We start from the raw sequence: 113,455 nt of genomic DNA, 5'->3' as shown, positions 1-113,455 counted from the left end.
AAGGGCCTGAGTCAGGACGGGCGGGCACACGCCCAGCAAAGCAAACACGGGCTCTGCCGCGCGGGGCCGGGGGGGCAAAGCCAGCGCTTTGAAGCGGCTCCAGGAGCGGGTGGGTGCGAGCGGAGGCGCAGCCCTCGGCCCAGCACCTTGAGCAAATGAGGTATTTTGGGCATCCAGCAGCACAAACACCCTCAGTGCAACGCTGTCCGACCGAGGAGAGTAAAAATAGCAGCGCCGGTGCGGCTGGCCATCCGTGTGCAGCATTTTCCAGGGCCTGGGCACACAGACACCTCTGCATAGGTAAAGCGGATACTAAAACTGGAACCAAGGGAGGTTTCCCTCGTGAGGTGCTGGGACACCCCCGGGGACAGCCGGGCACTCGGCCCCTGCCTCTGCTGACAGGATGCTGGAGCAGGGACAGACACTCTCAGTTGTTTCCACTCTGTGCTTGGCCAGAACACAACAGAAATGAGTCCCTGCAGGCTGAGCAGCACCAGCACCCGACTCGCCTGGCCCCAGGCACCCCAACAGCCCTCACAGCAACGAACCACTCCTGCTGCTGGTGCGAGTGGGAAGAGCCTGCTCGCAATGGCTCTGCAGCCATTGGTGCCATTCTGGACTGTTACCCAGAGCGGATTAAACACGTCCCCTCTGGGACACGAGGCCAAGTGTGCACCCCAGGCACATCCAAGGCTCACGCAGGATAAGGGGGGAAGCACGGGCTTGTACAGGCAGAGCCGGACCCTGCACCCTCCAGTGTGAGCCCAGACACACCAGCACATGTCACCACAGAGGCTCCTGTACCCTGGAAGCCACGCTGGGAGTGGGGCCAGCTCGGGGCTGGCAGAACCGGCTGCTGGTGGGGCTGGGGGACCCACAGCTCCCAGGGCTCCCCCGGCCCCAGCAGGGCAGGGGACGCCTGTGCCCCTGGTGCCCAGGGAGCCGGTGCACAGCACGGTGGAGCAGTGCATGGGCAGGTTCTGCATTCCCACCAGCTGCCCCAGGCTTGCCCCAGCGGGGTTTTGCTGCACTGGCTCCAGCCTCCCCCAGAGGTGGTGATGCTGGAGCAGCTCCCAGCCATGGCTGCGGCACTGGCATCAGCTCAGCTGCTTCCCAAGAGATGCTGCCCTTCCAGAGCCCCTTGCCATAACACAGGGCAGCCCTATGCCCCCATAGCATGACCCACACCGCGAGTGCCCAGCTCGTGGGGCTTCTCCTGGGTGTCTGCTCTCAGCATGCTCACACCTTGCTGTGGCTCTGCACCCATGGAGGTGTGGGGTCTCTGCCCCTGCTAGGCAGCCCCAAGCATGCCAGGTCACCGCTGGGGGGCACAAGCCAAGGCAGGCAGTGTCAGGGGTACCGCTGGTGGTCCCATGGGGCCAGAGACCCGTGGCCGATGCGGTGGGTGAGAGCTGCTGTGGGAAGCATCAGCCCCTGCTCCCCGCTCACCTCCCCACAGCACCGTGCCCTGGAGCAACAGCAAGGTTTGCAGCACATTTTCCCATCAGTTTCCAGCACACTTCCCTCTGGTCGCTGCGTGTTTTAGGGATGCATTGACGGGAAGGGGGCCGCCGCTGCAATCCCGAGCAGCTGTACCCGTGCCAGAAACGGCCGGGTATGGAGATAAGGCACGGAGGGAAGGAAACTTTATAAGGAGAAAACATTCCCCAAGCTCCGGCACCTCGGTGCGGACGGCGCAGCCCCTCTCCCCCCTCCGCTCCTTTTCCCCTCCTCTCCACCGGCAGCGGCTCCAGCCCGGCCCGGGGGCGGCTCCGGGGGCCGGCGGCGGGGGGCTGCGCCCCGGGGGGGCCCCAGGACCCGGGGCTTGGGTGGTTTGAAGAGGTGGGACCCACGCACGCCCTTTCCTGGAAACTTTGTTTTCCCGTTCTTCCCTCCGCCGTCCCCGGCCGCGGGGGTGTGCGCGGCGGCCGCGTATAAAGGGAGCGAGCGCCGGGCAGGGCACTGGGACCAGGACTCGCATCAGGAGCAGCACCAGCACCGGGACTATCACTGGGACCAGGACCGGGATCAGCACCAGGACCGGGACCAGCACCGGGACACCATGGCCGAAGGTGAGAGCAACGCTCCCCCCTCCTCGCAGGTTTCCCACAGCCGAGCCCACGGGCACCTTCAGCCATGAACACTGAGCTCCCATCTGGAGCGAAAGGGGAGAGGGAACGGGAAGGACTCAACCGGACAAGCGGGGTTTGTGCAGGGTCTGCTCCAGTCCCTCCCTCCCTCCCCTGCGCGGCTCCAGAGCGCCGGCGGTGTTTGCACAGTGAAGTCTGGTGCTATTTAAAGCTTTCAGCGCTAACGGAGCCGAGCGGGGGCAGCGGCAGCAGGGACATGTGCTACGTCCCACCCTGGTTTAAGGGGGGTTCCTGGAGGCTCGGTCAGAAGCAGCGCTGCTGTCCCACAGAAATGCCTCCAGGAGGGCGGTTTTCCAGAGCCGGTGCGAGGGGCAGGGGCTCTCCCCGGCCTCCCAGAGCCGCCTCCGAAGCCCCAGGACACGGCTGAGTGACACCGGTGGGCATGCAGCCCTCGGGCGAGACGGCATCGCCCTGCCCCGGTGCCCAGCCCTGTCTGGGTGCCCCTGTGCCCTCCTGCACAGCAGCATCCCGGCACGGATCAGTCTGGGAAGAGGCACCTGCACTTGAAAACCTGCTCTTTGCTGAATCCGCTCGGGACGATAACCCTGGGATGAGGAGGAGCCCCAGTCCCGCTCTGACCACACTCATTGCAGCACACTTGGCTCAGTGTCAGTGAGGTTTATGCTCCCACAGTTCATGTGCAGTAGCACAGAGTCCTGCTTCTGCCTACCAAGGAAGGGAACTCCCTGGGCTATGTCCCTACTCCAGGGTCCCGATGGGTCGGCTGGAGGGACCTTGCCCTTATTTATGGCCAGTCCCAGTGTCACAGCAGCTCTGGCACTGCACTGGGGACTGGGGACGGGCCCAGCTGCCCCCCTGGGTGCACACTGCGGGGTGCATGGAGAGCCAGAGCAGAGCTTTCATTTAGCCCTGGAACAGCGAGGCCAGGGCCAGCTGTTTCCATCTGGCAGCGGCCCGAGGAGGGCTCAGGGCCCACCGCTGCTGTCACCGGGAAGGGCTCAGCCAGGGAGAGCCGTGGCTCGGGGGTGATGAGGCGAGCATCGCCCATGGCCAGCACCGAGCTCCCCGTCTGCCCTGCACTGACCGCTTCTGCTTACCCTGGCCACGAACCCGTCTGCCGGCAGAGCCTCCGGGGTCACGGGTCCCAGTGACAATGAGCAGCATCACAGCGCCTGGGGCGGCAGGACGCGGCTGGGCGCCGGCCTGCAGGGATGGGGTCAGAGCAGGGCAGAGCGCTGGGACCGGCAATCAAACACCCCCCTTGTCAGTGAATTTACAGCCGGGGCTCGTCAATTGGTCAGCAGCAAATAGAGCAGTAAGAGGGCAGTAAGAGGGCAGTAACAGGGCAGTAACAGAGCAGCAACAGGGCAGCAACAGGGCAGCAACAGGGCACGCTGCCAGAGAGCTATCAGAAGCATCCCCGGCATTCTCCATCTCAGCAGCTCTCATTTGGACTGGGGGCTTTGCTCCAGTGCAGGATGCTGGGAGCCACAGAGCTGGAACAGCTCAGGCAGCACACAGAGCCCATTCTCGGGGGTGACACTGTGGAGGGCAGCACCATGGAGCAAGAAATAGAGCCCAGAGCTCAGCTGAGAGGGCAGCTCCAAACCCCAGCACCAAGGCCCAAACCCCGGGGCATTGGGGCCGTAGCGATCCTGTTTGCCAGCGCCAGGCACAGGGAGGGGCTGAACCCGCTGCTGCCTTTGCAGATCTGGTGCTGGAGGCGTGGGACCTGCAGAGCGAGCGCAACGGGCGGGAGCACCGCACGGCCGAGGTGTGCGGGCAGCAGCTGGTGGTGCGGCGCGGGCAGCCCTTCACCATCACCCTGCGCTTCTCGGGCAGGGCCTACGAGGATGGGGTGGACAAACTGGCCTTCAATGTGGAGACGGGTGAGTGGCACCGTGCCCTGACCGAGCTGCCCCGGGATCACCGTGCTGCACCTGACCCATGTCACAGCCCCTGTCCCCCCCTCCCAGCCTGGTGCTGGGCATGGCTTTTGTACCAAGGCAGAGTGCTGAAGGGAAGCAATACACAAACCAGAAAGCCTCCTTCCCCCATGGCCAAGCCTGGCACGGGGCTGCACCATCTCTCACCCTGCTGACAAACACCAGCAAAAGCAGATCCTTCCAGGAAAAGGATTTTTGCTGAGGGTCTCCTGACGCAGCCGCCCCGGCCTCCATCCCTCAGACACCCCCAGAGCCAGGCTGCTCAGGAAACAGAAAACCTGGAGCATGGAAGCGGTCCCACTGAACCCCCAAGCACCTGGCCTCACTGCAGCCCCGAGCGGTGCCAGAGCAGGTACCCAGGAGCAGGATCCAGTGGCTCCCTATGGCCCCACTTCAGGGGCTTCTCCTGATGCAGCCCCAGTGGCAGCAGTGACATTTGGGACACTGCTCCTGTGGCCAGGGCTGGGCACAACCAGCGGGCAGGGGCTTGGCCTCTGCCAGCTCAAAGCAAGGGGAGGTGAAACTCTTGGGCAATAGTTATTTGGGGCTGCAGCCAGGCCAGAAGGCAAAGTGAAACTGCCCTGGGTTTCCTCGCTCCAGTCCCACCGTGGGGTGACAGACATGAACCTGAACCTAAACCAGCAGCTCCCTGTTGCCTCCAGTGCCAGAGCAGCCATGCAGGGCTCTGTGCAGTGACAAGGTCGTGCTGCACCCCAGGCAGTCCCAAGCTGGTTTTGCAAGTGGGAAGCCCCGTGGTGCAACAGGGGCAAAGGTGCTTTGGCTCTCACACAGGCGCATGGTGCCACACCGGAGGTGATGCCAGTGCATCCCATCCAGTGCCAGACCCACCAGCCCATCGGGTCAGGGGCTGCCAGGCCTGCCCCCCCCCCGGGACAGTGATGCCACTGAGGCCAAGGGCCACCTCCCACAGCAAAGAGAGGAATGGCTCCGTGCAGGAACAGAGCCCGTATTTCCAAAGCAGTGCTTGAAGAGCCCTGCTCAGGCTGCTGGGGCCCACAGGGATGCTGCTGGCTGTGCAGGCAGGGAGGGGGAGCCAGGAGGAGGAGGAGGCAGGTCTCCATGGCTGCCCATCCCCATGACGGCTCCAGACCGGCCCTTGCTGAAAGAACGGGGTTTGCTCAATCAGCCTCCCCACAAGGAGAATCTGTGTCACTCCCATGAGTTCATCAGTATTTTTGGTGCCTCGCTGGCGCCCGGCCCACGCTGCGGCCAGGGCTGGCAGGGAACCAGCCCCGGGCCCGCTGGGGCAAGGGGAGCAGCAGCACCGCGGCACCGCCGGGAGCCGCGCTTGGCCGGGGCCGGTGTCAGCCCCGGAGCAGGGCTTGAAGCCGGCGGGGCGCAGATGGCTTGGACGGGCGCAGGGATCGCGCTGTCCTCGGCTCCAGCGCTGGACACTGATGTCATCCCCACGGCTGCAGCAACGCCTGAGGCGGTGCGCACGGAGCGGGGCCCCTGCTGAGAGCATCCCAGGGACGGGCTCGGGGTTTGGAGCCGGGGGGTGCGGCAGGAGCGGGATGCACGGGCACAGGGACCTGGCAGCTCCCCTCTGAGCCCCAGGGTCTGTGCTCTCTGGCCCTGGAGCACCCCTAGGGCGAGTCCCTTGCTCTGTCCCTTCCCAAGCACCAAGAGGCACAAGAGCTTCCCACGGCTGGGCTGCCCCTGCCCCGGTTCCTGACAAACCGAGCAGCAAACGTGCCCGGCTTCCAAGAGCGCACATCAGGGCACCCAGCGCAGGGTGGAGGGCACGGCAGTACCATGGGGTGCTTGAGGATGAGTCCCCTTAAGCAGCACGCACGGTGCAGGGCTCCCAGGGCCCCTGGAGCACCGGGAGAGCTGACATTGTGCTTCCCTGGCAGGACCCTGCCCCATCGAGACGTCGGGAACCAGGTCCCACTTTGCCATGACCGACTTCCCGGAGGAATCGGGCTGGAGCGCCGTGATGCAGCAGCAGGACGAGGACTCCCTCTCGGTCTCGCTCTGCTCCCCCACCAGTGCCCGCGTCGGCCGCTACAGCCTGACACTGGAGGCCTCCACCGGGTACCAGGGCTCCAGCTACATCCTTGGGGACTTTGTGCTGCTCTTCAACCCCTGGCACCCAGGTGAGGCGGCACCTCCGATGCGGGGGGTTCCCACATGAGCATCCCTGTGCGCCTTCCACTGCTGCAGACCCGAGCTCGGGTCCAAGCAGAAACCCCCCCTTTGCTTCCACCTCCACATGGTCCCTGCAGAAGGTCGGGGGCCTCGAGCCCCGTCCCCCACCCCAGGACACGTGCAGCCCCTTTGCCAGCACCCAAACACCCAACACCGCATCCCAGTGCCCCGCAGGAGCTCCCCTCTGCAGTGCTGATGCCAAGCCCTGAGCAGCCCCCGACAGCAGCTCCTGGGTGGGTGGGTGGATGGATGAAAAGCCTCTAATTGCCCTCATTGTTCCTAATTGCCATCACTTGTCCTGGCCCCAGCACCGCCGGGTTGAGCCCTCGCTGTGTGCTCAGGGACCGGTGCTGGGTGTTCCCCAGTGTCAGTGACCCGGTGGAACGGGGGCATCCTGACAGCAGGGCAGCTCAGAGCTGCAGGTTTAACGGCCCTGGGCAAGAACCGGCGAGGTTTCCGTCTATCCACATCCTTCCTGTGCCTGAGGAGCCGCCCGCTGCTCCCACCTCTCCCGGCCCGTTTCCTGCATCCCAAACGCTCCGACTGGCTCCACAGAGATAAGGGGCTTTAGGAAGCTTCGCTCACCCAGGGCTGGTGCTGGGATGCACGTTCGGGGCTTTGTTCTGGAAGCACTTCCAGTTAATGGGTTTTTCCCAGCAGTAACGGCTGTGCTGTGATCCCAAACAGTGCTCCTGGTTCCCATTGCTAACTTCTCCCACCAGGGAGGTTTCTCCTCCGGGGAAAAGACCCGACTCCATAAAACAAAAGTGAGGAAAGAGCGCAAAAGAATGGGAAGGGCAAGCACGGGGCTGCTGACCATTTCCTGTCGGCTCAAATCAAACCGGACTGAAATCCTCCACAGGCGTCTCCAGACGGGAGCATTTCCAGCCCCTGTTGCCTCATTTCCCAACAGCTCCATCCCCAGTCACTGCCCAGCACAACCCGGGGCGGGGGGACCCTGCGCGGGGCCGGGGGGTGCGAGGCAGGGCCCTGTCCCCATCTCTCGCTCCCCCACAGAGGACACGGTTTTCCTGCGGGATGAGGACGAGCGCCGCGAGTACGTCCTGTCCCAGCAGGGGCTCATCTACCAGGGCACCCGCGACTACATCACCTCCACCCCCTGGAACTTCGGCCAGGTGAGCGGGACGGGACCCCCCTGGCCAGGCACTGCAGGACGTGGGGGCTGGAGCACCCCAAAGGCAGCGCCCGGGGAGGACCCAGCCCATCCACGGGGCAAACAAAGCAGGATCTTGTTCCCAAGAGGGGACGCGCTGAGTTCAGAGCGGGCAGCGCGGGGGAGCGCCCCTGCGGCTCCTATCGGAGCTGTGCCAGGAGCCGGGGCCCGATAACGCACTCCCGGCGCGGTGCCGGCTGCACAGATAAGGCAGCGCCTGTGCCCCGACTGCAGCCCCCATTGCTGGGCCCCAGTGCAGAGGGGCCCCGACACCTCCCAGAGCTCCAGCTGTGCTGTTGGGAGCGGGGGTGCTCATGGGATCCATCAGGAAGGGCCGTGAGTCACCACCATGGGAAGTCATTGGCTTTCCTGGAGGTCAGACCCGTCCTGATTCCTGCTTGGTGGCTGCAGGAAGCAGGATCCAGCCCCAGCCCTTGGGCTTCGCAGTGGAGCCTCCACCACCATGGAGGCAGGAGAGCCCCCGTCACCGTGGGGACCTCACACACCTTTTCTCCCTGCTGTGCACCAGTTCGAGGATGAGGTCTTGTCCATCTGCCTCAAGCTGCTGGACACAAACCCCAAATTCCTGAGGGACCAGAACAAGGATTGCTCCCGCCGCAATGACCCCGCATACATTGGCAGGGTGGTGAGCGCCATGGTGAGTCCCGCCACAGCCCCTCTGCTTGCTCTTGGGCCCCATAAGCGTGTAAAGCCTTTGAAGAGGAGAGAATCAGCAGAAGCAGGCACACAGCACACCAGGAGCAGCCTGTGCTCCACGCTGGCAGCTGCAGGTGACAGACACAGCCAGACTCCCGGGCAGGAGGATGTGTCTGTAGATCCATCCCCACCCAGTGCATCCCAGTTCTGGCCTCTCCATCCACCTCCCTGTCCCCTGTTCATCCCCAGCACACCGGGATGCAGGCAGCTGCAGATGAATGCATCACTGCATGCTCTTGTACCATGGCTGCCTGCATCCCAGTGAGCTCTTGTAGGGCTGCAGGATGGGGTGACAGCGCGTGTGAGCTGGGGGGAGGCACGGCTCCCTCCTCCTGCCCCTCCATGCCCCACAGCCATCCAGCCCTTATCCATCACCATCCACCACAGCCTCTCTTGTCCTGTCACAGGTGAACTGTAACGACGAGGACCGGGGGGTGCTGGCGGGGCGCTGGGACAACCATTATGAAGATGGGATGAGCCCGATGGCCTGGATCGGGAGCGTGGACATTCTCAAGAGGTGGAACAGCTTCGGGTGCCAGCCGGTCAAGTACGGGCAGTGCTGGGTGTTCGCTGCCGTGGCGTGTACCGGTGAGAGCAGATGTCCCACCTCTCCCCTGCCCCACAGGAGGGGGTCACCGCGTCCCCCCGGCCCCTGCCCTCCCCTGCGCTGCAGCGGGCGCTGGTTGCCATCAGCCTGCAGCGATGCTTTGCAGCTCAGCTCTGAGCTGTCAGGAAGCGGAGGGAAACCCGGATAAGAAGGGCTCTGGCTCTGCAGTTAGCAGAGGGGGAGGGCTGGAGGCTCGGGGCGCCGAAGGGAAGTGGCTTTAAGGTCAAGTTGCGATAGTCCTGAACCCGCTGACAGGGGGATCTCACTGCCATGGGGCAGCCGGGCTGGGGCAGAAGGGAAGAAAAGCCCCAGGGCTGCTTCTGCTGAGCACTGCAGGGTTCTGCTCTGAGCAAAACGCTGCACGCGTGGGGCTGCCCTCCTGTGTGGGCATTCAAACATCACAGAGACAGGAGGTCCTTATGGGGGACAGGAACAGCAGAAAACCAGAGTGCGTTTGCTGGGCTCCTTTGGAGTGTTACAACCACCCCTGCCCCCTGGGAGCCCCACATGCAGCACGAGGCAGCTGCCGGATGCAGTCAGAGGCCTGAGCACGCTGCGGCCTGCATGGGGTCCTGCATGACTGGGAACTGGCTCATCCCGGGGCCTGTGTCCCCCACTGAGGGGGAAAGGGAAGGGCAGGAGCTGCGCAAAGCTGGGGCTCTGTGGGACGGCCTCCGCGTAACCCCATGGCCCCAGCTCACCCTGCCCTGCTCCTGCAGTCATGCGGTGCCTGGGGGTCCCCAGTCGGGTGGTGACCAACTACAACTCAGCCCACGACACCAACGGCAACCTGGTCATCGACCGCTACCTCAACGAGACCGGGGAGGAGGACCGGCGCTCCAGGGACATGATCTGGTGGGTACCCCCCTGCCCACCCCCTGCCCCTTCCCTGGAGCCCAGTGAGCAATGGGGGAGGCTGAGACCCCTTTGTCCCGGCTTCCTTTGCAGGAACTTCCACTGCTGGGTGGAGTCCTGGATGGCCCGTCCAGACCTGGCACCGGGCTATGATGGGTGGCAGGCACTGGACCCGACACCGCAGGAGAAGAGTGAAGGTACAGGGTGCACCGCACCGGTGCTCCCGCCAGCCCCGCGCTGCAGGGCTCCCCCCACTGCAACCGCAGAGGGTGGTGACGGTGGCTCCGGTCCCCGCAGGGGTTTTCTGCTGCGGGCCGGCTCCCGTCAGAGCCATCAAGGAGGGCGACCTGCGCCTGAAGTACGACGTGCCCTTCATCTTCGCGGAGGTGAACGCGGACGTGGTGTACTGGGTGGTGCAGCACGACGGGTCGCAGAAGAAGAGCATCCACTCCTCGGTCGTGGGGAAGAACATCAGCACCAAGAGCGTGGGCAGGGACAGCAGGGAGGACATCACCCACACCTACAAGTACCCCGAGGGTACGGGCAGCACTGGGGGATGCTGGGAAAAGGCGTGGGGAAAGGATTCCTTGCTGCAGCCGCACCAGGGCCATCCCCTCCCCGGAACCATGTTCTTCCGTGCCCTGCAGGGTCTGAGAAGGAGCGAGAGGTGTTTGCCAAGGCAGAGCACGAGACGAGCTCCCTCCGGGAGGAGGACGAGGGCCTGCACCTCAAGATCAAGCTCTCGGAGGGCGCAAACAACGGCTCCGACTTCGACGTCTTCGCCGTGGTGAGCAACAACACGGACACGGAGCGCGGCTGCCGGCTCCTGCTGTGTGCGCGCACCGCCAGCGCCCGCGGTGCCGTGGGGCCGCAGTGCGGGATGAAGGACCTGCTCAACCTCAGCCTGGAGCCCCGCGCAGGTGAGGGACGTGCCCACGGTCAGCGATGGCCCCATGTCCGGCTGCAGCCCCGGGGCACGGGGCAGGGACCCCCCAGGCTGCACCTCCATGGGGTTTCCAGAGGAGCGGGAATGACCCCGGTCCCATCCAGGGGAGCTGCGGGCGCTGGGTTCAGTGGCCAGGAGGTCGCAGCCACACTGGGGCTCTCGGTGGCCCCTCCCTGGGTGGCCCCGGCGCTTCCTTTGCCGCGGTCACAGATCGGTGCAGCCGCCTCATGGTTTGGTTTATGTCAGTTTTCCATGAGCCGTCAGGGCTTGGAAGCAGGATCCACATCCGCTGCCCGCGCTCAGCCCCGCTGCAGTGCGGTGCCAAGATCCTCTTAGCCGGGCCCGTGACAAACGCGGTGCTCAGCGCTCTGTGTTCGCTGAGCTGGATTAAGGGAATAACGCTTGTCCCTGCTCCACTAAACCCAACATCGCTTTCCCTCAAGCTTTAATCCAAGCCCCTGAGGCCTCTCCCCCCAGCTCCTGCCACAGAATACGGACCCCAGGGCCCCCAAACTGCAGCCCTTAGGGAGCCCCTGTGCCCAGCTGGAGCAGTGCTGGCTCCATCCCTCTCCGTGCAGCCTCGGTTGATGCTGAGCTCTTCACATCCTGCCTTGGGAACACCAGGATTCGCTTCCAGCAGTTGCAGCATCCCCGGGGCCCTGCCCCAGGCTCTGCAGCCGCCTCCCCTCCGCACCCAACAGCCCCATCCCCAAAGGGCTTTGGGGTAAACACTGCTCAGGGCTGAGCGCAGGAGGCTGCCAGGGAATGGGGCGGCCAACACCGGCTGGGAAGGGCTGGAGAAGCCCCTGGGGTGCCTGCCCCATGGTGCCCCTGCCCCACAGTTCCACAGGGACCCAGCTCCACCACGACCTGGCGAGGCACCTGGAGAAGCTCCTGAGGAGCCCTGAGCACCCACTGCAGCGGTGCAGGGCCATGGGTGAGCCCTGACCCCGCTCTGCTTCCCCTGCAGAGAGGAGCGTGCCCCTGCGCATCCTGTACGAGAAGTATGGGGAGAGCCTGACCCAGGACAACCTCATCAAGGTGGTGGCTCTCCTGACCGAGTACCAGACCGGCGACGTCATCGTGGCCATCAGGGACGTCTACATCAAGAACCCGGAGATCAAGATCAGGGTAAGGACACAGGAGGGTTTGGGGGGGATATTTGCTATTGATGGGGTTGGTCCCAGTGACCCAAGCCCTGGGGCTGGGGCAGCAGGGACCTGCACCCACAGGGACCTGCATCCGCAGGGGCCCGGCTCAGCCGCACCGGGCTCAGGGCAGGGGGAGCCCCCCAGCCCCCAGCCACGGCGGTGCTGGCTCCAACCCCTCCTGCCTGCAGATCCTAGGGGAGCCGATGCAGAACAGGAGGCTGGTGGCCGAGGTCAGCCTGGTGAACCCCCTCGCAGCGCCCCTGCACAACTGCGTGTTCGTGGTGGAGGGCGCCGGCCTCACCAGCGGGCAGCGGATCAAGGAGCTGTGAGAGCTTCTCCTTCCCACGGGCAATGGGGCGGGTGGATCTGTGTGCACAGAGCCCCCAGGGAGGGCAGCCCCAGGGCCTGGCTCTGCTCTGGGCACAGCGGGAGCTGCGGCTACGCTGGTCCCTGAGGGATGCAGGGCCTCAGAGCAGCTCTGCTGGAGAGGGGCTTGGCCACACCATGGAGGGCTCAGGTTCCTGCTGGAGGCACAGGGAGGGTGAGGGGTGCAGGGACGCTGATGGGGTGCAGGGTGGGTGATGGATGCAGGGAGGGTGATGGGTGCAGGGAGGCTGATAGGGTGCAGGGAGGGTGATGGATGCAGGGAGGGTGATGGGTGCAGGGAGGCTGATAGGTGCAGGTGATGGGGTGCAGGGAGGGTGATGGGCAGGTATGGGGCAGGGGGTGATGGTGCAGGTGATGGGGTGCAGGGAGGGTGAGGGGTGCAGAGAGGGTGATGAGTGCAGGGAGGGTGATGGGTGCAGGGTGGGTGATGGGTGCAGGGAGGCTGATAGGTGCAGGTGATGGGGTGCAGGGAGGGTGATGGGGTGCAGAGAGGGTGATGGATGCAGGGAGGGTGATGGGTGCAGGGTGGGTGATGGGGTGCAGGGAGGCTGATGGGGCACCGCACTGACCCCTGTCTATTCCACTGACCCCTGCCCTCCCCAGCGAGGAGCCCGTGGAGCCGCAGGAGGAGGCCAGGTTCCGGGTGGATTTCGTGCCCCCCCAGGCAGGGCTGCACAAGCTGATGGTGGACTTCGAGAGCGACAAACTGATGGGGGTCAAGGGCTACCGCAACGTGATCATCGCGCCCCAGCCCAAGTGAGCGGCCCCAGGGCACCCGCTGCAGAGACCCTGCACCCCCAGCCCGGGGCTCCCCAGCCCCCAGCTCGCTTTAGCTCAAGCCGGTCCCAGCGGTGGAAGGAGGACGGACGATGGCCAAAGCCCAGCCCAAAGCCACGGCTCTGGGTGCTGCAGGAGAGGGGGACCGGGGGCACCAGCCTGGGCGCAGCAGAGACCCCCGAGCCAGCCCCTTCCCTCCCCTCCTGCAGCACCAACAGCCCCGGCCGCAGGGCGGATCTCATAAAGCAAAGAGCAGAAGAGCCCCCTCCAGCACTGATGGAGAGCCCTCCGTGTGCTCACCCGTGCCGCTGCAATCCTCTGAATGCACTCGGTACAGACAGGTTGTACACTGTGAGCACAAAGCTGTTTATATGCTCCATACACACGTAACAGATCTATTTATAGCTCTAGGAATCCATACTGCATATAGCCTACTGCATAGGTAAAGCAAGGTATTGGCTTCAGTAACCGCTCCTGTCGCTGCAGCCATCATGCAGTGAGGGATGGGACGTTACCTTGACATGAGTTAACTGTGCAAGCACTGAATAAAAACTCTATTTTTCACTTTTAAAGCCAGACCCGGCTCTTCCTGAGCACCCCCTCGAGCAGAGGCACCAGCAGCTCCTCACCCAGCACCCAGCACCACAGAGGGGTTTGGGCTGAAGGGACCCTAAAGCTCCTCCAGCTCCAACCCCTGCCACAGGCAGGGACCCCTTCCACTGGAGCAGCTTGCTCCAAGCCCCTGTGTCCAACCTGGCCTTGAGCACTGCCAGGGATGGGGCAGCCACAGCTTCTCTGGGCACCCTGTGCCAGCGCCTCAGCACCCTCACAGGGAAGAGCTTCTGCCTAAGAGCTCAGCTCAGTCTCCCCTCGGGCAGTCCCAGTGCAGAGAGCCCCGAGGAGCAGCAGGGGTTAAGAGCACAGCCCCAGTGCAGAGCATGTCACCAGCTCTGCTGAGCAGGCTCCACGCTGCTCCATGCCTGCTTAAAAATAACCTCAGCTCCGCGGCTTGAAGCTGGGCCCTGCTACAATAAACACCAGCAGAGCTCTGCCTGAAGGTCGCTCCCATCCATCTGAGCCCAGCACAGCAAGGCTGCCCTGCGAGGAACCGGCTCCTGACAGCCGCCAAGTGCTGCTGCCATAGCCTGGCTCTGGCCTCTGGCTCTCTGGGGCTGGTTTCTCCCCCATTATCCAGCATCCAGCACCCTTCAATACTGTTTGCAGAGCGTAATGAACCACTCAGTGCCCCTCTAGCAAGTCCACGTTAGACAGGCATCTGCCTCCCACACCTCCATCATCCTATGAGAACAGTGTGGCCAGTCCTACAGAACAGGCACCTTCACAGGGACATCTTCCCTGCACGCATCCTGCAGCGCCCAGTGCTGCCCTGCACCACCTCCCTGTGGCTCTCTGACACTTTGGCCATACCAGAGATAAAGTACAAATTGAACATTTACAGCACCCACTGCACAGCAGACTTTCCCATGCAGCATTAGCCCAGGTGCCAAGGTGATGTGAGTGCTTACGTGTCAGGGAGAGGTTCTTAACACCCATCAGCTCGCTGGAGGTGCTGACTTCAGGAAGTCGCTGTGAGCTCATTTCAGACTTGAGGACCTTTACCTTACCTTCTGTGATGGACTGAGACTGGAACAGACTCCCATAAATCAGAGCACACAAGTAGGATGCGGTGGGAGTCTGACATCCCATCGCCTCTGCACAGCTCCGAGAACATGGATGTTTTACACCCACTGAACCAACGGGACACCTGAGGCACCAGGAGAAAAGCACACAGTAACACCCAGCTGGCAGAGCTCCCATGGGAAGCCACCCCCCCTTTCCAGGACCACTGGAGACACCACAGAGATGCATCTCTCAGTGTGGCCATCCAGCAGTTACAGCTCCAACATCCCACCCGGGCCGACCCAGACCCCCACACAGCCCCAGGAGGGACCAGCACCACCGCTGGGCTCAGTCCTGGCTCTGCTGCTCCGCAGGTCCCCATCCTGCCGGGGCTGGATGCACAGAGACCGGTGAGGGGAGTGGTGAGAGCCAGCCAGGCACCCGCAGCAGAAGGGGCAGCTTTTGGTCAGCACTTGCCTCTTCCCACAAAGAGATGAGGCCCTAAACCTCAGGACGTGGTAGCGGTGCCTGCACTCATCCATTTAAGCAGCCTTTGGTATAAACCTGCTAACGGCAGCATGCAGAGCCCTGCAAACACAAGTAAAGAAACAGCTCTGCAGCTCCTGCTGCCCTCCAGCAGCCTGCTCAGTTTGGCTTTGGTACTCCCCCCAGGAGTCATTATCCACACGTCCCCCATGCAACCCAAATTCATTGTTTATGAACTCAGCAGCTACCCCGCTGGCGATGGCACTGTCCAGGGCAGCTCCAGGGATCCTCCATGTCCCCAAGCACCCCAGATCCAAGGGCAAACCCCGAGCAACGCCTGCAGGGCGGAGAAAGACAAAGCACCACCGGTTAAGGACACCCTCTTTATTCAAAAATAGATATCTATGAGACAGTTGAGAATATACTACTGCCACAACAGGCAGCCTATATGTCTAAATTAATTCCTACATCGGTTCATATACAGATTGAAGCTTTTGTTATAAAACAAAAACAAGACACAGCTTGGGGGAATCTGTTCAACCTCGAGGCTGCCACCAGCTCACCAGAGGCCCTTTGCCCAAAAAGGAAAACAAATAAAATTAAAACCCACGAGACTTCATTTAAATTAAGCAAAATAAAGCACACACATGTACTGGGGGAAAGAAATCCAAGCATTTCCATTAAAGCCCAACTCTCACAGACCTGCCCAGGAAGGAGCCCGCGGTGCCAGCGCCTCTGCCTGTCTCACTGTTTGGTGACAGCTTTGCTGTCCTCAGTGACTCACGTTCCATCAACAGCTGAAGGACCTGGTTCAAGCAGCTCCGGGGTAGCCCTGGCAGCAGGGCTGAGGCGCTGGGTTGGGGTTTGTTTCCTCCTTTTTGGCAAGAGCAGAGGACGCGCTGTGCTTTACCTACATCACTTTGGAGCATGGGGGCTGCACAATCACACGGGCTCACCGAGGGAACAGTCCTGCCACTGAAGGATTCCCTGTAAACTGAAGAGAAAAACCATGTTTCTGGGCTGGGCCGTGGGGGGCGAGGAGACCCAAACAAGGCCAAATGAAGGGTCAGGAGGGAAAGGATTAGAGCTTCTGAACAGCTTCATGAGCAGCAAACGCTGCAGTTCCCATTTAACTGAGCGCTGAGCGGGCTACAAACACCCTGTGAAAGAAACTGAGGAGGATGCAGAACCAGCTTTGCATTTCCACAGGGCTCCTCTCCCCTCCTTGACAGGGAGGTGCAGACACAGCCTCACCTCTGCCTCTGCCACCGAACCCGCACTCCCAGGTCCAGAAACTGAAAAGGTTCCATAAAGGTTTCCTAGTGAGAGGTGCTAAACTGCAACAGAAGCGTTATCCAGACTGGAACAGAATGGTTATCCAGATTGGAATGGTTTTCAGTGATCAGAGTCCAGCTTGTCAGACCTAACACACAAGCTGAACTGGAACGCCAGGCACCGCACGAAGCCATCAGCCAGCAACAGAATGGAATTAAATGGTTTACATTTGCCTTTTCTCCTTTTTTTTTCTGTCTATTTTTTTTACTTCTCCTGATTATAAAACTCAACCCACGATAATCTGCGACACAAAATTAAGTACATCCTTTAAGTACATCCTTCTAATATCTAAACGCAGGGACATGGTACATGTGCATACAGGGTATGTGCATATATATATGGGCCTATGTTCTATATAAATAAATATTTATACCACATTTAACGTCTGTGCATCAAACAACTTCACTAAAGCTATGGAGAGAATTAACAGAATAGTATTTTCAACGCAGCCATTCCAAGAGTCACTGAAGGTGCTGGTCACAGGGACACCAGCAGCTGCAATGCACCCTTCCAGCCTCTCCAGCTGTTAAACCAAAGCTTTGGGAGCATCAGATTTTGTGTAATGAAGAGGAAAAATGTGGTATAAATGCAGGGCAGCTAGAAGAAGCCTTCCTTCCCCTCTCACCGAGGCAATACCCAGCTCTGTGCTGCTCAGCCGCGTACGTTTTGAAGCTATCTCTAATTCACAAAGAAAAGCTGCTCGGTTTTGGTGCCTGTGGTGAGTTTCAGTTTCTGTACAAGCCAAACAGGAAGGATTTTCACCTCAGTCCCACACCACTGAGGAACTCCAGGCTTAAGAATAACATTGCTCTGTACCACTGCTCAGCAGAAGCTGCCTCTTCCTGCTGCGCAGCACGCGCACCCGGCCCTGGCAGCCCATCAGCCACTCCTGCTCCAGAGAGCAGGCTCAAACCCAGTGAAAACAGGGCAGACTCCTCCCGAAACAACAGGATACTTCTACAGAGGAGCAGTGTGATGGGTCAGCCTTCCTTTGGAAACATCCCAGGTATGTAAGTACATCATTCACACGACTTTTGGGGGGTAACGAGTGCTAAGAGCAAACAGCAACTAAAGAGTATGGAAAAAGAGGAGAAAAGTTTGCCTAGATGGGACTGTCCCCACTCGCTGGGGAGCTCACAAAGCCTTGCTCTTCGCTCTCCCCTCAACGTGAGCCAGGGGAGCACGAGCAGCCAAGGGGCAAAGCAGGGTCTGCAGGTTCCTTCCCACTGGAGATCCTGGCGGGCCGGAGTTCCAGTCTACACCAGTCTTCTCACTTCTGCTGGTAGTATCGGGAACTGGGACGCCGTTTGCTCTAGTCTGTTGAGAAGAGGTCACCAGCAGACGGCAGAGGTGCCAGCCCCCCCGTGACATTGGGCAGCAGTGACAGATCAGGAAGGCTCTGGATGTGGGATTTCAGCTCCTTGCGGACCTGGGTTACCCGGGCAAGCTTCTGTTTATATTCCTGAGGGAGAGAGACAAGAGAATGGAGATTAAGCACAGGTCCATTAACAGTGGTTTTAGCTAAGCTATGAGTATTTTCCAGGTGAGGATTCCGAGGGAAGGTGGTGGGGCATTAGCTCTCGGAGCAGCCATTGGCATGACCACAGACCCTGTCACCTGTGCTGCTAAAATGCTCTTTTTATGTCAAGCCTGATCAGTTTTGACTATTTAAATAATCCAATTTTCCCTTTCAGGTCATTAAATTGAGCCCAAGTTTGGCTGTGAAATGGGGTCTCCCCCAAAAGCTGTCGGACAACTCACGTCAGCAACCCCAGCAGCTTACCATGCCACTGGCATGCCATCAAACACAAACACACGCCTGATCACTGCATGTAAACCAGACAGACTCACCCACACTGGACTGAAACCAAGCAAAATGCAGAGACCAAAGTTTTCAGAATTTCATTATAAAGGGGAAAACCAGGAACCCCTCAGGAGGAAACCTGCAGTGGGTTTTCCACAAATGAGGCCTGGATTGAGCATTAAAAATCCAGCAAGGAACACTTATGCAGCTTCAGAAACCTCTGTGATCCAAGCGACACAGCTAACAGTGACTAGTGTTTTGTAATGGGAAGACAGAGGAAGAGTTTGGGCCCTGAAACTGAAAGGAGGAATTGTACCTTAGCGAGTTCTGGTTAAGCCATTTCAGAGCAGATCCGTGTTACCCAATGCAGAAGCTCCATTAAAGACTGATTTTTAGGTAACTTACATAAATGTTTAGAATCACAAAACTTGAAAACAGCCTCAAAAGCCAGGTTTTAATTAAAAGACAGATGTTTAAGTAATAAAACCCCAGTATCACATCATGTCTTTTGGAATGCTCCCATCTTTACCCATGGCCTATTTTCCATGGCAGCTGCAGAATGCAGGAAAGAATGAGCTTAAAAATCACACAAAAAAGGGGCTTCTATAGAGTCTGCTGTAATATTCACTCACTTTTCATTTCTTAATTACTTGACAAAGAGAGGAGTTTATCTTTGAAGATCAAATAAAACAAGGCACACATTTAATCACAACATCTTTCTGAAGCATTTACAGCTTTAATCCGGCCTTTCTGACCTTCTCAGTGACGGAAAAGTCTCTTCACCTTCCCCAAATATCAAAGCGCAGCAGTTCCTGTGGGGTTACAAGCAAGGAGTTTACACTCGCTGTGTTTCATGACTTTGAATTAGAACAATGAGAGCACAGGCAGCCTCCACAACTCGCATACCCCTACACCACAACTCACATACCCACAGCAGCTACAGAAATAGTCCATAAATTCCTGCCAGCACCAAGTAAGGATGTTCTGTAACAGCCTGTTTCAAACTGAAACCCTTTATGAGGCTCACTGAATTAACTCACCACCATAAGAAACACTTCTGTAATGGGCACAGGATATGGTCAAGTTCAAACAAAGCTCTACCAGCTCTGTAAACCCAAGTGCACTGTTCTGAGGCTGGAGGAGGGCAACCACAGAACAAGCTCAGAAGATGCACCCCTTCATTTAGGATTGCGAGGATTCCATTTAGTGAAAGACAAAACCAGGATCAAACTAACGATGCCTGACATCCCTGGCCATTCCATTTTGGGAAAGAACTTCAATGGGGAGCCAAGCCACGAAAGTCACGTTATGAAGACAGAACAAAACCAGGAAATCACCCCAGATTTTTAAGCATGAATAGAGGATGAGAGCAGGTAAAGAGGCAAGTCAGGGCAGTGCTGCATTCCAACACCTTCCAGGGGAATCGGGAAGCCAGCAGAGGGGAAAATGTGGGCTGGTAACAGGAGTGTTCTGCTCCATGTGGGGCATGGAGATTGCTCCTGCACGTGTGGGACAGAGACAGCAAAAACAGTTACTGTATTATTGCATTCCAAATGCTCACAGGGAGGAGGTGGAAGAGGCTGGATCAGAGACCCCAGAAAACTGTCTCAAAAGAAGCAGTAAATTAAAAAGCTGTAGTTGAGGACTGTCAGGGAGTGATGGATATCAAGCCAGGAAAGAAAGGGCAGCATGCCAGTGTCAGCAGTGAGAAGCTGCAGATCGGGTTTGCTGCAGAGAACTGGAAAAGGAGCAACAACCCCCAAACCACTAAAGCCTCTGGCTCAGAAATATGTCCCTGAATTCAGGAATGGGAAGGATGTTCTAAGGGAGTAATCCAGGAACCAAGATTTCCTAGAAGAGATGAGTTCTTGCTGGACAGCTTGGATACACAACACAGACTGCTCTGCATGCTTAACACTTTCCATCTGCTCTGGTATCACAACGTTGTGTGATTTGTGGCAGAGCGCTTGAGGACACCAGAGCCCAACTGCCAGAGTCAGGCCAGGCAGCACTGACCATGCTGGAGCCCCATCACACAGCATCCAGCAAGGGAAGGGTCTGAACGTGGGCATCAGGGCAGAGACTGGAGACCACCCAGCCCTGCTGGGCAGCTGCTCCTGCCAGTGAGGAATCCTGAAGTCCTGCTGCAACACAGAAGCAGCACCTACCAGGAGGTGCAACCCTTTGCATGAGATGCAAGGCTCGTTCACTTGTATTTGCCATCTGCACTACTCAGTAACACACCTCAGCTGCTCTCAGGAACAGGCAGAAGCAGACACACGTAGCCCTCTCCCAGGCTCAAGGGCTTTGGTTTTTCCAGCTGTGGCCACATTCTGCCACCATGGACTCTGGAAGCAGATTTCATGGGAATCCATGCTCTTCACGTAGCCCATGACATGCTCTGAAACTGCATCTTGCAGATCCCTTCTTAAGGCCCCTCTGTTCTATAAAGCTGAAAGAATATGAAGTGTACTTGAAAGCAGCCACTGCCTCGCACGGTCCTGTCTGTGCCCCGTCTCCAGCTGATGGCCTTGCTGAAGGTAGGCTTTCATTAAGATTAATAGTACTTGGATGCTATTTGCTTCTATTAGACAAAATAATGAGATCTTTGCTGTAAGCAGGAGTTTGAGGATGATACAGAAATACTCTGGCGCTGTGCCACATGAATGCTTTCGCTAATCAACATTCCCTTCCTGTATGCAGCATCCTACATCCATCCACAGCAGCCAAGTGACAGACCCCGAGTCCTCAAAACAAATGCAAAATCAGAATTAAACCCCATTGAATGAATCTGACAGAGCGTTTCATTCACAAGAAGCTTTCCTTGAACCTTATAAAACTGACTAATGGATATGACAGGGAATTCCTTCCACACGACTCGGTTCACCTTGTCCAGTTACACAGCACAGACTTCATCTTATTTTAGCTTAGAGTGTGCCCTGGATACTTCCATTCCTGTGCCAGGTCAGGCAGTAATGTGTCATAAGTCATCACAGGAACTGCATCAACTGAAAACCAGCTGGCTGGGTGTTAATGAGGATCTAGAAAGTGAAGAGGAAGAGCAGCCAGTCTGTCTGCTCTGCTGTGCTGTCGCTTGAGCTGGATGCATGAAAGGGAAAGACCTCACAAGTCAGGGAAAACACACCAGAGGGTCAACAGAGATGGGGAAAAAAGAGAGTGAAGTTGGAGAGCAAAGAGGGATAGATGCTCATGTAAAATTTCTATTTAAAACCATGAAACACACAGCTCTGCTATGGCAGCTCGCTTCGGTACCCCTTAGCTTTCACTGCTTGCCTCTTAGCCTGAAGTACTTCTCAAACGTACTCACAAAAACATGTTAAATAAGAATGTCCCACTGACAGTGTATTTACAAGAAATGACAAACGTGAAGAGTGCTGGGAAACAATTACCAAAAATGAGAAGTTTTGCAAAGCAGAGAGTCCCGACCCTCTCAGCGAGTGCATGAACTGCTGCCTGGCTCCCTCCTGCTACCCACATGCATGAGAAACACCATCAGTTTCCTTTCCTGGCAGAAAAACTAAAACTTCACCTCTTGATCCCTGCCTAAACTGCTGAAATGAACACACCAGAGCCCAGGAATTCTTGAGAGGAAAGCTGCAGCCACAGAGGCATCCAACAGTGACATGCAGCAAAGCTGAAGCGGTGGAAGCAGCACGGCAATAAATTGCACATTAACCCCCTGAACTAGTCGTATTTCAAGATGTGCAGGGCCCAGAAAAGGCAGCTCAGTGAGACTGCACTCCAGCCTGCAGAGATGCACTGCCACAGAGGCCCTGCAACCTCCTATGGGTGCAATTTTAACATCTTCTTAAAGGTGCCTTGAAGCCAGGAATATTAAGAAGCCTCAAGATGTGAAGGCTCCACAGCTCCCAGCAGGATTCAAGTCACAACCTGTCAGGTGCAGACAACAACCAGAACATTTCCCCTAACCTGGATCTTGGATACAGCATGTTCTCCATACATATGCACACACACACACACCACAGCTGTATACACATACCCCTGACACAATGCACTACACAGAACAAACTGTACATGCTGTAGTATGCTCCTCGCATCACCTTTTACAAAGGCAGATCCAGAAGGTATTGGGAGGACATGGGGAAGAACTCACCAGCACTAACTGCAAATCAAAACAACTCCAAAAGCACACTCCCCTCTATTTTACTTTTTCCCTCTGCTCCCCATTAGATGAAAATAACTCTCCCCAGATTTCCTGTCATTATTGGTCATTTCAGATACAGCTTCCACACAATTTGCCCTTTTCCAGCTCTGCTTTCAAGTGGTGGTTCTAGTCCCATCTATTTCACTGACTTCCTTCTGCAGTCACTTGGTACATGGACATGGGAATTCTCCCCTGCATTTCCTGGATTTTTCCCCTCGCCTGCCATGCATTCAGGAAGAGCACACAGAGGGCTTCAAAAGACAGTCCTTCCCCTTAGAGCTCTGCAGACTCAGGTGCTGAAGGACAAACTCCCCCCCGGCTGCTTGTACCCTGAAACAGGGGCAGCCATGGCCAAAAATAACCCAAACCAGAGAACTTCCACTGGCAGGTAAACACCCATGTGAGATGGGACAGCACCTCACCTCATCCTTATGAACACCAGTTCTAGTTTCTAAGCCTGCCTGGAAAGGGATTTTATTTCCTGACACCTGCTATTATAAAAGTCTCTGATGCTGCCCAGGCCATGGAAGATCACACAGGAGCTGCCCGAGATGAAGCACATTTAAACAGAAATCCAGTGTTCTGAACAGCCACCCCCACCACATCTTTCAGTGAGTTAGCCTAAGGAATAGTCACCCTTAAAAATACACCCTGTCACAGGCTGTTCAGCATCGGCTTTGGTCCTGCTGCTTTTGCTGACTGTCAGAATTAAAGGAACTCTGCCTTCTCCTTTTACATTACAAGCACATTACCCCAATCTCACCCCCATATAAAGTAGTCCCAATTACTAAGCTTTCCATTGCTACCCTAAAAGCAGTTTGTCCACATCATGATGTTCAGGCTCTGCACCCATGCCATGATCTTCAGGCCCTGTGCCACCTCTCTCCCTTCAGATTTCCAGGGCTTCCCAGCACTATGCTGTTTCAACCCTTACACACCCCCATCTGTATCCATGCTAAGTGTAGCTCCTTGCCCAACAGCACCTTTCTCAGCAGTGTCCCTCAACTGAAGAGCTTTTCTCTGTGCCCCGGGGTTTCAGCATTATCCCACCAGACACACAAGACACTGAGTTTATGCATGTTCTGAGAATCTGCTGTGTCAAGGGACAGCATTAACAGGATTAGTAAGCAACTGCAGCTCTTTAGACTGCAAAAGCTGCTTTTCAAAGACACAGATTAGCTACTTCCATTGTTATCACAGTGAAAGACTTTGCTTTGTGAGTAAATAAAGTACAAAAAATATTTAGGGATTTCCAAATGAGAGATTTTCATATCTTGACTAAAGCCCTGAACCACGTTACTGACAGAAACCCCTCTTCCCAAGCAGAGCCTCGGCTGGACTAGGACAGCCAAGCGAACAAACCACCTTCCACCTAGAAATGCTGCCTCAGCTCAGAGCCAGGGAACTTACTGCACAAGAGAAAAACCCACAGTCAGAAGCAGCAGAGATTCTGGAAGAGATCCCTCGAGAGAGCAAAGCACACGCCGAGGAGATGTGTATGATTACATTGGCTTAAGCTGTTTTCTTATTTCAGCTTTTGCCTGAGTAAATGGTTTGTTTTTTAACACGTTCTTAATTGCCCAAGAATTCCAGCTCCTTCTCATAAAATACTTTTCAGCACTACAAAGGACAAGCCAGGCTTATCAATAACAGTATGTGCTGCCAGCACATCAAAGACTCAGACAAAACTGATGAGCAGATAGAGCCTGTCATATCTGCAACCCACATCTGCCTTCATTTATTAACTCTCTACAGCCCAAGAACAAGGCAATGCTTTCATCAGGCAACAGCCCTCAGCTGGGATTTGACATCAATATGAACTGTGCCTTCATGTCGAGTGGAGAGTGGCATTTCCTGTGACTCATTTGAGATTTCTACAGCACTAAGGCCACCTTGGTTTGGCAGCATGACAAAATCCAAGCTAAATTGGTATTTAATCAGATCCAGATAGTTAATCAGATCATTCTTTAGTTTTCAGCCTGGTAAAGCACTTGCTCACACTGAACAGTGAACCAGCAGCCTGTCCTGCTGCCATCAGCAGGATTATTCCTGCTGTAATTCAGCCTTTTCAGGATGCGATTCCTGCCTCTGCCAGTTACAATTTTCAAGTAACATTCCTTCCCAAAAGGACATTTTCCAAAACATAGCCCAACACAACTGTCACAACATTTCAGCAAGTGCATTAGAAATTTTATTTCAGCATTGCCATGATGAATGTCTCCATTTCATGCTCTCAAACTGACTCAAATTTATGGCTTGTTCTGGGCTTTTCAAACCCTGCTCTGCAGCACTCTGCTGCCTAGTCCTGCCTTTCTGAAAGAGTAAGCAGAAATAGGTCTGCCATTTATGGATTTATACATATACTTGTGTTTCTACTAGACATGTGTCCTCCTTTCAGCAAGGGGAAAATCCCTGACCTAACACTTCCACTACATTCTGCTCATAAACCAGGTGCCAAACAGGATTTGGGTTCATAGCATCTTCCATACCCATGTCTGAAAGTGCCTTTAATGACTCAGTTGCTACACAGACGCACTGCCTGAGGAAATTCAGGCTAAACCAGCCGAGAGAGTTACCAACTACCCACTGCAATCCCGAATGCAGAGCCAGCATCTGCCTGGCTGATTTGGAAAATCCCGCTCTGGAAAAGCAGCATGTTCACAGTCACAAGACACTGAGGAACTCCAGCATAAACACACACAGGGAGGAGAACACTCGGAATGAAATCTGCCCCAGCACATGCTGCAGGGCTGCCAGAGGATGAGGTTTGTCATGGCAGCAAACAGCCTGTGCCTGCCACAGCACAGGCTCCTTCCCGAGCCTGTCCCCTGCCGCAGCTCACACTCCATCACAAGCTGCATGAGTGGCTGTGGCTGTTAAAAGGATGGATACCAGAAGATCTTGTTTGAACTCCATCCCCTTATCAAACAGGGGCTGGGAAGGCAGATGAGGGATACCCACCAACAAAACAAGCAATAATAATAAAAAGATAATTATGGCAAAGGAAGGTTGGTTTTTTGGAAACGAGGATTTCATAAAAAGGATAGGGCAAGTCTGAAGAAACTGAAAGAAAGATAAGCCTTTCTTTCTTAACAAGAACAGAGCTCTGGACCTTCCATGTCCCCCTGTATTAAACCTACTAGACTGAATGTCAGAACAGATTTGCCTTCCCCAGATTTGTTTCACCCCTTTCTTAGCCCTGTTTCACTCCATATAGAAAGATAACACCCAGCATTGTTCCCCTTGAAATCCCCAGATCAGGAGTCAAGTGGGACCATCGGCCTGCTGGCACTGGTGCCATCGGTACTCACTTCCAGCTTCTTCTCCTTCTCCGTGAGGACGTCCTTCTGGTTCTGGGTGTACTCGATGAGCATGCGGGCGAGCTGGCGCCGGTCCTCCAGCTCGGCAGCCAGGCGGCCGTTGTACTCGGCCAGCAGCAGGCACGCCTCATCCACCGTCTTGGAGAGGCGTTCGGCAGCCTCCTTGTCTGCAGGCACAAGCGTCAGGGCAGTTAGAGACAAAGCATGAAACCTCCTGGCTTGGACACCGCCACACGCACAGCAACATCTCGTTCATACATATACTGTGGGCTTGACAGGAAAAGAGGAGTCCTTATCACAGGGGATAAACAGGAAACAGGCAGCACCAACAGCCCAAGAGCAGTGGTTGCAGACACCAACCTCACTGACTGACTGCATTTATCCTTGCAGAGATGTCACTAACATGGCACGAGGGGGGATCAAATCTATGAAGCCAGCCCTCTGAAGAGGTTAATTACACTAAACCATCAGGCTGTACTTTCAGCTGAACACACCAGGTGGGTTTCACATTTAATCATGGTGTGCACTTTGAGATTCCTCTTTTCTCCGAGTAGCTCCTGATGCATGAATACAAGCAAATATGAACTGCACAGTGGTCTGCACAGCTGGACGCTGCAAGCGCGTATAATAAAGGACTGAACAAGTGACAGCTCCTCGTATAAAGAAAAAAACACTCTCATTTCTAAGTTATTGCACCCAAATTCATTCACCTGCCAGTTTCATACCTGTTATTTTCTCCAGTAACGAGACATCCTGAACTTCCTGAGGCAGGGAAGCAATTTTCTGCCGCACGGTGGCATCTCCTGACGCTGCGTTTTCCAGGTCTTGCAGGGCTTTGATCAAGTCCTCAGTCTAGGAGACAAGTGGGCCAACATGAAAACCAGGAGCCACTAACACCGCTCCCTGGGGATGTGGCCACTGTATCTAAGGTCACCCACCCCCGAGAGCAACCACCTTTGGAATATTTGCTTCAAACTGTTGCTTCCAAACACAGGGAGTATTCTCCAAGCTCACAAGAACCCAGTGCTTAGGAACTTATCTGGCATTCCAGTAGGAACATCTTTTTTAAGACTCTGCAGTGGGAAACTTCTCATTTCAATGAAGAGAAGCGGTCACTGCAGTCAAAGCTGAAGTACCCAGCCACACATCCGCCTGTTGTGCTGAATCAGCTGGAGCTCTCAGCTGAGCACCCCTGATGCTTTCTCTCAGATTAGCAGGAGCTATGTCACTATTTTGTTCTGCCCCCAAAGGCACATCCTGACAGAGCAAAACCAATTCAAACTCGTATCAGTCCAAACTGTGTCAGGTTTCCATGGTCAGAAGATTTAGCATTAGTACCTGGTCACCTGCCATGAGCTCTGATGCCAGAACATCTATCCCAGCTAAAACAAACCCTGTCTTGTCCCAGATGAAGCTATCCTGAACCCCACTGGACCCCTCCACACACCACAGTGCAGGTTTAGTGCTCTGACAAAAAACATGTCACCTTAAATGAACATACTTGGAACATCATAACCTGGCTTAAGGCAAAAGGATGTGGATGAGCAGAGCCTGAGGAGGAGCTCCTGACTCACCACATCTCCTCCCTGCTCAGGAAACAAAACTCAGAAAACAAGACTCCCTGAGCAAGAGAAAGAAGTGCTCTTGTCCTTGAAATGGGACTCCCAGCCCTGCAAACACCTTCACTGATGTTTAAACCAGATCTCAATCGCTTGAAACTAATAAAAACACAGGACAAAAAAAGAAGGTACTATTTTTTTGCTGAAAACTCTGGAAGTCCATAGCAAACATTTACTGCTTCTTTGCAAACTACTGATGGTTTCCAACAGTAACAAAGACAATGCTCATCATCAAGAGAAACCATAAGCTGTGAGGCCTGTGGAGGTAAAAATAACAAACCACCTCACTTATTTCTTTGGCAACTGTTATTTATTGTCATTTTCCAGTGTTTAGTTACCAGATGGATGGTGTGTTTTCTCAGCCTGTTCAAATACACAAAGGTTTAACATGTGCTTACTTTTTAGCCTCAAGTAGGGTCAGAATGACCCTCTATTTCATTCTGATTCTTCCCACACCACTAACATCAGCCTCAAACCAAATTCCTCAGAACTGCTTTTCCCATTCTATTAACAGTTGGGCTTTTTAATAGCTCATGGAAAGAGACGTCCTACAAAAAATAACCAAGTTTTAGCCCTAGTAAAACTCTGGGTTTGAGATCACATACTGATCTTGCAAAGAATTTAACACAGTCTGATGTCCCAGCGGTCCTCTGGGGCTCTTCACTGGCAGTGACCCAGAGCTCGCTTCAGCCTCCTGAAAGCACCCAGAGCAGCACCAGACTTCAACATGAAGAAGAATGTGTTCCATTTCCCACGGACTTCAACCCCAGCTGAACCTCCCAGGAGCATTGCCCTTGTTGGCAGCCCCACCTTGTGGCTGCACCACAGGAGGTGGCTTTGGGAACTGCTCCCACCCAAAACCCGTCCACATACCAGCAGTGGCCCAGCACTGGGGTCTTGGGGTGAGTAGCTCCCAGGGTAATCATCATCTTCCTCCTCCTGTATTTGCTGAAAAGTCCGTTTCAGAGACTTCTTCTCCTCTGTAACTAAGGACACACACGCGCAACTCATTTGGATGCTGGATCTACCCACCTCAACCATCTCTGCTTCAAAACCATGGTAGCAGATGCTCTAATGGTTAAGCTCTCTACAGAGAGGGATGATCACAGGTGGCCTCTAATGTTGGCATTGTATTCCAAACACTGACATGCAAAACAGCAATAAAGGTTGATATTGCCATATACACAATGACCTGACAAAGAGGCAGCAACAGTCACACCCATGGAAAGGCCTGAGCTGTTCCCTCATGCAAGAGATATCACATTAGTACCTCCTATTACCCTGACAAGAACTAAGTTTCTCACCAAGTGAAGTCCTGCACAGGCCAGTTCTTAAACCATCTGTATGTCTTCAGTCTGTTTCCAACAGGGAGAGCTCTGTTACCCCCAGAAGGGTTTGATTCTGTGTAACCGTTTTTAAGTTGCAAAGGTAACAGTAGCAGGGCTGGTTGATGCCAAAGCCAGGAGGGGACAGAGCAAGGGGAGGCTGCCAATCCCCCAGGAAATCCCTGCCTGTTCCTTGGACACACAGTATCGTTTCTTTAGATTACACCTTAAACACTTGTGAAGCTCTTACCTGGATACCTCAGATTAACAGTTTCAAACCCCAGTTCATCGGTTCAACAGAATTTAGGCATGTAAATCCTGCCCTTTCATGGCAAGAGGCTCCTACACACTGCACCCAGGCCACAGGGAAACCTCAACACCAGCTATTGGGTGTAGGCAAATACAACTTGCACCTTCCCCTCCCACCTCTCAGAACAGAGACCTCCTCTGTGGGATAAAGAGCAGACAACCCACTGGTCAGCTCAGCTGGTCTCCAGCTTAACCTGAAGGCCTCAGCAGTAACTCTGCTTGAAACAGCATGTGAAAACCCACAAAGCTGCAGCCACAGGTGTATGTCTTCACATGCACGTCTCATATTAACGCTCATTTTCATATTCATTCTGGATTAATTACCATCTCCAGTAGACACATCTGCCTCTTTCACCACCTCAGAACAGCCCAAGGGCACTCCACTGATGCCTGAGCCAACCGCACCTCCATGGGGAGCACAGCAAAATGTGGTCAAAGCAGCAATCTGATTTCAGCTAATCTGAAAACACTGACACTTCCTTCAGCTACAGAGTAGCCAAATATCCCCTTGACCAAAACACTGGATTTTCAGTGACCCTGCCCTGCGTTACTCATCTACGCCCCCCTTCACTACAGTCCAACCAGTTAAACCCTTTCAGACAAGAGGCAGGATCTGCCACAGCCGTATAAAAGCAGACTAAATGCAAGAAGCTCCTGCTCAGTTCCTCACGTCTGTCTCATGCAGCAATAAGTTTCCAACCACAATTTATAATGATGTTAAATGATGCAAAGCTCTTGTCTTCCCCAGCTGACGTCAGCTGGTGTAAGAAAAGCACCCAGCCCAGCTCCTGGGCATGTATTCCAGCCTTCAGTTACTAAAAAGCCCTTGAAAAAATATAGTAAGATACAGTAACTATGTTAAATAAATCAAGATGAGGATGAAAGCACCAACAATCCTGAATAACCCATTATAATGACCCAGCTGACCATTCTCAGAGGCAGTGGGACACTTTCAACTCTCGAGGTGGACGCAGCAGTTCCCTGCACCCCACTCACACCAAAGGGCAGCCCTGGAGCAGTGTGGCTGCAGGGGCAGCAGGAGCAGACATAACCTTCAGTTCAACTTACTGCCACCCACAAGTCACAAGGCAACACATCTGCAAACTGGAACTGCAGGTTTAAGGAGAATCAGCCTCCTCTGAAGCCAATCCTGAGGATTCCCCATGAGCAGCTCTGGCAGCAGCTCAGCTGCAGGAGCCCTGAGCCCCATTCCTCACAGAACATCCACTGAAACATGCACCAGTGTGAAACCAAAGCACACAAGAAAAGCAACACACATTTACCTTTAGTTTGGGGGCTATTGGAGTCTTCCATCGAGAGCTTCAGCTGCTGAATGAACTCACTGCCATACACACTCCTCTCCTGCCAGATGTTAAGCAATCGTTCCAAGGGCTTTTTGCAGCCCTCATCTGCTTCTCTGTTTAAATATTAGAAAATAATAATGATTCAACTCAGAAACATTCTTTATGTTTTAAGAGAGCATCTTCTAAACCATTAGCTGCATGTTTGGAGAGAATCTCTCATACTGTCCAAGACAAACTGTGCAAAACCCATTTGTGGTTAATTTTCCCTTTCACTGGAACCAAAGATTGTCTGAAAGTGCCCCACATTCCCACCCAGAGTAAGGGCAGGGAAAGTGTTGAAGGAAGAACTTGCTCTCATTCAGAATTCGCAGGAAGAGTTATAAACCACCCCCAAGTTGACACATTTACAATCCAGAGTATTAACTTTAAGCAGTTGTTTCAGTCACTAACATCCCAATTAAACACAGGTTGTTTGGATCATTAGGCATGTAAATACAGCCATACAGCACATTCACCCAGAAAGCACAGCACTAAACACCCCAACACAGGACTGTTTAGCTGAGATAATGGGAATTATTGTGCCATTTAGAGACAATCTTAGCTACAGCATAGTCCATTTCTAACAGGCTGGAAGCTGCATCACTGCTTCCCTTTTAGACACCAACTTCTTCCTTCCTCTAGTGAGACTGATGAACAGACAAAACAGTACAAAAAGCAACTGCTCAAACCAGGTGACTGAGGAGAACCCAGTTACCCAAAACACCAGCTCCTTCTGACAATGGGGAGCGCCCTTCATGGCTTTAACACACACCTGCAAGTACTCAGTTTGGGTGCTCGCAGCAGACCTGCAAGAGCCTGTGGTAACAAGGCACAGAGCTGCATGCAGGGAGCAGTGGGGAAGCTGTAAGGAGCTGAGTCACACCAGACTTTGCCCCAGGAGGGATATTAACACTAAACAGTTCTGGCCCCAAAGCAGTGAGAATCCAACCTCCACTGCTCAGAGACCACCAGCATCCCTGAGACTGAAACACAGCAACAGGACAACAAAATCCAACTGAATCCAACTTCGATTAACAGGAAAGCACATCTCTAGAGATGGAAAAATACATAACCCAGCAACACACCTGGCAACGTGAGAAAAAGCATCCACAAGAACAGACTCGAATTCCCGGGTAAATTCAGGGCCTTTCCTCTTACTGTTCTGGATGACATCGTTGGCTAAGTACAGGAAAGTGAGTTTCCTACTCGATTTTGCTGAGAAACAGAAAAAAAGGGAGAGGGGGGAAGTGAGAGAGTTTGCATTTATTTTCCACTCTTTCACCCAGACCCGTTAACACAGTTTAAACAAAGTTGCTGAAAGCTTTTCAGTCTAAAAACGAAGTTCTAAATACTTCCACATCCCCAAGGCACAGCCCAGGCCCTGAACAGGTGGTTCTTGTTCCTCTTATTTCTGCTGGGTTGTTGGTTTTTCTTTTAAGAAAGCCATATAAGAAGTAACTTTTACACACGGTTAAAAGAAGATGCTGTAACCCACCAGCAAATTCATACAACAATAGACTTGCTTTTTCATTAACTAATTTCAGGGAAAAAAAGTTAGTAAGGAGCCACTTAATTCAGAGCAGAGCAAAATTATAGGGGAAAGCTGTTGTAGACACCCAACAACGTTCCAGGCAATGCTGGGCCAAGGCAATGTGACAATTCCTCCGTATCCCAGAACTTTTCCCACCCTGGCACCAGTTTGCACTGCCCTGTAGCCAGAACCGGCGGGAGATGCTGCTCTCCGGAGTGCAACACACACGAGGCAGAGAACAAAAGGCTCGTTTTCACTGCAGGCCTTGCTCAGCTCTCCCAGCAGTTCATGTAATGTGCTATAACTGTAACCATCGGCAATTGCACAGAGGCTGCTCCAGGACTTCCTACAGCATCACCTGCTCTGCCCGGGCTAGGGACGGTGCCTACCCCTGGGCACTGGCACCAACGCGGGCACCAGGCACCTCCTGCCCTCCTTAGGGGCCAGCCTGAGAAGTTACCTGCGCTTAACTTTAGCTAAGTGAACCTGCAAGGGATGAAGCACAAAATGCCCCTGGGCGATGCTGCTGCACGGGTGCTAGAGACCTCTACACCATCCTTCACTTCGCTTACCTCGAACCCCTCAGTGCAACTCTACAATGGGTAATACGAACCCAAAGATACACGTACAAGCAAACAAGGCTGCACACCGAGCACAGCGGGGACCGGTACAGCTCTGCCCCACAGCTCGGCCGAGCCCCTCCGGCGCTGCGGACCCAGCGCTCCCACCCCCGCTTCCCGGCTCCAGCCTTGCGCCCGGGGCTCATTAAACCAAGCCCAATGAACAGCCACAACGGCGGCAGAACGGGCCCTGGAGCCGGTACACGGCACCCCGCACAGGGCAGAACCGGCCCCGCTCGCAGCGCGCTGCGCCCGAGGCCCGGCCCGCGCGTACCTTTGCGGAGCTCCCGGTGCCACACGGAGACGATGGGCGCCGCGTGCTTGCGGTGGTGGATGAGCCACAGCGAGAGCGTCTGCACGCTCTGCTGCGAGTTGCTGAGCTCCGACAGCTTCTTCTCCAGCGCCGACTCCGAGAACGAGGACATGGCCGGCCCGGGCCGCGCTCCCTCCGCCGCCCGCCCGCCCGCACAAGATGGCCGCCCGGCCCCTCACCCCGCCGCCGCGGGTCGAAGGGCGGCATCCTACGGATCGCCGGAGGGGAACGGCGAGGCCGCACCAGCGGGGGAGGCGCACAGCGCATGCGCCTGCTCCGGCCGCTCTGCTGCGCATGAGCACTGCGGGCGGCCGCGACTTTTCTCACGGTGCGTCCCGGTGCTGGGCCCCGCGGGACCTTTTGAGCGCGGTGACAGCGCCGGTTTCGTGACGCCACTTCCGGCACCGGCACGGGCACCGGCACGGGCACCGGCACCGGCGGGGGGCAGGCCGCGGCCATGGCCGTGTTCGACTCGCCGCGGGACGCGTTCGGGGCGCTGCGCCCCGCCTGCGTGCAGCTGACGCGGGTGCAGACGGCGGAGAACGTGTGGCGGCTGGCGGCGCGGCTGGCGGCGGTGAGCGGCCCGGCGCTGCAGGAGCTGCAGGAGTACGTCCTCTTCCCGCTGCGCTTCGCGCTGAGGGCGCCGGGGCCGCGGCGGGAGCGGCTGGTGCAGAGCGCGCTGCAGTGCATGACCTCGGTGCTCGCAGCCACCGCCGTGCGCAGGCCGGAGCTCCTGCAGGAGCTGCTCGCGGAGCTCTGCGCCTGCCTCGGCCCCGGCCCCGCCGCGCCGAGCGAGGACTTGAAGCTGGCGGTGACCGAGGCGCTCCGCACGCTGCTGCACTCGGCCTCGGGCGATGTGAGCCTGTCCCTGTACCAACCGGCCACCCTCCCGCTCCTCGCCTCTGCTGTGTCCTTGCTTCTGGGGCTGGCGGAGCGAGAGAAAGCAAAGCAGCTCAAGGTCTCTGCGTTGAAGTGCTTGCAGGTCCTGGTCCTGCAGTGCGACTGCCAGGAGCACCGGCCCCTTGGCGATGACGAGGCACAGCAATGTGGGGATCTGTTTGCTTCCTTTCTGCCTGGGATTTCCCTTTCCCTGTCCCGGGTTGTTACCGGAGACATCAAACAAGGGCACAAACCCACCGTTGCTGCCATCAGACTCTTTTATCTGATTGTTGGCCTGGTGATGGCCGATGCACAGCTAGCCAGAGTCCCAAAGAGCAAAGAGAAGCTACCAGAAAAGCAAAGCAGAGTATCAGAAGTACTGGTTCATAGAGGACCTGACTGGAGCAAAAGTACAGCCAAAAATCTGTCTCTCCTCCTGTGTAAAATGGTTGAGTTCTCCTCCGTTCACCCCCACTGGAAGGTGAGACTGGAGCTGGTGGAGCTGGTCCACCACTTACTGAGGAACTGCAGCCATTCGCTGGGGAGCTCCTTCACTCACCTCTTGAAGGCCTTGGTGGGGCTGGTTAACGACGAAAGCAGCGAAGTCCAGAGCAGATGTAACGAGGTTCTGCAGTGCATTGCAGAGCAGAAGATCATAGCACAGAGCAGGGCTCTGGCTGATGTCCTCTCCGAGAACCTCCACTCCCTTGCCACGGCGCTTCCTCGCCTGATGAGCTCTCAGGATGACATGGGCAAGGTTTCCACTCTGAGCTTGCTGCTCGGCTACCTGAAGCTGCTGGGCCCCAAGATTAACATCGTCCTCAACTCCACGTCCCACCTGGGCCGCCTGTCCAAGGCACTGATGCAGGTTCTGGAGCTGGACGTGACGGACGTGAAGATAGTGGAGCATAGACAGTGGGGCTGCGAGGGCTTCCTGCAGCCTGCTGTGCAGAATGGCAGATGCCAGAGGAAATACTTCCGCTTCTTCACAGAGGAGAAGGTTTTCCAGCTCCTTCAACAAGTGTGTCGTGTTCTTGGCTACTATGGGAACCTCTATTTGCTTGTGGATCATTTCATGGGACTGTACAGCGAATCTGCCATGTACCGAAAGCAGGCGGCCATGGTCCTCAATGAGCTGATTGCAGGAGCTGCTGGAGTGGGAGTGGATGTCCTCCAGGAAAGGGAAGTGTCACCGAGCATGGACGATCTCAAAGGGTCCGTGACATCCATTCTCGATGAGTACACAGACCAGGCAAATTGGTATTTGATCACGAGCATCGATACAGAAGAAGTCAGCCATGAGCAGCTCCCTGCCCACCACACAGCACTCCCTGCCCACCCAGAGGGTACGTGCAGTACCATTCTCCTTCCATCCCCGGAGCTGCACGCAACAGCCCGCACCATGAACAGCAACATCTGGCAGATGTGCATCCAGCTGGAAGGGGTCGGCTGCTTTGCTGCTGTCCTCGGGAAGGAGTTCCGGCTGCTGCTGCTGTCGGCTCTGTACCCGGTGCTGGAGAAGGCTGGGGACAAGACCCTGCTCATCAGCGAGACGGCGCTGGGGACGCTGGCGGACGTGAGCGAGGCCTGTGGCTACGGCTCTGTGCAGCGTCTCATTAATGACAACTCTGACTACCTGGTGAACGGGATCTCCCTGGGCTTGCGCCAGCTGGCGCAGCAGCCACGGGCCTCCCGGGTGCTGGACACTATGCTGAGGCATTCGGACGCCAGCTTGCTGCCACTGGTAGAAGATGTTATCCAAGATGTCCTTTCAACGCTAGATCAGTGTTACAACAGCCAGGCTTCCACCTTCCTCGGGGTCCTGCACTCACTAGTGACAGCTTTAGGTAGCTAAACAACCTTTACTTTGTGTAATTCAGTCTAAAGGGGCTTGTATTTGGCTTTATGACTTGCCATGGGAGGTTTCAGGTAGCTGAGGTGGTGGCAGCTTGGCTCTGCTTGGTGGGCCAGCTCTCAAGAAAAGGTGGCCAATAGCTTCCCCTCTCCACAACTGGTTTGTGTCTGGCCTGAAGAAACATGGCCTTTAGTGGTTGAGAAAGGGTGGGTTTACTGCTCCCATAAGTGTTCTGCAGAAGCACATGGAGTGTATTCCTTTTTATAGGAGGGTTTTAATGTTCTCATCCCATCAGGAAGGTCACGGTGATGTGAAAGCAGGAGCCTGGTTCTGTGGTTCAGTCCCATGGGACTGGAGAGTCCTGTTTGTCCCCAGAAACCTGCAGTACCCTACTGGCTTGCAGGAGGGGATCGCAATTGCTCAGTGACATCTCAGCTCCTCTCTTGCAGTCCAGTGGTTTGGATCATCCTGCAGTGAGGAGCAGCAGCAGCAGAGCACCAAGTGCCAGAGCAGGACCTTGGACCCAGGGCCGCAGGCGGTGACAGCACGAGACATGGAGCAGTTCTTCCTGGACTACATCAGGCAGAAGCAGATTGCAGAGGGCGATGTTCCCGACTCAGGGGATGAGGAGGCAGGTCAGTGCTGTGCCTGGTGGGAGCAGAGTGTGTTAGACTTGGAGAAAGATGGGGACCTCGGGGGTTTCCTTTTGACACACAGGTAACCCAGGCCCAGGCTGAAGGTCTGGCACCTTCCTGGCAGTCTCAGGTCTGCTTTGAGCTGACCTTGGCTCACACAGTGCTGCTGGGTGCTCTTCCTGTGCTCTGTGCAGGGGGAAGTGCAGTGGTTGCAGATCAAGGCTTGCGTGGCTCTAAAACACAAGCACACAGCAGTTTTTCCTTACCTCATAACAGGTCATTTGGGTTCAGGATGCAGTCTCCTCTTCCCAAGATCCTGCTGTGTTTTCCTCACCCTCCCTTGGGAATCCCTGTACCGTTTTCTCTGGCGAATGATGCTACCACTCCCTTCTCATTTGTCCTTGACAGGCCTTGCAGACACAAACACAGGGAATTTTTAGTCTTTACTGGGCTGTGCTGCGATCCTGACCTTTAAACACTTCAGCTTTAAATACCCAGGCTGTTCACGTCTCATAAAAATCAATGGCAGACAAGTCCATGGTGAGGAGAGCCTGCAAATGTCACACCAGCTGCATTGTCCAGTGAAGAAAGCAAACCCTCCCGAGTCCCACACTGAGCTGAACCTGACACTTAGCTCACAGAACTCAAGCATGGACTTGCCTATATCTAGATGCATTTAAAAATGCCCAAGGCCTCACTTGGGAACCCGCACAGTTGTGGGTGGCTGTTGTGATCTTCCAGGGTTTCCAGGTCATTTGCGTGGCCTCAGTAACGGTTTTGCCTTCCAGATGAGGTTCCCACCCTTGCTAAGCCAGAGCCAAGCAACTGTGAGACAGAAGGAGAAGCTCCCCTGCCCAGCCATGCTCAGCTGGCCAAAGACGTGCTGGAGAGGTGCATCCACTTGCTGTCTGACGGGAGCCTCCATGTGCGGCTCAAGGTGGGTGAGCACCAGTGCCAAGGGGATGGGTGGTGGCCGAGAAGGGGCTGGTGCTTGTCAGCACGTGCATGATGCATGGGGGGCTTCCTGCCCTAGGGAGGTCAGTGCTGCCGTAGGCTGCCAGGGGAAAGGGGGACAGTTTTCCAGGAGCTGTCTGGTTTAGGAATGGCAGCCGGGGTGGTTTCATATCAGCACCTTCCCTTGATGCTCGTGATAGCCAAGTCTTATGCCTCAGCCTTGGTGGAGGAAGCAGAAGCATCTTTCTTCCATCCCCTTCCTCAGCCTGCAGTGCCCAGGCAGGATCAGTTTGGAAGGTGCTGGGGATGATAAGCAGGGCTAAAAGCCTGGGATGAGGGCTTTTTAATTACGAAAACCCTTTGAAGGTGGCATCCTTTTGAACTGCAAAGTGAGACAGAACATGCAGCAGTGAGGCATAACCCAGATTCTTGCCGCCAGGGCCCCAGCCCTGCCCAGTGATCCTGCTCCCATTCCCCACAAGCAGGGTCCTGGTGCACAGCTCAGCCTGCAGGATCAGGCCGGGTTCATGCCCTGGTTCCAGCCCATCCCCATAGCCCAGTACAGGTTATGTCACTGTGCTACTTGTCCCTTTCCTACCAGGCCTGTGCTCTGTGTACTGCTCAGTTATCCCAGCTCAGGCTTAGGCAAAGCTTTACCCTTTTGTTTTAATCCCTCCTTTCTCCTGGCTTGTCACTGGGGATCCACCTGGGTACCTGGAGCTGCAATGCTCAAGGTCTGTTTTCTGCTCCTCCTGCCCAGGTTCTGGACGTGCTGGAACTCTGTGTAACTGTGCTGCATCCTCATGGAAACCATCTGCTTCCCATGGCTCACAGTGTCTGGCCAGCTCTCGTCACCCGCCTGATCAGCGATGACCCTCTGGCAGTGCTCAGAGCCTTCAAGGTACAGCAGCCAGTCTCTGCCAAGAGCCTTCAAGCTGGTGCTTGGAAGCCAAGTGCTCAGGCATTGCTCTGCCTGTGGAGTGATGTTAACTGTGGCTGGGAACACAGGGTCACCACCCTGCAGGGGAAGGCTTGTACCACTCCCACTGCAGCTTGTCCACAGATAAAACCTTGACACTGTTCCTGGGGGGAAGAGCAATAGTAGTGGGTATTGCAGGGAAGAGGAATTGATTCTTTTACAGCCTAAGCAGCTGTCAGAGGCACTGTATAGTGCAACTTGCCCTTGCTGGAGCCAGCAGCAGCACCCCCTTTGGAAGTGTTAAGACTGAAAAGGAGGGATTTTTTCACAATGGAGGTATTAGGAGAGGAGAGGTTAAGCCAAGACTTAGTGAAGTTCTAAGAGGAAACAGTATTGTGGCCACATGGGTTGGGCTTACGGATCCCTTCTTCCTTTTCATATGTATTTAAGGCCATTCTCTGGGCCAGTTTGGTTTCTCTCCTGGGCACACACCCATGGTGCTGGGTGCCTGGGCTGTAGCCAGTCAGCCTTTCTGCTCACTGCCATGCTTGTAGAGATGGGCTGTTTCCTCTACAGAGGGGATTTATATCTTAGTGGCATCTTCCATCAGAGGCTCCTCCAGCAATTTTGAGTGAGACTTGACAAGCTGCTCCTACCTTTACTGTGCTGGTGAGAGAAGGACAGTCCCAGAGAGTGGTCAAGTGAAACAAAAGCAGGGTGCAGGTCACTCAGCCCCTCAATCAAGCATCCACCTTCTGCTCCCTATGGAAAACATGTCAAGTGTGGTCACATTGCCCTCAGCTGCAATAAAACTACCCAGGGGAAGGGGTGCCATGTCCCCACACTGGGCTGGAATGCTGGGTTCCTCCCAGACCTCTGTGCACTTACCCTCCAGTAACTGGTGCTTCCTCACTAGGTGCTGTGTACCCTGGCTCAGAAGTGTGGGGACTTCCTGAGGCCGAGATTCTCCAGAGATGTCCTGCCTAAGCTGACCAGCTCCCTCCTCAGCCAGGCCCCAGCGAGTGCCAGAGCTGGGCCTGTGTACACCCACACGCTCGCCTTCAAGCTGCAGCTGGCTGTGCTGCAGGGCCTGGGCTCTCTGTGCACGAAGCTGGACATGGGTGAGTACCAGGGAGGTACAGGCTGTGCGAGATCTCTGCCAGGCTTACCTCTTCTCCTTTCAGCTCCACTGACCAAGCCTGCAGTTGCTTCTTAGCCCTCTGCTCCTCCGTGGGATTGAGTTCCTGATTTCTCCAGCCTCATCCCATTCAGGTCTTCCTGTGTCCTCTCTGAGAGCTCTGTAGAGGGTCTGGTTGCTCTTTACTCCCCAAGAGACAAATGGGAGAGAAAATTCCCAGCACCTTGCAGAATCTGACTGATCATCTCACTTGTGCATGAGAAGTGGGTACCAAGTGGAGCTCCTGGATTGCTGCAGTGGGCCTGTTGGGCCATGCTTTGTTCTCAGTTAACTGAAGAACTGGAGCCCAGCTAAGACTTCTGGCTAACCCGACTGGTTCCATTTTGGGGCATCTCTCTGAGTGACCCTTTAAATGCAGCATATTGCGTTCTACAGAATGAGAGCCTCTGAAATTCTTCTAGGTTAAATTCCCGGAGCTGACTTTGATGAGGGAGAAGGTTTGCTGGGCAGTTGCTCTTTTCCTCTCAATGCCCTTGATTGCTTTCCTAGCTTGGCAGCAAGATGCTCAAAAGGCGAGGTCAGAAGAGCTCTGGGTCAGACAGTTCAAAGTCTCAGAAGCCTCTTGCTGCCAATTTAGAGCTGATGCTGTCAGGCTGCAGTGGGTTACCTCCTACCCTTCTTCTCTGTTCCATTTCTGCAGGCAAGAGTGACCTGAATAAAGTGGCAGATGCCTGCCTGATTTACCTCAGTGCCAAGCAACCCAGGAAACTGCAGGAAGCTGCCCAGAGGTAATGTCTCATAAATTCCTTTGTATCAGGTGTACAAATAATGAGGGACAGAGGCAGCAGAGTTGCCCCTTTCCCTTGGCACTTTTCCCACTCCTCCCTCTGGCACGTTGGAGTCCTGCACAACAGGGTATCATGGAAGTTAACCCCTTTCTCTGGTTAGGTACCATCTACTACCCAAAATCAGCTAGAGGGTAGCGTGCCCACAAGCCTCAGCTTACTTTCAGATTTCTTTGCAGGGCATTTGGGAACAGAGGGAGAATATGAGCTACTTGCTGTTTTCTGACTGCCTCCTATGTGGGGGTACTTGGGGCTCTATGCCCACTGGTGGCATAAAACTGCAGAGGAGAAGGCAGCTGTGCAAGAGGCTGTGCCAGACATTCCCATGCATTTTGTCACGTAATACCTTCTGCAGGCTGGGGATGTACTTCTGTTATCCTTCCGTTTTCCCTGAGCTCCTGTGAAATTGCCAGCCGGGGCTCTGCCAGGTGGATGAGAGTTGTTCAGGAAGCTGTCAGTCTTGGCACCAGCCTTGCTCTGGGAGAGGTTAGAAGAGCACAAACAGTTTAGGTGAACACACATCAGCTCTGTGAAGTGTTGACAGACATACTTTGCTGCTTGGTGTACAAGATCCTGCTCAGCATGTTCCTGCTGTCAGGATAAGAAATTGCTGTTGTCATATGTTGTCACCTGGACACAGGGCCAGAGACTTCAGCAGGCAAAACGAGCCCAGTTACAGAACATGAACGGGTGAGCCGTGCCTCTCTGTCCCTGCTGAAGGACAGGGGAGAACTCCCCCTCTCTGTGTGGGCAGCCTTGCCTATGGGGAGGGAGCCAGCAGGGAGCAGGTTCAGCGGGTGTGGAGACTTCAGAGGGCAAACAGAAGAGCTGCCATTCCCTTCCCCAAGTGCCGGTCTCCGAGGTGCATGGGGTGAAGGGCTTTGTGTGGCTGGGCAGCAGCTCAGAAGGAGCGTGCTCAGAAGCTGTAGCTGTGCCTTTGTTTGTATTGCTGCACTGGGGAGAGCAGGTTTATTTTTACCTTCGTGGCTTTCACTGCATCGCAGCAGGCTTCGGCAGCGTTTGTTCTGCTGAGAGGCTCGTCACTGTAGGCTTGCATACCCTTAGCACAATAAAGCCTTCATCTGTGTAAGCAATGCTGGAAGGAAAGCAGAACACCAGGATCCATCTAGATATTTGGAACCTTAAGCTTTCAAATCATTAACAAAACAGTCTGAAAAGCTGTGCAATTTCCCTCCCCAGTAGGGCTGAGGGGAAATACTGCCTGAGCCCTGTGATGTGATGGGGTCATTAGAAGCTGTACTGTGAAGGATGCTCATGGCAGTTGGAGGAAAAGGGCAGTAAAGTTCAGGGCAAGCAACGTTTTTCTCCTGTATATTATTTTTACTCTATTTTAAGGGAAATGCCACACATTACACTGCTCCCTCCTGCCTCTGATGCACTGCACATTTCACTGAACAAAGAAAGGCCTTTGTGAACAGCTCGCTCTGTGCAGCTGTGTTGACCAGACACATACATGCTCAGGCACGCATTGTATCTGGCCTGATACTAACCATGGCTATGGCAGTACCTGTAGTTTCCATTCCTGTTTGTTTTAGTTTAGTCCTGTCTGATCCCTGGTCTTGGAGCCTGGAGGGATCAGAGTTAAGCACAGCACAATCGCTTCTAACTAGAATACATGATACAAGGCTTCAGCTGGATAAGAATCACTTCTCATTCCTCAATTTCCTTTCTCCAGCTGCTCAAGCACCACATTCCTGTAAGCTCCAGTCCTTTTCCTTGCTCTCCATGTGCCTGAAAGCAATCCTGCAAATTGACACAGGCTGTCACATGTAAGGCCCTTTCCATCTAGGCAAGGGCACTTATCACCTGATACACGAAGAATTCTGCATTTTAAATGCTTCTAAAAACAGATGGGCCAGAACTAATCTTAGCCACAGCCTGAATGCCAGCATACGTCACATAACTCAGCTTTATCACTGCAGAAATCACACAAGGTAAAAAGATGTTTGGAACCAGCTTGCCATATTGATTTATACTAAGTGGCCTTTGCTCAGCTTTTTGGATTCTTATTCAACTCGTGAGTTGTGACCTGCCAAGAGCAAGGTCAGGTCTTACAAAGTCAGTCATAGCTCCAATAAGTGCCTGCACTGAGCGGGTGAGGAGCCTGCAGGTATGCGAAGGGCTGAGCAGGAATTTTAGCCAAGGTGCTGGAACCACAAGAGAAAAAAAAAGGGAGTTCTGGCTGCCATCCAGGGATGTTATCATGCCCCAAGGAGGCCGCTTAATCCCATTTATGGAACCCTGTAGTTTCATTAGGTGAACCAGTGGGAGTAAGTGAATTTTGTAACTGCAGCTTCATGCGATACTCACCAGGCAAAAAGAGACACTGGGGACAAAAAGGAAAAAGGACTCCAGCATGGCTGAGGAGGAGAAAATGGGACAATGGGCTTTGTTGTAAGATGACTGCTGGGAGCGTTCCAGGAGAGGAGTGTTTTCCAAAGCCTGAGAAAAACAAAATGCACCAAAACAACCTAAATACACTAAAAAACCCCCAACCCAAAGCTGCTGCAGAAGAGCCTGGGAAGCCAGGGAGCACTGCTTGTGTCTGCCCTGCCATTAAGAATAAGTTAGTGCACTGCAGGTACAGTGACCAGAACCCCTGAGCAGCTAAGGGGGCATGTGGGCCCCAAGCACTGAAACAAGGTGGGGGGAGACGGTGCAAACAAAGTCACCATGTGTAAATCTGAGCTTTCCATCAGTCCATTAAGTTGTATCATTCCTGACAAGCTTTTCACTCCAGGGAAAAAGGAACCGAAGGGGAAGGGTCTCAGGAGTTGTCACTGGCCTGTGCCAACTTCGGAGTTCTGCATTTTGCAGGCTGTTTGGAAATTTACACTCCATTCCCAATGCACCCTCAGAGCTTTGGAGGTTTTACCGTTTGACCCTTGCATCCACCTCCTGGGTAGGAATGGGGGTTTTCTCCAGAAATAACTTCCCCAGTGCCTACTGAAGCCTGTTAGTTTAATGTTCAGCAGAGATGCAGCAGCCAGACTTGTCCTTTGCCAGCCCATCCACTGTGCCCTGGCTTTGCTTGGAGCTTAGGAAAAGGTAAGAAAACAGCCATGCTCTGCTTTGTGCTGGTAGAATAAGTGGTTTAGCACAACAGGAACAAATAGGAACTATTTTTGGACCTTTTTAGATCTGGGAGCTGGTCAAGCAGCGTACCTCCTTTGGTTTGATTGTGTAGTTCCCTGCCTACTGATTGACAGCCATCAGTCTCGTGCTGGGCTCAAGTACACTGAGAGCCACCTGCACAAGCAAAATCCAATAAACTTATATTTAAGTTTAAAAAAAAAAGGCAACATCAGAAAACAAACTTGGATTAACCCCAGGATTCTTTGCCATGGAAACAGGTTGCTTAGAAACTACCCCAGCGTTAGGCTAAAATGTGCAAGTCAAGTTGTTCTTTAAGCTGCACAGCACTCCGGGTTATCGGAGATAATCACACACCTCAGGCCACTGCGGCACCAGAGGCTGTGGAGTTCCCCAGGGAGCACCAAGCTCCTGGGGGTGGCTCTGCAGAGCAGCTGATGGGGACAGGCTGGGGAGCAGAGGTCTTCTCTGGGAATCAGAACCCCAGCCTGGTTTGGCTTGGAAGGGACCTTAAAGCTCCTCCAGCTCCAACCCCTGCCACGGGCAGGGACCCCTTCCACTGGAGCAGCTTGCTCCAAGCCCCTGTGTCCAACCTGGCCTTGAGCACTGCCAGGGATGGGGCAGCCACAGCTTCTCTGGGCACCCTGTGCCAGCGCCTCAGCACCCTCACAGGGAAGAGCTTCTGCCTCAGAGCTCAGCTCAGTCTCCCCTCGGGCAGGTTCAAGCCATTCCCCTTGGCCTGACCCTACAGGCCCTTGTCCAAAGTCCCTCTCCAGGTTTCGTGGAGCCCCTTTAGGTATTGAAGGATACAAGAGCCCAAGTTGTGCCCATGGTGGAGAAGCAGAAGCCAGCTGAACAGTATTCCCCATTCCTGTGTTTACTTCACAGTGATTCATCTTGCCTGGCCCTATCCACCCCGCCATATGGAGAGAGGATTGTTCCCGAGCAGCTGCCCAGCGCCCATCCTGAGCTGGGGAAGCCACTGGGACCTGCTGTTTGCTGGCAGCAGCAGGCTCACACTGCCACGGCCAAGCGAGCACCAGCAGCTTGGAGAGCTGCTGTGGGGCTGGCAGGAGGTGCCAACCCTGCCCCTGGGGCCAGGCTTCTCCTGTGTCCCATCAGAGAGCTGCAGGAACAAGCAAGGGGAGCAGGAGCCCCGTGAGCTCACCTACATCCAGCCGCTCCCAGGAAGGAGGCTCATTGCCCATGGCTTTGGGGCACGTCCAGGCTGGTTCCTCCGGAGCAGACTGATAGGAACCACAGCACCCACAGGAGGGGACGCTGCCAGCAGCTTGCAGGGACAACATCCCCCTTCGTTGCTGTGCAGAGACCTGTGCTGAGAGACAGGCGAGGGGTTAATGGCAGACAGGGAAAAGCAACGGCTTTGGCTGCTCATGGTGTAAGGGTCACCCAGCCACGGGATTGTTGTGAGGTGAGGGAGCTTTCTGGTGCCTTCATCTCATTTCTGTGCTCTCCCAGGTTCCTCTCAGCACTGTGCTCCCTCTCACAGGAGAGCTGCTTAACAGGATTCCTGCCTGGTTTAGGTAGGAAATGAGCTCACTTGAGGGGTACAGGTTCTTCAGGAGAGTTCGGACACAGTGGGGTCTGCATTTTGTGTGGCTCTTGTAGCAGGTGATCTTTGATTTCAGAGAGGGGAGCTTCATCCTGTGCTGCTTGCGGGAACAGACAGAGCCACCTCTGCCCTTCCCATCGCCTCACCCCACTGTTCTCCTCCTGGCCCTGTGATTTCGGTGAACACCTCAAACCCTGAGACAGGCCTGGCTGAGCCCCAAGGTTGCCGCAAGCAGAGCTGGCAGGGGGAATGAGCGAGTGCAGGTCATGCAAACCAGCCCTTCCCTCCTGGGAGCTTCCTGCTCTCCAGCAGGACTGTCCAGAGGCGTTGCAATGGGGCTCACAGCTGGAGGCAGGAGGGTGCTTGCTCAGAGATCAAATCCCCTGGCTTACCCAAGGTATTGACGTTCAGTGAAACCCATCAACAACACAATGTAGAGCATTCAAGGAGCTGCCATTCCTCCTCCATTCCATTCTTAAGGAAGGAGGTGTGGGGTCTGTTTGGTTTTAAAGAAAATCTCGCTTTGTGAAAGGTGCTGTGCAGAAGGAAGACAATTTGGAGGCAGCAAATAAGGATTAGGATACAGTGTCCTCAATACAGCATTTAACCTTACCTGTGGCAGCTGCCCAGGAGCCCCTTGTGTTCACCACCCAAAAGAGAGAGTGGTCCGGTGGGCTGAGCCCTCATTTGCCAAACCCAGAGAGGGTGCTGACCAACATCCACACCTTGCTTTAGGAGCGCTGCAGATCCAGAGCATCCTGGGTGTACGCAGCACGTGCGTACGCTGCAGTCACCTCCCAGTGCTTGGGACAGGCTTTTGCCAGACCAGAGCCTGGGTCGGTTCCTCAGCCGCTGCTGGGCTGCTGTCCATAACCTGCTGTGCAGAACAGTTTTTCTCCCACTTGCCAGCAGCTGTGAAACAGCCACACTGTCTTCTCTTGAGCACAGGAGCCATTTTAACGGTGCTCTCTAATGCACCTCTGTTCAGAGGTGGCAGAGCACATCAGAGCATCCCGCAGCTCTGCTCAGGGCCCTGCTGGGTGCCAGTCAGCAGCCCTTCTCACTCCTTCCTTTCTTCCCACCGTTTCCCAGCGTTTTCCTCCACTTAATGGCCGTGGACCCTGACTGGACATGGCTCTTGCTGACAGAGACCTGCTGCCCGCAGGGGTACGAGCCCCCCCACGCCAGCCTGCAGCCGGTGCAGCTGGCAGGGATGGGGCGGCAGCGGAACGAGCTGACGGACAACGTGGGGCTGCTGCTGGAGCGGCTGCGGCAGCGGGAGAGCGGAGCACAGGAGCCCCCTCCTTGACGGACGGATGGAGCTGCGGGATGGAGCTCACCCGGGGAAGAGGCCGGGATCTGGAGCCCGGATCGCGCGGGGCAGAGGAGGGGCTGCGTGTTCAAAGCAGCAGCTGAGGTGAGGTGAGCTGAGGTGGGTACATCGCCCCGATTCCCCCTGGCCTGGTGCTGGGCAGGGCTCCGAGGGTCACAGCAAGGATCTGCTTCAAGGCTTCAGTACCAGGAGTGAGTCCTTTTCCAGAAATTACTTCCCAGCTCTGGATCCTTGGCCCCACTCCTGCGACCTCCTCACAACTGGCATCCTTTCTCCTGTTCTCTGCTTGACAGCGATTGACAACTCAGAAGCCCATTTCTGGCCTTAACCCTTCCCAGGGAAAGAATCCAGTTTGGGTGCATTAAAGCCATTCTCTCTGTAAAACCAGTGAATACCAGAAAGGTTAAAATGCATTTCCAGTAAATCCTCACCAGTATTCCCGGCAAGAACAACAGATCCTCCGAGGAGCATTAGGCTGCTGCTGAGACCAGGCAACTGCGCTGTGCTCCGAAGTCCCACCACAGAGCAGGATTAGTGTGACCAGATGTGCCAGTGAAACCCAGCCCTGGCTGACAGCCTGCAGTGAGTGAAGGCTCCTCCTGCCTCCCCAGTTGCCTGCCATTTCCACAGGGCATTTCTGAGACCTCTCCATCACCCACCCTGAGGAGGACTGGGTGAAGGATCTACCTGTGCCCTGTTCAGCCTCCAGGGTGGGCGCAGACGTGGGCAGAGGAGGTGTGAGCACGGCAGTGCCATGGTTTGCAATGCAGCGAGCGGAGGGAGCAGCCAGTGCCTGGGGTCTGCTGCTGCCCCTCGGAACACGCAGAGCTCACAGGAACCCGCTGCAGGTTCGGCTCCTCCAGGCTCCATCACAGACCATCTGCAGCCGGCTGCTCCCAGACCCCATCTCCTGGATTCAGCTCCTTCCCCCCGAGCGGCTCCTGGCAGCTGCAGCACCCACAGAGCTCTGTGCTGGGGGAGCAAAGGGACAGAGTGACTGTGAGTGTGACTGCGAGTGTGGCAGCAAGCTCAGAAAGGCAAAAACCAAAGCAGTGAACTGTGACATGGCACAGGCTCCGAGCATCACTGCTGGGGATCCTGGGTGAGCATCCAAACCATGTCCTGATGGTTGGAACCAAGGGTGTGCTCCTCCAGGAAACACGCAAGTCCATGGCTTTTTAGCAGCTAGGACAGGGCTGCAGCTCAGCTTCTGCCCTGTCATGTTTTGTGGATACACAAACTGATTGCTTAACACGGGGCTGGATTTTGCACAGAGGTGCCCTGCAGAGCTGAGCTGATGGGAAGACAGGAGAGGTGGGAGAGGAAGCCTTTGGGCTCTAAAGCACCCCAGGGCTGGCTCAGGGTTCTGGGGGTTGTAGCACTTAGTGGAGCTCACACCACCCCTCTGCTGCTGGTGTGAGCTGCTCCCTCTGGGAAGCAGAATCCTTCTGGATTCAGCTGCACTGAGACAAGGCCCCCCCATCCGGGCCCCAGTACAAGCAACAGCACCAAGGCCCCCGGTGCCCTCATCTGGTGTCAGGGCTCTGCCAGACCCCCCCCACGGCGCCGCCTGTCACGGCTCTCCTCAGCTTCGTTATCACCCCTGCTTTATTACAGGCAGAGTAAATTGCTTTTGTCTGAGGCAGGATAATGGCCAGAGAGTGACTGCGTGGAAATGGCATTTTCATGAGGCTGGTTCCTCCCCAGCAGTGACTTGCATATTAAGCTCAGCCCGCTCACAAGCGAGCCGGGGGCTGCCCTGCCCGAGCCCCCTTCCCCAGCGCAGGCACCTGAGCAGCACCCAAGGTGCCAGCACCAGGGACCGAGTGGGGCAGCACCCAGGGGGCGGGGGGTGTCCGGCTCCACTGAGCACCTCCAGCGCCCCCGAGGGGCTGCACGGGGGCTCAGCCCTCCCCAGCTGCTCCAAGCACCTTCCCCAGGGATGAGGGGCAGAGAAACCCGTGTCCAGCCACCTCCTGCCCACGCAGAGCCCCACACACAGCCCGTGGGTCAGGTGCTGCCAGCGGGGGTGCTGGGTCCTGCTCACGCATCCAGCAGGTTCCAACCCCAAAGATTTCCCATCAACTCGGCAAAATTAATCTGCTAATAAACCCGTTCTTTTTAAAGCTCGCCTCTGGGTTTTGCAAGCGACTCCTCCACACAGCGATCAGTTTACCCTGCACCGGAGGCGATCCGCAGCCTCCCACCCTCCCCAGCGCAGCCCTGGCCCTTCCTTTCCCTCCAGGGCAGGCGATGCCCCCGCTCCCCTCCTTCCCCCGGCTCGCGGGGCCCTGACCGGGACCCCAAGCGCAGCGCAAGCCCCTGCGGCAGAGCCCCCGAACCCCTCCCTCACCGCCTCCGGTGCTGTTTGCTCCGCCGGGACCGGGCTCTGCAGGGGGATCCGGACCGGGCGCAGGGGACGCGGTGGCTCTGGCCGCGGTCACCGCCAGCAGCACCGAGCCCGTCCCCAGCCCCGGTGCTGTTGTTGCTCTAACCCATGACAAAGGGCTTCGGAGGAGCAAAGCGGGGCGAGGGGAGCGCTGCCGAGCCCCAGGGAGCCATGAACTGCAAAGCAGGGGGGGCTCCGGGCAGATGGGGCCGAGTCAGCGCTGCCACTGCCGGGAGCTCCGCACCCAGGGCAGAGCCTGGCCCGGCGGCAGCCCCCAGCTCCCCACTGCAGGGCCCCAGCCTCCTGCCTGGCCAGAGACGGGGCCTTTGCTCTGGTGCCCAGGCAGGGATTGAAGCTGGCGCCCAGCAGCACAGAGGGGCCAGACCCCAGCAGCCCCCCCAGCTCCCCATGGCCGTGATGTGGGGCAGGCCCAGCTCACCTGGGACTTGGCTGTGTCCTGCACCCGTGGGGCAGCATCACCCCAACTCCCAGCCAGAGCAGAGCAAGGAGTGGAGCTCCCCAGCTGCAGCTTTTAAATGCTCTGAGCCCTCAGCTGCAGGTGATGATGAACATCATCACCCACACCCCAATCCCATCCCATCCCCACTGTCCTCAGCCCACCAGCCCCAGGGGCAGCCCCAATTGTGCCCCTTTTGGCCAAGACCGTGCCAAAGCCACGTCCCCTCCCTGTGCCAGTCACAGAGACCGCAGACCCGCAGAGGCTTCCTTTAAAGAGCTTTATTAGCTGCAGCAGGTCTGGTGTGGCAGGGAGCAGCGCCCGGCGCCCTGACAGGGACACCGGGACCCTCCCATCCCTCCCCACAGCCCCAGCCCCAGCAGTGGCATTTGCCCATGTGCCATTGGCAGCCACGCGGAGCCCGTGACCCAGGCCAGTGCGGTGCTGTGGCGCAGGAGGAAGGGATGCTCGGCCAAGTGGCACCAGCACGGGCAGTGGGGACAGAGCGAGGGCAGATGGGGCTCCTGGCCAAAGCCCCCCTTCCTCCATGGGATGCAAAGGGCCGGGAGGAGCAATGTGTGAAAGCGGGGCCAGCTCCCATGGCACAGCTCCCATGGGGGCCGCCGGCAGTGCCTGGCTGGGCAATGCTGCAGCACAGCCCATGGCTCCACAGCCGTGCCGGGAGCGTGGCTGCGCCGTCCTTCTCTGCTGAGCTCAAGCCTTGATGCGCTGGGGCAGCTCTGGGGCAGGCAGGGGCAGGGCAGGGGCAGGGGCAGGGGCAGGGGCAGGGGCAGGGCAGGGGCAGGGGCAGGTGATTCACTCGGTCTGTCAGATGGATGCTGGAACTTATACACAGAGCGGGGCTGAACAGAGCAACTAAACCGGGGCTCCTATGGGATCAGGAGGAGGTTTCTGCGAAGCACGAGGGAGGGCAGGGAAGGTCCCACAGGCAGAGGGGTTCCACCGGGCACCAAAGCTGGGGGACAACGTGGCTGGTGGCACCGCGATGGCCGCAAACAGCACGGCACCCTCACGTGGCACCAGTGGGATGGGGACCATCACCAGCCCCAGTGATGCCCCTGTCATGGGCACGGTCCTGCTCCTGCACCGAGCCCTGGCACCGCTGCACCACGGGGCTGGGGAAGAGACCGACCCGGTGCTGGCCGGTGGGAGGAGGAGGAGGGCGAGGGGTTCGATGGGCAGGGTGGGCGGCAGGGCCAGTCTCTGGCAGGGGCGCGGGACCCCCGAGGGCTCCGCTGAGTCCGGGGCTGTGGGGGGGGGGCTGCGGTGTCCCCCTGTACTGCCCGCCTACAGCGCGCAGGAGGCGTCCGCCGAGCGCTTCCTCAGCTCCTTCCCGGCCCGGGGGTGGTGGTGGTGGGGGTGAGCGTGGCCCGGGCCGGGCTCCGGCAGCGCTGCGCCCTGCGGCTGCGTGTCCTGGGGGTGCCCCGTGCCCCCCGGCGCCTCCACGCGCAGGAACGCCTTCACCTTGTGGTGCCGGGCCTGGCCGTCGCTGGAGTCGATCACCCGGCACTCGTAGGTGCCCTCGTCCTCCGGCTTCACCCGCGACAGGCGCAGCTTGTGGGAGATGTTGCTGCCGACCACCTTCACCACCTGCGGCGGGGACACGGGCTCAGGCGCCTGTGGGGACCCCGCTGACACCCAGAGCACTGCCCCCCCTCCGTGGGTCCCCGGGGTGACGCGGCCCTGGCGCGGGGCTCGGGATCCATGCGCATCCGCGCCCGTAATTGGCTTTTCTACCAAATTGATCCGCTCTCACTATTTATCACCCCATGAAATTTAAGGCTCAGTCACTGGCCAGGGCCGGGGCTGCTGCTGGGCTGGGTCAATAAATCCCATTTATGACCCGCCCCGGGCCACTGGCTCTGTTCCCTGTCATCACGCTGGGCGGCAAAGGCCATTCTTCTGCTCGCCGCTGCGTTTGTTAGCGGAAGATTTTATGGTGTTTAGAGACAGGGCAGAGGCCAAGGCAGGCTCCGAGCCGTGCCCAGGACGGGGCAGGGGCTGTGTGCTGGTAAAGGGGAGCTGCGGGTGCTGGTGTGAGTGAGCTGGGTGCTGAAGGAGCTTCCGAAAACGCCTTTGTGTCAGCAGAGCCAGGAGGCACCGGGATGAATGGGTGGGAAGTTTAGAGCTAAGGCAAGGAAAGCCCAGTTTGCTGCTGGAGCCCTGCCCCGCAGCTCCCCAGCCTCAGCCCTCCTCAGCTATGGCAGGGATGAGCTTATGGCCTGTTGTGATGCCTGTGCCTTCCTGCTGCCCAGAGACCCCCGCACTGGTCAGGCCAGACAGACACTGCAGTGCCCAGCCGCAGCTCAGCCCCCAACGTGCCGCGCACAGCACCAAAGCAGGGGTTAAAGAATGCGAGATGAGGTGGGAAATAAACCCAGACCCATTGCGTGTGCTCCCACCACATCTGGGCAGAGCCGGCGCCGGCCTCTCCAGCGCCAAGTGTGTTTTGGCAGAGGAAGCCTGGCCCAGGCCTGTTTCTGTGTGATTTACATCGTCTCGCACTGCCTGGCACTGCCGTTGGCTCTCACTCGGTTGCTGCTGTGCCTGGAACGTGGGGTTCATCAGAGGGGCTCGTGGTGCCTTTGCCCAGGTTCATTCATCGCCTCCGTTTGGAAGCGTTTCAGAATGAGGAGAGAACGAAAGCGGTTGGACACTCGCGCCTCTCACTGGATCTGCAGGAGGCAGCAGAGCTGCTGCACCCCGAGCTCTTCAGGTACCCCCGGTTACACTGCACCCGCATCGCCTGCACCGGACACAGCGGTGGATCTGAGCCGAGCCCAGCGCCCGCCTCACCCCTCCTGCCATGGGCACCCCTGTGCCCTGCAAGGGCGAGCGAAGAGCCTGCAGCAGGGAGGCTGGGAAGCACCTTCTGATGCTGCTGTTTCAGTGGCCCCGAGGCTGGGAGGGCCGGGGGGGTCATGGCTGCCAGCGGGAGGCCGGGAGCAGTTACTGGATTGAACTGGGGAGCTGCTCCTCATTCTGCTCACGGGAACCCGAAGGGCTTTGGGATGCCGATCCCTGACTAAATGAGATTCATTTTCTGCTCAGCACCCGCGTGCCCCTGCGATGCCGACAGGAGCCGGTCGGGGCTCACACCCAGGCTGCAGCCCCCAGTGCCGGGGGTCCCTGGCACCCCCCAGCCCCAGGACCCCTTGCACAGACCCCAACCCTGGGGACCCTCCTGCTCCCCTGCCCTGCGCAGCTCCCATCCCGCTGCCGGGGGCCCCGCAGGAGCCATTATCCCCACTCACGCTTATTTTAGTCGCGTCCTTCCCAGGCTCCTCCTGCGGTGAAGCCTTCAGCTGCTGGAAGAGCGGGATGGGAGAGACCAGAGAGGGAAGAGAAACCATGAGCTCGGCTGAGAGGGGGCAGGAGCCCAGCGGAGCCCGGGGAGGCTGCTCCGTGGAGGAGGAAGAGGAGGGAGAAGGGAGAAAAGGGAGAAAAGGGAGAAAAGGGAGAAAAGGGAGAAGGGAGAAGGGAGAAGGGAGAAGGGAGAAGGGAGAAGGGAGAAAAGGGAGAAGGGAGAAAAAGGGAGAAGGGAGAAAAGGGAGAAAAGGAAAGGGAGAAGGAGAAGGGAGAAAAGGGAGAAAAGGGAGAAGGGAGAAAGAGAGAAGGGAGAAAAAGGAGAAGGGAGAAAAGGGAGAAGGGAGAAAAGGGAGAAGGGAGAAAAGGGAGAAGGGAGAAGGGAGAAGGGAGAAGGGAGAAAAGGGAGAAGGGAGAAAAGGGAGAAGGGAGAAGGAAGAAGGGAGAAAAGGGAGAAAAGGGAGAAAAGGGAGAAGGGAGAAAGAGAGAAGGGAGAAGGGAGAAAAGGGAGAAGGGAGAAGGGAGAAAAGGGAGAAGGGAGAAAAGGGAGAAGGGAGAAGGAAGAAGGGAGAAAAGGGAGAAAAGGGAGAAGGGAGAAGGGAGAAGGGAGAAGGAAGAAGGGAGAAGGGAGAAGGGAGAAGGGAGAAGGGAGAAGGGAGAAGGGAGAAGGGGAAGGGGCTGCTCAGCCCTGGCAAACTGGGACACCCTGGGCAGGTGGGAGCCATACAAGGCCCATGGGAAGGGGAGGGAGCACCTCAGTGGCTGGAGGACAGCTCCATCAGTGGGTGCTCCCCATGACCCGGACTGGGGTCGATGCCCGCTCCAAACACCCCTCACCCTGCAGCCCCTGGCAGCTCTGAGCCAGCGGCAGCTCCAGCGATGCTGCTCGATTTATGGTAATACCAGCAGCAGCTCTGCCAAAGACACAGTAATAAAGGCTCATTAAAATACCTAAAGCTGCCTTCCCATTATTTGGCCCTTATCTCTGTGTGAACAGAAAGAGAAATAAAGAGACAGCTGTTTGCCGAGACCAGTACACACGGAAATAGGGAAAACAAGGGAGGGCTGGAGGGGGAGGATACAGGGATGAGACGGATGCAAGGGCAGTTGTGATATGATAGGAGAAGGCAAAAGCACCAGGGCAAAGCCTCCGCCTGGGTCAGTCCCCAGGGATGGGATAACTGGAAAGGGTGGCCAGGACAGCCCAGCCCCATGCACTGGAGCACCCTCAGTGCAGCCGGGTGCTGTGCACCCCACACATGGTCCTGCAGGACTGGTTGGTGCCGGTGCTGCTGCTGCAGGACAGGGACCCCCTGAGCCTCAAATGCTGCTGCAAGGGAAGTCCCACGAGAGCTCTGCCTCTCGCTGCCGCTGCTGGATGGGGAGGACGAGGCGCATTACCTGGCTGGAAGCCCACGTCTGTTTGTCCGCCCAGTCCTTGTGGTTGCGGACGTACCACCACTGTATCTCCAGGGAGTAGGAGGGGGAGCCGGTGCCGCGGAAGGAGCACGCCATCTCCACGTCCTCGCCCGCCTGCGCCGTCATGTCGTGGGGGGTCTCGGTGAAGAGGGCTGCAGGAGACAGAGCGAGGGCTGCGGGGATGTGCCGCTGGCCCAGCAACGGGCGATGCCGCCGCCCATGCGAGCAGAGCCACCAGGAGCACCAGGACCCAGCCCCCGGCCCTTCCCCAGGGGCAGTGGCAGGAACGGGAGGGAGCAGAAGCTCCCCCCAACGCCTCCCCCTGGGACCTTGCCCCAGGGTGGCAGGGCCCCAGCGCACCTCCGAGGTGTCACAAATGAAAACAGCAGCCGCTTAGATCAGAGCACAAATGAAAAACAAATCCTCGTTTAATGCGGCCCCAAACACGCTCCCACATGCCATATGGTTTGCTTGCCTTGCTCAAAACAAATATTGTTCGGAGATGTAATTAGAATTCTTTTCATCTCCTCTGGAGGGATCCCTGCTCCTCTGTAACGGCCCCAGCGCGCGGGTCACCGGCAAATGCATCCCCACAGCCTGCGCAGCCTCTGCCCGGCACGGCACGGGGACAGGGCTGAGCCTCCAGCACCAGCACGGCCAGGCCGGGGCTGCCTGAGCCCCCCATGGCCCTGACGCTGTTTTGGCCGCAGAGGCAGTGGGGCTGGGACAGGGTCCTGCCCCCCATCTTCACCAGCCACCTCGTGCCACCGGCACTGCTGGTTCACAGCCACCACGCAGGCCCCCCAGTGCCATCGCAGCCCCCCGGGACCCCGGCCCGTTCGGAAGCAGCGTGCAGCTTCCACCAAGCCTTGATCCCCTCTGAAAAAGAATTACTAACGGAAAAGTTAATACCTTCAGTATCTGCCGGTCCCTCCGGGCGCACGGAAATCCCATATCCTTATCACTTTCCTTTAATCCATCTTAGCAGGGGAACCGAGGGAAATACCCAGCACAAGGCTCCCACCAACCCGGGGCTCCTGCAGGGCTCCCAGCACGGATCCTGCAGCCCCTTTGCCCAGGACCCAGCACCAGCAGCCGGGGGGGGTCTGTGCCAGGGGGGATCCGAACGGGAACAGCGCCAGGGGTTGAGGGAAGGGCAGGAGGGTCCGGCACTGCCCGGCACATGGCAAAGGCATCTCCAGCCATAGCCAGCACTCACCCCCCCTTCCCCAGCCACAGCCCAGGATGGGGATTCTCCTCCGCAGGATTCCCAATGGACAATGCCAGAGGCTCCTGGCAGAGCCTGTGCCAGCCCCTGGTCCATGCGGCGCAGAGACAGAGGCAATGGCCGGAGGGCTTCCACCGTGTCCAGGTTACTCTGAGCACAATTAGAGTCTGGTCCCACTGATGGGATTTGGCAGCTGAGCAGAGAAAAGGCCTGATAGGATCAGGCACCTCCCTCCGTTCAGGTTTTAATTGGGAAGTGCGTGTATTAATTAACCCCAGAGCACAGCCAAAATAGGGCAGGTCCCACCGGTGGAGCTGCCTGGATCCCCCCCCAGCACCCCTGGGGACCATGGACCCCATTGACCCCCCGGCCCTTCCTCGCCTCCCCAGGGCCGCAGCTGTGAGTGACACGCTGGGAACTTGGGACAGACAGGGCATAAAGTGCCTGCTGATGGATGGATGGATTGATGGATGGACAGATGGATGGACGGATGGATGGACGGATGGATGGATGGACGGATGGATGGACGGATGGACAGCAGGGTCTGACAGCAGGAGGGAAGGTGGGGCCGGTTCCTTTCTCCCTGCACACTCCAGCTCTTCATCCTTCCCTTCTGCCTCCCTGCCCGCTCCCTCCATCCCAGCTTCCCACACAGGGCTCCTCTGCGGGAAGGGGCTCCAGGACCCCAGTGCCAAGGGACACCCGGATCAGGGGCAGTGGGGCCACCACCATCCCCGGATCCACATCAGGACAGTCCCTGCCATGACAGCAGAACGTGGTGGTGCCATGAGCAGCCCCATGGCCGGGCACAGACCCAGCTCCCCCCGGCACCACTGCTGGGATGGGGCTTTGGTGCTGGAGCTGCTCAGAACCATCCCTCTCCCCACCGCTGCCATCGGTGCCGCATCCCAGCAGCAGGAGGGGGGCCGGTGCTGGGCTGGCTGCCGCGTACTTTATGGCCTGGTGCCTGTCATAAACTGGGAAAATCAGGATCAATAAATCTTGCAGGAAACAAAAATCAGGGGAAATAAAATGAACTCAATGGGGAAACACAGATAAACGGAATTGAAAACGCCTGCTGGGACAGCTTGGTGCTCTCATAAACCGGAGATAGAGAGGCTGCTGCTCTCCTCCCCACGCGGGCAGGATTCATTGCCACAGCCCTGTACGGCGCAGGCAGGAGGGTGGCAGGGAATGGGCGTCCCCCCCAGCCTGCACCATGGTGTCCATCACCCCAGCACCTGGAAATGACGGCCCGGCCCCTGCACTGGGTCCCTGCAGCCCCTGGAGCACATGAGGCCGTGCAGCCCCTGCGAGCCTGGCCAGGACCCTGCTCACCACCCAGCTTTGGTGCAGCCTTGCAAGGGGCCATGCTGCCCTTCTCAGCCTCCCCACGGCACCAGCTGCAACAACTGCAACTTAAACAGGGCCGCGGGCACGCACTGGGGTCGGTGTTTGTGTAAGCATGGATGGGAGGGTGATTAAACAAGGACTGGGCATGCACAGATGCCTGTGGATCACCCGGTCCGTGCCCACGCCTGCTCGGAGCTCTGGACCCCGTGAACCATCGCAGCCCTGCTCACTCAGATGCTTCCTTCTCTGCCTGACAGCGCAGCAGCCGCTGGCACAGCCATGGCTGGGCTGGAGTGGCTGGGGAGGGCTGGGGAGGCTGGGGAGCCCCCGGCCCCAGGGGAGGAGGCGGAGGAGGAGGCAGCCCTGGGCAGGCGGGTGCAGGGCGGTGTCGCCGGCTCAGCCTCTGCTGCCCCTTGTCCCCCCCTCCGGCTGCCGCTGCTGTGCCCTGGCTGTGATCAGCCGTGGTTTATCCTCCCCTCCCCTCCGCGGGGCTCTGCCCCTAATTCCTGGTTTATCCCGGTTCCGGGAGCCAAGCCCCCCATGGACAATTCCTGGGCTCAGCCTCGCGCTCTGGCAGCCCCCCCTCCACTCCCCGGCCGTGGGATGGTGCCGTGAGGCACTGCAGGGAGGGAGCGGCTCTGGAAGTGGCCGCTGCAGCCCTGGGACCAGGGGCTCCTCAAGCCCCCATGGAGCCTATCCCCGGGCACTGTCATCAGCCATGTCCAGGCCAGCGGGTCCCCACCAGCACCAGCACCCAGAGCTGCCTCCATCCTCCCTGTTGGAGGCTGCCTGGGCGGGAGTCACCCATGAAGGCACAGGCGGCATCTCCCTGAAGGGATGCAGGAGCAGGAGCCCTGCCGCTGGCCGGACACGGGGGTTGCTGGCGCTGCTGCTCCTCCCTCCTCTTCCCGTCCGCAAGGTACCACCTGGGAACGCAGCTCCTCCTGACAAGCCTCGCTCAGGGATGCTGACCCCGGGTCACCAGAATCACACCATGGCCACAAACGGGCGCATGAACAGAGCGGCGCGGGGGCACCGGCGAGGGCAGGGAGCGGCCGCAGGGACGGGATGAGCCCAGGGCTGGACCCAGCATCCCTCCGGCCCCGCGGGAGCCCTGCTCCCCTCTGGCAGCGCTGCCATCACAGGAGAGGCGTGAGGCTGAGCCCCACCAGCGCGGGCACGCCGGGCCGGGAGCCCATTTCTCTGCCCCCATTTCCTGCCACATTAGCAGCAGAATTAGCTCGAATTTGCAGCGTAAATGAAACCAACACCCCCCCAGCGGCTGCGTGAGGCCGGAGCTCACCTTGCGGGGAGCTCGAATTCACCTTGAAACCCGCGGGTGTTTCCATCCGTTCACCGTCGCCCTCCCGCTGCCCCCGCAGGAGAACGGCACTGAGAGACCCGGCCCCGGCTGCCAGCAGCTCCCCGGGCACGGGGCTCCCAGCTCCAGGTCCCGGTTCCGACGATCCCCTCCCGAGGGCACCGCGGTTTTCCGAGGGCAGCTGTTGGGGAGTGTGACCCCTCAAACCGGCTGCTGGAGCACGCTCCCACCTGGCTCTGCCCGCCCCACCGCCGCTGGGATCACCCTGGTCCAGCTGCATCTGGAGCACACGGTGCATGGCACCAACACATCTGGCACAGCCAAGTCCAGTGCCTGGCCACGCACCCACTGCAGTGTGGTGGGGTGCTCCCGGGTGCCCTGGGGAGGGGGGAGCCAGGTGGGAGATGAACCCACAGCCAAGAAAATGGCCATGGAGAAGAGCCCAGACAGACCCAGGCTATTGTCGGATGGGCTGGGGAGGGCTGATCCATCCCGAGGCAGGTGAGTTCTTCCTGCTCCATGAACCAGAATCCCAGTGCCAGGTCCCCATCCCTGCCCCAGTGCTGTTGGTGGCTCCAGCCCCGTGCAGCTGCCCCGGCCGTGTGTTTGATTTGCTGCCTCACTCACCAGGAACGTTATGATTAAAATTAGCTGTCACTGTCCTAACGTAATAATTCCCAGTGTCTGGCCCATCGTCTGTCAGCCTCTTCAAGGGAAAAGAAAGCACAGACATTTGATGAGGAGAAGTGTCAGAAGTAATTGCATTGAATGACTGCACGAACAGCAGCAGGAAAAACACATCGGGTGGAGAATTCCCATCAGGAAGCATGAAAAAATCCGGCAGAATGCAAAGTGTTGATGAAAGTAATTGATAGAATAATCATCGGGTGTGAGAGGAAGGAGAAGGGCAGCCCCCGGGGACCCGGGGCTCGGCTCCCTCCAGCCCCAGCCCCAGAGCCCGTGAGACACCGGTGCTGCGGGGACGGAGCCGCTGCTGCTCCTGCTGCTCACCCAGCGGCGGCCCCTGCCCTGTGCCGGGAGCCGGCCCGAGCTTCCCAGCCAGCGCTGGTTCGCAGGCGGTGGCACCAGCCCAGCGTGCAGAGGCTCTGCAATGGGGGGCATGAATAATTGAAGGCGCCAGCCTGAGCGGAGAGCAGAGACGAGAGAGGAGGGGAGAGCAGAGCAGAGGCAGCGCTGTGGGCAGGGAGGGATGGTGAGGAAGGAGCCTGCGGCTCAGGCGCTCTCCAGGGCAGCAGAGCAGACGGAGCCCATCCTGGCTCCATCCTCGCCCGTGTCAGAGCCTTCCCTGTGCGGGCACGGAAAGGACTTCCTCTGACCGAGACTTTGTCCCTTGGCAGCAGCCCGGCTGCCCACGGCTCCCGCCTGCCCTGCAGCAGCGTGGAGCTGCCTCGGCCGCCTGCAGAGCACACGGCTCCCGGCCCCTTCCCTCGCTGCATCTGCTGTGGGCAGGGTACAGGTAACAGCGACGGCAGGGCCAGGCTGCAGAGGCTGCTCTGGTCGCCTGCACCAGGCAGAGATGGCAGTGAGCTCCTGGCGCTGCCTGCAGCGGGCAGAGCTTGGCAGGGCTCCACCGGCCCCACTGGCCACAGATGAATCCATCCCATCATCCCCGGCCTCTCTCCTGCCCCGCAAGGAGGAGAAGCTCCACCAGCAGGTAATGAAATGATCAATCTCTGATCGGCTAAACAGCGATTTATCCAGGTTTTCAACACACACAGCTTTTATCAAATTGGTATTCACCTACTGAACACAAATGGCTTATTATACATGACCCACTTATTCACTGCTTTTCAGTATCGTTAATAAAGGTTTCTGTTGTGATTAAGTGAGTTGCTGCAGAACTGCTCGTAGTAGCAGGCTGTAATGTGGCTCTGAAGTGCACTCGCCCTCCCAGAATATTTCTTCTCCTTGGCTCCCTGCTCCCTCTCAGCGACCATTTCACTATTTATTTGCCTATTGCTGAATTTCTGAGGGGAGCAGCAGCAGTAATGGAGGCTCTTTGCCCACATCTCCTTCCGGCACGCCAGGCCGGCAGGTCCAGAAACCCTCCTGCGTTCCTCCCCCAGCACAAGGCAGAGCATCCCTGCCCAGAGAGCCGGGTACCCGCTGGACCACGCGCTGTGTCCCTGTGGGAACCAGGGCCTGGCGAGCCTGGAGGCTCCTCGGGGCAGGGAGCTCCTGCCGCAGGCCGCAGCCCTGGAGCCGTGTGAGGGGAATGGCTGCAAAGGGGGAAAAGGCACCCAGCACCCTGTGCCCACTGCTGGGGCTCAGATTTAAACCCACCCGTATCAGCTGCAGGGAGCAAGGAGGGTCTCGGTGCTCTTCCCGAGGGGGGGCTGTCTCCTGTCACCTGCTCAGTGCCCCGTGGGTGGGAATCACCCTGGGCTGGGCGAGTGTTTCATGCAGGGGTGCAGAGAACGACTCCATCCCAGCTCCTGGCTGGACCCTGCCGGGTTGGCAGCACCTCGGAGCCACCGACCTGCTGGGCCACCGAGCACCGGAGCCGGCAGAGCGGGAACGGGAGACTGGAGAGTCGCTCCCGCTGCCAGGGGCGGGTGTCAACACACGGCAGTGCACGGGGGGTGCACCGGGATGCACGGGGATGCAGGGGGTGCACAGGGATGCACGGGGATGCACGGGGATGCAGGGGATGCAGGAGATGCACAGGGATGCACGGGGATGCACACTTGCACCGGGCTGCGCGGTGTGTGCACGGCTGTGCAGGGGGACGCACCGTGCGAAGCCCCGGGCTTGGCAGCGCAGCGGCGGAGGCAGAGGCCGCCCCCCGGGCCCCAGGGACCGGAGCGGCGGAGCCCAGCCCCGGCTCGCCCGAGCCGCCTCCCGCTCCCGGAGCCGCCGCCGCCGCCGCCGCGAACCGAGCCGCGGAGCTGCCGCGGGCGGCGGAGCCCAGCGCGGACCCCGGGTTCTGCCCCCCTCCCGCCGCCCGTCCCGCGGCCCCCGAGACGGCACCGGTGGGACCGAGCCCTGCGAGCACTCCGGGCGCAGCCGCCGCCTCCCGCATCCCCCCCCTCGGGGCAGCCGAGCCCCGGTCCCTGCCCGCCGCCCGCGCTCACCGCTGCCCGCCGCCGGGGCGTCCCACGGGGGGTGCCGGGAGGCGGCGCCGAGCTGCAGGTAGAGCCCCAGGTAGTGCAGGATCCCCAGGGCCAGGCCCAGGCCGCCCATGGTGCCGCGGGCGCGGCCGTCCCGGGGCCGGCGCTGCCGCTGGGCCGAGCCGTGTCCCCGGGGCTGCGCCGCGGTCCCGCCGCCGCCGCGCTGCGGAGCTCTTCTCTCGCGCGGAGGGCGCCGTGCGCCGAGGCGGTGCCGCGGCTCAGCCCGGAGCCTCCCCCGCCCGGCGGAGGGATCCCGGCCCCGCGCGCACCCACGAAGTTTTTCCCACGGTTCATTCTTAAACTGCGCGGGGCGGGGCCGGGCCGCGAGACCCCCCCGGGATCCCCCCGGGACCCCCCCGGGACCCCCCCGGGACCCCCGAGCCCCGCGCGCGGCGTCCCCGGCGGGGGCGGCTTCAGCGGCCGGGGCCTGCGGGGAGCGGTACCGGGGGTACCGGGGTGCGGGGTCCCCGGTGCGGTGCCCTCCAGCAGGGCCCTCTGGGACCCTCGCGGGGCTCCCCCCGGCACCCCCCGCGGGTGCATTTGATATAACCCCGCCCCCCCACTCCGTACCAGGGCTCGTGCCCCAGCGGGATCCGTCTCAGGATGAGAGCCCCGGAGAGGGGCACACGGGGCTCAGAGCCGCCGCGCGAGGGGGGCAAAGGCTGCTCCGTGAAACCCCACCGGCACGGGACCGGCAAACCGGGTCCTGCCCCGCAATGCCACGGGCACGGTGCTCACTGCCCTTGAGCCAGCCCCAGCACCAGCGCCGGCCTTTCCCAGCCCCACGGCTGCTGGCACCCAGCACCGCGACCTGCAGGACACCAGCACCAGCCTGCACCATTCACACCTATTCTGAAGTCTAAAAGCACAAACACGGGCTGGGAGCGCAGCGCAGCCCTCGCACACACACAAACACACACGGCGTTATCTGTGCGCCGCGTGGCAGCCTGAAGGGTGTCTGAGCTCCAGATAAACGGTAACAATCAGATTATTTCAGGTGTTCTCTGCCATGTGATGACGGATGCTTGTGGCAAAGCGATCCTTTAAACCAGACTTGAGAATACAAACGGTGCCTTCACCCTTCCTGCAGCTGGGCTCCAGCACAGGGCGCAGGAGGAGCTCAGCTGTGCCTGGCACCAGGGGCTGCGCTGCCTCATACCTGCAGTACAGACCCCCGGGGTCAAAGAAGTTGTACCTGCTGCAGGGTTTCTGCTTGCAGAATAAAGCCCGGAGCAGAGGAGAGCATCCATCCATCTCTGCCCGAGTTCCTCACTCCCTCTGCAGTTGAAAGTGGGTGGAAGGAGGAAGCTGCCATAACAGCACCCACAACTGCGGCTGGTTGAATTGAGGGTCCCACGTTGGGACAGCAGGAGAGCAACACCATGAAGGGCCCTGGCTTACCAAGGGAAATCTCCTGGAGCGGATCTGGGCTGAAAACTGAGCCCAGAGTCACGAGTGGGGGCAAGAAACCCCACACCCCAAAATAGGGCTCCATGCACAGGATCAAGCGCAACAGGGAAAGCAGCCGAGGCCAAGCAGGAGCCGTGGTCAGGGCAGCCCAGCCCCGCGGTGCTCTGCGGCCCTTGGCCCATCCTCTGCCACTGGCCAGTGAGGGGAGCGGGGTGAGTGGGGACATCACTCACAGGGGACCCTGTGTCCCAGGCAGGGCTCCTTGCTCCCGGTCCCACAGCCCCGGTCCAAGGGGTGGCGGGAGCTGCGGCTGCACCTCAGGGGCAGGAACCTGCCAGGATGCTCCTGGTTCTCATCAGGGATGGTTAAATCACGGCACAAGGAAGCAAAGAGCATAAATCCCTCTCGGAGCCGGGAACACCTCCAGCTGCGGAGCCTCAATTAGGTCTCATTTCCAGCTGATTTTCTGCCACCGCAGCGGGATGACAAATGGACCCGGGCGCTGTGCAGGGCCCGGCAGACGGGCACAAGCCAAGCGCCCGCGGGGCTGGGGTGCACTGGGAAGGTTCCATTTTCCTCCTCCATTTAATCCATCAGTGGACAGGCCCCGAGCAGCTGCTGATGGAGCCCGCGCCCGGCAGGGAGAGGAGGGAGCTGCAGCACTGGAGGAGAGAGCAGAGCCCGCGGCTCCACACCCAGCAGGCACCTGAGGTCCCTTACGGGCACCCTCCCTGCTGTACTGGAGTACCTGGTGCCTCCCCGCAGGGCTCCTGAGCCAGAGCAAGGCCCCAGCGCCTCGCTCTCAAGGATGAGATGCTCCTTATCTCTGGTAGCACCGGGGTTTCTGCCTACTGCTTGATGTGGTTAGGGTTAGGGTTGATATGATTCGTGCCAGTGGCTCTGCTCGGGGTGGGAACCTGCGAGATGGGGGAATCCGGTGGCTATTTCCACACAGCAACACCACAGCGACCCTGGTGGCACCCACGGGGACACCCAGACTCAAACCAGGCTGGGGTGGTTGCTCCTGTTGGCACCCAAGTGCTGCCCATGTTCATCCGGACACAACCCAAAGCCTGTGCTTGCTTCAGACAGCAGAAGCTTAAGGCATCCAAGGAAGGTAAAAGCACCCAAAGAGCACGACTGCTGAAGCACTGGGGTGCTCAGCACCCCCTGCTCTGAACACAGCGGAACGATTGCGCCCCAGTTGTGCCCCTGAAGCTCCCGGGGGTGGCAGCTGCTGCAGCCCCATGAGCCATGGGGCCGGGCTCAGGGCTGTGCCCATGCCCAGGAGCCAGCGCTCCGCTCTGCGGCTGCCTGGGGGAGCGGGTTGGGCTGCTCAGCGCTGTGATGGGCAGAATAAGCACCCTCGGTGCTGATCCCGAGCTCATTTCTGATAGGTGTTGAGAGCCGACAACCCCGGTATGAAAAAGGATTCCCTTCCACTGCCGAGTTTGACATTCCTGCGTTATCAGATTATCCGCAAAGGTCTGTGCGTGCTGCAGGAAAACAGCTCCGGCATCCCGCACCGCAGCCTCCTCCGCCGCGCACCCCGGGGCAACTCAGCCGCGGAGACAGAGCCCGGCAGCGCCCCTGGTGCCGAGTGCAGGGGCTCGGGGGAGTGAACCCAGCCCAACCCTGCCGGGACCCCAAAACTGAGTGAGCACTGCAGTACACGAAACAGGGAGAGGGGTCCGGGGGCTCGGGGTGGAGGGAACCCGGCTGGGAGAGCACCGGGCCCCAGGACCGGGAGAGCATCCCTGGGGCACCGAGCGCAGCAGCTCCGGGGCCTCTGAGGGTCCCAGCAGGAAGCTCCCTGGGGCTGTGGGGGTCCCAGGGCAGGGGGGTCGATGAGGAGGGGCTGAAGCTCAGGAGCCATCGCTCACAAAGAATTCTTCCTTCAAGCACAAGCCCTGCCTGGCTCCAGCTCCTTCCTGCCCTGCAGAGCCCAGCAGCAGGTTAGGGATGCAGGCACTGCTGCAATCGTTCCAGGGACATTTCCCTCTTTCCAAACCATTGCTTTAAGGACCAAACCCAACAATCAAATGTAAAGAAACCCAACAAACAAAACCCCCAAAGCAGCCCCTTCCCCTCCACATTATTTATGGCCAGATGAGAAAAGCCTCCCCTGAAACCCAGGTCTTAGGAGGAAAGGATTATTAGAAACCCCTCCAAGATCAGTGCTTGAGGTGCTGCTGAGGGTTTGTTTCCAGGTTTGACAGTCCCTGTGCACTCAGCGCAGCCTGGCTCTCTGCTGCAATGTCAGGATATTCCTCAGTCACGATTCTCACCCTTCTCTGCCCACAGCCAGCCTCAGCCCCAGGCAGCTCCTGGCTTCCTGTTGGAGCAGAGCCCTCAGCACTGTCCTGAGAAGGGGACAGGGGGACAGGGCAGGGGCACCAAGCGATGCTCCAGCTGCAGGACATCCCCCTTCCCTCGAGGGCAAGCTCCCCACCACACAGCGCTCATCAATCACGTTGCTTCTAATTAACTTCTCATTTAGCTCTCCAGTCAAACCTGTTCACAGTCAGAGACACGACAGAACCCAGCGAGGGCTGCGGCCACGGTTGGGCTCTCCCTGCACACTCCAGTGACCCCAAGGCACAGCCGGGGATTTGGCTGGGCACAAGCCCCAGGAGCTGTGAGGCTTTAATGCTTCCCAGCAGGTGAAGCTGCTGAAGAGGCCGAGGTGTGGGCTGGGATGGGCCCAGGCTGCTCCGACCCCTGCCTGTGCTGGGTGCTGGAGCCAGAGCCCACACAGCCCCCAGCTTGCCCTGGGACACAGACTGGGTTTTCCTGCTCTTTTGCCCAAGATGACCTGTTCTGTGCACCCCAGACAGGGCCGGGAGCTCCGGCCCCTCTGGCACCCTGGGACCACCACGCAGAGGATCCCAGCTTTGCCCAGTGGGGTTCTCCCCTCTGAGAGAGAAGAACCCACCATCCATCTTGTAAAGGCTGACGTGCAGTAACAAGCTCTGCTCTAATTCCCCAGCAGCATCTGGAGCATCCTCGTCTGTCACAGTTGGGCTCAGGTAGACACAGGCATTTTGCCTTCCTGTATCCCACAAGCGTCTCCTCTGGCTCTTCCAGGAGGAAAAGCAGAGCCCAGCTTTGACCACAAACCCCTTGGCTGTGCTGCCAAGAGTTCCCGGGCTCAAGTACAACACTGAGCACAGCTGAGAAACAGAGGAAAACACACCTTTGAAAAGCTGTTGAAAACAGGACAAAGGAATGAGGAATTAATTCCAACAAGTTCTGCACCAAAATCGTGGTTTTGCAGCTTTCTGGTGCCTGCCGAAGCCGGGACTCCCACGCTGGGCCCCTGAACAGGAGCGCTCAGCAGCGCCGGGGCCGAAGCAGCCGTTCGGCTTCCCTGACAATGCATTTTTCCTGGAGATAGAAACTGAACGCTGCCAGCATGCAAATGTATGTAAATGAGGCAGGGCCCCGCTTGCCGGGGCTCCCGGTGACACTCATTAACTCCAGCACAGGAACAGAGGAGGCAGGAAAACATCCCCAGCTCCTGCTTGTCCCGGTGCAGAGGGGCCGGAGCACTGCGGGAGGTGATGGGGGGAGCTGTGGGTCTGCGGCCCTCGGCCCTGCTGCAGCTCCTCCAGTGTGTGGGGAGAGGCTGCCCGGGGTCCCCTCCTCTGCAGAGCTATGGCTGCTCTGACAATCCAGAGTCCCAACACTCGCTTCCTACAGGACAAGCACAGCCAAGACCCGAGGCTGCCCACTAAAGCCTGCCAGGGGAGGCTGCTCTTTGCATGGATTATGCACCCTGCCTCCTAGCCCCGAGTACACCCCGACAGAGTCACTCCAGCATACCTGAGAGCAGGGACATGGCCTAGGCCATGCAAAAACTCACCTTTGATGACCTTGGGATGCTCAACGGGGCTGGCTTCTGGGTGCCCTCTGCTGCTGAAGAGCCTCTGGCCTGGGCACACAGCAACACCTGAGTCCCCCAGGTTTGTGCCACTACAGCAGGGTGTACATTTTCATTAGTGTATGGGGCTGGAACAACCTGCAAACAGTCTCCTGAGCTACCCCGGCTTCCTCTTACTGGTCCCCCTCCCAACTGTTCCATTGCTTCACACCATCGTGGTTGGACTCATGGGACAACCCTTGGGCTGCCCCACCACCAGGCACACAGCTGCACCCCCATGCACAGACTGCTTGTAACAAACCAGGAGCTAAGAAAAACAAACAATCTTTAATCGAAGCAGTTTCACAGAAACATCCCTTTGATGGTGCCATCAGGCTGGAGGGGGCAGCAGAGGCAGCACCAGGCGCCGAGGCCTCAGAAGCTCTCCAGGAGGTCCAGGATCCGCTTCTGCTCGCTCTCCCGAAACTCCTGGTTCTTCCCGTCCCCGATGTTCTCCGCATACTCTGCAGGGGACAGAGCAGACAGGCACAGCCTGAGTGAGGCACTGACGAGCGACAGCAGCTTCTCATGCAGAGCCAGAGCAGAGCCTCAATCTGCATCCACTGCCAACACCCCAACGGGAACTGATGCAGGGAGCATCGGTGTCTTCTCTCCCCATCCCCAGGGTGAAAGCCTTGTATAACAAACACCTCCTGCCCCTCAGAGCTTTGTGGCAGAGAGGTGGCAGCAGGAACATCCTGCTCCTGGCACTGAGCAGCAGCAGCGCCCTGGCACACGCCAGCAGCACCATTCCAGCCTCTATCCACCAGAAAGACCCCAGCCCAGCGCTCCTCCGGGCCCCTCCGTTATCCCAGCAGAAATGGGACTGATTGAACGGACATCATAGCTTGAACAGACATCACAGCTCCGGCCTCTGGCTGCCCAAGACTGGCTTGCCCGGCCCCCTCACACCGCATCACCGAGGCAGGGCTGTCACAGAGCTGATGAACACTCCTAACCCCGGGTTAACTGTGGTCCGAGCATCCCGGAGGAGGGTTTTGTTTCAAGTAGAGACCAATCCCATCTACAAGTGCTTCTACCCCACAGGGAAGAAAACAGCAGCCTAGATCTAACTACAGAACAAACTCCTTGCCCTCAGCAGAGGACACCAGACCCTGCTCACAGTCCTGCTCATCCACACAAACACCACAGAGCCAAAGGCTTCCTCCCCAGCTCTCCTTCCTGGCACTGTTAAAGTCAGCAGCTCATTCCCGTACCAGCTCCCTCCTTCCTGCCACCATAACCTGCATGCTCAAAGCAGGCTCAAAAAGGGAAACTGAAAAGCAGGCTTGGAGCTGAGCAAACCAGAGCAGACGCCTGCTTGGGCAGCGCCTTCCAGCTTCCCCCATTCTTCCCCTCTTCCTAAACAAACAGAGCTCACTCAGCCTCTGAATGGTAAGCTGCTGTAGAAAGTTTGCTTTTAATATTTATATGTTCAGCACCGCTACATGTTCCTGAGCTCCATCAAAGCCTTTATTGTAAGAGCACTGAAGAGAGCGAGGACAGGGAGAAGCTGGCTGACGCGCGAGTCTCCTGCGGGTACTCTCCCTCTCCACGTACAAGAAGTGGAGTTCTCTGCCAGGGCCCCTGGGAGAAGTCCTTTTAATATTGCTAGACCACGACAGCACCTGTAACCAGAGGAGGTGGGGAGAGCTGAGGTTTGCTGCAGGTGAACCGAGGACAGCAGTGCCTCGCTGTCCTGGAGCAGGGGCACCAGCACAGGGCACCTGTACCTCCAGCGGCTGCTGATGCTCATTTGAGACCAGAGAAACCCCAGCACCAGGCTTAAAACCCCGAAGAAATCTCGCACCAAGGCTGTCTGTATTTACTTCTTCATTTCAGATTCCACCTCTTCAGTGAGGCACCAAAACCCCAACCCAACGTGTGCTGCCCCTGCCCACGGTTAACCAGAGCCGACGCGTGCTGGGGCTGCACAAAGGGAAAGGACCTGAGATTGGTTTCTGCTTCATTAGATCAAATACAGTGGTTACGGAATAGTAAAAATCAATAGGGACATCCTGAAGCTGGTAATGGATATTGAAGCTGTAAAGCCTGCACATACTGAGGGACCACAGGGCAGACTCAGCACAGTGCTCACGACATTCCTGCTTTTGCCTTTGGATTACCTGTGCTAGCAGGTTTGGGCTGTACTGCTCAGGAAGCATGTCACCTTCCTGGCTCCCTGTCGTGCCTGCTACCTGCACTGAAACCACAAGTTTAACTGGGCACCAGGTCTTGGTGCTTCTGGAGAGGGAGCTCTGCACCTCTGAGTGCAGCTCCCCATGGGCTGTATCCGGATCCATGGAACACAGACACCATTTGCTGTCATGCAGACCAGTCTCCAAAACACCCCCAGCCAAGCACACGCTGTTCAGTCACTCTTCCACAGGATGAATTAACTGTCCCATTGCAGGTAACACCTGATCTTCCCTGGCAAAGGAGCTGCGGGAGGAATGGTCAGGCTGCAGAAATGCATTTAAGGAGCCTTCAGTTGTCCCCTGCCCACTCTCCCCCCCTTGAAAGCCCTACCACAGGAAAACAGTCTGGCTTCCTCGCTTGCATCATAAGTAATTCTGAGCAACCCCAAGGGATCCATCAGCTGTCAGGTTGCCAGAGAAACATGGAGAATATGTAGGCCATAAAAATCAAACTAAAACCCAAGCAGCTAATTAGTATGCAAAAATAGAAAATAAAAACTGAACAGGAGCAACACTCTGAACCGAGAGTAAAAATAAAGCAGGCCTGATCTGCCCTGGGAGCAGCTGGGGTGGCCTGGAACAGCTCAGCCAAAGCATCAGCCTCCTCTCAGCCATCTGGGGGACAAGGGGACCGTTCCAGCAGCCAGACTTGGGGTGTCCCCAGCGCCCCAGCCCTGGACACGCCACCAGCTCCACAGCCAAACCCACCGCTGCAACAGGCAACCACGACCCCCCAGCAGAGCCCTCCAGGGGGGCAGGCCCGTGTCTGTGGGGTTGCTTCTGTCAAAGCTGCTGAGTCTTACACCCAGCACACCTGGACATTGGTGTGTAACCACTGAAGCACTCCCGTGTCACCAGCTCAGGCTGCAGGTGAGCTCAGCGCTGCTCCTGTGCTCAGGAATCGCTGGGCCCCATGGCACTATTTCACAAGGACCCACCACAAATCTATCTCTAAGGTCACTGACTACTGCGATGGTAAAAGTCCCTAGAACTGCCAAGTGTCAGAGCTGGGGAGAGCTGCAGACAGAGCCCCAAATGCTACGTCCATCACCAGTATTAACAAGCCACGTATGGCCTCTTCAGCAGGGAACATGTCCCTGCTGAGCACCAAACCTGCAGGAGAACCCCCAGCCTGTGAGGCACAATGAAACCCCTGAAAAAGCCTCCCAATGCAAGTCACTGTCTGGGAAAGGAGGCACCCGATGAAATTTTAATGCAGCTGCCCTCCAATTCAGCTTAGCATGTAAATCAACAAGGCAGAGACGTGAGCGTGAGGTGTGTGGGTGCAGCGAGGTGTGCAGACAAACCCCAAGGGCACCCATGGCCCTGGTCAAGTGCGGGGACCTGAAAGCAGACGTGTGCCATGCTCCGAGTTGGAAATGGACAGTTTGGAAGCAGGAATTGTCAAGTATGATGATCAAAATCAGAGAAGACACCCTATCCAGTCCCCCTGTTCATCAGCAGGCATTAACTCGCACTTGCTGGCAAAGGATAAGAGCCAAAGAGATTGCTATAGCTGCAGGTAATCTCTCACTGTCAGAAAATCACTCTTAATTTTGTCATACCAGCCATCCTTCTGATCCCCTTCTTTCCTGCATAGGGGAAGGGAGAAAACCGACAAGATCTTCAAGAGAAAAGCTGCCTGTACCTGCCAGTGTTGAGGGGGGGCAAGAAGAGGCCCAAGAGAACATCATTGTTGAGGCACTGTAACAGCCCAGCCCAGCACCCCCAGAGACACCGCTGGCCTTCCTTCCTCTCCAGGAGGGAAAGAGACTCCTCACCCAAACCAACACAGCCCCTCAGGAGCACACTCAAGCCTCTGCTGAACAAGGAGGCACCTCCTGTGGGCAGCAGATCCCCAGGGAGAGTCCCAGTCCTGTCCTCTCCTTACCCAGTTCAATCGGCTGCGTCTCCTGCAGACGAGAGCCACAGCTCAAACCAGCGCTGCTCTAACTCAACACAGGCATTAAAAATAACAAGCAGTACTTTAAAACTGGGATTGCAAATCACAACAGCTACATTTTAAAGCTACAGAGGATACTTTAATGCTATAATCCATATTAATCTGACACTAAGAACAAGACAAATACACCACAGATACTAATATGGTGCAGATGGTGAAGTGCAGGGCCACGCTAATGAAAGATGAGACTCCACTATTCTTCTCTTCAGCATGCATGTACCCTTCCCTTAAACGCTGACTCTGGAGTTAATGTCAGCAGCGAGTTCCAGCCAGCATGCAGCTGATGGCAGCATGTGATGTGCCATTCCATGACAGCAGATAACAGCAAGTGGCCTAACTCCAAGGTCTTACCAGCTCTTACTGGGGTGATTCCAGCCCTGCCCATACCTCAGCACATTACTCAGCTGCTGCCTGAAGATGCTCATGAAATCAAAGAGAATTCCATGTGGTGACCAAGCTGTGCTGGCAGGGATGAGACACATCCACAAGAGTATCTCAACTCACCCTTTAGGATGTGTCGAACAATTTTAATGGAGCTGCCTCTCATGTTCAGAATCTGATGGACTCTCTGACGAATCTGACGGGGAACAGGAAAGAGAAGCAATCGGTCTCCAGTACAACACAAACCCATGCACAACCCCATCTGTACCACCCTGAGGGAAGAGCAAACACCCCGAGCACCACAACACCCAACTCAGCCTTTCCTAGTCCATAGTCCCAGAGCACGTACTCACACCCAGGAAGGTGTGTGGCACACGTAACCTCATCAGAGTGTCAAAAGCCCCCTGCAGTCACACCCCTAAAGCTGCAGTATTTTGCACTGGCCTTTCTCGAATGGTATTAGATGAATGCTGTGACAGTTATCAGCCTCTACCCATTAATGCCCTCCTGAGTGCCACAACTCGATGAAGCTGCGTGCACAGGTGAAATAAGGAGGAGGTTCCCTCCCAAAAAAGGAATTACAGAGAAGATTATTCACAGAGGCCATATTTGCAAGGATGCAGAGCCTTGTTGTACCATGGATGGAAACATAGATGATCTGCCAAGCTTGTCTATAGCTTTACCTGGGGAACACTGGCATTACAGATCTCTGCCATGATGTAACAAATGAGCTGTAGAACAAAGAGACCAGCATCCAGGCGACGGAGATAGAATTCATCTTCCATGTCATCATCTATTATCTCTCCCCGACGCACCATGTCCTGTAAAGCAGCACAAAGGAAAGGTGTGATGCTCTCTGCCTCCCCAAGCACCTCCCAGCAGGGTGGCAAAGTGCTGGAGACAGTTGTGGTTTTAAGGAGTGCTTTGTTCCCCAAACACATTGCAGACATTTCTCGCCAAAGCAGCACTGTTAATAATTCCTTTCCATTCACACACGCTTCACCCAGTTGTGACCCAGCTTTTGCTCTGCTGCTGCTGAAGTGTGTCCAGCTGAAAATTAACATTTTAATTTAAGGCCCGAACTGCATTTCTCCGTGGAGGATCAGAGGCTGTGGCTGTGGAACACCCCTGCCCAGCTCTCAGTTCCAAGCCCCTGGCACGCTGGAGCAGGTACCTGCCCTTCCACTGGCCAGCTGAGGGTGCTGTGAAGCAGTGTAGAACGTGACTCCAGGCGACTCAAGGACCTATCAGGCTTCCAGCTTCATTATCGACTGATGGAGGAATAAACAGGTCGGAAAGCTCTGCATAAGCACAGCTTCACCATGCCAGCTCCCTGTTCGTTCAGTGCTCACTGGTGAGGCTTGCCCAAGCAGAGGCCAAAGACAGAACACACGAGGTCATTCCATCACTGCTTCAGACAGCAGCTCCTTCAAAGCCTGCAGGAGCAGCCTCCCCCTGCCCAGGGCTGTCACCAGCTGACCCTGCTACCCATCCTCATGGACCCAACAGGAGGAATCACTGCCAGCACAGGCGACCTTCTCCATTTGGGGGTTTGGGTTTGTTCTTAAACAAAGGAAGCAGCTTGTCAGCCCTGCTGCCTGCCTGCAGCCCCTGTGATTTATTATGCAGCGTCTGGCAGGTGGGCACACTCCAGCAGAGCAATATTTTCTCATTAGAGCCATCACCCGTGAGAGCTCCGCACCCACACGCTCGGCGCTGCTCCTTGGGGTGCTCCTGCAAACACACACAAGGTCACCAGCACCAGAGCGGATCCAGGCCGCCAGACTGCCCTGTTCTGTCAAGCCAAGTCCTCCCATCCAGCTGCAGGTAAAGTCTTCTGGGCACAAGAAGGAAACCTAACCCTGGGCACTTCCCACAGGAGAGAGCGCGATGGATGCTCACTGTGCGGGTGAAGTGACTTGCAAGTACAGCTGCAAGCAGAGAGGAAAGCCCAGGTAATAAAATGCTTCTTTCCTCCTAGAAAACTAGCCTGCAGCGAAAGGAGAAGTTTAACAAACAATGCCTGGTTACCAATGCCATAAAGTCAACTGCTTTGGCTCTACTCCACGATGCTTCAGCACCACATCCTGTGTATTCCAGCATCTGCACAACTGGAATTCACTCCAGGTTCTCAAAACTACGGGCACAGGCACGACCTTGCAAGCAAGCTTTTGCCAATAAAGGAAAAATCCAGTTTTATGCAATGAGCAACCTTCCTCACCCTACATCCACGTCAGATTACAGGAGTCTGATCAAATCTGGTCTCTAAAGCTAAACACCAGTGAGGCTGGCCAGCCAGAGGCTGGAGTACTGTCTGAAAGAGCAGAAACCCCACTCAAGGCAGAAGGCACTGCTGAACTACAGCTTACCCTCCTCTGCACACAAGCTTGCTGCCCACTCCTCTCAGCAGTGCCAAACTCACGAACACAAAAACCTCCACAGGCAGGATGTGACCCTCCAGAACAGGAAACAAAGCCCGTGTCTGTTCTGTGTTCCCATCCCAGCGTGGCCATCACTGGAGCTGGATCCAGGCAACTGCTGTCTTGATTACAGCAGGAAGGCGACAGCTCTAACAGCCCCTCTCGACAGAGAAGCCAGATTGTTTTGTACCAGTAAATGAGGCAGATATGAATTAGAAGACAAGCATGGTTCTCAGGTGCCTTTTCACAGCCTTTTTTTTAAAGCCACATCCACCGTGTAAATGCTCATCTGCCTCCAGCCCAGTACCAGTCACCTTTCCACTTTGTCTCCCTTGCAAAGCTGTCAAGGCTCTAACCTCCAAATGAGCGCTCAGATGCCATTTTTAATCTGCCAACAATATGTACTGAGATGCCCCTTGCTGATGGGAGAAGACAGCAATAAGATGGGCTTCTGTGAAGCTAAAATGAGCCTCTCACACTAATGAGGCAGGACTGACGGGCCTCAGGGTGTCAAGTAGAGACTCAAAACCTAAAGACACAATGGATTCGCCAATGAGGTAACAAGAGATCACATTTGCTCCACAGAGTCATCAGAGTGGGACCCAAAAGATTCTCCTCATCTTCCTCCTTCCTTATCCTTCACCTTCCCCAGGTGAAGTCTGATCAAGAACAAAGGCCACCTCAGCGGGTTGGACAGGGAGCCCAACACAGGTGAGCAGAGAGGAGCAGGCTGCAAGCACTGAGTACAAAACTATTCCAACTTGTCTCTTACACCAAGTGGAGCTTCTCCCCCCTTACTACTCTGGGTCTGCACTACGTGGAGGGGCAGTGCTGCAGCCGTGCTCAGAAGGTGCTTTCACACCTGGACACAGCTCCAGGCAGCTCCATCCTCCTAAACCAACCCAAACCATCTTAAACAAACTCCCGTTTCTGCTATCCCAGTGTGTGGACACAGCTCTCCTGCTAGGAGTTCCACCTCTGCCTTTCAAGGGTGGAATGCCTTAACTGTAGCACAATTAGCATGTAATTTGTAAGTCATTACAGCGCAAAGTGTCTGGTGAGAATATTTTATCGAATAAACCTGCTGAGCATAATTTTCTGTGGAACTGTAAAAGCATGAAAGCATCTCCTGTCTTTTCCTGCCACCATCAGAGATCACCGAGGCTATCGCTGCTGCCTGCAGTTATCCCTCCTTCCAGAGGGAGCTGAAGGCACAGGATTTCCCATCACTTCCTATGGAAAGAATTCAAGCACTTGAGAGGTGGAGGAGGTATCTCCCGGGTTTGTCAACTAAAAACTCCAAGGAAAGCTTTAAGACAGGCACCGGGTGTCAAACGCACACATGGACTTCGCTCCTGGGTTTCACACGGGTAATGGGTATCACCACCTCTGACCACCGGGGAATAGATTCCACAGCAGCAGACAAGTGGGGACCACTGAGAAGGGCCCCCATCCCGTTCCACTGCCCACATCAAGGATGCAGTTCCATTACGGGGTCCTCCTCAGAAACCCTGGCTTCAGTGATTCTTCCCCTCCCACCCTCAGCTGTCCCCACACCTTCACTGCAGGCTGAAGAGCTGGGCTATAATCCGCAGCACTGAAATAAGCCACACAAAGACAGAAGGAGGAGAACTGCAGGAGCTTCTTACACCAGCTGCACGACCAGAGATGGAACAGCAGCTGTGATACACTCGGCCCTGCCTTGTGTAATCAGCTTTCACGTCCTGTAATGCCGGACTTACACCAGGATACTCTGCCCTCAGACTGGGATCTCATTCTCGTCAGCGCAGCTGAGCCTGTAAAATCTCATAAGGTATCATTTTCTTAGGGGCAGAGAGAAGGATGACTGGAATTTGGGGGTCCCGTGTCCTCTACTGCAAGCAGAAGGTCAGAATCCCCCAGATGCCACAGCAGTTTCTAAAGGACCCAGCGTTCATCCCATCCACTTCAATGATTCATGTGCCACAACAAGAAACATTAAAGTGCTCCATAAATCCTGTCACAGCCAGGCAATGCTGTGATTCGAAGAACAGAATGATGACTTTTGACTACTTCTGCATGGGGAAAATGCTCAAGCCACCTCAGATCTCAGGAGACCACATCCCCCTGTCCATTTGAGTACACTACAAAACAAAGCAAATGGCAATTCCAAGAGTTTTCCAAGCCAGAAACAAACCTCAGCAGTGTTTGTCATACCCGTTGTGCCTAATACATTGCAGATATGAGATGTTTCTGCCAAATCCTATTCTTAGCTCTAAGAGAAGTGAAGAACTCCAGCCATTCCAGCCCACACAGCCTAGCAGTGGGGTCAAAGCACAGTGGTCTTCTTGGATACAAGAGGAAAACCAAAGGTCCTTTGGTTTCTCTTCTCCTGTGCATCAGCAGACATGAACAGGTTCATACTATTAACTGAAGAGCTTCTACACAAGCTTCTTCACACTCAAATTCCCTTTACCCCTGCTTTGTGCTGGCTGTTTGCTACAGGAGTTAACAGTTGCAGAGTGATCCAGGGTCTTTTTGGATACAGGGCACATGCACTGGCTCAGCCTGTTGCACTGGGAAGCTCCTGTACTATACTGTAGCTGCCATTACACCACAGGACTTTAGCCAGGAAAGCCCATTCCAGTTTTTAAGTTTAGAACCCACACACCAACACTGAAATGGAAAGAACAAGTCATTTCTTGCTCTGTTCCGAGGAGATGAACAGAGCACAGAGGGACAGCAGGGAAGGGTAAATGCCATTTTCCTTCAGGCCACTGTTCATGTGTGAAGCTGCAGCTGTGAACATGGAGCCGCAATGCTGGCAGCAGGCTCACCTCCATCCATCACTCACCCCCTGCCTCTCTGAGCAGCAGCAGTGTTGCTCCAATGCCCTCGCAGCGCTCCCAGTGCAGGGGCCTGGCCATGGGCACCAAGCTGCGTGTCAGAGCCCGCTGGGGCTGCAGCCGTTACTCTCTGTCAGTGCTGATCAATCTCAGCCCCTCTTCAGTGCTGATACAGATAATCTTGTGGGAAGCTGGCCAAGCTCGCTAACAGCTCTGCAGGCTGCTTCCTGACTCCAGCAGCTTGCTCGCTCTCACCACAAGCCTGTTCAGCTTCGGTTCCAAGAAAGTGCTGTGTGGTACCAAGGCTCGTGTCATTCAAATGGCTCACTGCTGGTGTGCAGGGAGCACAGGGAGCTCCCAGCCTCTGGCTCCAGCCTCCTCTAACTAATCAAAATAGACGCTTCCTCACAGCTGATCGGAACTCTAAAGACCAGGGTAGGAGGCCTCACACATGAGCATGTAATTGTCTCTCTGCATTTCACTTACTCTCCATCTGCCAGACCAAGGAAGATCACAGCCAAGTAAAAATGAAAGCAAACTGCAGCACACACTTAGGCCCTCCTGGTAAAATTCAGTCTAAAAGGTGAAGAATATTTGCTGTAGAGAAGTTCTCAGTCTGTTTTACGTGAGGTTAACTGGAAGCTGGAGAGGAGGGCAACAAGAATAAGGAGCTAACAGCACAGGTATGAGGGCACAGCCTGGAAGAGTGACCCCAGCTGAGCCACAGGTTCTGTGCAGAGGCGTTAGACATGAGCTAGCAAAACTCAAGCAATACATACATGTTTCTCTCCATCAATCTTCTTATCAGCTGCCTGCATTGCATCCAGGTACTTAAAATACAGTTCCATCAGCCTATCAACCTGCAAGGGCAGAAGAGAGAGACCTAAGCAAGAAAGAAGAACAATGCAATCATCTTTAATCCCTCATGCCACTCTGTTTTCCTTCCAGCTGCAGGCTCCACAGAGGAACAGGTGACTGTCGCTCTCAGGAAGGAACACAGTCTGGAAGGATGTGGTGGGATGAGCACAGAGTCTGCAGGCAGCTCAACCCAATCCCCTATCACAGTACACACTCATCAGCCCCAGCTAAAAGGCAGCAAAGACACAGGGCCCCAGCTCGCTCCCCTGTGCTGTGGCTCTCCCAGTTCTCCCAGTTTCTTTGGTCAGGCTTACATAGGATATACAAGGCAAGTTACAGCTTTGCTGCTCTCCTCTGAACTGGAATTGGAAACAGTTTGCAAGCGGTAGAACAGGTTATGAAGAACATCTTTAAAACACACTAAGTGAGCAGTACTAAGAAACCAGTATTTCCCAGTGGTGGAATTTACAAACCCCTTGGGATTACTGGTTTGCAAAAGCTGCTGTTTCTGTCTCACAGCTCTTTGATCTATCCACTACCACAGAAGTGCTTTGGAATGAATTTCCCAGAGTAAACACCACTGAAGGGACACATTCTAGGAGAAGAATGAGGAATGCTACACGTGTACTACAGCAACCCCTCAACTCCCTGCAAGAGAGTTCACTACAAACACCAGCACCTTCCCCAGTGCCCTGGCTTCAGAGCTGGTGCGATGTGAAACCATGGAATGTGTTACACCATCAGCCTGCAGCACAGACACAGACCAGGACTAAGCATCACTACTGCTGTGTGCAAGAGGAAACAAAAGCTCCTGGGATGTGGGAGGCCAAGCGCTAATGGCACTTCCAGTCCTCCAGCTTCTGGATAACAGCATAAATGAGAGTGTGAGTGCCTGCAGCCGGTACCACGAGGCTTTTCAGTAGCTCACTGAGTGCAAAGAGGCATCCTGCTGGTACCGAGTATCCTCCCAACCCGGCAGCCCCAGCCTGCAGGCACACATCCAGCACTCACCTTCTCACTGTCGTTCTCTGTGAATTTATTCAGTAACCGTGTCCTCTGCTGCCCTCTCAGGTTTCGCAGAAGGGAGGCCAGGATGGAGCAGACATGCTCTGGAGATACAAAATGAAAATTGCATGCTGAGATCAGGAACGGGGGCTCATTTTCTCTGTAACATGGCATTAGATTTACTACTTGCACTCCTGCATGTAGCTGCTGATAAGCAGAAGCCTGGTCTCGTCCCATCACCGGCACGAGGAGGCAGAGCAGGAGCAGCAGGAGCAGGAAGTGTGTCAGGAGCCCAGGCAGGGATGTCTCCTCTGGCTCTGTGCACTTACTCCTGCCACACTGACCACGGCCCTGCTCATCCTCAGTGACCTGGAAAAAGCAGCTCCCATAAAGCCCAGGTTCTGCCCCCCTCAGCTCCGCAGGCTGCAGGGTTTAGACCTTATGCTGTAGATACCTCAACAGATTCACAACCGCAGCTTCCCCAAGATGTCCTCATGGAATCGTGCTGCTTAAGGCTCATGAAAAATAATGACCATAAACATCTCCTCACCCACAGTGGTGGGGAGGGAAGGGCCTTGAGACCGGGTCTGTTCACAGAGGAAAACGCACCGTGCAAAGGAAAGGGATCATCATCTTCCCAGCACAGAACCACGCTAACACACATTTCCATGGTGCTGCCTGGAGCCAGGAGCAGCCATGATCAATGGCACCACATACAAAGGACAGGCAGCACAGACACATCTGCAGGGAGCCTCCACAGGCAGGTGAAGCTGCACAGGCTGCCTGGCCCTGTCCTTGTCCCTGTCCCCTCTCCTCTGTATGCATTATCTGCACTGTGGCACAGAGCACGCAGGCACCCTGTTCCATTAGCCACTAACAAATGGGGCTTCCTTCCAGAAACAGATTTCTGCCTGAGGTGGTGGTGATTTTTCATGCACCAAAGAGATGGGGAGGAGTGGGTGGAGAACAGGTTTATGGGTCTCAGAGCTGCGGCTGCTCCTGCCTGGGCAGGGAATAGGGACGAAGGGTGATGGCTCCAGGTCTGCCCGTGGTGCAGGAGTGACCACACCACAGAACCACCACCAAACACAGGCTCTACATTAAAAACACTGTAAAAGCCTCCAATGTCCTTGTAAGACCCTGTTTGCTTCAGGTAAATAAAGATACAGCAAAATGGAGACTTATTTTAAATCTACTCCAGCAGCAGCTGCTGCTTTAGGAGGCAGCCAGCGCTCTGCATCTCACACTATCCCCCCCCCCAACCTTCTTTTTTTGGAAGTGTTTAGAAGCGTTGACACAGTATTTTAGCAGTCACGTTCTCACCAATGATGTATCTTCATTGCCTTTTTTCAATATTCATTGCAATATTTCGACACTGTATTTCACCAGGAAATGCATTTTTGCTTTGCCACCATTCTCGCTTTGGTGCGCACATGCAGGTATTTATCCATGTTTTCAGTAAACCCTTTACAAGTACTGAGAAGCCTGAAGCAGCTGACACAGGCTTTTTAAGGAGGTTATTCTTCCAACACATCACTCCAGGACCGCAGGAGAGGTGCAGCTGCCCAGTCAGGATGCTCAACAGTATTTTGCATTAATATTTCTAAACTATACAAACCTTTTTATCAGCTCCTGAAAGAAATGCTCCGGTGTGTTCCATCCTGCCCCCCAAATCCCAGTTATGCTCCATTGCAGCTCCTGGCCAACAAACTCCACCAACCACAAGTCCATCACCACAGCACTTGCTCAGGGTCCGGTCCTCTTTGGAGCAGGGCTCGCAGCTGGCGCTGTTCCTTGTCCCTGAAAGCAAACCCTGTGGCTGCCCAGCCCTGATCTCCACTGGCAGACAGGCCACAGGCTGGGGCGCTGCCTCGGGGTCCTTGCCTGCCCTGAGCACTGTGGGAGCCCCTCAGGATCCTGCCACCCTCAGCATCCACAGCCCCTGCGGAGGAAGCGCCAAGGGCAGAGGCAGGCGCTGCCGCCAGCCCCGCTGCCCAGAAGGACCGGATCCGAGTGCTCTGAAGGTACCCAGGCACCGCAGCCCGGCTGCCCAGGAGCCACCTCCACGGGCACAGCACCGCCTCCCGACTGCGCGGCGCTGCGAGGGCAGAGGCGCCTCTCACCCGCGCACAGGGCGGCTCCTGCTCCCCTGCGCCAGGCACAGCCCGGCCGCCCCATCCTGCCCGGGCCAGGCTCACCCCGCTCCCGGGAGCTCTGCCCTCCCCAGACGGGCACAGAGGCTTCAGGATGCAGCCGCGGTTAAAGCACTCTAATTAGATCAACCTTGACTTCGGGGGAGGCAGGGTGGAATACAGATGAATCTGTTCCGCGGCTGGCGCTGGCAGCTGCAGCAGCAGGAGGCCCTGTCACATCAAGCAACAACATTACCCTCCTCTGCCCTTATTAAACCCCCCCCTTTATTTTTTACATTTCATTCCATCAGACACCTGCCTCCCAGCCCACTCCCCTGCAGCACTGGTGCAGCGAGGGCCAGCGTGCTCCTGGGCATCCTGGTGATACCCTGGTGAACCCAGCAGCACTCACTCCAGAGCCGTCTGGCTTTTAAAAGTCTCCAGGTAAATCCAAAGCAGGAAAATACCAGGGAAACAGAAAAGAGCTCTCTCAGAAACTCCTCCACTTCCTAAGCACAAACCTCTGTAGCTCATGTCTTTGCTGGGAAATACGGATGGAGCCCTGGCACATCACAAAGACCAGGGCCAGGAAGGAGGATGCTCACACCAAGGCCACGCTGCCAAACCTCCCACGACACAGTCTGCATCCCTCCCAGCCCAAATCCACAGCAGGAGAGGAATACCAAGAGGTGACTTCAGGAGTTTCTCCTTGTCATGGTGCAAGCAGGTTAGGGTTAGGGTTAGCCTGTAGCTCAGCACCATGCAGCCATTCACTCACTAAACCATCAGTGTGCTACCAGCATTGTTCTCAGACTGAAGCCAACACACAGTGCTGCACCAGCTACGAGGAGAGCTGAAACCAGGACCTTCCACCAGGCTGGTCTGGGATGCATGTGAGGTGCATTCCGACAGAGGGTTTGCAGTGCAGCCTTGTAAAGCTGCAGCAGACTGACTACTCACTTGTGTTGGTGGAACCAGGGTCATGCTACTGCAGTGGTGCAGCATCTAATAATCTTACCTATTTCCACATGCATTAGTAACTGCATTCTAACAGAGTAACCCTCTCAAGTATCACAGTACTTTGCCAAGATAAATCTTAAAACACTAACATTACTGATGGGTAAAGCAGGACCTGGAAAGGCCAGAAGAGCTCCACACACAATGCCCCTGTGAGCTGGACCCCACCATCACGCTGAACAGAGAACAGAATCTTTCTGTTGACTGGGAAAGTTTGTTTTTGTGGTGTTCCTGTAGCAGGGAGCACTAATTGAGATAAATCTAACTCTGCCCTCAGCATCATGGCTCACTCCCATCAGATTCCTGTCGCGTTCTGGAGGCTTGACGCTAAAATAACAAATAGGCATAATAAAGCTCTGTTTAAACAGGCTGATGCCTTCCCCAGGTATCCACTTCAGCAGAGCACCGAATGACGTTTCCCTGTGGCTGCCAGAGAGGCCAGTTCAGAGATAACTCTTCATCAGGCCGTTTTCTGTGCCTGCCTCCTCACTGGTCCATGCCCAGGGAGCTGGTTCTGCAGCAGGTTCATTCCAGGGGCTTTGCTGCCTGTCAGCATCTGCTACACAGGAGCAGGAGCACATTTACTAAGAAATAGGGTTTCTGCTGTTGCTTTTTACACAGGTGTACAGCTGAGTATCTCCTTGTTGTGAGAGGGAGAAGGGACAAGAAATCACAGCAATAGGAATTCTCATTTGGAAATTGGCTGAACTAATTCTCAGGTTATCACATTAAGCATTCCTAAGTAAACCTGACATCTAAGTCAAGAGAAGGAATTTAAATGAAGATGAATTGGACAAACAGCCTTTTCTACCTCATTAGGCTCTCCAAGTGGGCAAAACTAGGCTGGAAATGACCATCCTGAGGAAGCACAGGAGAACCTCCAGCTCATGGAGCAGGTCACAGCCGCTGCACTACAGATGCCACTTCAGAGAGAATTTGGTTTTCTCCATCTTTAGCCCACTGAGACTGTCTGAGAGTTTCAGGTTCCAGCTCCCTGTGGACACAGAGACAAGCTGATCCCCAGCTCTGCAGCAGCAGTTTTTGGCACAGACACACAGCATCCCCCGTATTCAGAGGTCACAACAGAACCATCATTTCAAACCTTACCCTGTATTTACACCAGCAACCACCCAGAGTCCAGCTCCTGCTCACTGCCTGCGGTCACACACCAGAGACTTGCTCTCTGCTCCTCCAGCTCAGCTCAGCAAGGCCACCAGGTCCCGCAGGGTCCCCATCAGGACACCTGAAGAGGGCAGATCTCACCGTTTCACGTGTCTGATGCAGCCCCCAGGCTCACAGTGGCCAAGAGCACATCTCCATGGTTTGGCCTGTACCTTTCTACCGGTGCTCGCTACAGGTGGCTCTGTTACACGGCTGTGTGTTACTGACCACACAGACAAGCCACAAGAAGCAGCTTCAGCCACAGTGTGCTGCACCATACCTTGTGCACAGTGCTCAGCCTTTGGCTTGACACCCCTGGGTCACCACCGGAGGGATCACAACCCTTCACCAGGAGGATTGCCAGGAGCAGGGAGCCACAGAAACCAACACCGAGCATCGGGTGGAATGAGACATTGCTGCAGTAATACCTGTGGCTATTCCTCCACCTTCACCCGCTCCACACAGCACTGAGGGGACTCCATGACCCCCATCACCACCCCACAGCCCTGCAGTGCCACCGTGCCCAGGCCACCTCACCACAGCGATGGGCTGGCTCCCTCCGGGGCTGGGACCGGGGCACTCGCAGGTATTTGGACCCCACAGACGTGAGAAAATTCTCAACCATTCCTGCCACCAACTAGAACTATTTCTGTTTAGAGCTGCTTCAGTGCCCCAGGAAAAGGGAAATTGCTTCAAATGAGATTTTTCTCCCAAACCCAACCCCCTCAGACGCAGATCATCATCTGTACAAAGTCAGGCGAAATTCAGGCGCAGATAACACGTACGCAGCCAGACACCACCAGCCTGAGCTCAGGCTCAGATCATCCATAAAGATAGTTAAGAATTTTTCCCTCTCTTGTTTCCTAATTACACAGTGTATATAAAGCATAAATATGTGCAGTTTGGGTTTAAAATTGTTCCCAGGCTCCCTAGAGGAAAATAATTTTTAAACAGTGACAGTGTTTAAAATGGAGCTAACCAGCACTGACACCTTTACAGGAGCTTTTAAAGCAAGAAAAATGCATTACAGAGGAGATATTTTTATCAAATTTAATTTGGATTATAAATTTCTTTAATAAATAAAGCTCACCAAGCCACAGGGAGAGAGGTTTTTTTCCACCAGGGTATTTATTGTTTTGCCACATCCGGAACACCGCCCTCAAGACAATAAAATCAACAGTATTTTATAGACTGACTCTTGTGTTAACAGCAACACTACCATAAAGACAGACAAGGGGAGTATTCTCCTGCCACCACCAGGCACACAGGAAAGATTCTGTGCTCTAAGGACTGAGCACTGCATGAGAAGGGTGTCCCTGCAGTGAAGCACAGCAAAAGCACCCCCGAGCCCTGGCAGTGCGGTGCCAGTGGTGCTGCTGCTGCTGCAGGTGAGGAACACCCAGACCAGCAGTGGGGGGACAATGGCAGTTGCAGGCACCTCTGGCAGGGCCATCCTGTCCCTCTCCCAGTGCTGAACCTCTCAGCAGGGCTGTCCTCTAAGCAAGTGTAATCAGGCTCCAGGGTCACCAGCCCGTTAAGGACCCCATAGCTGCAGTGTGGCCGGGTCTGTGACCCGATGGCCTTACAGTGGATGTGTTCACAGCACAGCTCTTTAGAACTGCTTTTAACAAATACTGAGGCCTCTGCTACAAGCTCTCCTGGTTAATCCTGTAAAGGACTCTCTCCTCCACTGGACATGCACAGGAACGCTCTCGCAGCGGAAGAGGATCATGCCAATTCATTTTTAACGTGTATTTTTTAAACACTGGGAACCCAGGATGAAGTTTTTACAGTGCAGAATGACAAGACTGACCATTGCATCCTTTCTGATAAATAAACAGAAAGGAGAGCTGCAGAAGGAAGCTCATTCCTAGAATAACACAGCACAGAGGCCATTGACTCAGCCACACCAGCCCCACACCATTCTGCACCATTCCTGACCAGTCAGTGGCTCCTGGAGCTGACAGCACTGCCCTGAGCACAGGGAATTGCTGGGCAACATTTAGCAAGGTAAAACCACACTGTGCTGCTGGACACGTGTCGGGACACCGGCTGCAACGGGCTCCAGGGACCTGCGGAACGTCTCAATTAACTCCCTCTTTAGGAATTCAGGGACTCACCTGCCCAGCGATGCAAGACAAAGAAAATTGGACTTACTGCCCCAGCCTTTTAGGGAGAGTTTATTTTAATAAAGCGAATTTCTGGCCTCATTTTGATGTCCTCTGTTTCTGCTGAATACTAAGGAGATGGAGGCACGGCACAGGCCGGAGGCACGGATCCTGCCTGTCTCCCACACAGCACATTTGCCTCTTCTCCTATCACAGACACGGGCAGGATCAGGCCTGGCAGAGCTTTCCAGGCTGCTGCCTGATCCTCACAGGAGCCAAGGCTGCACTCACATGTCCTCTGCAGTCTCAAGACTAAGCAGATGAGACAGAGCTTAACCCGCCTGCCCAAACTGGAAATTTAAGTCAATGACGTGAGCCACAGGCCCAGATCTCTGCTCAGAGCTTCACGTTCTAGCTCCAGCTTTTCCACAGCAGAATTAAGCAACCTCCTTTTCATGCTGCAAATGAAGATTTCAAAACATCCCCTGAACCCACCATCTGAGCACAACTGGGTATTCTAACACCCAAACCCACGGTTTTATTACACAGCCTAGATAAATCAAACCAGTCTCTGCCATTTTACCACATATACCCCAGAGCACACAGCAGATTCTGTCCCCACCATTACGTGTCTAGGACAAGGCACATGGTCAAGACAGAGGAGGCAGAGGAACCACCTCTGTGGCTGCTGCTGCCTTCGGTAGTGGGGCTACCAGCTCTTAGCCATCGTGCTCTGCACAAACAGCACCAGCTCACCATGGGCAGTTTTCCAGAAGACAGCTACCGGCTGGATTTGTGCCTCCTTTCCCTCACCAGCCTGTCCTCAGGGGGAGCAGAACAAGCACATGCTCTGCAGCGAAGCCCACAAGAGGGGCACCTCCTGCCTCTGCTTTGGGGAACACTAGCTCTACCCAAGCTGCGAGGACAGCACCACAGCAGGACACATGGGGTTACAGCTCCTTTTTTGTTGCTGATTCCTTTCATTTTCCCTTGGTTTGCTGCGAGCGTTAAGGACGGATATGAGACAAGCCTGAGACCCCCTCACGCCTCTCCAGCTTCTGACAACATTCACCCTTCACAGAACTGAGTAATGAACTGACACAAAGCCTCAAGCATCACTGGCAGCAATCAAGTTCATCCCAAGCCACATGCTCAAGAAAGTCCAGACAAGGCCAGGAAGATGCTCCAAGGGCTGGAGCAGCTCTGCTCTGGAATCAGGCTGAGAAAGCTGGGCTGGTTCCGCCTGGAGAAGAGGAGGCTCTGAGAGACATTAAAGCAGCTCCCAGTGCCTACAGGGACTATAAGAAACCTGGAGAGGGGCTTGGGACAAGGGCCTGTAGGGCCAAGCCAAGGGGAATGGCTTGAACCTGCCCGAGGGGAGCCTGAGCTGAGCTCTTAGGCAGAAGCTCTTCCCTGTGAGGGTGCTGAGGCGCTGGCACAGGGTGCCCAGAGAAGCTGTGGCTGCCCCATCCCTGGCAGTGATCAAGGCCAGGTTGGACACAGGGGCTTGGAGCAAGCTGCTCCAGTGGAAGGGGTCCCTGCCTGTGGCAGGGGGCTGGAACTGGATGAGCTTTAAGGTCCCTTCCAACACAAACCAGTCTGGGATTCTATGACTATCAACAAAATAAAACCCATGACATTACCAGAAGTACAAGGGACTGACCCTACATTCAGTCCAGCACAAGGCCCTGTGGTTAAGACTCCACAGATTTCTGTTAAAGCACTTTTCCAGGGAGAGAGGGGAAAAAATAGAAAAAGAGAGGAAAAAAAAAAAGGCAACTTCAAAAGCATGCAGTTTATTTCTGCAATGCTTGATGTTCATTGAGTCACACTTCAGTGCTCAGAGCCATGAAAACACTGCTTTTGAGGTGACATTTGTAGTTGCCTCATTACTCTTTTCAAAGGAGTTTTGCATCAGAGTCAGAGCTTCAAACAACAGACCCTACAGGAGTAAAATAACTTATTACCAGCACATGAAATGGAATTGCCAGAAGTGCTGATATCAGAAGGAAGTGGCAAGCGTGCTCCCAGCGGCAGGAGGAGCCCTGAAGAGGCGGTGATGTGCTGTTCCCTCCCTGCAGGCGCATATCAGACACTCACCATCCATCCACCTCCACCACAGCAACAAGGAGGATCTGAAGCACACCCACCTTCGTGCTCCTTTTCAGTCGTTCCAACTTTCTTTATCTTTTTGGGGGATTTCATGAAGAGAGGAAAGATGGTTCTCAGGCCCAGAATGTCAACGAACTTGTGGCAGTTATCGGTGCCCTCTGGTCCGATCATGGCGTGGTCCAGCACCTTCAGGGCACTGCTGCGGGAGATCTTCTTCTCTCTGAAAAGAGGCAGGTTGGGCTTTTCAGGGACATGAGGAGCTTTGGACCACGCTATGTTAAAGAGACAGCATGGAGAGGGAAACGGGTATGACAAGGGAAGTACAAAGAGCCCAAGCACAAGCTCTGTGAAAGATTTTCTTCAAGCCAAACCATTATATTGACAAATATTCTTCTCAGAACTGTGCCTGAGAATATTCTCTTGGTTATTTCTTTTTTAATGTCTTTTATTTATTTTTATTTTCTATTTCATTTTTATTTCATTTTATATACTTTACTGCTATGGTTTTATTTTCTTATTTATTTCCTGGCTAGGGAAGAAGTTATTTCCTCACCACCCTGCAAACAGCAGCACAAAGCAGCAATGGAGTTGGGTTGGGTACACAAGGCACATACGGACACACCAAGATGATCAGGATTTAGATCTAGTAATAACTCAATCCAATAAAGCAGTAAGCTTGGTAAGCAGAGCCTGGTGGTCAGCTGTAATGAAGAAAACCCCATCTCCAGAAATCACATGTGGAGGGATGAAGATAGGGTTCTGGGCTATTCTGGTTTAATGCAGGTTAGCTCTCGCACTGCCACTGAGATGTGCTGCAAGCACCGTGTGCTGCTGGGAGCCAGTGAAGCTCAGTTCAAGCCCAGAGCGGTGCTGGAGGGAGCTCAGCACCACCCCTCCCCTCCACAGACAGCTAAAAATAAAGTACTTCTGAGGCCAGACAACGTAAGAGATGTTTTCAGGGGAAGCAGCTGCATATTGATCAGCATTTAGGAAGGTTGCCGAGAGCTGATCTCTGGAATATGCAATGGTTTAAGTTCAGGCTTTTAGAGATCAATAACTGCTCGACTGGACTGTCTCGAGTTGATTTTATTTGAAATATTTATTCTGCCAGAGGGCAAGCAGTTTATCTTGGTCTCATCTGTGCTTATCGATGTGACTTCCAGCTGCACACTCAAAGACAAGTACAGGTGAGTGTCACCAGACAGGGAGTGACCTCAGTCTTCACAGGGGACCCCAAGTCACAACTTTATTTGCTAACCATGGTTTTTGTTCTTTTAATACCCCTACATCTGAGAGAACTCTCGTGGTGCATTTATTTTTTCAAAAGAAGAGGTAAGAACATCATTTGGACTTTGCACATTAGCATAACACAATTTCCCACTTTTAAAACATCAGATTTCCTGGAAAAGCGCTGCATAAAATGGTTCTGCTTAATTAACCACCAGATTTAGTAAAGAGACAGTCTAAGTTTCCACAGGGTCATTAGGAACAGCAGGACAAGAAAACATAAAAGGATTTTAATGTCATAAAAAACATACCCTGGAATGGCTGGAGCTGGATGGAGCTGCCTGTCCTCACCCTGGCTTTTCTGCACAGGGCAAATGATTTTCTAGTGTGAGGAAAAGCAGCTGAGCAGCCACAGAGCCAGACCACGCTGCCCAAGTGATGGACATGGCCATGAGCTCCCTCCGCCACATCCGTCCCTGAGCGCTCACGTGCTCCCAGTTAATAACTGGGAAAGCCACACATCATTTTCCCTATGCAACAGAGAATCTTCCCCCGGGAATCGAGTGGCTGCTTCTGCTCCAAACCTTAACACAATTTAACAGCAAAACCAATGAGCTTCCTGTCACTGTGTGAGGAACTGACACTACAGCCTGGGCTTCTCTTTTGGCTCTGTAAGGTAAACTGCAGTTAGGTTACCAAGGCCGAGGGGCTCTGCTCTAAAGACTGCTTCCTGACCTAAAAGCATTAAATTGAATTTTATTCCATGTGACATTTTATAAACTTTCCACTGGTGGCTCCCACCTTGATAAACCACCTCAAGATTTATAAAGACACTCCATAAAATAAACCAGCCTCCGCTGCTGCAAACATGCAGACCAAATAGCGACATACACCCACGCTCTCCCCCTCCTCCAAAACCTCCTGCTTCATTTCTGCTGTCACAGGCCCCATTCTGCTCAGTCTGGGGTCTCCCAGAGCCCTCTGCTCACCTCCTGCTTGGTGAAGCCCTGCTCAGGACACTGATTGCTATGGACATGCACGTGAAGCCCATCACCCAAACTGTGCTCATTTTCAGGTGTTATCACCATCTCCCATAAACCAGCAGAAGCTCTCACAGCACAACATCCCCTTGTACTGTTGGCCACACATTCTAAGGCCACCATAGCAGCAAACAGCCCTGTTTCCATTACTGCCCACAATAGTCTCTCAGGCCTGCTAACCGCTCAGCTGGAAGATGCTCAACCTCCCTGCAGGTCTGTGGGCAGGTCCATTACTAACAGAAGAAGCTGGGCAGATGGATCAGGCAGCATGAGATACAGAATGCTGTGTTCTCAAAGGCAGTAATGGAGATCCCAGCCCAATATCTTTATTCTCACGCAGCTTATCTATCTCCCATCACATCAATAAACTTTCAACTTTGCTTATTTGTCCTTTCATCTGCACAGACCACGGTACAATGATTAACCACCTTCAGAGTAACACCAAAAAGTAACAGATCTCTGCCCCCAGCCTTCAGAGGACACCGACAGCAGAGAAAAATACTTGTGCCTTGTTTGTGGGTGAGGTGGTCAATCACAGCAGCGTGGCACTGCTCTTCTGCCTTGGTTATCAGGAGGGATCAAGAAGACACAGGAGCAGAATACTCCCGTGCAGCCCCAGATGACAGCTACCACAGCTCCCTCCCCACGTACAATACCAGCCTGCTGTTCCCAGTGCAGAACTGCCCAAGAGAAACTGAGCACCTCAAGGAGCTTTTACACATCCACCAAGAACACTCCAGTGACAACAGTGCTTAACAGAGTTAACAGCCATCTAGCATCTTCTGGCTATTAAAACACGTAAAAAACCCACAAGCAAACACACTGCAAACCCTTGCAGAGTCAGTTCTCAGGCACTTGGCTTTGTCTGGTGGTTTGAAAGCTCCAGAAACGTGCTCTGTGTCCTCACCAAAGTGCTGTTTGCTCAAACACCCAGCTAAGAGCTTCAGCTCTTCTAATCTACATCAGGTAAGTACAAGAGTTAAACAAGCCCATCGACTGTCAGTATAGCCAGTGCTTATGGGCAGCACTGATAGAAGCTTCTAGAAAATATTTCACAATTTGTTTCCTTTTATTCCCCACTGTCACTTTACCACCCCCATCCATAGGTCCCAAAGCATCCCAAGACTGAGGTCTTGGATACTCCTTCACTAGACAAGCTGCTGCTGGCAGTTCAGTCATGCTTTGTCCCTCCTAATCCCTTTGCAACTACTGGTGGGGAGAAAGGTATCCAGGAAGAAATTTTCCTCATCCTAATTTTCCAGCTGGGATCCTGGTGCAGAGAGTGGCAAACAGCAAAGCCCAAAACGGGGAAAAAGCCATTAAAAACTGAATGCTGGTCCCACCCACATGGCAAAACCGCCAAGTCATTAGTTCTGCAAGGCTGGCTTAGCAGCTTAGCGCTCAGGCAGGGGGAGCCTTCCCTCTCGGTCTTAGTTTTGGAGCTTTTCTTTAATTAGCCTCAAGAAAACCCAGTGTTCCTGTTTGAATAATCCACGTTTGGTTCTTTCTTCAGTTCCCTGCTGCTGCACATGAGCCAGCCGCACGCTGCAGGAACACAGCAGCTCGTGGTGGCATTTGCCAACCAAGCCCACAGCCTGGAGGAATCCAGCCAGCAGGATGGGGCAAGGGTTGAGGAGGAGCCCTGGTGACTCAGGGTGTGACAGGATACACACAAGAGAAACAAACACCTGTGCCCACTTCACAAAACCAGGTTTTGTACCAATACCCACAAAAACCGGAGGACACAGAGCACAGCAAAGCTTCAACTGGCAACAAAAGAAAAACATTTTCCTAGAGACATCCAAAGGTTCTCCCTCACAAGGGTCTTAAATCCTCAGGGGATTAGTGGCCTGACCCATGGCATTCTTCCATCTGGGGGTCTGCCCCACTGAGCTGCACAATCACTTTCCTGAGGCTCCGCAGTAACCCCTGTTCTCAGGAAACAGGGCTAAAGACAGAGTGGAGCTTATGTCTGAGAAGGTTTGACTTACACGCTGGAAAGACAGGCAAATATGCTAACAGAGAAGTTGCAGAAACAGAAAAACACAACTAGCTAGCCAGAACATGTGCTGGCATGTCAAAGGCAGGCAAGAAAACCACAGTTGAGGGTACCTCAGCATCAGGTTCATCAGCTGTAGACCCTCGCCCTTCAGGAAGCGATCCCGGTTGGAGCTGAGCATTAGGCAGGAGCAAAGGGAGTCAAAGAGGTTCTCCATCATTTCCTGTTCTTCAGCTGTACCAGGGTTGTGTCGTTTAAACACCTACATGACAAAGAAAGCAGAATTACCTCAAATGGAGGGCCCACTGCGGTGCACACCATTGCAGGGCACATGAACATCTTCTATCACAAGCCCTCAGCATTTGATGTGCCCAAGCCAGCAATCATACCCATCATCAATGCACTCCCTCTTGTAACTCTGCTGCCCTGACCCCTTACTGACTAATGTGTGACTTAAAGACCATACAAGCCTTCAAAGGTAAAGGCAAATTCACCACTGGCAGTTCACAGAATCACACGGATAAGCTCACTACCAGAGAGCCCCTGGCTCAGTCACCCAGGGACGATGCCACCAGTGAACAGAAAGCACAGCAGTGCTTCAGCATCTCCTGCCTGCCAGGCCAGTGCTACACCCAGAGCCTGCTCCACCTCCTCCCACCCAGCCCAGGAGCCTCCAACGCGGAGAGGACGTGCGTGAATTACTCACAGATAACTGCTGAAGCAGCACATCGATCCCATCCAGCTCCCCAAGCAATTCTCTGTTGTCTAGACGGAGGAGGGGGAAGGGGAAAAGAGAGAGAAAAATGAAGCTAACTGTCAGATTTTACAGCCATCTAACACTGATACATCAGCAAACAAAATCAATACGGCCTGACAGAGTACAAAAGCCGCAGAGAAGGAGAGGATGCATGAGTCTGCAGGAGAGCACAGCACAGGAAGAGCTCAGCAGAGGATGCCAGAGGCAGAGGAGTGCTGCTTGGTCAGAGAGAAGCCTGGCTCCCACCCTACCAGGATACTGATACCAGGGCACGTCTCACCATCGTTGTTCTGGAGCAGAATAGCCAGCACCTCACTGCAGTACAGCTTGTTGGCGTCAAAAGGCATCTTTGCCTGTTGGTGAAGGAGGAACAAGAGACCCATCAGGGCACAGCACCGCTTCACTGATTTCAAGAGCACATTAATCAAATCCCCAAGTGTCTGGGCAACACTTAAACCAAATACAGTGAGAATTTTGCAGCATGCCCGTGACAAAGCAGCAATAACTGCCTCCAGGCTGGGGGTGTGCTCACACACAGGGGAAGGAACAGCTCTGATCCCTCCCCTGCTGTCCTACATGAGTAGGTTTGACCAAGTTGGCTCACACCCCCCAGCACAGTATAACCGTGAGGTTATATGAGCATGTTGGGCTCATCCCTATTCTGAAAGGCTGCACTGTCACCAAAACCTGAATTTCAGACCATACCTCACAGTGACACAAACTAGAAACTGCAGAGTTTGACAAGGGTTGTGATGTGCCAGTCACTGAACATGAGGTGGGTTTAGCCTGCACAGTCACAGCACTTCCATTTCCTACGCTCCCTCCATAACTCAAATATGTTAACAGAAATCATAATGAAACCAAACTGCTGAATTTGAAGAAAAAGCAAAGACGCCTTCAGCACCACATCCTGAACAACCTGAACATCCATTTTTGGTGGCACCACACGGAGGAACCCAAGCTGTGGTTATTCTGTGCTCCACAGGCCCTCAGCCTTTCAGCTGCCAGTGCAATCATGAGGCTGGCAGCAGCACAGACCTTCCTGAACTAAAATTACCTTCACTTTTAGGGTTTTGAGCAAAAGGAATACAATTATGCTAGTACCTGTAGTGAGAAATTATAGGTTATTTTGGCTAGCAAGTACATGAGGTGCACAGAGGGGCATCTGCACACTTACAAAGCTGAGGAAGCATTTCTGTGAATCAGAGGCCTTTAACCATAAAGACATTAAAATATAGAAGTGCCAAGGCCTTACTAACAGGGTTAGGAAAGGTCAGAATCTGTTTGCTCTATTTCCCTCCCTAATTCTGAGACAGCTGAACTGCCCATTCCTTTCCTGCAGGATTCTCCAGGGAACGTTTAGGCACCTCTTCACCCAGGACAGAGCAGCTCACTTTGCAGCTCACTGCCATAGGATGCGAAGAGTACTGAAAAGTCATTCTGAATTCAGAAGGCAGTTAGAGGAGTTCAAAGAAAAAGCCACCAGCAGCAGTTAAACAAAGACTTGAAACTCAAAGAAGTGTTAGAAACACAGGCAGCACAGGCATGAAGTGTTCTGTGTTAGTTCCCCCGTTCACTGCTTGTCAGCTTTTATATCCCTACAAGTCTCAGCCACAGACCAGAAAGCCACCATACAGGAATCAAACCAACAGAAAAGAAATGCTGTAAAACATCAAGACAAGACACAATTATGTTCATTTAAACTAAACCACAGAGGACACAAACCCCGATTTTTGCCTTGCTATCCTTAGCTTGGCTTCTGCAACACACACACACAAAACTGGCCTATTTTACACGGTTGTAAGCTCATTCTAACTGATCTGGAAGAGGAACTCACCTTCAGCCTCTTGAGCAGCCACTGCATGAGGCCCTGCTGTGCAGCCTCTGTGCACATCTCCGGACGGAACTCTGCCATGTTCTCAACGATGGCTGAAAGGAAAGACACAACACAGGTCCCCACCTGCAGCTCTGGCCTGCATCAACTCTGCTTTGCTGGGGCTGCACCACTCTCCTCACATCTTACTCAGAAAACCACCTTTGTGCTGAGTGAGACTTTGACTCAGTTGTACAATACCCTCTGTTTTCACACTGCCCACAGAGCCCATCCTCAGTGTGACACCAGCTCCTACTGGAGGGAGCCCAAGACACTTCCCAGTTCTCACTGCTCAGAACTAAACTAACAGGAACAGCAGCAGTAAAACTTCCAAACCTCATGTTTCCAGTCGTCCTCATTCTTCCAGTCCTCGGGAGATGACAGTCCCAAATTATGGTCTAAATGCTAATAACAGCCACGCACTGCAAAGCAGTTACTGTGCTGTGCTGAGACTGGGGAGAGGTAATGATGTACTTACAGGAAATGCAAATGTTTTACTATCTGGAAGTTAAATATATTGCTAAGACATAAACAGCTCTTGTAACAGAGTGAGTAGAGCTCACAGTAAGAACACAGTAAATACAGGGCTGTGGGGATGTCCTGGTGCAGCTTGAGCTGTGCAGCAGCACCTCCCTGCGTACCCGCTTTGGGAGGAGGCCCCTTACCAGCAGCCAGGCACCGAACACTGGCACAGGAGACAAGGCTTTGCCAGAAGCTTCAGTTGTGCTTGAAAAGCTGCACTGGGTCCTCAATGGTAGTGCTGGGCAATTCAGAGGGGAAGGAGGGAGGGAAGGAAGGGGAGGGATAACCCACCCCCTTTGTACAACATCGAGAAAGAAGTGACAGGCAACAGCCACTTACCCAGTGTGTTGTGGACACCATCAGCTTCCTCCTTCACACTTTCATCCAGGCGCTCCAAATTCTGGACCAACAAGGCCACAACCTGGCCCTCCACCTGAACACCAGGAAAAGAGAAAAGCTAAGAGGTGACTGAAAAAAGAGGAAGCTGAAGGAGAGAGAATGGAGGTTTAATAATAAAAGTCAATAAGCTGTACTAAAGCATCCTGCCAGGCACAAGCAGAAGGCATTAACAGTCTTGCTCTAAAATCTCTGAGGAAACAAAGGAATCACTGAGTAGATCTGCTGCTGTGTTTGCCCTAATTAATTAAACAACTTTTGTGTTTCAGATTAAACAGAAAAACATCTGGAGGAAAACATGCACCTTGTCACAGTCTTGTTTCCTGAACCAGCCTGATTGATTCATAATCCCTCGCAATGCCAAGTGGGAGGCGCTATGGGCAGGCTGGCAGCCTTTTGAGCAGCTCCATTTTCACCGGTTACACTGGTTTGCCCTTATTTCTGTTCTATCTTCCACCTCAGGGGGTACAGAAACATGAAGGATCGATGCTCACACACACAGCCTCAAATCCAGAAGCTGAATGGTCACCAGTGGAAGCCTCCCTTGGTCTGAGCAAGTTGAATGTTCCAAGCAAGCCAATGAGACCCAGAGTTCAATGTCAGGAGCAGGAACCCACACCTGCAGGTGGGGCCTCCTCCCCAAAAAGCCATCACAAGCAGTAAGTGTGCTTTTAAGGCTGCAATTGCACAGAGTCCACCCTGACTTTGGCTAACTTTCCACTGCAGACATGAGCTTGGGAGAGTTAAACAAAATAACATTTCCCATTCTAATTACTAGCTTTGGGCCCAGTGAACACACGGAAGCAGTACAAGTACCAGCTGGTGTGGAAGGGAGTGCAGCAATCTTCCCAGATCCCTACAGCATTACACCCACTTTCTTCAAAGAAAGAAAAAGTCACCTCAAAAGCAGAGATCTAAACACTTCTCCCAAGATATGCCTGGCCTGTTCCTTTCAAAGAGGACAATAAAGCCTCTAGAACTTGGCTATTATCAATGACAAGGGAAACAAAGGAGGAACTTCACTTGATTTACTACCCTGCTGCACATTGTACAGAAATCTTCTCCAGCAGCCCCTCTCCATCTCATCATCCGCAATCTGCCCACGAAGGAGAGTAATTACAAAAGCCCAGAGGGCAGCTGGAGGAACACAGCTCAGGGCCACTGTCTATAACCGCTGGAGGTAACACTACAGGGACTGGACACAAAGGATTGTAGAACAGAGCAGCCAAACAAAGCAAACAAAGAAAACCCCTAATTCCCACTCTTCCGATTTCAACATGATAGTTATAGAACAAGACACAGCCACAGAGATTCAGACAAGCACCACTAGCCAGCAGGAGCTGCCTAAAGGCAGGACCCACAAATCTCAGGCTTTGGGGGGGCATCACTTCTCCAGAGGGCATCCTCCTCCTGCATCCAGCCCAGACGCCACGAAAAGGGGAAGTCTCCCACCATAGAGGCCAAGAGGCACTCCAGAGGGTTAACCAGGCAGGAGAGTGAGCCATGCAGCCTCTGCTGCACATAGGTTGTCTAATCTCTGCACCAAAAAGGATCATGGCCTTTGAACCTTCCTCTACCTGTAAAATGCATTCCCCTGTTAAATGAAAACTTGTACTTCTTGTTAGGAAAACCACACACCCTCCCTATAACAAGATGTTCCAGCTCAAGCACAGATCTGGGGTTTGAAAAAGGAGTTTCTGGGTAGAAGGCAACTGACTCCTGTGCAAGAAGCCAGACTGAAGGCTCAGGGTGGCCCCGTTGTCCTTCAGATAAAGATCAGAGCCTTGCCATGAACTTCAGCTTTTCACGGGTGAACAGGTCACCCCTTCCCCACAAGAAGGAAGAAGAATGCAAATGAAGCTCAGCAGGACACAGTCCAAGGCACAAACATCACTTGAGGCTCCCTCCCCACACAAAACAATCTCCAGCCTACGCAGGTTCTGCAATATGAGCGTGTTCCTTCCAAAAAGGAGTCCTCCAGCAGACGTCAAGCATTGACATTCCTGGAGTTCACAACTTACCAAAGCATCTATGAGGACTTCAGCTCCTTCTTCACTCTCATGGAGAGTATCAATGTCTGTCAGCTCCTGAAGCAAGTCTACCACTGCTATGGAAACATGTGCCAGGCGTTAAGGACAACTGACAGAGGGGCAGACACATTTAATACCTAAGGCAGATTGCTCTTGTTTCGGCATGCTCCCAACATGATCCAAAACAAGTGGTAATACTGCAGCAGTGGGCAAAGGAACACGAGAGCCAAGAGCACACAGAATGCATCAGCATAGTCCTTGAGAGCACCAAAGCCAGGAATCCCAACAATTAGTGGTAAAGCCAGATGTGACTGTGCTCACTGCATCAGGCAACATTGCTCACAGAGAGCTGCCTGTCCCAACCCCGAGTAACCCATGTCTAGGTGCTGCAGAAGACGTGCAGCAGCAACACCACCGTCTTTAACCCCCCCTCAACCAACTCAAAACTATCTGGGCATTTTCTTGACGCACAGGACACGTCTTGATGGACAACAGAGCCAGGCTCTTCTGAGAGAGCTCAGCAGGCAGAGGAGCTCGCCCTGCTTCTGGGAGGGAGCTTCTGTGAAAGCTTCCAGTAGGAGTATCTGTTGTCCTATAAAATTTAGGAGATAGAAAAGCAAAAACTCACTTGAGACTTTCCTGTCTTTCATGACTACGTCTTGCTGCCGATCATCTTTCATTCACTTGTGCTGTATAAAACTGCACGAATCGTTCAGCAGACTATTTGCTCCCCCTGGACATTGCTTTTGTCTCCTTGCATTAGTCCCTCAAGCCACCACATTTAAATCAATCTGAAGAGCCATTTGTTTAGGTCTCTCCTTGAAGAACTCATTTTTAAAATCCTTTTCTATTTGTTTTAACAAGAAGTCATTAGAAAACTTGAGCTGAATCTGAGTTTTGTCTGGATGCTCTACCTGACAGCGTTTGTGCCCCGAACACAAGCAGTGGCACATGGGAGAGGCACTACTACAGCCTGTGCCCCGCTTCCAATGGGCCTGAAAACACTGCAGCAGTTTCACAACAAGAAATACACTTTTTGCAGACTCCCAGCCCTGCACTGACTGTCAGGCAAGCTGCAAACCCAGTAAAAAGAGCTCACAGTGGAAACCGTGACAAGTCTTTGACAGCAGCAGTGACCCAAGGACATGGCTTTTCATGGCTGACAGAACACAGTGAGCTCCGTTAGCATGCACCCCAGCCACGGAGCAGCTCTGTTATTCCAGAGTTCATCTCCTCCCTGTGAATGAGAACTTCTGTGTACACTTTCCCATTACACAGAGACACAAAAACCTGCAGTGCCTGACAAGAAATACCTCTGAAACGCTGGCAGCCATGAAGCTGGTCATGCACATGGGAGCTTCCCCTGGGACAGCAGTAAACCCTTAACAAATGCTTATTGAGAGTGACTCCATTCCAGATCACAGATAACAGAAGCTGTGGTGGCTGGTGTTTTGAAGGGACCAGCATTCACCACACCAAGGCTCAGGCAGATGCCAGTCACACACCCAAACACATAAACACTCTTTCTAATATGAAACAATACGCCATAAAATATTTATGTTTTGGTTCCACCTTCTGATCACTGCCCCCACTTAGGAAGAATGAATGATGGATGCTTAGTACATGGCACTAAGTAAAAGGGCTAAAAACGAAAACCAAGACCTGTGCATCAGACCACAACATTTAGCACCAATGGTCCTTTAACACTGCCTGTTTCAAAACACATCAGAGGAGCTGGGAAGTGTTATCTGCTTCTTCACACAAAGAAAAATAAAGAAGAAATCACTTTGCTAAGGTCATGAATCAATAAAAAAGGAAGAAGAAAAGCTGCTGTAGTCCCATGTCTACATCTAGAGCCCTTTCTGCCGGGCTTCACTGCTCCCTCCCTCTACCAGTGCCTGTCACAATTCTGTCTCCCACATCTTGTCACAATTTTCCAGCTTCATTTACTGCAGAATATGCCACAAGCAATACAGGCTGAGCTCTGCTTTTAAAGGCTGCCCAGCGGGAAGCCAGGCATAGTTCAATCTATTGGCTGAGCATCAAGGCACCAGCACATCCAGAAACTGACACAGTTATTGTTCAAAGCTACCAAAGTCTCTGACAGCATAGACAGAAAACTCTCCAGAATGTCCTCAGGTGGTCAGAGGCAGAAGGGATGGGCACACAGGGACTGGTTCAGCAACACCAGAACTAACTGAGCACGGAAATACCTCCGGTATTTCCGTAACTGGAGGGCCTACTCAAACCTCAACCTCTGGGCACACCAAAGCAAAGGTGTGGGCACATTAAGAATTTACCACACCTACAAGCCAAGGCGTAGCACTGCAGTGAGGGAGCCCACAGCAAACAGCTGATGGTGTGACAGCTCAGCCTCAGAAGAAAGGGACAAACTGGTTCTCTTCTCATCGGGGCTGTTCCAGGCAAGGGTTGTTCACAGTTCAAGGAGCTGCTAAATCCACACCTCAGCTCTTCCTGTGCTCTCATCTGCCCACACCCTAACACAGCCACTCACACCTGGATGAAAGGGTCATAAAACAAGAAAGGAGAGTAACAGCATTGGAAAAATGCAGAATCAATATTACTTGAAGAGAGAAGACTTTCACTTGGACGAAAAAAGAAAGAAGACAAATTCAGTGTGGTGGGAGAGAAGAGAAAAACATGGGAGCCTGTAAGCGCAGGATATAGGAGATTACAGCAAAGCCTGTAGAAAGCCTCTCTCATGAGAGCTGCTTTAGCAGCCAAAGGATATCTGTGTTGTCATGGCCCAGCAGCCCCAGGAGGGACTGCACCGCGTTGAGCTCCACCAGCAGGTGATACAGGTCCGGCATTGTGGCGATCACATGCATCTCCTGGATGATGTCATTTAAATCCAGCTCGGACTCCATGAACCTGGGGAGACACAAACATGGTTAGGGAAAAGGTGCACGAGGTGTGTTCAGTGCCCAGCACCCTCCAGGAGATGCCAGGCAAGACATGGCAACAAGTCTAGTTTCAAATACAATTTAGAACATGGTGGTAACTGCTGCTACATGAGCCTTGTGTAACTAAAAACATATGTACAGTCAAGAAATTGATTCAGGGCTGAAACCTAAAATCAAAGGGAAAAGGGCAGCAGGGGATGAGCACAATCTTACTTCTCTGGATTATCAGGAAACTTGATCCGCAGCTCCTGATTTTTGTAGGATCTCTTCTCGAAGGTGAGAATCATCTTCTTCACTGAACTTTCATCCAAAGGTTCCTCCTAACCAAATCAGAGAGAGCACGAAACAGCTTGGGATAGCTGTAACAGCTGCCCAGAAAACCAAGAGCACAGTGATGTGGTGAGACCGTGGCCTGGCTCAGACCCTTCAGGAGCAAGCTGCCACCCCAGCAGTGTCAGAAACTTGCCAAAACCCCCACGCTGTTACTGTTGGTTGTGGATTTACTCCAATTCGGACCTGAGCAAGCTCCTGAGGGCAAAAACGTGTAAGTCAGATTGTCATTAAACCAGGATTTACAATGGAAGGAGCTTGGAAAAGAACCAGAACTGCTCCTGACCCTTTCTGACCCTGAGCATCAATGAAAAAGCCCAAACCAGCCCTGCAATGGCTCATCTTCCTCCCACTGCTCTTCCATAACCGTTATTACCAGCACCATCAGCACCTCTTGAGGCGTTTTGCTTCTGATGTACCAGAGTGAAGTTCATAACCATGGACGGTTTCTTTCCAGAAGCCCATTGGGCTGCTTCCTTTCGCAGCTCTGCATTTAACCACCCCGGTTTATGCTCTTTGTATTTTCCTCACTTGGATAAGTTTCACGGCTAGTTTCACAAGGAAAAAAATAAATCAATATTTTACTCTAGTACTTTCTATTTTTTTTTTAAGTGCTTCTGAGGTGTTTTTCAGTTGGCAACACACATTTACTGCCCAGCACTGACAGAACTCCAGCTCCCGCCCCGGCACCTCAGACACACTGCTGGTATCTTCCCTGCTTCATGACTTCAGTGCACTTTTATTAAAACACTGCCAATACAGATTCCTTGTGGAACCTCTCCCCTCTCCTCTATTTGTTATCTTCAGTTAATTTGCATTCAGTATTGCGGCGTCCCACAGATTAGCTCCCTTCCAGCAGATTCCATGCTACAAAGCACATTTTAATGGTGCTTACATCAACTGCATTGAAGATAATAAATGAGAGACTTTGGGTCTAAAGGAACCTTAGAATTCAGCCCTTAAGATGTCTGGATGAGTGAACATCCAACTCAGCCAGTCAAGAGGACCTTGTCTGAGTCCATTCATCTCACAGGAGCTGACCCATACAGAAATCCTGCATTATCCCTCGCTATCAGCAGCCACTGCCATGGCAATAGCTCAACATCAAAAAAACAGGGAGCCTTTCAGAGAGGAAGGCCAGCAATGCTGTGTACAGAGAACAATGATACTTTACAAAGCTACATGATCCTGTAATGGTGAATATCACTTGGGTTTTTATCAAACAGGCAGCAGGAAACAAATATCTTCGAGATTTATACCAATCCACGTGTCACATTTATAAAGTGATCTTTTCCCTGGCCCTTGGCAGAAAGGCCAATGCTGCATTGGATTTCTGTCTCCAAGGCTTGAAATCATTTACCCTTGACAGCTGCCACCCGCCCCCTGACCCAAGACCTTTCCTGCACAGCAGAATGTTATTTGCTGCTGCACAGCTCCAGAGCGGGGAGGTGCTGCATTGCTGGGGCACTGATGAACAACAGTGAGGAAACAGGATCAAACACAAGCTGCTTCCTAAAAATACGTTTTAGAATGCAATTCCAGCCTAAAGCAGAGATTAGGCTTGAAAACTTTCCCTTCTCCCTTCCTCTTGCCCCCCCCTTAAGCCCTCAGAGAATATCTGTGAGAAGCCCTGTCTGGAATTCATGAACACTCCATGGGGCAGGGAAGTAAAACCGTAACCTCAAGCTGCATGAGGCACGTGGAAATCACCCGTTGGTCTCATCACCTGCACGCCAAGAAACGGAAATCAGAGAAGTGATTTAGTGTTTGCTCCTGTCCCCCAGGACACTGGTGATTTACCTCCTCCTCTTCCTCCTCGCCATCCCTCTCAATTATCTGAAGGAGTTTCTTCTTCTCATCATCAGTTTCCTCCAGCGCAGCAGACTCCTCTTCCCGGTGACGGCCGTGCTCCCGCGTGCTCGCCTGCTTCCGACGGGCTTTGATTTCCTCTTCCTCTTCATCACGGGGCCTTTTTGTCCCTCTGTTAGGCTACAGGCAGGGAAAGAAGAGGAATGAGTACAAGTCCTTGCAAGGCAGAACTCCAGTATTACAAGGCACACCGAGGAAATTCTTACAAGCTGCTTCAAACATTTGCTTACACAGCACTCAACAGCTCTGAAAATGGGAAAGGAAATTAATTTAGTGAAGTGGAACATCACATGGGCAGATGAATGCCTCTGCCAAGAGCTGTGTCAACATCCTACCTTGTTTGATCTATGAACACCATTCCCAGGAAAACATCTCCGCAGGCAAAGGCTACAGCTTCCGAGGCAGGAGTCCAGCCCCAGCCACTGACCCATGAGTTTGGCCACAATTCCTATTTCATTGTCAAAATTAAAGGTAATTTGCCAGGGACAAGGAAAAAGTCCATTAACCCTGATCCTGTGGTTTAATTTAGGCAAAAACGGATGGCAGTATTTGCAATAGAAGAAGAAACTCTCCCCTCAAGCACTACAGGGATATTAAACTTGGTGTGTCTTATTTTTCTGAAGGACAACGAGGCTGGAACAGAGCAGCCCATGCTCTACACCTACAAGAAAACAAAGCTTAATTCTTTACTATTTGAAAGTAGCCTGTGTGTTAAGAACAATGACCACAGGAAAAACACTTTGACTTCCCATCACTGCTCATAAGGCATTCCTGCTGCAATCCCAATCCCGACATGCACACCGCAGGCCAGCTCCAGCTGCTCCTCTGCACATCCCAGGGAGCATCCAGCAGCCATTTACCTCCATGGAAAGGAAAAGCCAGCAAAGGAAAGCTCTGCTCCCAGGAAAACCCTGCTCTGGGAGAGATGTAAAACAAAACCCAAAACCCAACCCAACAAAAGACTCCACCCAAACAGCACGCAAGTGCCCATGGCACCCAGAAGGTCCCCAGAGTGCTCATGGCACCCAGAAGCCAGCCGGACCAGCCTGGCCACCAGCTGGCTGTCTGCAGGGTTACCCAGTTACCACCACTTCAAGGAGAGGCAGAATCAAGTTTCTGCTCCTGATTAGCACAAATGGAAGCTCTCGGTGCTGGCCCTCAGCTAGACCTGTTCAAACCTATTATCCATCTCCTTCCGCCCTACATCCTCTCTGCCATTTCCACTTCCATTAGGGACAGAACATTCCGGACTTTAAACTCTTCTAAAGTGCTCCCATGCACTTTTAAAGCAGTTACTGAGCTCGTAATTCAATAGCTGGGAAGTAGAAGCATACCCAGAGATTCTTTGAAATGAAAATTCATTTGCCAGAAGGGGTTGGGGGAGGGGGGTGGCTGTTGGGGCTTTTTTTAAAGCAAATTCCTATTACTTCTCTTCTAGGTACATTAAAGTCTAATTTCACACAGATCCATTTAGAAACAAATGTGTCATTGTCAGCAAGCAGGAGTTCAAACCCTCCCCAAGCAATGAGCAACCCAATAAAGAGAAAGAGAAAAGGTGCTCTTCTAAAGGGAGCGTCTAAGGAAAAACCTGTGGTAAATACATGTTCCTTACTCAGTGCCCTTAGAGACACAAAGGTCCCTGCCCTTCGCCTCACTCAGTAACAGCCAGTTCATCCCAACCCACCCCGGACAGATCAGCATTACACAGAGCGACAGAAACAGGGAACCCTGAACCCTCTAGCAAAAGGCCCCACAAGATTTGCCCTGGTTGCTCTGTGTCCAGGGGTCACAATCTCATTCCACGCTCATTTCTAAGCATTAAAAGAGGAACAAACCCCTCAGTGAGACGTGGCTGTAAAGAGGGACCAGAGGGGTGCCAGATGCAGTGAGGGACCATGGGCAGGGGCTGCATCACCCCAACAAATCTAAATTAAAACTCCATCATGACCCCAAGCCATCTCCTCTGAGCACATCCTCAGCAGCAGCATTTACACCCGGCCTCAGCCTCAACTGCTTTATCCTTTCTGCATTTGTGCATTGTTAGGGGGAGGAATCTTCTGTCACACATCCCAGGAATCATTATGATAAATTATGGAGCTGCCCTGTGTGCAATTATTAATGCTGCAACAGAGCAGCAATAGGCAGTAATTGAATTCCCAGCAAACACATTAAGTGGGCATTAAGGTTTTTCCTTCCGTTATTGATGTTATGCAAAACCTCACTCAGAATATTGCTGTTCTCCAGCACTACTGAAACCAAGAACAGGGGCTGGAGGGAGGCACCCAATGCCTGCCCAGCTCCCGTGGTCAGGGGCTGCTGGTTCAAGGTGAGCATCAGCCTCTGCCCATTGACTCTCCTGAGGACTGGCACCAACCAACAAGAATTAAGCACATCCATGGCTGTGCTGACACTGGTGTACGTCCATAGAACCACAGAATCGTGGAATGGTTTGGGTTGGAAGGGAGCTTAAATCTCACCCAGCTCCAACCCCTGCCACAGGCAGGGACCCCTTCCACTGGAGCAGCTTGCTCCAAGCCCCTGTGTCCAACCTGGCCTTGAGCACTGCCAGGGATGGGGCAGCCCCAGCTCCTCTGGGCACCCTGTGCCAGTGTCCCACCATCCTCACAGCGATGCTGTGCAAACACATATGTTGTGCCCTAACACATTCATTTAAACAGTGGCACAGCTTCATGCACATCTACACAAGTTTTGCTTTCTGGTAGGGAAGGGAAAGTTCATCCTTTGCTAAAAACAGAAACAACCTGGGGTTTATAATCAGCTGTGCTAAGGTGCATTTAGCAAGGAGCTGGGATTCATTAGTAAAGGCACAAGAAGAGCAGTGTGGGACTGTTTTGTTAGTTAAGCTTAATTCCGTTCCACTGAGTGCAGAGCATTCACAGTAATTTATTCCAAAGACATTTTCATTTAAATCTAACACTGATATCACCACACAAAAAGCAGCAAATATAAAAGGGCTTTAAGAAGCTGACATTTATAAAATACAAGTAAACAAAAGCTCATGACTGGTGAAGGGAATTATCTTTGTTTCTCTCCCCGGCCCAGCCATATGTGCTTTGGGGTAAGGACAGACCATAGGTGGGCACAGACCCACCCTGGAAGCACCCACTGGTCACAGCCCCTGGAACACAAGCACCCAGGACTGCAACCATATCCCAAACACAGGACAGGCTCTGCCCAGGGCCCCAGTCTCCCTCAGAGCACCAACAGCACATTAATACCAGGATTAAGCACTCCATCAGATCCAAGAACGTTGCTTAGGCCCCCAGTTGCTTCCAGCCTTCCATGAGCACCAGGCAGGTTTGGAGGAGCCTCAGTAATGGAGTTTCACATTACCGAGACATCTGCTTTACACATAACCTCGTTACTGCGAGCTCAGAAATTGTGCATGAAACCTGAAATAAATCTTCCTAAGTGATGCAGCTCCTGCAGCGGCCGCAGCGTGCCCTGAGCTGCCACAGCAGCAAGCGCTGCAGGAGCTGCCAGGGCAGGAGCCCTGAGAGCAAGCCCCGGTCTCCAGAGGCATCTTCACCAACTTCATTTTGTGTCCAGCATTTGTGACGAACCAAGCTTTGATCAATTGTACTTTGCTTGCTCTTTGCTCCTGGAACACCACACTTCCGGATGGTGCAGGGTCCCAGTGTAAAAATGGGGAACTGGTACCAGGAAAATCCAGAAATCTCAGCAAGCCCCAGGAGCTCAAACTCACCCAAGCTGAGGCAACCAAAATGCAAGTCAAGCCCTGTACTCACATGGATATGGATTATTAGTGTCAGAGAGAAGGAACCCACATCCTCCAGACTCACCCTGAGGAGTGCAGCCATGGGGACCCTGTGGGGCAGGGACCTTCCCTGCCCTGCTTTGATGGCCAGGGATAACACAGCAAAAAGGAAACTAAAAGCTCAGCTGCAGCCAGCAGTGCACCAGGCTGGGTACCAGCACACCAGTAAGTACACACAGGCTCTGCCACATGGGGCAGTGACAGCTCCATGTCTGAACCCACAAGCAGGATGAGAGGCACCAGGATAACAAGGCTGAAGAGTCAAAACCCCACACAGCTGAGCACCCCCTGCACCAGGGCACCCATTCCAGGGCAGATTTACAGGGAATGAGCCACAGCAGCAGCAATCATTGTGCCTTTGCTGATCCACAGGGACTCATCCCACTACAAACCACCCTCAGCCCATTCCCACAGTGAGCAGATGGCCCGGCCCAAGCCAGACCCCACCCCTTATCTGCTGCTGCTTCTGTTATCTGAGTTTACTAATAGTGCATTAAAACATGAGCAGTTTGTAATGATCACTCCCAGCAGCAAGAGCTGCACTGAATGCCAGCTAAAGCAGTCTCCCTTATTACTCCCAACTGGAAGGGATCTTGGGAAGAGCCAGGGTTGGCTCTGTCCCCTCCGTCCCCCGTCCCCCCCCCCACAATGGGAGACCAGACACAGGAGCCGGGCAGAACAGCAGCGATACTTAACCATCAGCTCAGACCATCTGCAACGGTTTTGCAGCAACACATAAAGTTTATGGATTCCTGAGCTTGTATAAACTGCCAGGTGCTGTTTAATTGTATTTTTTGTTGCAAGAGGCTCCTTTTGCCCACACGTGGTGCTGAGTCCGTGGCACAGTGCCCACAATCTTCCACGCCAGGCTTGGCAGCGAGGAGAACATCATCTTGATTAAGCAAGGGCACAGATCAGGCATTTAGAGAGGAGAAATTCAAAACACTGCAAGAGTAAAGCAATTATTGTGGGCTGTGCTGAGGGAAGCTGAGGAGACAGATTCATCTGCAGCAAGAGATTAAAATCAGAGGGCTGAGGGGAACAACACCCGCCCCCAGCAGCCAGTGCCACCCCTGCAGCAATGGTAAAGGAGATCCTGAACCAGCCCAGGGCAGGTAAGGGGCCAGCTTGTGCCCAAGGCAGCCTCATGGCACCAGAGAGCAGCCATCCTCCTCCTCACCAGCCCCTGAGCCTTCCTCCTCCTCACAGAAGCAGCAGCCCATCAGCCGGGAACAACACCGAGCTTCCTTCATTTCTCCACCACACACAGGTTGGACTCCTTTCTGTGGCACAGGCCCCACAGAACCACTCTGTATCCGATTCTCCTGGTGGACAAGAGTGTGCATTTCCAAGAACAACACAGAAAGGCTCCTGCTCTGCCTTACTCAGAGCCATGGCAGACACCTGATGGCTTGAAGGCAGCAAAACCTGCTCCTTCCAACTCCCGTTTCCATCTTTCAGCCCTCACAGAAGGGAATCCCATTTCTCAGAACCAGCACAGCTGTTTATCCACCTCCTGCTCCTCACTCCCCTCACCTGTATTCACCCCAACCCTAACCCGATGATATGGGAGGTCTGAACTCGGAGATGCTGAGAAATTCCCCAGACTCAGAGGTAACCTCCAACATCCCCTCCTTCCTTGGGCACCTCCCAGGGTCACCCTCTGGACACAGGCACCTGCTCTGCAGCAGGGATGCTCCTTCCACCTCTGAACACCCACGGTGTCCCCCCAGAACAACACACACCGGGGGCACGTGGGAAGAGATTCCATAAGGAATCCCGCGGCTGGAATTAAGCCATGGATCGAGTCACACAGCTCCTGTGCTGGGGTAACACCGGGCACTGAGGTACCGGCCAACGCTGCCACACACAGAACGGCAGCACCGGCCCCGGGCACTGAAACACCATCCACGTTAAAACCGGGCTCCGAACACGGAGCAGCCCCACACCGGGAGCAGAACACTCACAGGGTAAAAGGAAACTTTCCCAAGGAGGAAAACTTTCCCAGAGGCTCCGGTGAGAATCGCACGGGGTTTGTCCTGAAAGGGGGAAGAGCGAGAGCCCAGGGCAGAAACAGCGCTGCTTTTACACGGGACAGGGCCCTGCAGCAGCACCGAACCGAGTCTGCCCGGGAGAACCCATCAGCGGCGCGGCCGCGGCCCTCAGGAGCCCCGGTTACCGGCTCCCACCAGGGCTCCTCGTGTCCCAGGGCGGGACAGGCCTCAGCGGCACCGTACCGGGGCCCTTCGAGCGCGGCCGGGCACGCTCCGCACGGAGGCCCGCCTGGAGCTGCGGCGGGCCCGGCTCTACGGCGCTACCGACACCAATGCGCAGGCACCGCGCTCCCGGCCGGGGCCGCCCCGTCCCTCCCCAGCGTGGCGGCAGGAAGAGCCGGGGCGCTCCCCCGGGCCCGGTGGGCGCCACTCACCTGGTAGCTGAGCAGCTCCCCCACGTCCATGGCACCGGCCGGGCCCCGCCACCGCGGAACTGTCGCCAACAACCGGGGCCGCAGGACACCGCGCCGTAAGGCAGGGAGCAAGGGAGAGCTGGAAGCGCGCCACACTGCCGGAAAGCAAGAGGCAAAAGCACCACACCGTCGCAAAGCAGCCGGGGCTACTTATTATAGCCGGCCGAGGGCAAAGGTCACGGCGGCCTCCGCGCTCCTGCGCCAGCTGCAAGCGCGTGTTCATGTATCCTTCCGCCGAGCCCCGCGCCAGCGCCCCCCGTCCGCACCGCTGGGCCGCAGCGTCAGCGGCTGCACTCGAACCGTTCGAACGCTCAACCATTGTTTAGCGTTCGCAGCTTAACAAATGGGAGCAATTAAAGAGCCTGGCCGGATTTATTGTGACTTAGCGTTAGGAACCAGCTCTGAGCTGCAATGCTCCCGCACAGCACCGCCTGCAGCTCCTGCCCGGCGGGAGCCCGCGCTGAGCACTCACCAAATTAAAGATATAGATAACGTTTGGAGCGTCCCGTGGCTCCGTTACAGAGCGCGGCATCCATCATGCCAGAATTAACACAACAAATCTGTGCGTGGAAGATGGGATAAAGGGATCATGAGCGCATCCTCTGGCTCTGTGTGTGCAGCACTGGGGTCATTCCAGCCGGGACACGGCCGCATCCCTCGAGCAGTGCTGGCCCAGGGCAACAAACACCCCCATGGCTGTCAAACCTGCAACGTGCAGCAGGAGACCCGGGGTGCAGGCAGGCACCGGGGATGCTCACGGCCAGGTTGGGCACGGGGGCTCGGAGCAAGCGGCTCTAGTGGAGGGTGCCCTTGCCCGTGGCAGGGGTTGGAGCTGGAGGAGCTTTAAGGTCCCTTCAACCCAAACCGTTCCATGGTTCTATGATCTATGAATACTCTTCACTCAGAAGGGCAGCTCCCGCTCTCCTCGTTAGGGGAAGGGATAGAGCAGGGGCGATTCGCTTCCCCGGGAGGACTGGGGCGGGGGGGAACGTTCAGAGAAACACAGTCAGGAATGTGAGAAGCTGCTGCATTAACTGCCCTAAACAAAACGCGATCGCCGGGAGCCTGCAGCCCCGCGGGGAAGGCGCAGCAGCCCAGGGGCCGTTTCTCACCCTGCAAAACCGGCAGAGCCCCGCTGCTGGGGACGGTGAAAGCCCCGGCGCTTACAGCCGGGAATGGGAACGGAGAGGGGGGGCAGCACCTCCCGTCCCCTGCGCCGTGCAGGGGGGATACCCCGAGCCCCCGGACGCAGCTGGAGGCGAAGCCGGAGCATGTGGGAGCCCCCCGGGCCGTGCTACTGCTGCGGGCAGGGCCCCGGCCCCCGCACGCCTGCCCTAGAGCCCCTCTGTGCCGCCAGCACCCAGAAGGGACCCGCAAAGGCTGCCCCGAGCGAGGCGCTGGAGCAGCGGCTGGGGGCAGCGGCGGGGGCAGCCGAATCCCGGCTTCATTTTATGGCGAGTTCAGGTTTCAATCCAGATGCTTTGAGATCTAATTCTGAATAAATAATTGTACTGAGTAACCCGGGTCCCGCGGTGATTAACTAAACACACGGAGCCTCGCAGAAATTGAATTAGTGCTGTGCACTCAGCCGTTGTTGCCCTCCCCACGTCATGAATAGTGATGAGGGGTTATTAAGGAATGTAAATGATGCCTCAGGGGGTTGGGAGCACGGGGGTGCAGGGCCGTGTGGGCTGATAGGACAAACCATTAGGAAAACAGCCTGATTGAAGCCACTTTCTAATTATGTCAGCTCTCTCTTCCGCGGGTGCTGCAGTGCTTCCGGATGCTTTCGGTGTTATTAAAATGGAAAAAAGGGAACGAGTTGGAGCTGGAATGTGAAATGAGTGTTTGCGAAGTGGAAAAGCCGCAGTACGGGGGACGGTGGGGCCCTGCCTGCAGCCCTACACCCCGCGGGACCCCAGCACCGCCACCAGCCCCAGACACCGCAGCTGCAGCCCTGGCCTGCAGTTGGGCATCGCTGGCCAGGAGAGGCTCATGCATTTTAACAGGCTCTTGCCGGCGCTCCCCGCGCCACCGAGCAGCGCTGACAGGGGCAGCTCGGTTAATCAGAGTGGATAATGGAGGCAAAGGAAGAAATCTCAGACCAAATTGCTGCAGGAATCATGAGCCGGGGCTCGAAGCTATCCAATTAAACTGGGGGAAGCTTAAAGGGAAAGACGGCTTCTCCCAGCCGTGTCCCACTGCAGCAGGAGAAGGGGGACGGGAAGGATGTGCTCCTGGTGCTGTCCTGGGCATCATGGTCCAGCCAGCACTGCCACATCGGTGGGCTGCCTGTAAAACACAGGGGTGTTGGGGTGATGAACACGGCACCAACCCAGCCCTGGTTGTGCTGTGGCCCCCATTCAACACCACCACTCCCCCGTGCTTGTGCCCTGTGTCACCACCTGAAGGGCTCAGGCAGCGTTGAAGTTAAACAGCCCACATCTAACGTAGTCGAGGCCCGTTACTGCAGCATCACCACGGTGTGACCATGGACAGACGGATGGGAACACACACGGGAGCCGGTCAGGATTCAGGTCTCTCCACACTGACGGCTTCATGACGCCAGGCTGGCCTCTTAATTGCACCTGTAAATGTGAAATTACTGAAGGGTGAAATGCAAACAGGCTGGAATCTTCCCAGCGCTCACACCAGCTCTGCGCCAAGCCCGGCTGCCTGGTTCCCTCCCAAACCCCAGCAGGGTCACACACTGGTTCCACCAAGCTGCAGGGACACTGGGAGAAGCCGCAGGCTGCCCATGGCACCTCCTCCAGCCCCACAGCACCCCAGTGAAAGAGCAGAACCCGGAGCCTTTGACACCCTCCCTGGTGCTGCCTTCCAAGGCCAAAGGGGCCCAGTGCAACCCCTGCCATGGTCCTGGGGAGAGGACCATGCCCATCCTGCCATCCATCCCACCATACGGTGCTGTCACCATCCTGGCACAGCTGGAGCCTCGAAGCCAGAGCAGCACCTTATTTATGGCTCTGTTTCTTCAAGTTAAACTCCACAAAGTGTGACAATCAAAATTAAAGGTTTCTGCAGGAAGGCGGCCGGGGGGAAATCAGTGCCGTGGCCAACGGAGATTTCCCAACGGTGACTTTTAAATTAAAGGGGAAAAAAATCCCTTTAATTTGGCAGCGTGCTCGGGCTGCAGCTCACTGGGCGCGTTATTACCCAGCTCAGCAAATGCTCCCAGAATTTGCTCGCACTCCAAATTACCCATCCCTCTGCAAGGCAGCACATCCCTGCCTGTGCCAGCACCGGGGGCCTGCAGCATAACCTCGAGTGGGGCTGGGACCACGCTGTGCCCCCCCCACCCCTATCCCAGCTCCTGGCTAATGGAAAATGACTCCTGCAGACCTGAATCCTGACCTCCTGGATGCTGGGATTCAGCATGGGGACGCCCGTGCTGAAATGGCCATGCTTCAGAACCCTCACACTGGCACAGCCCATCCCCATTCCCACTCCCAAGCCCTCCAAGTATTTCATGCTGCAGATCCAGATGGATGGGCTGGGGGTGCTGGCCCGGCCTGGGAGCAGAGCCGTGGGGGGCACGGGCAGCCCCCGGCCCCCCGCCCTGTGCAGTTCTTCCCCTTCTCTCCCCCCGCCCCTTCAACGTGAGGCAATGAAATTATTTTTCTACTTGAGTAGTTTTCAATTTAGATTAAGAGCAATCCGTGCTCCGCTCGCGCCGCCGCGGTAAATCAGCGCCCGGGGCTGACGGCGCGATCGCTTATCGCCCGCAACCCTGCTGCACACTGACAGCCTCCAAGAGTGACATTGAGCGAGGGCAGCAGCAGCGCGGCGGGACGCCGGCCTGGCATGCACCGTGGCACCGTGCTCAGCCCCAGCAGCAGCAGCAGCAGCGCCCGGTGCAGGCAGAGCCAGAGACACAGTGGGCACAGCTCGGCACCGTGCTGGGGCTGCACTGAGCACATGCTCCAGAGCCGTGGCGAGTCCTTGCTCCCACCCGTCCATCACCACCGGGGATACGGTGACAGGCACCATGGCTGTGACAACACCATCACCAGCTGCCCCACGGCCACACCGGGAGCTGATCCCCGTCCTCTGTCCCTGTGCTGCCGCTGTCCTCATGCCAGCACCATCAAAAGGAGAATTTGACAGAAAACAAACCCTTTTTTTCTGCCTCTGGTTGTTGCGGCTCGTTTATCGCTCGCACCGGGGCAGGCAGAGCTGTCAGTGCCTGAACCTCACTCATCCGTTTAACCTTGGGGGAAGAAACACATTTGTGCCGCATAACATGCATCAGATGGTGGCACAGGGAGCGCCTGTAGCTGCTGCGCCTGATGGATGGGCTACAGGGGCCTCGCCTGACCTGTGCTTGTATGTTATCTGCATTGCTGCAGGAGGCTTTTCATCACAGCGACAGCTCCAGCATCGCCTGCCTGGCAGGAGCTCCTCGCCAGGGACAGCTGCAGGCAGCAGCAGCAGCCAGGAGCGCCCGGCACCGTGGCACCACGGCACCGCAAACCACGGGCCCAGGCAGGGTCTGCAGGCTGTGCCCGGCTGCACTGGGGATGGAGGGATGGGGACAGCCCGGCCAGGAGCAGAGCTGGTGCCTGCCGTGCCAAAGGTGGCAGAGGAGGTGCTCACCACCAGCGGTGCCACCAGCCCGAGCAGAAGGGAGAGGCCCAACGGCTTCACTTGTCCTTTGGGTGGTTTTGCCATCGAGGGGTCCTGCAACAGTGACAGAGAGGGGCAGAGCTGGGCAGCCAGAGCCCTTGTGACGGATGAGTGCTGCCAAATGCCGACACAAAAGCCATTTGGTGTGGGGAAATGATAGATGCTAACGCTAATTTTGAGCACAGGCAGCCGAATTCCTCCAGACAGTCGCGGCGCTCAGGATTTAGGGCACAGCTGCTGGGTTCAGATAAGGTGTGAAATCAGCCCAGCGTGCAGGGTGTCACTTAATAATGGACGTCTCGTGATGGATGGGGTGGCTCCGTGATACAACCTCCACATTTGGAGCCTTTCAAATCTCTTACCATCAATCCTGGTCCCTGCTGGGGAGTGGGAAGAGGAGCTGGAAATGGTAACATGCCACGACATTGCTGCTCGCCCAGCACCATGCCTGTATCTGAGATCACCTCGCCAAGGTGAGCAGGATCTGACCCATGGGGGCAGCACAGGGACATGGCACCAGCCCCAGATATTTATGGTGCAACCGAAGCTGGAAATGGCAAGTGCTGTGCTTGTCTGGAGAGTTTAATCTTTCCTCTGACCTTATAAAATATCTATTTGTGTTGAGATTTTAAATTCACTTCTTAAATCACCCACTGCGTGTTTCACACTGTATTAATTTCTCCTCAAGCAAATGAGTTTGGTATTTGCTCTTTTCCAGTGCAACCACCGCACGATGCATCCTCCCCATGCAGAGCTGCATTGCCATGACATGGGCTGGGAGAGCCTGGAGCACAGCAGGAAGGTGTCACAGCAGACACCAGCTCATGGCTCTTCCAGCCCCAAAACCCACCCCTTTCCCATCCCACAGCTGGGAACTCCCAAGGCAGGAGCACCACCAGCCCTCACATGGCACAGCACAGGCTGCTATGGGCCCCATCCCCTGGCAAGCAGGACTGGCCATGGATGGGCGGGGAGAGAGCAGGATCTGCTTAACGGTGCTGAACCGCCCCTGATTTATTGCCCAGGAAACGCTTCACTTAGGTAATGTATTTAAAGGAACTAATTAGAATTGTATTAATATTTATGGGCCTTATGGAGAAGCTGATAGGCGTTATTGGAGGGTATTAACTGTTATCTTATACTGGGCAGGACTGTGGAGGTTGGAGGCAGCTTTAACCGTGGTAAAAGCAGTCTAGACGTGGCCAGAAGGCGCTGACAGCAGCTCACCCGACGCTGCACGCCCAAACCTCGGCTGCAGCGCTAATGAATCCCGGCTGGCATTAATCACCCTGCCCACACGCTCCCCGTTAGCATCCCTCCGAGCATCCCCACAGCCAGGGACGGGCACAGCCGCCTGCTCAGGACGTGTTGCGGGCAATGGGGGCTGGGGAAGCCGGAGCTCCCCCTCCTCCAGCCGCTAGAACTGCAGCACAGACCCCACACAGGACGCGATGCTCCCGGCCCTGCCGCTGCAGTGCTCGCAGCCATCCAGCCCGGGGAAGGGCCGGGACCAGGCAGCCCCCGGCTCATCCATAACCAGCT

At 55.1% G+C, this 113,455-nt stretch overlaps 5 protein-coding genes and 2 long non-coding RNA genes across 12 annotated transcripts; 2 read left to right on the top strand and 5 right to left on the bottom strand.

Annotated features, from left to right (window-relative positions):
* The first annotated feature begins 1,956 nt into the window (after nt 1-1,956).
* On the top strand, nt 1,957-13,415 carry TGM2 (transglutaminase 2). The gene is made up of 13 exons (XM_061361355.1): nt 1,957-2,072; nt 3,821-4,000; nt 5,935-6,177; nt 7,247-7,365; nt 7,933-8,061; nt 8,528-8,708; nt 9,447-9,582; nt 9,676-9,779; nt 9,880-10,119; nt 10,230-10,502; nt 11,499-11,659; nt 11,868-12,004; nt 12,670-13,415. Exons 1-13 carry the CDS (start codon nt 2,063-2,065, stop codon nt 12,824-12,826), a joined length of 2,070 nt encoding a protein of 689 aa, XP_061217339.1. The 5' UTR covers nt 1,957-2,062; the 3' UTR covers nt 12,827-13,415.
* A 1,905-nt stretch (nt 13,416-15,320) lies between these two features.
* Nucleotides 15,321-32,892, bottom strand: RPRD1B (regulation of nuclear pre-mRNA domain containing 1B). Of its 3 annotated transcripts, none has more exons than XM_061361353.1 (7): nt 32,616-32,884; nt 31,276-31,405; nt 30,131-30,264; nt 28,087-28,199; nt 26,320-26,446; nt 25,586-25,761; nt 15,321-17,746 (listed from the first exon to the last, which is right to left on the bottom strand). In XM_061361353.1, exons 1-7 carry the CDS (start codon nt 32,764-32,766, stop codon nt 17,597-17,599), a joined length of 981 nt encoding a protein of 326 aa, XP_061217337.1. In that variant the 5' UTR covers nt 32,767-32,884; the 3' UTR covers nt 15,321-17,596. The 3 variants fall into 3 exon arrangements, with proteins under 3 accessions (XP_061217337.1, XP_061217338.1, XP_061217336.1); XM_061361354.1 differs by lacking the exon at nt 15,321-17,746 and adding an exon at nt 18,805-18,900 and having other exon boundaries at nt 32,616-32,888; XM_061361352.1 differs by lacking the exon at nt 15,321-17,746 and adding an exon at nt 25,183-25,362 and having other exon boundaries at nt 25,550-25,761; nt 32,616-32,892.
* A 204-nt stretch (nt 32,893-33,096) lies between these two features.
* Nucleotides 33,097-45,890, top strand: TTI1 (TELO2 interacting protein 1). The gene is made up of 7 exons (XM_061361351.1): nt 33,097-35,380; nt 35,838-36,023; nt 36,812-36,960; nt 37,738-37,878; nt 38,813-39,017; nt 39,735-39,822; nt 45,659-45,890. Exons 1-7 carry the CDS (start codon nt 33,112-33,114, stop codon nt 45,873-45,875), a joined length of 3,255 nt encoding a protein of 1,084 aa, XP_061217335.1. The 5' UTR covers nt 33,097-33,111; the 3' UTR covers nt 45,876-45,890.
* LOC133216551 (uncharacterized) lies at nt 40,226-42,344 on the bottom strand. Its single transcript, XR_009726666.1, has 3 exons — nt 42,211-42,344; nt 40,859-40,975; nt 40,226-40,356 (listed from the first exon to the last, which is right to left on the bottom strand). It is a non-coding gene; the product is annotated as an uncharacterized LOC133216551 (long non-coding RNA).
* Nucleotides 45,891-49,544: 3,654 nt separating the features above from the next.
* Nucleotides 49,545-60,701, bottom strand: VSTM2L (V-set and transmembrane domain containing 2 like). Of its 4 annotated transcripts, none has more exons than XM_061361368.1 (4): nt 60,489-60,701; nt 53,474-53,664; nt 52,021-52,074; nt 49,545-50,356 (listed from the first exon to the last, which is right to left on the bottom strand). In XM_061361368.1, exons 1-4 carry the CDS (start codon nt 60,595-60,597, stop codon nt 50,054-50,056), a joined length of 657 nt encoding a protein of 218 aa, XP_061217352.1. In that variant the 5' UTR covers nt 60,598-60,701; the 3' UTR covers nt 49,545-50,053. The 4 variants fall into 4 exon arrangements, with proteins under 4 accessions (XP_061217352.1, XP_061217353.1, XP_061217354.1 ...); XM_061361369.1 differs by having other exon boundaries at nt 52,021-52,071; XM_061361370.1 differs by having other exon boundaries at nt 53,474-53,643.
* A 5,453-nt stretch (nt 60,702-66,154) lies between these two features.
* CTNNBL1 (catenin beta like 1) lies at nt 66,155-107,355 on the bottom strand. Its single transcript, XM_061361350.1, has 16 exons — nt 107,231-107,355; nt 100,935-101,123; nt 99,018-99,124; nt 98,633-98,772; nt 95,872-95,969; nt 93,794-93,887; nt 92,897-92,988; nt 91,340-91,412; nt 91,009-91,067; nt 90,416-90,564; nt 86,075-86,256; nt 77,513-77,610; nt 76,423-76,503; nt 71,082-71,219; nt 70,522-70,594; nt 66,155-66,320 (listed from the first exon to the last, which is right to left on the bottom strand). Exons 1-16 carry the CDS (start codon nt 107,258-107,260, stop codon nt 66,232-66,234), a joined length of 1,692 nt encoding a protein of 563 aa, XP_061217334.1. The 5' UTR covers nt 107,261-107,355; the 3' UTR covers nt 66,155-66,231.
* LOC133216720 (uncharacterized) lies at nt 105,561-106,848 on the bottom strand. Its single transcript, XR_009726702.1, has 2 exons — nt 106,752-106,848; nt 105,561-105,747 (listed from the first exon to the last, which is right to left on the bottom strand). It is a non-coding gene; the product is annotated as an uncharacterized LOC133216720 (long non-coding RNA).
* Nucleotides 107,356-113,455: the final 6,100 nt, after the last annotated feature.

Source organism: Neopsephotus bourkii, unplaced genomic scaffold (assembly GCF_033783945.1).
Source record: "Neopsephotus bourkii isolate Nb327-2 ecotype Australia unplaced genomic scaffold, CSIRO-AGI_Nbou_v1 NB_1060, whole genome shotgun sequence".
In the NCBI taxonomy this organism is placed as follows: Eukaryota; Metazoa; Chordata; class Aves; order Psittaciformes; family Psittacidae; genus Neopsephotus; species Neopsephotus bourkii.
This window is presented reverse-complemented; position numbering and strand designations above follow the sequence as displayed.

Coding starts and splice junctions, on each gene's coding strand:
- VSTM2L (XM_061361368.1), bottom strand. CDS start 60,597: ATGGGCGGCCTGGGCCTGGCCCTGGGGATCCTGCACTACCTGGGGCTC. Junction 52,075..53,473: donor AGACGTGGGCTTCCAGCCAG/GTAATGCGCCTC, acceptor CCGCTCTTCCAG/CAGCTGAAGGCTTCACCGCA. Junction 50,357..52,020: donor AGGACGCGACTAAAATAAGC/GTGAGTGGGGAT, acceptor TCCCCGCCGCAG/GTGGTGAAGGTGGTCGGCAG.
- TGM2 (XM_061361355.1), top strand. Junction 9,780..9,879: donor ACCGCAGGAGAAGAGTGAAG/GTACAGGGTGCA, acceptor CGGTCCCCGCAG/GGGTTTTCTGCTGCGGGCCG. Junction 12,005..12,669: donor GGGCAGCGGATCAAGGAGCT/GTGAGAGCTTCT, acceptor TGCCCTCCCCAG/CGAGGAGCCCGTGGAGCCGC.
- RPRD1B (XM_061361352.1), bottom strand. CDS start 32,766: ATGTCCTCGTTCTCGGAGTCGGCGCTGGAGAAGAAGCTGTCGGAGCTC. Junction 25,762..26,319: donor GTTACTGGAGAAAATAACAG/GTATGAAACTGG, acceptor TTGTGCCTGCAG/ACAAGGAGGCTGCCGAACGC. Junction 25,363..25,549: donor CCAGTGCCAGCAGGCCGATG/GTCCCACTTGAC, acceptor GTTCTTGTTAAG/AAAGAAAGGCTTATCTTTCT.
- TTI1 (XM_061361351.1), top strand. CDS start 33,112: ATGGCCGTGTTCGACTCGCCGCGGGACGCGTTCGGGGCGCTGCGCCCC. Junction 36,024..36,811: donor CTCAGGGGATGAGGAGGCAG/GTCAGTGCTGTG, acceptor TTTGCCTTCCAG/ATGAGGTTCCCACCCTTGCT. Junction 39,018..39,734: donor GTGCACGAAGCTGGACATGG/GTGAGTACCAGG, acceptor CCATTTCTGCAG/GCAAGAGTGACCTGAATAAA.
- CTNNBL1 (XM_061361350.1), bottom strand. CDS start 107,260: ATGGACGTGGGGGAGCTGCTCAGCTACCAG. Junction 95,970..98,632: donor GCTGGGCCATGACAACACAG/ATATCCTTTGGC, acceptor AACGCCTGGCAC/ATGTTTCCATAGCAGTGGTA. Junction 70,595..71,081: donor GTAATGCCAGTGTTCCCCAG/GTAAAGCTATAG, acceptor GTTCCCCGTCAG/ATTCGTCAGAGAGTCCATCA.